At 40.6% G+C, this 144,179-nt stretch overlaps 1 protein-coding gene across 3 annotated transcripts; it reads right to left on the reverse strand.

The window, feature by feature from the left end:
* Positions 1 to 3,562: 3,562 nt before the first annotated feature.
* On the reverse strand, positions 3,563 to 120,650 carry ENTPD1 (ectonucleoside triphosphate diphosphohydrolase 1). Of its 3 annotated transcripts, none has more exons than XM_030940403.1 (10): positions 120,541 to 120,650; positions 47,776 to 47,903; positions 30,056 to 30,173; positions 27,332 to 27,482; positions 25,173 to 25,332; positions 24,211 to 24,450; positions 21,997 to 22,257; positions 10,944 to 11,057; positions 6,612 to 6,749; positions 3,563 to 5,304 (listed from the first exon to the last, which is right to left on the reverse strand). In XM_030940403.1, the coding sequence occupies exons 1-10, from the start codon at positions 120,590 to 120,592 to the stop codon at positions 5,098 to 5,100; spliced, it is 1,569 nt and encodes a 522-aa protein (XP_030796263.1). In that variant the 5' UTR covers positions 120,593 to 120,650; the 3' UTR covers positions 3,563 to 5,097. The 3 variants fall into 3 exon arrangements, with proteins under 3 accessions (XP_030796263.1, XP_010364594.2, XP_030796264.1); XM_010366292.2 differs by lacking the exon at positions 120,541 to 120,650 and adding an exon at positions 120,052 to 120,533; XM_030940404.1 differs by lacking the exons at positions 47,776 to 47,903; positions 120,541 to 120,650 and adding an exon at positions 38,786 to 38,910.
* Between the last annotated feature and the right edge of the window lie 23,529 nt (positions 120,651 to 144,179).

The following is a 144,179-nucleotide window of genomic DNA, read 5'->3' on the forward strand; positions in this document are numbered from 1 at the left end:
GCAATTAATGAAACTTTGAGCTGTTATAAAAAGAACCTAATACAAATGGAAAGAAACATGGTTAGTAAGCAAAGCTAGTTATGAGCAACTGTCATGTTCTAACAGGACAGCAACTACTGGAAGTTTTATCAGAGAGGGGCCAGACCAGTTTGGGTGAAACTCAGTTCATCTTTTAAACTGACAATAAATGGGAATATGTTTTAATAGTAATTTTATCATTATGTGGCAAACTTTGTTCTGTGAGCTATTAAAATATTCATCTTGGCCGGGTGCAGTGGCTTACACCTGTAATCTCAACACTTTGGGAGGCCAAGGCAGGAGGATTGCTTGAGGCCAGGAGTTTGAGACCAGCCTGGACAACATAGGGAAACCCTGTCTCTACAGAAAAAAAAATAGCTAGGCATGGTGGTGCACACCTGTAGTCCTAGCTGCTTAGGAGGCTGAGGCAGGAGAATCGCTTGAGCCTGTGAGGTCGAGGCTGCAGTGATCATGCCACTGCATCCCACCCTGGGCAACAGAGCAAGACTAGCTCCAAAAGAAAAATCATCTTTATTTTAATATTGAAATTTACATTTTGAGTATGGAACATAAGCATCAAGAATTCTCTTTAAATCTAGATGAAACTTTCCCAAGGTCTCTCGTCATGCATCCTGGACTGAATAACAGGCATCCCTGCCTTCACATCTTCATGGGAAGGCAACAAAACCTGAGGAATACAACCTAGGATCTCAAAAGCCTTTTTAGGAATAATGTCATGTATAATAAACAATAGCAAAAATGTTACAGCATCTATAGCTCTCTAAACTACCTCCCAAGGGAAGGATGATGAGGGTTTAGTTTCTGTGTCTTTTAAACTTTAACTTTACATGTATTTTTTTGGACATGTGCTGTCCAATATGGTAGCTACAAGCCACATGTGAGCTGAGCACTTGAAATACGGCTAGTCCTAATTAAGATGTGCTGTAAATGTAATATACACAATATATTTTGAAAACTTAGTATGAGGAAAATATTAACAATTTTTATATTGATTCCTTGATAGTATTTTGGATTTAGTTGCTTTCTTAAACTCTCCTGTGTTACCCAGTTTGAGTGTACCATCTGTCTCTTGCAGGGACCTTGACTGATACAACATTAAAATGAAGTGTACTTTTAAAAACTTTTATTTATATATTTCTTATATAAATATATATATTTATATAAGATATGGATATATCTTATATAAATATATATATTTATATAAGATATGGATATATCTTATATAAATATATATATTTATATAAGATATGGATATATCTTATATAAATATATATATTTATATAAGATATGGATATATCTTATATAAATATATATATTTATATAAGATATGGATATATCTTATATAAATATATATATTTATATAAGATATGGATATATCTTATATAAATATATATATTTATATAAGATATGGATATATCTTATATAAATATATATATTTATATAAGATATGGATATATGGATGAAACTTTCATGTTTTCTTTCTCTTTCTGTCATACAGAAAGCCTGATTAAGTAGCCTTATTCTTTTGTCTACAGAAGTAACCACTTCTGGCCGGGCACAGTGGCTCACTCCTGTAATCCCAGCACTTTGGGAGCCCAAGGCAGGTGGATCACCTGAGATTGGGAGTTAGAGACCAGCTTGGCCAACATGGTGAAACCCCGTCTCTACTAAAAATACAAAAATTAGCCAGGCATGGTGGTGGGCACCTGCAATCCCAGCTACTTGGGAGGCTGAGGCAGGAGAATCGCTTGAACCCAGGAGGCGGAGGTTGCAGTGAGCCGAGATAATGCCACTGCACTCCAGCCTGGGCAACGGAGTGAGACTCTGTCTCAAAAAAAAAAAAAAAAAAAAAAAAAAAGTAACGACTTCTGCTGATCTTTTTTCTCCCCTATAGGTTCATACAAAAAAAACCTCCTGGCCAGGCATGGTGGCTCACGCCTGTAATCCCAGCACTTTGGGAGGCCGAGGCGGGCAGATCATGAGGTCAGGAGATCAAGACCATCCTGGCTAACATAGTGAAACTCCGTCTCTACTAAAAATACAAAAAAAAAAAATTAGCCGGACATGGTGGTGGGCGCCTGTAGTCCCAGCTATTTAGGAAGCTGAGGCAGAATGACATGAACCCAGGAGGCGGAGCTTGCAGTGAGCCGAGATTGTGCTACTGCACTCCAGCCTGGGTGACAGTGAGACTCCGTCTCAAAAACATTAATTAATTAATTAAAAACTCCCACCTTATAAAGGAAACTTTAAAAGGTTCCTCATAAAGGAACAGGATTAGCAGAACCAAGTTTTGAATCCTGGGTGAAAATCCAGGGGAGAATGGTAATCAGTTATAACCAATGGCCAATCCAATATTAAAATTAGTTAACAGTGACCCATCTTATTTCATCTACGCCACCCAAAGTGGCCCAAAGCAGATTGCTGGATCTGCCTCTAAACTAACCTTTCCTCCAAAAGAATTGGGGTTAGGTTGTGTCTGCTGATTGTCTCCATAATATGAGATTTTAACAAGTGGAGTTTGGCTCCCAGATACCTTAAAGGGTTTGTGTGTGTGTGTGTGTGTTTTTGTTTGGTTTTTTTGTTTGTTTGTTTGGTTTTTTGGCGTCTCTGGGGAGTGGGAGATTGGACCTAGGCAATAACAAAAGATTTGTGTTCTCTGAAGGAGACTTGTAAAGTCTAATTCCAACTTGCTGAGGGAAAGTGTTTAGAAAAGAAAAAGCAACAAGCTTCAACCAGATGACATGAGTTGCAGTATCTGCTCTGCCATGTAGTAGTTTGTGTGACCCTCATTTGTAAATGGAAATACTATTTACACCCTTATGGGTTGTTGTGAGGGTCGGAATAGATTGTGTGTATGACAGTGCTTTGTATATGCAGACAGAAGGAAAAAGGGAGTTGCTATTGGCTTATTTGATCTTTATTTTCATCAGCAGCAGCCACTATTTGATGTCAATCTACTGTGCAGTGAGCAAACATTAAAATTAGGAAGCCAGGGGTATGGGAACCACTGATTAGCATCATATGCCACACGTGCTTCCATCCAAAGCACATGAGCAGAATGATATTAAATTACAAGCCTATCAGAAACAGACCAGCTTTCTGCCTCCCTTTCTATGATTACCATGTCCCATGAACCCTGTATTCATGTGGAGTTGTAAGTGCATGCTTGGAAGTTATGAGGAGACAGCCTGGTATGTTCGGGAAAGAAAATATTGGTTAGGTGCATGGCAGGTTTGGCTCAGCCATTTGGGCAAATGACTTAACCTCTCTGAACCTCAGTTTCTGTTTCTGTGAGGTGGGAATGGTAATACCTACCTTCTTCGGATTGTTGTAAGGGTTAAATGAGAAGATGAATGTAATGCCCTTGAGCACACAGCGTGGTACACCACAAATGCTCAACCAACAGCAGTGATGACAGTATAATACGGCAACTACCACTAGAAAGAATTTGAACATGTCCCAATTCAAATTTTGATTCCTAATCAAGATTTAGTGAATTTAACGTAAGTAGCAGAAAAGAAGATTAAGGGTTCCTTTCCACAGCTTTATTAAGTTTTTATATTCAGCTGGCTGTTGTCAAAAGTGACTTGGTCATTCAAGAGATATAGGGACATTTGGCTTCTGGTTTGTGTGACAGCTTTTCTTTCCCCATCAGCTCAACAGTCAGTCCCCAGATCTAGAGATGGAGAGCTTGGGAAAAGGTCAGAACGAAACATCACCAGTCAATCCTGCTCAACAGGTAACTCTTGCAGCAATCCTTAAGGAAAGGGGTACAGGGTCTCTTCATGTTTCCATGGTAAAGTCCATAGCTGCTGCTTCATGGAATAAGCAAACAAAGCCCATGTTTTGTGACAGGGGTGGCAACACTGCAGACTTGGTTCCTGCACATTCTGATGTGTAAATTCCACGATAGGGCAAAAGCATGCCACTCCACACTAATGCTGCCCTCTCCCTAAATTAAACCTTGGAAAAATAAGATGTGGCTTGGCTTTAAAACTCAATGAACTATCTTTATGGTACAGTTGGTTTCCACAGCTGTAAACAGAAAGATCTATGGTTTCTTTCTACCCAGGATAGTCTTGTCTCTAGAAAATTTCTTGTTGATGTAAATGTTCTGGAACTAAATAGTGGTGATGGTGGCACAACACTGTGAATGTACTAAATGTCACTGATTTGTATGTATTTAATATGAATTAAATGTTAAAATGGTGAATTGTATTTATGTATATTTTACCATAATAAAAATATGCATTGGAAGATGCATTTTTTGTGACCCTGAGTTGTAACCGTATTTTTCTTTGTGATATGTATATACCACCTACCACATAGTAAGCCCTGATGTTTGAATGCATATATGTACATCTGCTTTTTGCAAGTCTCTGGTCTGAGTGTTCCACTCTGTAGCATTTGGGTATCACCTAGGAATGTGATTTATTGACATCCCTGCTTTGGGTGGGATTGAGAACTGTATTGACTGCATGAGCACATATATTTCTTAAAAAACTCTTTGGCTTTAGCACATATTTGCCTACTGTAGAAAATTCTCCTACCCACAGGGCAGGCTGGGAGTGGAATGTGTGTCTGCCTTCTCCAAAGGCATTGTATGACTTTCTCAATGGATGGCAAACAGGAAAGAGAAAGGGGTTCTTAAAGAGTACAACTGAACCAGTTCCTGAGATTCTTCTTTCAGCCAGCTCAGCCTCCCATCACAGGACTCAGGACTCTCAGTTCTCCTAGACAAAGTCAATATTGTTCTTTTATAAAGCAAAGATTACGAAAGGTGTCAGGTCTTTAAAACCTACACAAGCACAGAGTACAAAGGAGAAAGGGGTAGCTGGGAAAAACTCATGAAAGAGACAGTGCCTGCCGGAAGTCCTTGAGGCAGAGGATGTTGAATGCCTCCAAAAGAAAGGCTTCAGTAAAAGCCAAGGAAGCTTCACACTGGTCAAGACTGGCCCTGGCAAACAGGGAAGGAGGGCCTTGAACACTGCGATGGAGGAAAATGCTCCCTGGACAATTTTTTTCCTCACTCCAGCCAGCATATTTCAGCTGCTCTTGCTATACCATATCTTTCCAGAAATACGAAGGCTTGTGAAAGATGAGCAAGCCTATGATGGCCACTATGACAAGGACCAGGGAGAACAGAACCATGAGGAAGACATAGGTGGAGTGGGAGAGAGGTGTGGACAATGGTTGCTCAGCTGGGATCATGTTGGTCAGGTTCAGCATGTAGCCCAAAGTCCAGCCGGCGTCGCTGCCCTGGATCTGTAAACAGTGGGGAAAGTCTGTTGTTTGTGGTTGGAGGAGTTAGAGGAGTTATCACCTAGGGCTTAGAATTATTGGATCATGCACTGGAAGAATTCAAACAATATAAATCACTGGCTGGCTCATGTCTGTAATCTCAGCATTTTGGGAGGCCAAGGAGAGAGGATCACTTGAGGCCATGAGTTTGAGACTAGCCTGGGCAACATAGTGAGACCCTCTCTCTCCAGAAAATAAAATTAGCTGGACACGGTGGAACACATCTGTAGTCTCAGCTATTTGGGAGCCTGGGTGGGGAGGATCACTTAATCCCAGGAGTCTGAGGCTTCAGTGAGCTCTGATCATACCACTTCATTCCAGCCTAGGTGACAGGGTGAGACCATGTCTCTTTAAAAAAAATGTATATACACACATGCATCATGACTACCTCATGTGTCAGTCCTAAATTTGACATAGGTATAATCTTTCAAACAAAATAAACTGCTGGAATTAAAGGAAGTCTGGAATATTATAACAAGGAAAATATTTAAGTTTGAATTAGCAAGATCAGCACTGACAAGAGTGTTAAGAACACTGTTATCCTCAGGCCTGCTACAGCCCTCTGTCTCAATGCTTTGTTTTGCTTGAAATCAGCATATTTAATACAGGGGGTAAAATGTTTTCCCCACTAGTGAGCATGGGCTTAAAAAGGTAGAGACACACTGCTCTGGGTATTTTTGGTCAAGCATGAGTGGCTCAGCTGAGTTCTCTATTCCTGGATACCTGCAGGTGGCGCTGTGGTAAAGCACAGCATTGAAGTTGCTTCTTCCGGACTCATGCTAAGCCTGGCTTCTAAACAATGGCCTCATCATTCACAGCCACTCAGTCCCCTTCTTCACACAGAGCTTTCAGATTGGTCAACCTTGAAGTAATAACCAACAAGGATGATGAAACCATGATCATACTTTCCCAGCTTATGGAAGGGGCCTTTCAGAGGACTGCTGAAGTCAGCACACAGTCATTGTAGCTGCTGAAATGCTGTTACTTTAGTGTATCTCATTTTGTGTTTTGTTTTGTAAGGAATTAGTCACTGTTATGTGGGAAGGTACAACTGAAAATGCAAGTAGCTGTCCTTAGAGAGGATGCCCACAGTGGGCCAACAGACCCAGGAGGGCTTGACACAGAATGCCAGGGTTCGAAGCATAATGGTAGAACAGAACATCAGGCCAAAGCTACACTAGGCTGACTCCTCCCTCTTTCAAGCCCCAAACTGCTTCAGTCACTACCACTGAACCCCAACCTCCCCCCAGCCCAACAGGCCCCCAAATTACCTTGCCAATGAAGTGGATGTGCTCCCAGGAATCAGCTGTGAAGTGATAGCCTTGCAGAAGGAGGGAGAGAATGTAGGTACCAGAAAAGCAGTATTCACTCAGGTACTTCTCCTTTACTCCAGCGTAAGATGTTTTTATCTAGAAGTGAAGTGAAGGAGAAATCATACTCGTACAACAGGCATCTCTCTGTAGCCCTCTTTTTCTCCAGTAGACCTGATGAAGAGAGGGGAAAGCCCCAGCTCCGGTGTACCTGAAGTTTGGCCTCTTCCAGAGGGCTTTGGGGGTGGTGCTGCACTCCTTCAGTGGGAGCAGGGTTTTATAGTTTAGGGTCTCTTAAGGAAGCTTTTCCTGCACAGGTTTCTGTGAGATAATAATAGGTTTTCCAGGAAAAAAGTAGTTCCTGTGGTCCTGTAGGTTCCGAAACACTAAATTTCAGTACTTCTGTTCATCCCCTAAACTTTGTTTAATCTGAGTTTTCTGTATGCTGTTGACCAGAGCCTTTGGCCCAGAGCCTCTATGAGCATCTTAACAGTGTCATAAAAAGCCTTACCACTCACTTTAGTCCCTGGATTGGCAGCATCAGCATCACTTGGGAGCTGGTTAGTCCTCACCCTAGAACGACCAATTCAGAATCTGCATTCCAATATGATTCCCAGATGATTCATGTGCACAGTAAAGTTTGAGAAACACAGCTCTGGAACACAGTTCAGGCAGCATTTTGCTGAGGACTGCTAGCATTGCCAACATCTCACCTTCTACCTTCTGTCTTAATGTCTTTTTTTGCATCTGAGTCATGCAAAGTGGTTGTTTCCTTGAGTCCTTCCTATGTTTACTCATCCTACTCCCTACTAAAAATATCAAGAGCTGCTTGCCATCCCTTGCCCTTACCTAGCCTAGCTGTTGTGAATATACACCCAGATGCCCACAGCCTCCTCTGCAATTCTCCTGCCCTCAATTTGAGAACAACAGGCCAGGACCTCTCTAGTTCAGCCTGGACTTTTGTCTGCTGCTCCATCCCTCAGCTCTTCAGATAGGCATTGCCTCCTGGACACCCTTGGCAGAAAGTGAACATTTGTTATGCATGCATCATGTACCATCTGGACTTCTGCCAGATGTTTTATATGTAGTATCTCCTGGATGCCTAAACCACACCCCTCTTTTCCCAGATTTCTCTCCCTTCCGTGAGTCATCCCATCTGCAAATCCTAACTCCTGGCTGGGGTCTGTTTCTCACTTAGTTCCTGCCTGTCCCCAGTTTCTGGAAGGATAAGTCCGTAACTAGACTGCCTTGTCTTGCTCTGATGAAATCCTCAGAATGACCCAGCTTGGAGCTTGTCTTTTCAGCACAGTTCTGGAAATTACCCTTTGATTGATTCCTCTTCATGTGACATCCTCTTGAGACCTTGGTGTGGACATCAGTTGACATTACCTGTCTAGGTCCCTACCCCTTCCTTTCAGTCACTGCATTCTGCTTTCCCTTTGTGAAAAGACCTCCTCCCCTATCGAAGTAGTCTTGGGCCTGTCAATTGAATGATACCTATGGGATACAAAATCCCAAGAATCTTCTTAGGTCCAATTTGAAAGTGCTGAGCCCCTGCAGGTCCTTAAAGGCTGGCCTATACCTTGTGTGTGTGTGTGTGTGTCGGGGGGGGGGGGTGGCTGGGAGATGCCATTTTGGCCTAATTTCCCTGAATTCTTTAATACTTCTATTCCCCTCCTCTGTCTGGAAAGCTGTACATTGGCTATGCAGTCTGGCCTCCTGAAGGTTATGACAGTAGCCAAAAATATAGCAGCCAAAAAGGCATCCACCTTCTTCATCAATCCAGAATTGATCATGCTCATGCTTGTGGGTGGATTCATTACTATGTGCTCTCCAAATTGAGAGGAAGTCTACTCTCCTCTCTCCTTTCTCTCCCACCTTCCCCTCTCTCTTCTCTCCTTTCTATTCCCAGGGCAGTGGAACATGACGAGGTTCTCTTCCCTTCATGGATATCCTCTTTCCAGCCTCCACATAAAGGAGCATTGATGGATCTTCAAGAATGGCATGCCTTTCCCTAGAAAGGCTGAATATTCACGAGGCTGAATGTAAGGATCCAGAGTACACTGAGATATAACTGGTCATCAGTACACATAGAATCTGATCACGTTGTTCACTTGGACTGACCAGATCTTGGATGCCCAGATTTTCAGAGTAGAAAAGTGGCTGCGTTCCAGCTGCTGAAAGATTCTACTAGCCGTCTAATGAAGCTGCCAGAAGACAACCATGGAGTCTCCCTTCCACTCACTCTCCCAGTCTCTCCACTTCAGAGACCCAATGACTTCAGGCACCTGACTAAGTGTCAGCAAGTATGGTTTGCATTTTATTTCCCTTGCCAAAGCAGGGAAAGGCAGCATGATAGATATGCATAAAGCACAGAAAGCACATGTCCTCCACTGTCAACACACAGTACATGCTTAAACATTGCTAATTATCTCTCTACCAAAGGTGTTTAGAAGGAACATTCCCAAACACAAGCCATACTGGAGTAGCAGTCCTTCCCCACGATGAAGTTAGGAGGGAAAGAGGAAAGAGTCACCTCCTAACAATGTACTTGACAAAACTATGTTTTCTATCTGGGTGGATGATGCAGCTTGGGAAAGTGAACCCTGGGTCATAACATCCACCTCAATGCTATAGGCTCTGGGTGAGGACAGGGGTCTAACTCTGCAACCCCTTCCCCAAATGCTTTAGGAATTCTCCCAAATGCAGGCCCTTCTTAGCTTACTTGCAGGGCCTCTGAACAATTCCCCACATGACTTACCTGAGCAGACCTACAGGTCTAGGTATAAGCATTCCCAGCCTAACATAATCTTATGAAGTAAAAAATGAGATGTGGATAAGAGAGGAAACCTTACAAAACTATTTTTTTTTTTTTTTTTTTTTGAGATGGAGTCTTGCTCTGTCGCCCGGGCTCGAGTGCAGTGGCGCAATCTTGGCTCACTGCAAGCTCCGCCTCCCGGGTTCACACCATTCTCCTGCCTCAGCCTCCTGAGTAGCTGGGACTACAGGCACCCACCACCACGCCCAGCTAATTTTTTTGTATTTTTAGTAGACACGGGGTTTCACCGTGTTAGCCAGGATGAGAACTTTTAATCTAAACCAGAAGTAATTTTTTTTCAAAGAGCAGCCTAAATCTGCTTCCTCAGCAGCCATATGTAGGCCTGGTCTCAAATTGCCTCCATTCCAACATGCTTATCTTCTTCCACAGATTACCACCAGATGCAAAAAACCACCGCTAACTTTTTTGTAAAGTGCTGAGACATTTGAGCAACTCTTGATGAAGGCCCTGACCACATTTCTTTCATGTTCTAGACAAAATACCTGGAGAGAATGGCAAGCTTCCCAGCTCTTGCTCAGCCTCTCTTCCCCCTTGTCAGTGCAGACAAGGATAAGCATCTATTTTTAATTGATAGTATTTCTTAAGAATGAAAACACCATTCATTTTTGCAACTGTCAACTTAAAAACAGCTGCTGTTCTGAGCTATGTCTTTTATAATCAGAGTGGATTCCATACCTCTCATCCCTTGATTTTCATCTTGTGGCACTGGATGTTGAATGGCTCAGTGCCTCTGGTAAGAAAAAAATTGTGCTTCAAATTTATGAATAAGTAGGAGATATCTTGGACTTGGGAAATGGAGAGGATTTTACCACAATCGTGTATGTGGCAGACTCTGCAAATTGCCTGCTTTCTTGCTAACAGAACTCTGATTTGGGGATTGGAGGAGAGGAGTGGGCCACAATGTGCCCAGCTCAAGGAAGTGGCTCATGATAGGTCTAAGCTTAAGCTGGTCACAAAATTCTGCACCTGGTTTTCTCAGTCAATCCAGGCCATTGAGATATAAGGGGAAGACTGCTGAGTCTGGGATAGCTTTTGCTTTCCTGTAAAAATGAACAGATGTATCTGGTTCTACCCCTTTTCTGAACTTTATGAACAAGGCTGTGATGCCTGAAGCCACAGCCACCATCTTGTGTCCATGGAGAAATAGGCACAACAGCAGAGCTGAAGAAGCAATGGCTGACACAGAGCAGAGCTGCTGACCCCATGCCAGCAGCGGCCTACTGCCAGACTTTGTATTAGGTGAGAAAAAAAATAAGATCTTATTTAAGCCACTGAATGTCAAGTTATCAAGGAATGCCAATAAATTCATTCCTGAGTCCACCACCTGGTCTTCTCTAACACATTTGCTGGATTTTGGTCAAACCAGCAGGAGTTTCAGAGCAGACTCACATCCTCTGCATCAGCGAGGGCACAGGGCACTCATGCTGTTAGAGTTGCTGTGCCTAGTCACTTACCTCCTCCCAAGGCTGAGAGCAGAACTTTTTCATCATCTCAGTCACCTTTTCCTGAGAGAATTTCTCTGATGTCAAGTTTAAAAAATTCATCACAAAGTAAAAAGCTGAAAATGCCTACAAGAGAAAATTGCAGTTTTAGGCTGTGTTCCACACAGAGGGATGCCAACTTGCTCTCCTAAAGGCCACATCCCTTGTGCAGGTGCCTGGAAAGCTCTGCTGAGTAAATTAACACACAAAGTGATACTGCAGGCCCAAGAGCTGTTTCCTTCCTGGAAGAGGAGCCACTTTGCTGCTGACACACATTTCTAAGCCACCTGGCAGTTACTTTTCTCCATAATTGTAATAGGAGAGTCAGGGAGAAAGAAAAATGGGGAAAGAGAATAAGAAAAGAGAGAGGAGTTGCAAAAATCCCATTTTAAAATACTATGTACTACATATGGATGTTTAATAAATATATAAAACTAGAAAATTCTATACAACACTATTGAGTTATCTCTGAGTAGCAAAATTGGTTTTTTCCCCTTGTGCTTATGTTTTGCCTATTTTCTATAATGAATATGTACTGCTTTCCTTTAAAAATCCATCTTTATTCAACAAATATTTATTACAGGTCTACTATGGGCTAGGTACTATTTTAGACACAATTGAATTTTTTAAAAATCATTATCATCATCAAACATGAAAACTATAAAAAAGTTAAAAGTTAAAATCAGTAAAACAAAAAAAAATTCTATTAAAATGACCTCTAAATTCTACTACTTAGTGACAAATGCTATTAAATATAGTATATAGGCTTCTAGCATTTTTCTCATTCTATGATACATATGTAACTTTTATTATACTTCATACCACCCTATAACTGCCTTTTTTACTCTTTTAATAGAGCATGAATTTAAAGGGGAGAAAATGATTGAGCAGAGCTTGCTGGATAAGGCAATTCAAACCCCAACTCTAGTGCTTTTCTTCTTTCCTACCCGAAAGGGTGCCGGTTTTTAGGGGAAATGATGCTGGATATTAAAGGAGCACATCATTTGTTCATTCAGCAAACACACTGAGCTCTGTTTGCTAGGCACTATGCTGAGTCATAGTTTACTGGGATTATTTGAGGGGAGCATAAAGTTTTCCCTGTGGCAAACACGGTTAGATTGGGGATTATAATTTGCCTTCTGTAAAATTACTTAACTAGAAGTGAATGTAGAAAGAAAATGTGATTCCCAAAGTGTAATTCGCATAGGCAAAGAAACAGAGTTTTGGTAGGCAAAGAAACAGGAGGTAGCAGAGATCCCATTGGGGGCTCACTGTGACTCAGAGATGATGAAAAATATCCTCCACCAGGAAAGAAATTTCCTGCTGCAAACAGGCCATATGCCTCAGTTCCAGCTGAAATAAGTTGCATTTTTCAATATTCTTAGACATATATATCTAATAAAGTAAGCGTGAGCATATTAGTCCTTTTTAATAAATTTTCTTTTTTTTTTTTTTTTGGCTTAATTTTTTTTCTTCCACTTTCAGTCCCAACAGGAGTTCATACTAACAACTTAATATGAAACCTTCCATTTTTCCCATGCTCCTATAATCATATACAAACACATACATATAAAAGGTTTGTTTTAGAAATGAAATTTTAAACAGATTCTTCATCTTGCTTTTCTTAACAATCCTTTATAGAAATCCTTCCAAGTCAGCTGGGGCCACTCTAATGGCCACGTAAGAGTCTACGGTGTAGATGTATCTTAATTCATTCAACAACTCCCTACTGGTAATTCTCCTGATTACCAGCAATTTCTCCTATGAGCAGTGGTATAAATACCTCTATACATTTAGCCTCTGAACTGGTATGCTCATTCCTCTAGGAAGTCGAGCTCCCCAGAAACTGGAGAGCCTCCATATGCCCTGAACTCAGGAATTCCAGCACTTTAATTATCATTGTATGCCAGGTGCAGAAAAAGATCTTGGTATGGTCCTATTTCAGCTCTCTTAACCCAAGCCACTATCATCTCGTGTGGACACTGCAATGGCCTCTTAATTAGTCTCCATATTAGCTTTCTGGTTCTAGTCCAACCCATCCTGCAAACAGCAGTCACAGGAATCTTTTAAAAACAAATCTGATCATATCACTCCCCTGCTTAAAACCTTTGGTGGCTCCTAATTATACTTAGAAAAAAATCAAATCCTACAAGGTCTCTGAAAACCAGGCATGTTCTGGCCCTGCCCCCATGCCCACCATACCCAGCCACCCTGGCTTTCAATCCCTGCCAAGCCTTTCCTCCCCTAAAGCCTGTACACTTGCTATTCCCTCTGCTGGAATTCCATGGACTTCCACATCCCCTCCTCAGAGGGGTTTCTAGGACCCTCTGTTATGTCCTTTCACAGGACTGTCTCTTTCTTCCCAGCAGTTCCTTTTGATTTGCAGCAGTCTGATTTTGATCAGCAGCAGTCTGATTTGCCTTTGCTTGTGTTTCTGGTCTCATGTCTGCCTGCCTTCGAGAATGCCAGCTCTGTGATGGCAGGTACGGAATCTCCCTCGTTCTTGGTTGAATCTGCCCCCACTAACATGGCACTTGGCATATGTGAGTGCTCTATAAATAAGCGGCAGAAAACTGTTCTCTCTCTAGTTCCTAAGGCACAACAATCTCTGTTAACTGACAGACTGTGTATGTTTGGATTCACATAGCTAATACCTGGAAAAGTTCTTCCTGTTTACTACAACTATTTCTCATTTTTCCTCTAGTGAACTGATGGTGGAGCGAGAGGTAGAGGAGACCTTTTAGTTTTTACTTTAATAATCTTTTTGTACAGTTTGATTTTTTTTATAATGAGCATGTAATAGAGCAATAATAAATATTTCCTTAAATTGTTACATTTCAAAAGACTTTCTGAAATTAGTCCTAGAGCTTATTCTATTAGCAAAAGTCTCAATGAGTTAAGCATCTAGAAATTCTCTTGCTTTTGCTAAGTGGTGACATTTGCTTTATAAAATAAGTACAAATTATTAAAAACAGATGAACAAACAAAAAATTTCTATGAGGTAGATTTAGCAACATATTGAGCCTTCAGTAGGATACACAGCGATCAAGTCAGCAGGGCCTCCTGGTCCATGCCACCTCCAACCCCAGAAGGCACTACATGCCATAGGCTCTTGAAAAATTTCCCATGACCTTCAGAAGCCTCCCTCTGGCATCTCAGAATCTTGCTCTTATTTATTTCTCAACATTTGAAGTTTCCCTATTCATTTATTTTCCTTCAAAATAGAAATATCTTTAAAATGCTGGCTTATTCAAAAGAAACACGTTTATTATACAGAATTTAAATGCAAGTTAAAAATGGAAGTCTCGGCCGGACGCGGTGGCTCACGCCTGTAATCCCAGCACTTTGGGAGTCCGAGATGGGCGGATCATGAGGTCAGGAGATCAAGACCATCCTGGTTAACACGGTGAAACCCTGTCTCTACTAAAAATACAAAAAAATTAGCCAGGCGTGGTGGTGGGCGCCTGTAGTCCCAGCTACTTGGGAGGCTGAAGAGGAGAATGATGTGAACCCGGGAGGCAGAGCTTGCAGTGAGCCGAGATCACGCCACTGCACTCCAGCCTGGGTGACACAGTGAGACTCTGTCTCAAAAAAAAAAAAAATGGAAGTCTGTCCTTAATCTAACCATTCTGTAGAGATGTACACTTTTTAATGATTTACTGTTTAATATCTACAGCAAATTGATATGTAATAGAAAATAGTGAATATATATTTATATAATTATATATGTGTATATGTACATATATAACCTAAATATGATGATACTAGACATAATTTTTTATAATACCACTTTGTTTTACTTAATACATCATGTTTCCTTGCTGCAAATGCCATGATTTCATTCCTTTTTATGGCTGAGTAGTATTCCATAGTGTGTGTGTATATATATGTGTGTATACATATGTATACATATATGTGTGTATGTATATATATATACAGCACATTTTCTTTGTCCACTCGTTGATTGATGGGCATTTGGACTGGTTCCATATTTTTGCAATTGCAAATCGTGTTGCTGTGAACATGTGTGTGCAAGTGTCTTTTTCATACAATGACTTCTTTTCCTTTGGGTAGATATCCAGTAGTGGGATTGCTGGATCAAATGGTAGTTCTACTTTTGGTTTCTTAAGGAGTCTCTATACTGTTTTCCATAGTGGTTGTACTGGTTTACATTCCCACCAGCAGTGTAAAAGTGTTCCCTTTACACCACATCCATGCCAACATCTATTATATTTTAATTTTTAAATTATAGCCATTCTTGCAGCAGAGTAAGGTAGTGTCTCACTGTGGTTTTAATTTGCATTTCCCTGACAATTAGTGAGATTGAGCATTTTTTCATGTTTGTTGGCCATTTGTATATCTTCTTTTAAGAATGGTCTAGATCATCAGAGTGAACAGGCAATCTACAGAATGGGAGAAAAATTTTGCAAGCTATCCATCTGACAAAGGTCTAATATCCAGAATCTATAAGGAACTTAAACAAATTTATAAGAAAAAAAAACAACCCCATCAAAAGGTGGGCAAAGGATATGAACAGACATTTCTCAAAAGAAAACATTTATGCAGCTAACAAACATATGAAAAAAAGCTCATCATCACTGGTCATTAGAGAAATGCAAATGAAAACCACAATGAGATACCATCTCACACCAGTTAGAATGGCAATTATTAAAAAGTCAGGAAACAGATGCTGACGAGGCTGTGGAGAAATAGGAAAGCTTTTACACTGTTGGTGGGAGTGTAAATTAGTTCAACCATTGTGGAAGACAATGTGGCAATTTCTCAAGGATTTAGAACCAGAAATACCATTTGACCCAGCAATCCTGTTACTGGGTATACATCCAAAGGATTATAAATCATTCTACTATGAAGATATATGCATAAGTATGTTATTGCAGCACTATTTACAATAGCAAAGACTTAGAACCAATCCAAATGCCCATCAATGATAGACTGGATAAAGAAAATGTGGCACATATACATCATGAAATACTATGCAGCCATCAAAAAAGAATGACTTCATGTCATTTTCAGGGACATGGATGAAGCTGGAAGCCATCATTCTCAGCAAACTAACACAGAACAGAAAACCAAATACTGCATGTTCTCACTCATAAGTGGGAGTTGAACAATGAGAACACATGGACACAAGGAGGGGAACATCACACACTGAGGCCTGTGAGGGGGTTGGGGACTAGGGGAAGGAGAGCATTAGAACAAATTCCTAATGCATGTGGAGTGTAAAACCTAGATGACAGGTTGATGGGTGCAGCAAACCACCATGACACATGTATACCTATGTAACAAACCTGCATGTTCTGCACATGTACCCCAGAACTTAAAATAAAAAGTAAAATTAAAAAAAGAACAGTTTAGAATGCTTCCATTTTTAATCCCGAGAATTATACTGAGGAACAAAAACTATCTTCTTTTAATACCCCAGGAAGATACATTGCTCAAAATCAGATGGTTCAAGATCACGTCACCAAGTTCCTGTGACCAAGGTAGATGACTTTTTTTAAAAGTCTTTAGGAATCATCCTGATCCTGTTTTTAGGGTGAGGTTTTAGGGATTCAATCCCATAGGTGTTCTTTTGCCAGAATGGACCCAAAGCCAACTCTTGAGGGAAATACTGACTCAGCTCTAGGAATTCCTGAGTTTGCCTTTAGATGTCAATAAATTGCTCCACCACTGAAGTCAAAATCTGTGGTGAGCTCCTTAATGTCCATACTAGAAGTCACCCTTACTTGATAATCCTTACTTGATTGGTATCTATAACCCAGGGGTATGTAATTAGGTTCGTGCAAAAGGAATCATGGTTTTTGCATTGTTGGAATTTGCCCTTTGATGCTAGAGTACATTCTTAAATAAATGTGGTTATGTTATACATCATTTTAATGGGCATCTCTTGCTTTATGCCTTTTTGCTAATTAGTTATTATTTCCTTTCATTTTATGTTTATTTTAGATTATGGAAATAATGTTAGGCAAAAAGCAAATCTGAGTGATTTTCTTATTCGAGTTCAAAATGAGTTGTAAAGTAGCAGAGACAATTCACAACATCAACAATGCATTTGGCCCAGGAACTGCTAACAAATGTACAGTGCAGTGGTGGTTCAAGAAGTTTTGCAAAGAAGACAAGAGCCTTGAAGATGAGGCGCATAGAGGTCGGCCATCGGAAGTTGATAATGACCAACTGGGAGCAATCATCAAAGCTGATCCTCTTACAACTACATGAGAAGTTTCTGAAGAACTCAACGTTGACCATTCTACAGTTGTTCAGCATTTGAAGCAAATTGGAAAGGTGAAAAAGCTTGATGAATGGGTGCCTCATGAGCTGACCAAAAATTTTTTTCAAATCGTCATTTTGAAGTGTCATCTTCTCTTATTCTGGGCAACAACAAACCATTTCTCAATCAGATTGTGACATACAATGAAAAGTGTATTTTATACGACAACTGGTGACAACCAGCTCAGTGGCTGGACCGAGAAGATGCTCCAAAGTACATCCCAAAGCCAAACTTGTACCAAAAAAAGGGTCATGGTCACTGTTTGGTGGTCTGCTGCCTGTGGGATCCACTACAGCTTTCTGAATTCCAGCAAAACCATTACATCTGAGAAGTATGCTCAGCAAATCAATGACATGCCATGAAAACTGCAACACACCTGCAGCCAGCAGTGGTCAACAAAAAGAGTGCAATTCTTCTCCACGACAATGCCCTACCACACGACAATGCCCTACCACACGACAATGCCCTACCACACGACAATGCCCTACCACACGTTGCACAACCAATGCCTAAAAAGTTGAACGGATTGAGCTATGAAGTTTTGCCTCATCCGCCACATTTACCTGACCGCTGTCCAACCAACTACCACTTCTTCAAGCATCTCGACAACTTTTTGCAAGGAAAACACTTCAGCAACCAGCAGGATGTGCAGAAAATGCTTTCCAAGAGTTCATCAAATACCGAAGCACAGATTTTTATGCAACAGGAATAAATAAACTTATTTCTCATTGGCAAAAATGTGTTGATTATAATGGTTCCCATTATGATTAATAAAGATGTGTTTCCACCTAGTTATAATGATTTAAAATTCACGGTCTGAAACCACAATTACTTTTGCACCAACATAAATATAAATATACACACACATTTATGTATGCATATGTAAACAAATATGCTTTTAATGTTCTTTAATTCCAGTTTCCTATTGAACTTGTTTATTCTATTTCTTATTTATATAAACAGCACAATGTGGTCTTTAAACATAATTTCTAAATTACCTCATAAGTAATTCCCTACAGGCGTTCCCTCTTTCTTGTTAGTGTTTCTAATTTGTCCACAACATTGGATTCTGTTTAGCAACCAAGGCTACAGGGTAGCCAGACTGACTAAAGCATTGACAATTTTTAATACTATATTTACCGACTAAGAATCAGATCATCAGTGCTCAATGCAACTGTGGCAAAAATTCTCTCCCCAACAAATTCTCTGTGGCTTGAGAACACCCAGGCTAACTAGTTCTGGAAATAATGGGAATGAAACTGGATATCTGTGTTGCACATAGTTACTCTTCAAGAGGCAGGACTCAATAATAAGAACTCCCTGCAGGAAGGACAGCATAGAATGAAGACTGCCAGGATAAAGACCTAACCTTTTTAAAGGTGGTGCTGGGGTATGCCAGCTTTTTTGCTATTTACAGTGGTGTGCTGGAGCTGACTCTTTCTTATTCAACCCACAAGAGCTGATTCTTAAATTTCCAGATTTTTGTGAGTCAGTTGATATGTTGATAGCTTGAAATAGGCTGTGGTAGAACTATTACACCATGGAAACTGGTAAGTGCTACAAATCAGCTCCCCATCCCCGAGAGTTGGTTGTTAGACATTTCCCAGACCATCACTGTTTGTCTGGCTCACAACTATCAACGAGGTAGATATTTCTATCCCCCCGGCTAAGGTTACAGATGAGGAAACAGACAAAAAAGACTTTAAGTTTTAGGGATATAATACAGAGGGCATAAAACAAAACAAAACAAAAAACACCAAAAATCTGAAGCAGAAGGAAACTGCCAATGCAGAAATAGGGACAGGACAGTTCTGATCCTGAGGACTGTATCCAGAGGAGAAAGATCCTACATAGAGGTAGGCAATGAGATAGTCTCAGGAACTGCCAAACTGAGGTTCAGAAGGCTGGGAGAACAATCTCAATGAGGAACTAAGGGATCAAACAGAAAAGCCTCCAGGGGGAGTTCAAGATTCCTCCACCCTTTTCCAGCCCCTACCTCTCCCTGCTTTGGTTGGATGAATCACATTCAAAGGCAAGAAATTCCAGTCCCCTGAGGAGGAAAGGTTTGCTCAAGCTTGAAGGCAGGAATTGGGCCATGTTTCCCAGGAAGTGAAACTTTCTGAGAAGTTACAAACTCAAGACACAAGGGTATGTTCACTGACTTTAGATTTACATCCTTGCAGTGACTGGAATGAAAAAGGCCCTTGGCCAAGGTGACACCCTCCTTCCTCTTCAAGGAGTTCAAACTAAGGCAAGGGCCCTGGCCCAAAAACAGTCCTAGGTGAGCAGCCAGTGCCAGCTCAGCCACAGGGTATTCAAGTGAGGTTCAGTTTCTTCTGAATTTGGGTTTGCAGCCAACTAATAACAAAATATTACTCTGCCAGTCATTGTCTTGTCATGTATTTCCCTCAGGAACCTTGAGGGGAGGGGAGGCTGTGGTTTGGACCATGGTTAAGGTAAGCCTGGATCTATGGCATTACCTATTGATTTCTCAGAGACCAAGAAAATGAAGAACTCATACAGTTCATAAGAAGCCAGAAGCAGAATCAGGTCTGATTAGGACAGCGCCTATGTTCTCTTCATAGAGTTTTGTCTTGGGCCAGACTAGGTGACCTTGGGAGAAACTCTCTTGCTGGGGTCCTGGAAGGGAGGAGCTGAACCTCCGTTCTCACATGCTGATCTGTTTTCTTAAAAGGGTTTAGAAAGCATGAAAGCAGGCAAAAGCCTTGTTTCTCTGAATATCTTGAATGAATAAATGAGATAATATACAGAGTTCTTAGTCAATAATTGGCATTTGACAGATGGTAGCTAATTTTTCAATATGCTACTAAACTATGATTATAATAATGCTTAGCCTCTGGGACCAAAATATGAAATTTGAAGACTGAGTCGATTAAGAGGCATCTCTTCTGCCTCTGCTCAAATATTTTAAATATTTTTTTGTTTTGTTTTGTTTTGTTGTTTTTTTTTTTTTTTTTGAGGCAGAGTCTCGCTCTGTCGCCCAGACTGGAGTGCAGTGGCTGGATCTCGGCTCACTGAAAGCTCCGCCTCCCAGGTTCACACCATTCTCCTGCCTCAGCCTCCCGAGTAGCTGGGACTACAGGCGCCCGCCACCTCGCCTGGCTAGTTTTTTGTATTTCTTAGTAGAGACGGGGTTTCACCGTGTTAGCCAGGATGATCTCGATCTCCTGACCTCGTGATCTGCCCGCCTCGGCCTCCCAAAGTGCTGGGATTACAGGCTTGAGCCACCGGGCCCGGCCTGCTCAAATATTTTATCTTGTTCTGGAGTTATTAAGAAAATAAGGAATTTGGAGCTAGGATTCAAATAATCCCCTAAATCTTCAAAACATAATGACAATGATGTTATCTTCAATGTTTCTTTGGGATTTCCTGAGTTTCTACTTCGTAAATGTCTTTATAGAGGAAAACCCTCAGCCATGTCATCTAACTGCTGCTCCTCCTCCTTCTGACATTTGAGAAGCCACCTATGGCAGACTGTAACAGGTACATACCCCATAGTTCATCCCCTTTTTCCTCGCTTATGAAGTCCTGATTTTACCCAAGTAGAGGAAAGCAATATGCTCAAAAAAGACTCCTCAGGTGATAAACAATAATTAATCTAAACTAACCATATTAATCCATTTCTCTTTGGCACAGATTGGTTTAGAGTATATATTTCACCAAGTTCTGGCCAGCAGGATCTGAAAAGATGTCAGTCGGCACTTCTGCAAAATGTGTGTGCAAGAGATGTGTGCAAGGAAAACCTTAAACGTCTCTCCTGCTTTTGCTTTGCATGTGAAAGAAAATATGATGCTTGGATGTCTGATTCCAAAATGGTGGCATGGAAGCAAGCTGGCTTCATGCTCCCCAACCACAGAAAACCAGAAACAAATGTACAGCACTGAGATGATCACCAGCAATATCCCAGAAATCAAATATGAAGATGAGACAGTTCCCAGGGCCACAAAGAAGTGAAAAAACTCCAAGCAGACAGGAAGAGAATCAAACTTTCACATGCATGTCACCTCTCCTCCCATTCTGCCTGGCACCAAGCTTGTGAAAAATTTCCCCCAAACTCACAATTTCTGCACCGGAAAAAGTGAGATCAAGGTGGACAATCAGCTTCCCCACCATCCTGGGTTCCCTAGCAGGAAACCTGTCCTTGTCTTAACCCACAGTAAGCATCGTGACATCCTGAAGAGAGAAATATCCCTGGGGACAGGTAGAGACAAGGGAGAGGCAGATTTAGCATCCTCAGCCCTGGGAACTCTGCTATGTCACTTGGCCAAAGGAGATGCCAAATCAGAGTGGCTGTTCTGTGGCTGTAGGAGGTCTGTCCCACAAGGTCTCCTGGGCACAACCCCCTAGTCAGTTTTCCCACACTGCTGGGGCTAACCTCTTTGGGACCTCCCCCATTCCGGAAAGGCAGTACTCCTATTGTTGACTAGAATGGAGATGAACCTGGGCTTAAGGTGCTGCCTAGAGCCAAAAAGGAGGCAGTGACCTAGTGATATGGTGCTTGGAGCAGTAACATACCTTAGAACAAAAAGATCACAAAGATAGTGGAAAAAACTGATCCTAAGTTCTGACATAGTTGAGCTGAAGAACCAACCCCAATCATCTACCTCAAGACATTATGTAAGAGAAAAATACATCCTATTATTTAAATCCTTTGTAGGCACATATTCTATAACTTGTAAACAAGACATCCTATACCTCTTCATTTCACAAACTTACCCCAAAATCCCCCTGGAGTGGTGGCAAGAAAATCCCATTGAAGGCACACTGGGAGTAAGGGCAGTAACTGGTGTTGAAGAGCTCCAGGATGCTTTGATGGCATTGTTGATAGTTTCCAATACCCTGGATTTCAAACTGCTGGAATGGAAGAGTCATCTCGAATCTCTTGGTGCAGGGGGTCTTGTAAAGGTCACTTACGTTCACTACCTTCTTATATCCGGGATGAAAGCATGGGTCCCTGAGAATTTCGTTACTTGCAACCTGAATGGAAAAATCACTTGAAAGCATCATGTGTGAACGCTTTGGATACAAAAGGCACAGTCTGACTTAATCAATATGTAGGCACTGTACAACATCCCACCACTTGGTATTGGCATCAACATGGCCTGCCCTGCCTTTTTCACCCTTAGGAATAAATGTGAAAAATGGATTTGTGTAACAGGCGCCAGAAGTGGTATCAGATATAAATGTATTTGACTATTCAAAGAATGCTGATATAGTTAAAACTGGGCCCAGAAATGCCATTAGTTTGAAATGTCCCTGAGTGCTTAGTCCTCATCATCTAGGTCAGGAGCAGATTCACAAGGAAACTCTCAAGGTTGTCAAAACTTTGGGCCTGGAGGTAGTTCTCCAGGAGCCTACATAGTGACAAGGATGTCATTATGGACCAACCCTCCCTCCAAGGAGAGAATCAGAAACTCCCAGATACTTTTAGATCATTTAAGCCAATAGTATGAAAATTTTTTTAATCGGTTTTTAAAAATTCTTTATTTTTTAAATTCTTTTCTTCAAGCATTCTCCTATCCAAGAAAATATATATATATTTTTTTGAGATGGAGTCTTGCTCTGTCACCCAGGCTGGAGCGCAGTGTCACAATCTCAGCTCACTGCAACCTCAGCCTCCCAGGTTCAAGCAATTCTCCTGCCTCAGCCTCCTTAGTAGCTGGGATTACAGGTGTTTGCCACCACACCCAGCTAATTTTTTCTATTTTTAGTAGAGACGGGGTGTTGCCATGTTGGTCAGGCTGGTCTCAAACTCCGGACCTCAAGTGATCCACCTTGCCTCGGCCTCCCAAAGTGCTGGGATTATAGGCGTGAGCCACCACGTCTAGCCCAATAAAAATAATTTCTAACCCACAACCTACTAAAGAAGAAAGGAGGCTGCTGTGGATAAGAAGCTTAATGGAGCTTTGAGGCTCAGTGGATGTCTCTCAGCGCCCCCTACTCCCAGGACCATCTTACTGATAGTGGTTTTGAAAACAAGAGAGAATGCTTTGGAGGAGAGCAGAGAACTGGTTATCCTTTCAGTGGAGACAGGGAACAGCTGGATGTGACATCCTGGCTTTGTGTTTACTTGTCAGGGTGTGCCTGGTACTCACATGATGCTGAGTATGTTTAACTTTTCTTTTCTTTTCTTTCTTTTTTTTTTTTTTGACACAGTCTCACTCTGTGGCCCAGGCTGCAGTGCAGTGGCACGATCTTGGCTCACTGCAACCTCCGCCTCCCAGTTCAAGTGATTCTCCTGCCTCAGCCTCCCAAATAGCTGGGATTACAGGCATGTGCCACCATGCCTGGCTAATTTTTTTTATTTTTTATTTTTTTATTTTTAGTAGAGATGGGGTTTCACCATGTTGGCCAGGCTGGTCTCCAACTCCTGACCTCAAGTGATCCACCCGCCTCGGCCTCCCAAAGTGTGTTTAACTTTTCTTGTCTTCAAAATGCAGAAAGCATCTGGGGACAAGATGACAAGATTTGAAGTGTCAATTGATACATTTTGTGCTTTTCCTGAAGTGTTTTTTTTTTCCTTCTCCTCTCCAGGTCATTTCTAACAACTCTGTTTTATCGTAGTTTGTAAGATAAAGAGCTTTAAAAAGTGGTCTAAAGGAGCTTATAAATTGCAATTCCCCCTCCAACAAACAATATTCTACCACATAATTTTCATTATCAACCCCATGAGGGTGAGAAATTATTTCCTGAGAGAAGATCTCAGTTGTGTCCGTGGAGATAACGCAGTAAACAAACATGGGAGGTGATGTCTGGTTGAAACAATTTATAGGGGTCGACCAGATGTAGTTCAATATCCTGCCTAAAAAGGTTTGGAAAGTACAATAACCAAATTCAGACAAACTACTGAATTTGAAAGAGAAAACAACAGGATGTGGGGGCTGGAGGCACAGATGTGAGGAGGGCAGGTCTGGATTGAGTTATACTTGCCTGAATGTCCTTGGCCAGTTTCTGCCAGAGTGCCTGATCCTTCCCATAGCACAAGAAGCTATGTGTGTAGACATTGTAGTCCTTGCCATAGAGGCGAAATTGCAGAGCATTATCTGGGGATTCAGTAGTCTGGTTTTGGGGTACAAAAGTGATTTGTGTAGAGGCTCCCCCAAGGTCCAAAGCTCCAAAGGTTTCCTGATTATTGGTTTCATACGGGACTATGCTGAACCACCTTGTTTTCTGAAAGACAGTACAGTTACCAGTGCTAGAAGTCTCTGGACACTCGGCTTTTCATAGTACCTATTGGAGTCAGGGATTTCCTAAAGCAAAGAAACAGGGGCATAAAGATGAGGCAAAGCTCACTAGAGGCTCCTGATCTAACAACAGATTATCAGCAAGAAAAGAGGGGCTTCAAAGACATAGCTTAGACTGCCAGACATAGAAGCAGTGTAACTAGTGTTTACAAACAAGAGGTCTGAGGCCAGACACATTCAAGTTCAAATTCTCGCTCAGTCACTTGTTAGTTGTATAGCCATGGGCAGAATAATTACCCTCTCTAGATACCGATATGGGGCTCTAAAATGGGGATGATGTAGTACCTCATACTGTTGTTCTAAGGATGAAATCAGAGAAAACATGAAAAGTGCTGAGCACAGCACGAGACACATAGCAGAAGGCAAACGTTAGCTATTCTAATTTTTAATGATACATTTTTAATTTCCTTTATGCCTCCCTAAGGCAAAGACATGTCTTCCTTATTCTCCCAATAGAAGGTCTTGTAAGAGAATTACACCTCTAGTGACCCTTACAAATGTGACAGTAAATTCATTCATCCATCTATCCATGCATCCATCCATCCAGCATTCATTCATTCATTCTGGCTAGCAACTCAAGTACTGCCTGAGATAGCAATGGCATTGGCCTCCAGAGAACCACCTCCATGGATGCTGTGAGATATTCACCTGACTGAATTTGCCCAGCAGATAGTTGACAGTAATCCAGCCATAGGCACCTTCCTCTTGGCCAGTAATGATCCTGGCACCCTGGAAGTCAAAGGGGTAGTTGCTGAGGCTCCTCTCCACCACATCCAGAACCCTGTCTGCCAATTCTTCACTTTCCATCCTGTACAAAGGAAGAGCTGAGGTTATCATTTTTGCTTTAATAATTACATTACCCATTTCAGCTATAGCATCCACACACTGCTACTAAGAAGTGAATCATAATACACTGGAATAAATAGAGAGATGGGGATCTTCGCATATGTCTGTCCAAGGAACCCTTCTTTTGGATGAGGCAGAATTAATCTTTTGTTCATCTCTCTCCAAATCCACATCCTTCCAATCCTTTCATAGGTTGGTTTTCCTTAAAAATACCGTTTTTGTTCTGAAGTTCCCTGGCTCAAAAAGTTATCAAAGGCTCTTAAAATTACTGTAGTGGTGATAGCTGGGTATGGTTTGATGATCATACCTGAAGCTGATGTGTGCTATATTAGCTATTGTGTGTGGCTCCTAGCTGGTTACATGGCCAGACTCTGCTCCAGGGTTTTAATTAGGGTTCTAGTAGAAACCAGGTGGCAAATGACCTGGAATATACATCCAAACTCCTCTGCTGCCAGCCTGGGAAAAATCTTCCCCATATTATAACTCAGTTCTTGGGTCTGTTTGAGACTTTGAGACCTGAAGAAGGAATCTTCCAGGGTTGTCTTAATGAAGATGGGATGCAATTGCTTCCAAGATCTAGGCTACGCAACACTGGGAGTCTCTGAGCGACAGGATGCTACCTTCCAGCTGGCATTAGACCCCTGTCATCTCTCATTTAAATGGCTTCCACACCTGCTAACTGCCTTCCTTTTATCCCCAGCTTTTCTCCCCTCCAATCCATCTTCTCTACCAGTGTCACGAGTTGTGTAGTGTCTTTTAATGGCTTCCTACTCTCTCTAAGATAAACGCCAAACTTCCTAGCATGGCCCATAGGGCACTTTGTGACCTGGACTCTTCCTTTTCAGAATCCCACTCAGAATCCTGGCTCCACCACTTCCCAGGTGTGTGACCTTGGGTGAGTTACTTCACATTTGTAAGCCACAGCTTCCGTATCTTGTTAATAATAATTAATTTCATAGAGTTGTTATGACGGTTCAATTAAGTGCTTAGCGCAGTGCTAAGAACATAGGAAGGGCTCAATAAATATGAGCTGCTACTATTATTATCATTATTATTTTACACTACTCACCCATCTTCTATCTAGGCAGAACTACTTACAGTCCTCTGAATATGTGTCTCACACTTCCCTACCTTTGCACATCTGGTAGAACACAAGCTCCATGACGTCAGAGACCTTGTCCTGTTCACTGTTGTATCCTAAGTACTTAGAACAGTGCCTGACATATAATAGGTGCTGAATAAACATCAGTTACTGAATGCATGCTGTCTGCTCTGCTGATAAAGCCATTCCCGGATCCTCCAACTCGTTTTTCATGATTCAGTTCAGGCATCCCTTCCTCTTAAGTTTTCCTGACCTCCTCTCACCCTGGGCAGGGCCAAATGTGCTCCCATAGCAGCTCTGAGCACTCCTCTATTAAAACATTGATCACCCTGCATTGAAACTGATTTCCTTGAGGGTTGAGTTTTCATATTCTGGATAGAGCAGGCTTTACATGCTGAATGAATGAACAAGTGAACAAATAATTCACACAGGTATCAAGTGATATAAAGATGTGCTAGTTGTGAATATTTATGACATGGGATATCTATGAGTCTCCTGTTATCCTCTTCCTCCCAGGTGTTGAGTAGCTAAGTCTGTAGCCCCAAACCCCAGAGTATACGGGCCTCGTCTTTCTATCCCTGTGCCCCATCCCCCTCTTGAATTCCCCATAGGGAGATGCACAAGGGGGCTTTTTTTTTTTTTTTTTTTTTTTTTTTTTAACATACATAAAATCCTATCCCTGTATATGCTAAGAGTTTGGACATTTTATTCACTTACTGAAATTTCCTTTCTTAGGTATGGATTTGGGTGTGTAGAACTTGGGGTATTAGGGAGTGTGGCTCTCTCCCATAACTTCAGAGGCTCTTTCACTGCCAAGTCTAACTCCCAGATACTCTTTGGTCCCTACATGCTGCTATACCTGAGCAACCGCATGCCTGCCGTGGCTCCCAGGTAAACGGGTGTCTCTTGGTGCTGGGACCTTGGAATCACTTCCCTAGCTCTTTCCATGCAATCAGTCAGGTAAATGCCTATTTCATTTACTTTCTGAACATATTTTGAGATTCCAGGACCTAGGAAAAGATGTAGAAGATAAAAATCTTTTTAAAAAAATTATAAAACATACCTTAACAATAGTAGATCAAAATATGGTGTTTTGAAAAAAATACAAGAAAACAATTTCCTGATGTACTATACATTAGGTTATTGTGCTTAGAGGGTAATTCACTGGACCTAGCCTTGAGAGGATTTAATTTCCAAACTTTAAGTTGGGTCTGTCCAATGTTCAATAATTCTGCCACTGGATGGTGCAGTTTCATATTCAATTGTATAACGTTCTCAGACTTTAATGGAGATCTTATAGATAGCTACTCCCTTAGCTGCTTTTTGATATTTCCTCCACAACATTGTAATTAATGACACTAGTTCCTAAGAGACCTAAAGATGACACTTAGAATAAAAATTAAGCAGCAGACAAATTGGCTTTTACTGAAAAGATGAAAGCTGCTACTAACTAGCTATCTGATCCTGGCCAGCACCTTAAAGTTTCTGAGGTGGAGTTGCTTCCTGTTATAAGAAAGAGAAACAGAATCTACATATCCTTGGTGACTTTTCCACTCTGATATCCTGCTTCCCTAGCAAAACTGTTTTTCCAGTTTGAGAGCAAAACTGACTGTTGCTATGGAGGATTAGAGCCAAGATTCCTTAAGCTTTTTGAAGTTATAACAACACTTTCATCTCACATTAAGATAAATATCTACACTATCAGTGCTTCATAGCAGAGTAATTGCTTTAAAGATAATTATTTAAATAAGTTATCCAGATCATTCACAGGTTTTCAAACAGCCTAACAACCATGAGAAAAATCAGCTCTAAGTTACCAGCTAATTGTTTTGATTCAGAAAATTTGTGTTCAACATCTGATTAACTAGAGAACTCTCTCTTTTGAGAGGGAAAAATCCTGCATTTGTTAGGCCAAACACTCATGGGTTACGTCTCAGAAGAAAGATATCTTCTAGATTTTTTTTTTTTTTTTTTTTTTTTTTTTTTTTTTTTGAGACGGAGTCTTGCTCTGTTGCCCAGGCTGGAGTGTAGTGGTGCGATCTCGGCTCACTGCTACCTCTGCCTCCCAGGTTCAAGCGATTCTCCTGCCTCAGCCTCCTTAGTATCTGGGACTACAGGCACGCACCACCATACCCAGCTAATTTTTTTGTATTTTTAGTAGATACAGGGTTTCACCGTGTTAGCCAGGATGGTCTCCATCTCCTGACTTTCTGATCTGCCCACCTTAGCCTCCCGAAGTGCTGGGATTATAGGCATGAGCCACCATGCCTAGACCTTAAAATAACTTTTAAAAATGGAAGGCAGTGGGTTAAATAAAAGCCAATAAAATGAGGGATTTGGGCTTTAAGAAAGGCTAGAAGTACTGTCTCAGTATTGATGGAGCCAAAGTCTCAGTATTGATGGGCTACTGGGTAGAATGACTTGCTCTCTTGGAAGTATCTCCTCTCTACTACTTTCTTGATAAACTATGAAAATTAGTGGATTCCATAGCCTATCAAACTAAAAATCAATTATCTTCCAGGATCTAGGCTATCGGTCTGACTAAAAACAAACAGTGGGTTCCCAGCTCAAAAGGCTAAGAGAGAGAAAAGTCAGAGAGATTGTGGTACAATGGTGCATGGTGGGGTACTGGGTAAAGGGAGTGAAAGCTGAATGTCAACCACTCTAACTTATATTATGACCTTAAAAGAAAAAAATTGTTGATATATAATCCAGCAGCTTAGAGTAGCAGGAAGCCTAGAGTGTAATTAGGAGACCTAGATTCTTGTCTCAATTCTGTTGCTACTTTCAAGGCACTAATCCTCCAGGTTTTTGTTTCTTTCTCTGTGAAACAAAATTTAAACGATCTGTAAGTTCCTTTTCCCAGCCCTAAGAACCTATAATTTGGTCTTTCCTCCCTAAACAGAGGCTGAAAGCTTTGAAAAATGTCTTCCAAGCTGTAGATCAGGGTACAAAGATTAAGAGAGCAATATCTGAACCAGCCGGATCAGCATCACCTAGGAACTTCTTAGAAATACAAATTCGCAGGCTTCATTCCGGATCTGCTGACTCAGAAACTCTAGGGGATGGGGCCCATGCCATCATCTGTGTTTTTGACAAGCTCAAGCAGTTTCAAGTTTGAGAAGCACTGGCTAAGATGTAGACTTGAAGTTGGGCAGAACTTGGTTTGAACCGCAGCCCCAACACTTACTAGCTTGAGTAACATACAAGTGGTATAACCTTTCTCAACCTCAGTGCCCCCATTTTTAAAAAATTAGTATAATAATACATACCTCAAAGGGAGATTATGAGGGCATACTGAAGTAACACATGTTCGGTACTAAGTACATAGCATGCAGAAGTGTTCTGTTGATGGGAGCTACTATTAATTATATTTATGTGTGTTTATTCTTAGGGTTTGATCATTAAGGACTGATTTCAATATGATTTCTGTAATGAAAACATAACAACAGCAGCTGCACTGTGTTCTTCACTTGGCTTCCTATGCTTGGGGCTCCTTTTCCTCTTGTGTTCTACTGGCCATACACCTCTCATGTTCTCATGCCCCACTGTCAGCCTCCCCTTCCCTTGGTCTTCATCTTACCTTTAACCCTGCATTCTTCTACTTGATGCACCACCCCTGTGTCATTCTCCTTTTCTGCTGGCCACTTATAGATGTATAAACTTGTGTGAGAAGAACCCGCATCCAGCACAATCCCATACTGAAAGCAAAACAGACCAAAAACTTATCAGTATCACATCACTCATCTCCATATTAGGCTTGCAAGAGAAAGGACTGGAATTTTCAAAAACATGAGGAGAAAGTATTTGAGAGGAACATTGAGGAGATGGCACTGGAGTCACTCCGATCACAAAATCTACCAGGATACCAACCCTGCTAGAATGGGGCTCTTCATGCTGGTTGCATGTTAGAAATATTCAGACCTTATGCAGAACAGGGCCCAAGAAGCAGTATTGTTTAGAAGCTTCTTAGGTGATTCTAATGTGCAGCCAAGATTCAGAACCACATGCTGAAGTAGCTGAGACACTGTGGAAGGAACAGAAAGCCATTAATCTATAGTTCCCAAATTTGTCTACACATTGGAATCATACGGGAATCACCTGGAAAGCTTCCATGGCTACTGATGTTTGTGTCCTAGACCCAGATATTGTGATCTAATTGATCTGGTATGTGTCCTGGGCTTTGAAATTTTTATAAGGTCCCACATGATTCTAATGTGCAGGTAAGTTTGGGAACCACTGAGTTACTCCATTGAGTGCCAGTAAGACATAATAAATATCTTCATCTAATTTTAGTTCAATAAATGCAGAGTTTGTTTTAAGGAGAGGTGTAAAAAACAGTAAATGCACTCACTTTTAAATTATGAATATAACTGTAAAATTGTATTTAATATATTTTAAAATATATGTACTTAAACTTCATGTTTTTGGCTTTACGATAGGGGGAGATGAAAAGAAGAAAAAAAGGAGGAAAGAAAGTAGGCAGAGGAGAAGGATAGATGACAGCAGGAGAAAGAACTAGATGATCAGAAGAGAAAGAACAAGTCACCATGTCATATTTCACGAGTGCACTAAATGTACCAGTCAGGTATTGTATGAAGCAACCTGTATGAATTATCCAACTAAACTCTAAGAACAGTGCTATAGAGCAAGTACTATTTTTACCCCTTCTATATAGGTGAGAAACTAAAGTACGAAGAGGTTCAGCAATTTCCTCAAGATACACAGCTGATAGGTGACAGAGCCTGGACTTGAATCAAAGTCAGACTCAAGACTTTATATCTAGAAACACAGAAGCAAGGGCTGGGCAATAATTTTCAAATTGGTGCCCCCTTTTAAGGACATGAAATGAGGGGCAGCTACAGTAAAGTGTGCAAATATTAGGCATACACCTCAATAAATTTTTGTATATGTGCACATCCATATAACCACCACCCAGATCAAGATACAAAACACATTCTAACCCTCACAAGGCTTCCCGGTGCCCCTCTCAGTCAGTTACCGCTGTCTTAACTTCTCCCACCATGTATGAGTTCTGCCTGTTTTTGAACTGCAATGCATGAACTCACATAGTATGCCTCCTTTATGTCTAACTTTGTTCACTTTACATTATGTAAGATGAACTCAAACTGTGTGTATCAGTAGATCATCTTTTTCCATCACTGCAGAGTATTTCATTATATGGATATACTATATTTTTATCCATTCAACTGTTGATGGACATTTGGGTTATTTCCAGTTTGGGGCTACTGGAAATACAGCCGCCAGAAACATTCATGTGCATTTCATTTTGTTGAAATAAGTTCTCATTTCTTTGGGAGTATTTACCCAGGAGTAAACTGCTCAATGCCCATTTTGATCAGCTGATAGTCATCTCTGGTTATATCCCTGAGCTTACTCAGGATTAAAAAATGCCATGATTGAGTAATGACATCTGACATGAACTTGGGAGAAGAGCATGATGGCACATGTGCTTTTTAATCTTCCTTAGAGAAGAAACATAGAAGTAAATGGGGAAGCAAAAGGAAGAGAAGCAGGTGACGATTCTGAAATGTGAGCCAATGACTCTTGTCACATGGCTGCTTATTTAAGCTGTGGACCTCAAAATGTGGTCTGCCACTTTAAAAATGCTTAATTTAGCTTTGTGTGTGTGTGTGTGTGTGTGTGTGTGTGTGTGTGTGGTGTGTATATGTGAATCTCCCTACATATATAAGCTAGGTTGCATGAACAGAAGCAGTGGTCTGGAAAGAGGAACAGTAGAAATGACCTTGTTTGGTTCATGGAGACACCAATGTGGGGGCCCCAGTGAAGACCTGAAAATGTAGGTGGCAACAGGTATATATACCACCTGCTATGAATCTAAGAGACTCCAGGGAGAAAAGAGACAAGAAATAGGATTTAAGAGACCTCCCTGGACCACTAGGAAAAGCTAAAAGTAGAGCCTATTGAGTGTCAAACCCTATTCCATTTCACTAGACCAGGGAGTATCACCGTGCAGACCTTGTGAGGACCCTTGACCTGCCATAACCTCCACAGTGTTCTCTTCCTAGTTACACACAGTGGGGATTCCCTCCAGTAATTAGCATTATGCCTTTAGAAAGAAAAGGGCCTGTAGGCTTTGGGCACAGCAAGGAAGCAAGCTGGACAGACTCCTCTACAGCTAGGCCTGCAGTGAAAGGAATCCAAGAAATGGCTTAGGTGGTGGCCACTGTGGGCAGAGAGGAACACTGACTGAGGTCTGGGGCCACTGGACCCGTGAGAAACCTCCCAGAGTGGAGAAAAAGGCCCAGGAATTACATGGCAGAAAATTCTGTTGTTCCCTAACAGGGTCCCTGATTGCTTCCTGCCAGAAAATGTTCCAACCACAGCAGCATATGACAAACACTGGCAAGGTATAAGCAGCAAGCAGCCTTTATCTGGGATCAGGACATTTTATTCTAACATTGTTGATATGAAAGTCATTCTTCCCATAGAGCCAAAGAACCAGGCTTGCTTTTGTCAGCTTGTTTTCTCTAAGGCCTTACACAGTGAGGTAGTTGAGAAACAAAAGCTTTTACTATGTTTCATTTGATAAGTGTTTGAGAAGGGGGTAAAGCATATTTTAATGCAGAAATTGAGGACATTTCATCTTGTGTACACAGTACACTAGCATGCTAACCTGTGCAACTGTGCTAAACATTTTGTCTTCTAAAATGGCTTGCAGAATAAAAAACTGGCATTGTTTGCTGCTTGAGAGACAGATAAAGCTTGACTGAAAGTTCAATTTGAGCATTTGGGGAGTTTGCCTTTCTTTGTTACAATGTCCATCAGAGCCCAGGTAGCCACAACGTTTTTGTTCTCTTTCCACCACACTAGCATTTTCCAATGCATGTTCCAGAGAGTACGAGGCCTACAAGGGCTTCAGTAAATAAAGCTTCCCAGAAGTTTGGAGAATGTTCATGTTCTCTCTGCCTCCTGGGCTCACAAGCCCATTAGCTAGTGAATGTCTCAAAGTCTAGCAGTGGAGAAACCCAACATTTCTCTGTAGCTCATATTTAAACATTTCCAAAAGTCCCTATGAGTATATCCTTTAAAGAAAACAGCAAGATTTGGGTGATAAGGAAGAGATCTGACACTCCCTCGGGATTATTTCAATATTATTTTCTATTTTAAGAGTACTAAAAGTTTCTTAAATATCACTCATAAAATGAAGTTACAAAAAAGATGTTTAAGATTCTACCAATTAGATATCACTTTTATTTTTATTTATTTCCTTCCAAGTCTTTTTTGAATGCATAGTATTGCCCAAAGAAATTGTAGAATTAGAAAAAAAAACTATTCTAAAATTCATATAGAACCAAAAAAGAGCCCAAATAGCCAAGTCAATCCTAAGCAAAAAGGATAAAGCCAGAGGCATCACATAACCTAACTTTAAACCACAAAGCTATGATAACTAAAACAGCATGATATTAGTACAGAAATAGATACATAGATCAATGGAACAGAATAGAGACCCTGAAATAAAGCCACACACTTAAAACCAACTGATCTTTGACAAAGCTGACAAAAATAAACAATGGGAAAAGGACTCCCTATTTTAAAAATGGTGGTGGGAAAATTGGCTAACCATATACAGAAGTATGAAACTAGACCCCTATGTCTCACCATATACAAAAATTAACTCAAGGTGGAATAAACACATAAGTGTAAAACCCTCAAACTATAAAAGTCATAAAAGAAAACCTAGGAAATACCCTTCCAGACATTGGCCTCAGTAAAGAATTTATGACTAAGTCCTCAAAAGCAAATGCAGTGAAAACAAAAATTGACAATTGGGACCTAATTAAACTAAAGAGCTTCTTCACAGCAAAAGAAACCAGTGACAGAGTAAACACACAACCTACAGAATGGGAGAAAATATTTTCCAACTGTGTATCCAACAAAGGACTAATATTCAGAATCTATAAGGAACTCAAACAACTCAACAAGAAAAAAATAAATAACCCCATTAAAAAGTGGGCCAAAGACATAAGTAAACACTTCTTAAGAGAAGACATACAAGTGACCAACACACTTTTGAAAAAATGCTCATCATCACTGGTCATCAGAGAGATGAATGTTAAAACCACAATGAGATACCATTTTATACCAGTCAGAATGGCTATTAAGAAGTTAGAAAATAACAGATGCTGGCAAGATTGTGCATACAAGGGAATGCTTACACACTGTTGGTGGGAATGCAAATTTATTCAGCCCTGTGAAAAGAAGGTTAGAGATTTCTCAAAGAACTAAAAGACCCAGCAATTCCATTACTAGGTATATACCCAAAGGAAAACAAATTATTCTACCAAAAAGACACCTGCACTTGTAAATTTATCGTGGCACTATTCATAATAGCAAAGACATGGAATCAACTCAGGAGTCCATCAATGATGAATTGTATAAAGAAAACGTGGTACATATGCACCATGGAATACTATACAGCTATAAAAAAGAATGAAATCATGTCCTTTGCAGCAACGTGAATGCAGCTGGAGGCCATTACCCTAAGCAAATTAACACGGGAACAGAAAACCAAATACTGCATATTCTTGTAAGTGGAAGCTAAACGTTGGGTACACATGAACACAAAGACGGGAACAATAAACATTGGGGATTCCGAAAGAGGGGAGGTAGGGAGGAGGTCAAAGGGTGAAAAACTACCTATCAGGTTCTATGTTCACTACTTGAGTGACAGGATCATTAGAAGCCCAAACCTCAGCATCATGCAATATACCCATGAAACAAATCTGTGCATGTGCCCCATGAGTCTAAAAATAATTTAAATTTTTAAATTTTTAAAAAGTTGTATATTATTTTTATATAGTTGTAATTTTACTGTGCATACAATTTTGTTCTAAGCTGGCTTTTGATTATGCACATAATGCATGATCAACCTAGCTCATGAAGATTGGTTATAACCGATGAACAGAAGTGGTGGTCCAGAAAGAGGAACAGTAGAAGTGACCTTGCTTGATTCATGGAAACACCAATGCAGGGGCCTTGGTGAAGACCTGGAAATGTAGGCGCAACAGACCCTAAGCTCACTGAGACTGGAGGCCACATAGAAGTAGGGTGGATCTCTCCTTAGGATGGAAACAACTCTACCTACACAAATGTCATATAGTTCCAGGCTTCTGGGTAAGTCTCTTTAGAAGCAGAAACAAGGAGAAACTAGAGCATCAGTCAGCCTGCTTCCTGGCTCCACAGAAGTAGAATATTTCACCCTCTTCTCATTCAGAAAACACCTCTGGTGGAACTGGCCTGCTTGCAGTTGCCCATAGGTCTCATGGCTTCTGCTCCAGGGCCTTTACCCAGAAAGCCCTTCACTTGACATCTCAGCCTTCTCTGACCTCCTGAGTTTAGATCCTACCCTCCTGATCAGAATGCCTGTATTTTCCCTCTAAAGACAATACTCGTCACATGGTGTAATTACATATTTATGCAGCTATTTGATTAATATCTATCTTTCTTATTAGCTTGTAAGCTACATGAGGACAGGTCTACTTTGTTTACCACAGTATATACAGCATCCACGATGGTATATCCTACTATACATTAGGCACAAAGAAAGAATTCAACAGAAAATTATTGAATCAAATTGATAAATGAGGGAGTTGGAACTGGATGGTTCCTAAATCCCTTCCAGCCCTAAAAGAGGTTAATTTTCATTGTCTAATATAAAGTAGTACCACTGGAGTTGTCCTACAAACATGGGCTTTGGCTTCCCCAAAAAGCCCATAAGACAGATGCTATGGTTTGACTGTTTTCCCCTCCAAAACTCATGTGTTGAAAACTTTATCACCAATGCATCAGCATCAGGAAGTGAGCCCTAGTGGGAGGTATTTAGGTATTCAAGAGCTCTGCCCTCTTAAATGGATTAATGCCACAGTTAAATGGGGTTTGGGGAGTGAGTTTGCTATCTCCTACTCTTTTGCCATGTGAGGATCAGCATTCCTCCCTCCAGAGGATGCAGAGTTCAAGGCATCATCTTGGAAGCAGAGACCAGGCCCTTACCAGACACCAAGCCTGCCAGCACCTTGATCTTGGGCTTCTTGGCCTCCAGAACTGTGAGAAAATTAATTTCTGTTCTTTATATTGATAAATTACCAAGTTTGTCGCATTCTGTTACAGCCACACAAAACAGACTAAGACATCTGGTAACACAGACAAGTGTGATCATTAACTTCTCATGGTCCCTTCAGACACAGTGTGTCTTCAAAAACTTTCTTAAAAGTTCCTGTAGCTTTAATGGTAACTTCAGCAGCCTTATCAGTCTGTCTCAGTGAGCTTGGGTTTATATACAAAGCTTATAATTTTGAGTAAGACTCTAGTACTCTATAAACAAACCAGACAGCAGAGATGCTAGCAGGGCCTATAAACATTTAGAGACCATTTTCTTCCTTTCCTTTTTCTTTAATTAGAGTTACTAGATCTTTAATACAAACCACAGTTCTGTTATTGTTTTATTTTTAAATTGCTGTAAAACATACATAACATAAAAGTTACCATGTAACCATTTTTAAGTGCAGTTTTGTGGTATTAAGGATATTCACATTGTTGTGCAACCACCATCTATCTGCAGATGTTTTTTAAAACACACATTAAAATCCAATAGAGTAAAAATAATACAAATATTTTCCAAGAGTATTTGAGGTTGGAAATCAGAGCAAATCTTTCCAAAGTCTCCATAAAAAGATAAAATCACAAATGCTTTATCTAAGAACAGCACTTTTATAAAGCAGATGCATGAAGAAAGGTCATTACCCTTTAACAGAAGTTGGAAATCCTGCAGAGTACTGGTTCGGTGACCATGACACACTAATAGCTAAGGGCCTTCCACAGGACATCTCTTCATTAAAGCAGGTAGTCTCCATTGAGGACCTCTGATGTGCTCATCTCTCTGACAATTAAGTCACTTGTATTATTCCATTTAATTCTCAAAACCATCTTCTAAGTAGGTACTATTACTATCTTGCTTTTACATAGAAGGGGAGGCATAGAGAGAATTTTTTTGCCCAAAGTCTCAACTAGGAAAGTAGCATATCTGGAATTAAAATCAAAGTGGTCTGGTCCCCAAGCCTGCATTCACAGAAGAGGCAGTGTTTAATGAAGGGTAGTTGTTTGGTATTGGGTCAGTCTGGTGCTTGTGTGACAGAGACTCAGTGTGTGCCAAAATGTGGAATGTTTGTGCTAAAAGGAATATCTGACAATCACTAACTGCCACTATTCAGTGATGAGTAGACAAGGAAGTGGGGAACCAAGCAGACATCAAAGCTACCTCCCCACCTAGGTCCACCAGAACAAAGGTACTTTCCCGGGGGAAGCCTTGGGTACAGCTAATGGCTCTTCAGTTCATTAAGGCTATGTTTTTGTTTTGTTTTGTTTTGTTTTGTTTTGTTTTTTTAAGTTCTCATTGTGTCTCACAGGCAGTGGTTCATAGACTTCAGTGGCATGAGAATGCCCCAGGATGCCTGCTAACACACGTAGCTTCCGAGGCCCTGCACTCTGGAGGTTCAAACTGAGAAGTCTCTGAGGGTAAGAGTGGGGAACTAGGATCTCTAGAGAACTCTGAGACAGAGGTCTGCTTCCCACACTGACACTGCCTGGCTACCAGGCTGGTCCTGAGCTCTTCATATACAAGGAGGGAGCAGTTTTATCTGTTCAAGGTGCTTACTCTATTCAGTCAGCAAAATTCTCTGGAGCAACTATCCAAATCAGTTGTGCTGGCTGTAATTTAACATTTATTTTATGATTATTTGATTAATGATTATCTCCCTCATTAGACTATAAGTTCAACAAGGTTATAATAACTTTGCCCATCTTGCTCACTAATATATGCCAGGGCCTACAATAGAGTTGATATTCAATGACTATTTATTAAATGGATAAATGGAGTCAATGAATAAATAAAATGCACACAAAGACAAATGAAATCCATTCCCTGTCCTCAATTGCTTATAACCTTTTAGGTAGCTGGGCAAGTAAACATATCAGAACAATAAAGAGTTCTTGCTGTGTTATGCCACATGTGGCCCAGGCATGAGGCCACCACCTCCCCAGCAGGGCTGAACCCAAACTAGGTCAGGCAGGAAGATGACAAGACTGAATCATCAGCGTGGATGGGCTGACCTGAAATGGGCTACACAAGGGCAAGTCAGATGGGGAATAGTGGGAATAAAATAATGATAACTGTCAATTTGTCACTAAGGCAGGTAAGCTGCAAAAATGATTAAGACATGAGTTATTAATCACTGAGGGTCTGCAGCGGGCAGGCCTTCTGCTCTGCACTCACATTTGCATGTACTTTATCCCACTGAATTCTCACAGTAATCTTACAAGAGAAGAATCATCAGCTCCATCATACAAGTGGAGAAACTAAGGCTTAGAGGTGACCCTAAGAGCAGAGCGAAGATTCAAATCCAAGGCAGTGTGAGTCCATGGCCCATGTTGTGTTGTACTCAAGGCCCGCAGAATAATGATCCCTGCAAGAGGACAGGGATAACAAATTAAAGAGGAAGTGAGTACAGGACAGCTGAAAGTCTTTCCATGTATGAAGTTGCACCAAGAGAGGCTTGTGGCCACCACCCTCTTGAAACAGAGGCATTCGGAGTTTTCTCTCAGCATTTACTGTCCCAAGGTACCTGTTCCATCTTAATCTTAAAAGGTCCTCAAAGGAATTTTGTCACAAAGATCTGGTCAACCCAAGTGTCTTTCACATTATCCCCTCCCTTCACCCCACAGACAATGCCTTAATTCTGGCCTCACCTGCCTTGGACCAGGAGCATGCTAACTGGTCTCTCCTCCTCTAATCTGCTCTGCAGCCAAAAGGAATCTTGGGAACACAAATCTGGGCATCACTTCCCTGTATGAAACCCTTCAAAGCAGTGGTCTTCGATAAAAGCTACTCATTAGAATCACATGGAAGATTTTAAAACATATCAGTCCCTGGGCTTTTTTTGTTTCATTTTGTTTTGTTTTTTGAGACAGAGTCTCGCTCTGTCACCCAGGCTGGAGTGCAGTGGTGTGATCTCGGCTCACTGCAACCTCTGCCTCCCGGGTTCAAGCCATTCTCATGCCTCAGCCTCCTGAGTAGCTGGGATTATAGGCACCTGACAACACGCCCGGCTAATTTTTGTATTTTTACTAAAAACATGGGTTTCACCATATTGGCCAGGCTGGTCTCGAACTCCTGACCTAAAGTGATCTGCCCGCCTCAGCCTCCCAAAGTGCTGGGATTACAGGCCACCGCGCCCAGTGATCTACAATATTTTGAATCATTTTTATTTAACTTTAACCTCCAAAGATGATTTAATTGACCTGAGATGGGGCCCAGCCATATTTTTGAAAAGCTCCCCAGGTGCTTCTAATGTGGATCCAAGCTTGAACACCACTGCAGTTTAATGGATGAGATGCCCACTTTTAAGCCAGAAATACTAAGTTCAGACTTGGACCTCCTCTTCCACCACTCCTTCCTGCCCTCATATTCAACAATCTAACCATACTGAGCTGCTGATTCCACAGGGATTGCATATGATTTCAAGCTGTCACTCTTCAACACATGGTATAATCTTTGCCTGGAACATGTCCTATCTCACTTTCTGGAAAACTCCTTACCATTTGTCGTAGTCCATTTTCTGTTGCTATCACTGAATACTTGATACTAGGTAATTTATTTTAAAAATAAATGTATTTCTTACAGTTCTGGAAGTTATGAAGTCCAAGGTCAAGAGGCAACATCTCATGAGGGCCTTCTTGCGGGTGGGGACTCTGCAGAGTCTCGAGGTGGCACAGGGCATCACATGGCAAAGGGGGCATACTGAGAGCCAAACTAGCTTTTAATACAGACCTACCCTAATGCTAACTAACCCACCCTTGTGATAACTCAATCCATTTATCCATGAATGGATTAATCCATTCATAAGATCAGAGCCCTCATGATCCACCACCTCTTAAAGGCCCTGCCTCTTAATACTATTATACTGGGGATTAAGTTTCAACATGAGTTTTGGAGGGATCAAACATTCAAGCCATAGTACTTAAGACTCAGCTCCAAGGCTACCTTCTCTGTGAAGTCTCCATGTAATCAGGCACAACTAGCAGCTTCTTTCTCTGGGCTTCCACAGCACTGTCTCTGTATGAATTTATCTCTATTGTATTGAAATTATGTGTACAAAGAACCCTCACCTCCACAAAAAGCAGGAGGTGCAATGATACTTCAGATATTTCTTGTGGCCATTTTACATCTTGGCCAACTTTTTACTCTAGCCCCAGCAGTATCTCCTTATCTCTCTATTTTTGCCCAGGAGCTTCTCTCCTGCTGCCTAGGTTGTCACCTGTGGTACCCACATGGCCCCTCTGACACGCGTGCAAACCTGGAAGTGACAGGGACTTAACACCGGATGGGAGCAACCCTTGACCAACAGGTGATGAGAACCAGGGGATAAATCCCCAGGGCAGACAATTCTAAAGTTCACTCTCCACAGCTCTTCAGAGGGTCCCTGGGAGGATCAAGCCTCAGTTGCTCAACATGGTAATTTGCTCCTCTCTTTCCTTTCTTCCTTGTTTCCTTGGAATCACTTCCCAAAATAAACATCCTGCATGCAATTTCTGTTAATAGGATGTGTTGTTTGGAAAAACACATTAAGACAAATGAAAAGAACATTAGTCTTTGGATCAGAAAACTGAATTCTAGTTTTAGCTCCCCCTCTGCCTTGGGTGAGAGAACATCTAAGGCTTTGATTTTGTTATCTATAAAATGGGGATGGCCATTACTGGGTATATAGCCAAAGGATTATAAATCATGCTGCTATAAAGACACACGCACACGTATGTTTATTGTGGCACTATTCACAATAGCAAAGACTTGGAACCAACCCAAATGTCCATCAATGATAGACTCGATTAAGAAAATGTGGCACATATACAACATGGAATACTATGCAGTCATAAAATAGATGAGTTCATGTCCTTTGTAGGGACATGGATAAAGCTGGAAACCATCATTCTGAGCAAACTATCACAAGGACAGAAAACCAAACACTGCATGTTCTCACTCATAGGTGGCAACTGAACAATGAGAACACTTGGACACAGGGTGGGGAACACCACACACAGGGACCTGTGGTGGGGTCGGGGGAGGAGGGAGGGATAGCATTAGGAGATATACCTAATGTAAATGACGAGTTAATGGGTGCAGCACACCAACATGGCACATGTATACATATGCAACAAACCTGCACATTGTGCACATATACCCTATAACCTAAAATATAATTTAAAAATAAATAAATAAATAAATAATGAAACGGGGATGGCTGTGCACCGTGGCTCACGCCTGTAATCCCAGCACTTCGGGAGGCCGAGGCGGGCGGATCAACTGAGGTCGAGAATTCAAGACCAACCTGACCAACATGGAGAAATCCCGTCTCTACTAAAAATACAAAAATTAGCCGAGCATAGTGGCACACGCCTATAATCCTAGCTACTCGGGAGGCTGAGGCAGGAGAATCGCTTGAACCCAGGAGGCAGAGATTGTGGTGAGCCAAGATCACACCACTGAGCTCCAGCCTGGGCAACAAGAGTAAAACTCCGTCTCAAAAAAAAAAAAAAAAAAAAAAAAGGGAGATAACCTTCCATTCTTCACAGCATTCATGGAAGAAAAAATGGAAATGCATGTGGAAATGATTTATAACTGCAAAGCACTAAATAATATTATCATTATGTTTTAGGAGGAATTCCTTCCCTATTCACCCTTTAAATCAGTGGTCCCCAACCTTTTTGGCACCAGGGACCAGTTTCTAGGAGGACAATTTTTCCACAGACCCAGAGGTTGAGAGAAGGGGGCAATGGTTTCGAGATGATTCAAGTGCATTACACTTATTGTGCACTTTATTTCTATTTTATTTATATATTGTAACATATAATGAAATAATTATACAACTCACCATAATGTGGAATCAATAGGAGCCCTGAGCTTGTTTTCCTGCAACTAGACAGTCCCATATGGGCGTGATGGGAGACAGTGACAGATCATCCGGCATTAGATTCTCACAAGGAGCACGCAATCCCGATCCTACATACATGCAGTTCACAATAGGGTTTGCGGTCCTATGAGAATCTAATGCTGCCACTGATCTGACAGGAGATGGAGCTCAGACAGTACAGTGGACGATGGGGAGCAACTGTAAATACAGATGAAGCTTTGCTTGCTCACCTGCTGCTTACCTCCTGCTGTACTGGTCCATGGCCTGGGGGTTGGGGACCCCTACTTTAAATGATAGAGATTCTCAGGACTTGGACCTTGACTGTCTTCTCATTTTATAACCCCTTCCTAGATGACCTCGTCCATTTCTAAGACTTCAGTCAATCAATGCCATCAGAGACATACCTTTAATCTAGGCCTGTGCTATCTAACCAGGGTAACAAATAGCTGGCAATTGAGCACTTGAAATGTGACTAGTTGGAATTGAGATACGCCATAAGTTAAAATTTGAAGATAGTATGAAAAAAGAATGTAACATATCTCATTAACAATTTTTTTTTGGCTGGGCATGGTGGTGACTCATGCCTGTAATCCCAACACTCTGGGAGGCCAAGGTGGGCGGATCAAGAGGTCAAGAGATCGAGACCATCCTGGCCAACATGGTGAAACCCCTGTCTCTACTAAATACAAAAATTAGCTGGGTGTGGTGGCATGCGCCTGTAGTCCCAGCTACTCAGGAGGCTGAGGCAGGAGAATTGCTTGAACCTGGGAGGCGGAAGTTGTAGTGAGCTGAGATCGCACAACTGCACTTCAGCCTGGGCTACAGAGTGAAACTCCTCTGTCTCACAAAACAAACAAACGAACAAAAAACAATTTTTTTTTTTTTTTTTTTTTTTTTTTTTTTGAGACAGTGTCTTGCTGTGCCACCCAGGCTGGAGTGTAGTGGCGTGATCTAGGCTCACTGCAACCTTCGCCTCCCAGGTTTAAGCGATTCTCCTGCCTCAGCCTCCCAAGTAGCTGGGACTACAGGTGCCCACCACCACGCCCAGCTAATGTTTTTTGTATTTTTAGTAGAGACAGGATTTCACTATATTGGCCAGGCTGGTCTTGAACTCCTGACCTGGTGATCCACCCGCCTCAGCCTCCCAAAGTGCTGGGATATAAGCGTGAGCCACTGCACCCAGCCACCAACTCTTTATTTTGATGAAATGTTGAAATAATATTTTGGATACATTGGGCTACATAAAATATATTATTAAAATTACTTTCACCTCTTTTATTCTACTTTCTAAAATGTGGCTCTTTGAAAATTTGAAATTTGGCTTGTTTTATATTTTTGTTGAGCACGGCAGTAGACATTTGCTCAGAAAAGAAAGGTCCAAATCTGATTATCCAACTGCTTTCTTGACATTTCCCATTGGCTTTCCAATACTCAAAACAATTATTCAAAAATTAGACCCAAAGCCTCCTTGTCCTTCCAGATTTTTCTGGTAGCCTCCTCCTGGTATCCTCCTACATCTCATCCCCCTCTAATTCATTGAAATCAGAGTGATCTTTGCAAAAACAAACCTGATGATACCACTAGCTTCCCACTACTCTTAGGATTAAAACTGAAATCCTCAACCTGTCTTGCAGGGCCTGCACCACCTACCTCCCCACCTTTATATAACACGTGGCCCACTCCTGCTCTCCAACTAGTTCCTAGAAGATACCCAACTCCTTCCTGTTTCAGGACTCTTGCATCTGCTTTCCTTCTGCCTGGAATACTTTTTTTTTTTTTTTTTTGAGATGGAGTCTAACTCTGTAGCCCAAGCTAGAGTGCAGTGGCATGATCTTTGCTCACTGCAACCTCCGCCTCTGGGGCTCAAGCGATTCTCGTGCCTCAGCCTCCCAACTAGCTGGGATGACAAGTACGTGCCACCACACCCAGCTAATTTTTTGTATTTTAGTAGAGATGGGGTTTCACCATATTGCCCAGGATGGTCTCAAACTCCTGAGCTCAGGCAATCCGCCAGCCTTGGCCTGCCAAACTGCTGGGATTACAGGCGTGAGCCACTGCGCTCGGCCCTGCCTGGACTACCCTTTACCTATGTCTTTCCCAGCTAACTTCCAATCATTCCTCAGATATTATTTTAATATCATTTTTTCAGGGAAGACTTGCCTGATCCCAAAACTTTCATTTGGTGGCAATTTATCACAATTACAATTAATAATTTGTGTTATTAAATACATTTGCATCCCCAGATGGTAAGCTCAGTCACATCTATATACCAGCTTTCCTTATTGTGTAGCCCAGTGCCTAACACAGACAATGAATATTTTTTATTTTACTTTTTTTGAGACAGAGTCTTATTCTGTCAGGCAGGCTGGGGTGTAATAAATAATTGTCGATGCATAAATTTATAAAAAATGAATGAAGAACTGCTGAATGAGGTATGGTCATAAAGTCATGTCATTGTGTGTTCTTAAAACACATGTATCGGCCAGGCGCGGTGGCTCACGCCTGTAATCCCAGCACTTTGGGAGGCTGAGGCGGGTGGATCACATGGTCAGGAGATCAAGACCATGATGATCACATGGTCAGGAGATCAAGACACAGTGAAACCCTGTCTCTACTAAAAATACAAAAAAATTAGCCGAGCATGGTAGCAGGCGTCTGTAGTCCCAGTACTCAGGAGGCTGAGGCAGGAGAATGGCGTGAACCCGGGAGGCGGAGCTTGCAGTGAACTGAGATTGCGCCACTGCACTCGATCCTGGGCGACTCCGTCTCAGAAAAAAAAAAAAAAAAACCCAAACAAAAAACAAACAACAACAACAAAAAACATGTATTAGTAAAATATCCAAATAAGTGTTATCTTTTAAATGGTCATTTTTGGAAGTAAATATATTTATTTCAATAAACTACTCAAACCAGTTTAGTAGCCCATGATATTTGGGATGATCCTGGTACTAGTGTACAAACCATGCAAGAAAAACAGTTTTTTTGTTTCTTATTCTAGATTTTATAAAATGTCTTATCATACACCTTATTCATTAAAGTTGGTTTTGAATGACTTCAGAGTTATGATTCAAGAGTATGCTTTAAAGTGGCAATGCCTAGTAGAACTTTCTACAGCAATGGAAATATTCTATATCTGTGTTGTCCAATACAGTAGCCACCAGCCATGTGTGGCTATTGAGCACTTGAAATGTGGCTAGTGCAACACAGGGACAGAATTTTTTATTTTATTTAATTTTAATTGACTTAAGTGTAAAGAGCTGAATGTGGCTAGTGGCTATCAAATTGGACAGCACATCTGGTTTAAAGCCATCATCAGAATACAAGTTTCTGAAATATTTTGCCCCTAGTATATGCCAGGAATCTTACTAAAATTATATAACTTCAACAAATGACTAGTTTGCATATATAAAACTATCTTTATATAAAATAAATCAGTGATATTATTAAAAAGATTCACTTCAGATGCCAATGACTGCTCTTCAATACTCCTCCCTTTTATTTAAAGAACGCCAAAGACCTTGTTCCATTTTGCCAGGCCCATATAACAATGCAGAAGCACAACAGACTTGAAGGAGACCACTGTGAATGAGGGAAGGTCGTCCATGACCACACATATTCTTGGGAACATAACTCAAGTTTGTCATGGATTTTGCCTGCTAGGCATCTCCCTCTCCAATGATGCAATACTGAACATGTAAAAAGGTCAAATTAAGAAGGCAATCATGTATTTCTGGAACTGGTAAACAAATAATGGAACCAAGATGTCATGAGACTTCAACTGTGAGTGAAGTTTTGCCAAGGAAACATCACTCAATATTAAAAGGCAAGCGACCCTTAACAATGAGATAGTATCAGCTTTCTGTCTTGACAAAGGGACTGCTGTACACAGCACCACTGGGTTGAACTTGACAAAAAGATGCCAGTGTGACACACACGCCTCTGCTATACAGTGATTTGGGTGGATGTCAAAAGTTTCAGAGGCCTGGCATATGCAACCATCCTTCCAGGCTCCCAGTTCAACATCTTCAAATACAAAAGAATATACTTCTACATGTGTATTCCCAGGCCTCCATGGTCAAGTTAACTTTTGGATATATTACTGCCCACATAGACATACATGCTTATTAGTATATTGGTATCATCTGAACCCTTATATATTTGTTACTATAATTTCAGTGAAAGTTTAAAATGGTATATCTATAATATAAATTTTTATTTACCACATGCTTTTTAATTAACAGATTAAAAAATATAATGACCATATTACAAAGTACTTGTGAGATATTCATGTCTGAAATTTTACTTTGATGAACTGGAAAGAAAACAGAAATACATTAAAGTTAATGATCCTAATGATCTTTAATGATAGTAACTAGTTGTTCAAATGTAGAAATGTCACAAGAGGCCGGGCGCGGTGGCTCAAGCCTGTAATCCCAGCACTTTGGGAGGCCAAGATGGGTGGATCACGAGGTCAGGAGATCAAGACCATCCTGGCTAACACGCTGAAACCCCGTCTCTACTAAAAAATACAAAAAACTAGCTGGGCGAGGTGGCGGGCGCCTGTAGTCCCAGCTACTTGGGAGGCTGAGGCAGGAGAATGGCTTGAACCCAGGAGGTGGAGCTTGCAGTGAGCTGAGATCCGGCCATTGCACTCCAGCCTGGGTGACAGAGCGAGACTCCGTCTCAAAAAAAAAAAAAAAAAAAAAGTCACAAGAAATCTGCCTATCCATGAATTCATTTCAAATGACTATACTTGATACACATATGTTTTCTGATTTGCTTTTATTGATTTTGTTGATTCTTTACTATATTTGGAGATAAGATACATGTCTTCTCCACAATCTCTGACTTCCATAGTACTTTATACAGAGCTGTATAATAAACGTATTGTTTTGGTGATAGTGATAATAATGAAGTAAAAAGAACGGAGTGCAGTATTGTGATTCACCCATGATGAAGAAGTGGAAATATACTAGAATATAGAATCTTGGCATAGTATTACACAGATCTGGATGAGCTGAATAAAGCATTAATCTCTGCCAGAGTATCAATTTAATGAGTTTGCTAAACAATCATAAAGGCAGTTATCTTCCCACCACTAATTGATTCAAGGCATTTACTCTTCTAGAATGAGCATCTATTTCCATTTTACTACCCTAATCCAGTGGAAATTGACTTGTTCCTGGGCTGTTAGAACCTCAACTCCTCCCCTATGCTCTACATACCTTAACCCTCTTCCCCCTGTCCCACCCAGATCCCCTCTTAGATACACACAAACACACACACATATTTGACTTACCTTAATGTTTTCTGGCAATGCTTTGTTCTGAGTCAGTCCCACAGCAAGCAAAGCTATCACAGCTATGATAGAGGAGAAGCCAAGGATAGCTAGGATATTCTTGGAGCAAAATGTCTTCACGTTAGACTCTAAAACCAAAAGCAGAAAAAAAAAATACCAACAAGAAATCAAAAACACTGATTTTCCTCCCCTTTCTGTCTGGTCTTGTAATAGCTACCTGGAGGTATCAGAGACAGATTAAAAGCCAATCTTTTTTTTATCAATGAGGCACTTACAAAGTAATTGGGAAATAATTCAAGAGCAAAAGGATTTGTTTGTACTTTGACAAAGGCCAAGACTGAGTTAGTGGCTGTGGCAAGGACAAAACTAGGTCAGTGATCAGATATGGAATGAGGAGTGAGAAGAGCCCCAAATTGGCTGTTTAACAAGTAATACAGATCTATCAAGGTACAAGTAACAAATAACAAAAAACAAGGATAGCCCTCCTCATTTTTGAAATCTACCACAAAATGTTTAAGATGTTAAAAAGTATTAATAATGTATCATCAAACAACAAATCCCGCTATTCCATGACATTTCCTGGCTTGACATACATACCCCTTGCATTTAAACCACCCTTATATAGTAAGTGATTAGTAATGGCATAGAGGCTGAGGAGTCTTGAACATTTTGGATCATAATTCATATTATCTTATTTATTTTGTCTTTAGTCTCATTCTGTCATGGGACATTAAAAAGGCTCCAATAGTAGAGTTATATAAAGGCAAAAGTGGCTGGGCGTCATGGCTCACGCGTGTAGTCCCAGCACTTTGGGAGGCCAAGGCAGGTGGATCTCAAGGCCAGCAGCTCGAGACCAGCCAGGTCAATATGGTGAAACCTCATCTCTATCAAAAATACAAAAATTAGCCAGGCGTGGTGGTGGGCGCCTGTAATCCCAGCTACTCAGGAGGCTGAGGCAGGAGAATCACTTGAACCCAGGAGGTGGAGGTTGCGGTGAGCCAAGATCACGCCACTGCACTCCAGCCTGGGTGACAGAACAAGACTCTGTCTGAAAAAAATTAAAAACCAAAAACGGGCGCCGTGGCTCACGCCCGTAATCCCACCACTCTGGAAGGCCGACGGTGGGTGGATCACGAGGTCAAGAGATCAAGACTATCCTGGCCAACATGGTGAAATCCCGTCTCTACTAAAAATCCAAAAATTAGATGGGCGTGGTGGCGTGCACCTGCAGTCCCAGCTACTCAGGAGGCTGAGGCAGGAGAATCACTTGAACCCAGGAGGCGGAGGTTGCTGTGAGTCAAGATCGCACCACTGTGCTCCAGCGCAGGCAACAGAGCGAACTCCCTCTCAAAAAAAAAAAAAAGGCAAAAGCTACTTTGGTCAGATGTAAACAGATTGCATAGAGGAAGCAAACAGGAAATGAAATGGTTGCACCATTCCCTCCATTTTGACAACTCAATCTCCTCCTCTCTCAACTCCCCAAACTATCCCCAAATGTTTTCCTTATGCTTTGGGAAGAAAGGACAAGATAACATAATTAAAAAGCATATGGAAATGAGATGGGTTCTCTAGAATAGTTTATACTTCTCTAAGGACAGAGGGTGGGATCAAAAAGCTAAAAGAGGAGCCCAGGTCTCCTCTTTCTCTTTCCCCCGTTGTCAGTAGAAGCTGGCTGGGCACTGAAATGGGAGCTCCCCCTGAAGCTCTTGAGCAGAAGCTTGAACTTAATTCAACTCTAAGCCTGGATTAAGGTATGGGTCTCCAATCCACCTCAATCCCCAGAATCTTGAGGCAGTCTTTACCCACCAGACCAAACAATGCAAAATTTAGGAGAAAAAGTTTTAGCAACATCATTATCTATTGCTTCCAAACAAGGAAGAGCAGATGAAATATACAGCACTTCCCCACTTCTCCCTTCCCAAAAGAACCTCCATTTTGTTCAGATGCTTGCTTTTCCTCCAAGCTCAGGGATGGACTTGTCTGTGTAATTTCATTCCCTCACCAGTGATTGGTTTAACAATGGGTATGCCACCTAATTATGGTCCATGTGACCCTGGAGGAAGTCTTCTGGGGCAAGTCTAGGGAAAAAAGAAAACATTCTCTCTTCATCCTTAAATATTGTCCTGCCTGGAAGGGATGACATCCAATGATGGCAGAGCAGAGAGATGTAGAGAATGTGAGTCCTTGATGGCATTTTAAGCTGCTAAATCAACAAATGCTGAGTCCATCCTTCCACAAGACTTAATGCTTTGACCCAATTAGAGTCAGGATTTTAATTACGTGAAGCTAAAACATCCTGATAAAACTGGTATGGGAGAGATGTCCTCTTTGATGCCAGTGTTCTGGAATCTGGAAAAGAACCCTCTAAGGGCACCCCATTTTGGTTCCCAATGTTGTGATGTTGACAAACACGGCCCTAGCTAGCATGTCCTTTGGATAAATAATTATAAATATAACAACCAATTATAAATATAACAACAAACAAATTGTAGCAATGTTTCTACCATAATAAAATTTTGAATGTTTTACTCCCTCAAGCTATTCAAAAAGGTCTATCTATTAACTTCTTTTGTTTTTGTAAATATGACAATCTTGCTATCTCATTTTCCTTCCATGGCCATTTCAGGCACTATTCTTAGCATCCAAGTTACTACAATAAAAAAAGAAAAACTGATAAGGCCTCTGCTCTTTGGAATTTACATTCTAGTTAGGGAGAAAGATAAACCAGAAAAGAAGCACACAAATAGGTCATATCAGGTCATGATATCATGATATGTGCTAAGAAGAAATTCAAACCAAGGAACGTGATAGAGTGACTTGCAGTAGAATTGGGAATGAAGGGAAAGGTATCAGATTGAGGGTCAAAAAAGCCTCTCTCAGAAGATGACATTTGAGCTGAGACCTAGAGGGTGACATTTGAGGAGAAAACACCAGCCTGGAGAGGGAGTAAGAACATAAGAGGAAGAAGGAACAGAAACTGCAAGAGCCCAGAGGTGGGAACCAACTTGATGTGACTATAATTATTTCTTCCTTTTCCTAACGAGAATATTTACTAACTTCTTCTTGTCACTGAGGAGTTGGATATACACTTTTCCACATTTTCCCAGCTTTTGCAATGATATCCAGGTTACCAGAATATATGGAAGCCTTTCATCCTAAAAAGACTTTTAGGTCAAAGAGAAAATTTAGGAATTTTCCATAAGTGATTTTTCAAATGTTTTTATTACCAAAAAACCCACAATGGTTAAGTTTGTTTTTCATGTAACTGACTACGTTTTCCAGAGAGCAGTAATTAAAATGCTGTCTTCCATGGACTATATGAAAGCCAGTTTTCAAAAGTCCCTGATCACATTCAGGAAGCAGGAGAGTCATCTCAGAAGTGGTGCCAGAGAAGAGGTGCTAGAGGTGGGGTGCAGGTTGACATATCTTGGATGTGCTCATAAAAATAGAATTACTTAGGTAAATGCCCCTTCTTCTTGGACCCCCAGAGTGCTTTCAGACACCATGACTGCCACAGTCAAGCTCTGTTATGGAAAATTCACATTGATTGTCTTCCCCCTGAAAAGCCCTTCATTTGCCTTGTGGATAACAGAAATGTGGTTTCTGTCATACAATGTGAAATGGTATTTTGAAACAGAATTTCAACAAACGATTTTCCAAAAATATCCAATGGCAAAGTGTTATCATTGTTTTCCCTTTGAATTGGCTTACTGTACTGGAGAATTTAAGACTGCCACTTCCTTTGCATTTTTTTCTTTTCATGTGATGAGACAAGGGAGAGGAATTTTCTGCTTAAAGTGAGAGAGCAAGGTAATATTAACTTCAACTCGTCACCTGACAGAGACGAAACTGAAGGAAACCCAAGCTTTGAAAAAACAGGCTGATTTCAAACCAATTAGCTGTGTCAGAGGAAAAATACCTTCAAGATTTTTATACGAATCAAAGGAAGCAAAGGTTCTTTTGATTCTTATAGAAACAGCCATCATGATGTCCAGTTACAATCACACTAAGGTGAAAATCAGAATTATTTAATTTCAGCAGGGTGCAGTGGCTCACACCTGTAATCCCAGCACTTTGGGAGGCAAAGGTGGGTGGATCTCTTGAGTCCAGGAGTTTGAGACTGGGGGGTAACATGGTGAAAATCTGACTCTACAAAAAAAAAATACAAAAATTAGCCAGGCGTGGTGGCAAGTGCCTGTAGGCCTGTAGTCCCAGCTATTTGGGAGGCTGAGATGGGAGGATCACTTGAGCCTAGGACACCAAAGTTGTAGTGAGCCAAGATCACACCACTGCACTCTAGCCTGGGCAACAGAGTGAGACCCTGTCTCCAAAACAAACAAATGAATAATTTAATTTTGTCCATAGTCAAAATTCTGTTGTACAGAGAAATCCCAGCATTGCTACTCTGTGATAACAAAAATATAACATTTTAAAATGTTACTCCATTAATAAATAGATTTAGGGTATTGACAGATGTGGTGCATTTCAGGCAAAAACAAGTTTTGCTTTGCAGATCCAATGTGACTGACTAGATTCAAATTGTTTCCAATTTGTTATGGGTCACATCTGGACTGAACTTTTCTTGTCATATAGAGAACAAAACAGCAAATGTGGACAAACATTGGTGAGCAAACATCCAAGGAATGTTGTGGTCCTTCCTGTGTTTACATAGCCTAATGATGGAACAATCACTGTAGCTCAGAAGACTGGTCCTAATCTGGCCTTGTCATTCCTCCAACTCCCAGAGTCAAAGTCTCTACACCACCCCTGCTACCTTCCTTCTTCTCCTTCAGGGAGCTCTTCTTGAGGATACATATGTAGGTTGTTCTCACACTCAGGGGCTTGAAGATCGTATCTCAGTTATTTCATCCCAAGCCCCTTAGACCCACCTTCTTCCACAGTGATATCCACATCCCCTGATTCCAGTCACCCTTACCTCATATCTGATCTTCTACAATGGCCCTTTCTGTGACTCCCACACTTCCTAATTCTCTTCCCTATCAGAATCCCTCCTTCATGTGGCTATAGAAATCTTCCACAATTGACGTTCCTAAGACTCTACCTTATCAAGAACCTATGGCCTGCTGTGTGCCAGATGAAAGCCACACTGGTCTACCTAGACCTCCAAGCCCTTCAGAAATTTCAGCCCTTCTCATTTTACCATTCCAACCAACAGATCTGTTTGGCTCCAAGATGAGAATTCCTGACATTATGACTACTAGAATGTAAGCTCCCTAGGGCAGGGACTTTTTTCTGGCTTGTTCATTGGTATATCCCATGTTGTATGAATGGATGGATGGATGGATGGATGGATGGATGGATGGATGGATGGATGAATGAATTTTGGATTCTCTGAATTTTTTTCAGCATGGGACTTCCTTCATTTGTAATTCCATTCCCGTCATTCTCCAAGTCTTTTTGTCTCTTCAAAATCAAGCTCAGTTGGAAGCTATGTTCCCCCCACACTCTACAAAGCTCAGTTATGTCAGTAGTCCTCTCTTCATGTGCTACCTCTAGATATAGTTTGAACCATTTCAGTTTGGGACTTCTATAGTTGTTGGAGAGGGGGCTATGCCTCATTCATTTTTTCAATTGGTCACTCAATAATTACTTATTGAATACATTATTACTATGAACTAGATATGCCCTAGGCTCTGAGCTACAGCAATAACCCAAAGTGAGAAATGTCCCTGTCCTCATGGTGCTTATATTCTAGTTTGGAGAGAAATACAATAAGCAAGATAAACAAGTAAAATTTACAGTGTATTACATAATTTTAAGTGCTGAGGAGGAAGAAAAAGCAAGGAAAGTAAAAAGGAAGGATGTGGTGATTAGGACTGGCCTGAGAAGGTGATTTCTATTGCAGGGAGAAAGCCTGCATACCTCTGAGGCAAGAGTTTTACAGAAACTGGAACTGTACACGGAAAGGCCCTGAGGGGAGAGTAGTAGGAACTGGTCAAAGGAACAAAGGGGTGCCCTGCTCATAAGGCCTTGAGGGCACTAGTGAGGGCTTTGCCTTATTCTGAGTGATGTGACTTACTTCTAATGTCATTCGTATAATCCACGCTCAGCAACTTAGGGGTGAACAAGGAACCATTGGGGACTGTTGAAGTCAATGGAGAGTGAGGGTGTGGCCTTTTAGGGTGGCACATCCCTGCCTCTTGTGGTAATGATGTGCTGAGGCTACCCAAATGAGATCAGGCCACACAGCCAAGTGTGGACAGAGCCTGGCTCCATCAGAGCAGAGCTTGTGCCAAAACCAGGTCTGGGCAGACACATCCAGGAGGAGTAAACATAATCACATGAGACAACCTTCTCAATACCTTCTATAATTCTTCATGGCTTAGAACTGGAGAGTCTTTTCTGAGGGACCGTCATCAGGAACAGTCACCGAGCCAACAATCATCAGGATCCATCAGCAGATAGTCAAACTCCACAGACTTCTGGGGCATGGTTCAAGTTAGAGCAGAGTTCAGACAAGCTTACCTTTGCTTAGTCTCTGTAAGCCTCCATTTCCTCACGTGCAGAATGGGAGTCACAACAGTATCTGCTTCATAGGGTTGCTATGTAAGCTTCAATGAGCTAACAACACATAATAGCCTACACTAAAGAGTTCTTACTGTATTCCAGATTCTACTCTTAGCACTTTAAATGCAGCCATTAATTTAGCCTTCACTACAGTCCTATAAGGTGCATGTAATACTATCGTCTTCTCTATAAAATCTGTATCAGCTTTTTAGGACTGCCACAACAAGTTACCATGAACTTGCTGGCTTCAAACAGAAATTTATTCTTTCATAATTCTAGAGGCCTGAAGTCCAAAAGTTAAGGTATCAGCAGGGGCATGCTTCCTTTGAAGGTTCTGGAAGAGATGTCTTTCTTGTCTTTTTCAGCTTCTTAGCATTCCTCTGCTTGTGGCTGCATCACTGCAATCTCCACCTCTGTCTTCACATGGCCTTTTCCCCTGTTGTTCTATCTGTCAAGTTTTCTTCTCCTTTCTCTTATAAGGACACCAGTCATCAGATTCAGGGCCCACCCTAAATTCAAGATGATTTCATCTCAAGATCCTTAGCTTAATTACATCTCCGAACACCCTACTATATTTCAAATAAAGTCACACTCACAGTCACTATTATAATTATCGTTAGTTAACAGATGAGGAAACTGAGTCACAGAGAGATTAAGTAACTTCCCAAAGTTACACTGATGTAAATGCTGCACTGTTACAAGTAGTTAGACAGACATGGCAGGAAAGGGCTCTTCTCCCCCACCCACTAGAAATGTCAGGTGATGGTTTGACAACTGATCACATTGCTTCTCCAAAAATGGTAATTTGGTAGCTGGAGCCAGGGACAGAAAATCTCCTGCTGATCCACAGCTGTAACATTAAAGTGCTCATTGAATTCAGGCACCAGGGAGAAGCAACTTCCTGGGCATGCACATTAAGAGACAAATGGAGGAAGATGACTTGCCAGAAGCACTCCACCGGAAAAGGAAAGAAAGCCTCAGATGAGCATGCACACAACTTCCTAAACACACTGTATGCTCAATTCACAAAGGTGAGGAGGGCACTGCGTGTGCAGGCAGCCCACCCTAAGGGAAGAATCACGGGAAAAGGGCTCAAGATGGCAGCCTATAAAGTCCTAGGATCACAGTTGAACATGGTGTTTGTTCTCCAAGTTGCCCACTTGGATCTCTTCTAAGGGTTCTTTCCTTTCTTTCCTGTTCTAAAGCCTTTTCAATAAACTTCCAGTCCTGCTCTGAAACTTGACTCAGTCTCTTTTTCTACTTTATGCCCCTCAAATTCTTTCTTCTGAGGAGGCAAGAATTGAGGTCACTGCAGACCTGTATGGATACGCTTGCCCAGATAGCTGCCACCAGTAACAGGGCCAGGAATTAAACATGGACATTCTGGCTTCAAGGTCCAGGCTTTCAACCACCACCCTACCCTACAGTACATGACTGAGGCTCTTACAGTGCCTGGGCTGTGCTACCAGTACTGCTATGTGGTAGCCAATCTCATTATCCAGAAATAAAAAGTGACCAACATTGAGGATTTGACTGGAAGGGTTGTCTGGACTGTTCTCACTGAGCACACCAATGTCCTACCTTTTGAAATCATGAATCTGATCCCTGACAGTCAGAAGCTTACAGTTAAGTGACAAAAGGCTGAGACTGTGATTCTCAGGAAACTTAAGGGACTTGCCCAAGTCATACACCTTACACATGGCAGAACAGGGATTTGATCCAAGTGTCTCAATTCCACTTCAATGCCTTAAATCATTGTCCTGCATTAGAGATGTGTAGAAATTTTTCAGTTTTATTCTTTCTCAGCTGACTCAATGCAAAAGCACTAGTCCAAAATTCTATCTAAATGGAAAGGTCTTATTCTACCCCCACCCCATATTTCTCCAATTAACCAATCCAGAGTCACATTCAAGGATAAAGCAGTTTAATTTAGTGGGCTTTTTCCTGTCTATATTTTACTTAAAGAAGTCGGCACAAACATCAAGAGAAACACAACTGCTAAAGACAAACTTTGATCCTAAAGACCTCAATGATAATCAGGTAGTTAAACGGAAAGGCAAAAGAGAAGGAGGAAAAATAAGATGGACATTGGGTTGGGAGACACAGGCAAGAAAATAGAGCCAGGAAATAAGAGGGAAGGGAAGGCGTGGGGGTGAGAATGAAAAGAAAGGTAGAAAGACAGGGTAATGGAGTAAATAACCCATGTCCTGTTCCACTGATCTCTTGAACCACAGACATCAGAGGAATTTACTGGCTCTTTTTAATGCTATTTTATTTCCACTCTTTGAACTTTTAATTAGCCGATTATTCTCAGTTTGCAGCTTCTTAGTTAGAAAACGATTGCATGTATTTTAACAACGTAGCCTGGCTGATACTGAGTGGACCCCTTGAAACTCAGTTTTGGGTGGGGAGAGCCTATTTGGTGATATCTAAATAGTGTAGATGTGGTTGGGGATGCAGAACAAGCTCTTCCTGCAAATCAGATTCAGCCAACCTGAGGCTCCCCCACCCACAGTTCTTGGGCAACATGCTCTTCTCAGATTAGCAGCACATAACTCACATAACTGACTTTGCACTTGGTTGTACCTGACTCTAAAAATGTTAATGATCGCAAAAATCAAATGCTGACAGAGGCTCTGTGTGTGGGAAATGAGGAAGCAAAGGAGTCCTCTTCCCTGATTCTTCCACTTCCTCCTACCAAACCATCTATTCTCTCTTCCTCTCACCCCTTCTAGCCTCCCCTGAATTCTTTTGCCCATAGATTGCATTGAGCATAATAGGCCTTTGTGGTCAGTGTGGAATCCCATGTTTAAGTGTAGGGTTGGCAGTGAGGAAGGCTGTTTCCGGCAAAGTGATGTCACTGACACTGCAGACAGGAATTCCCTGTGTCCCAGCCAAAAGGCGTAACAATCTGGTGTATTGATGGCCTCAGCAATAAGCACATTGCTTCCACTAAACGAGTCTTCTTCCACATCTGAAATTGAAAAATTGTGCCCTGGGGACTCTATGCTTTCTCAAAGCAGCTGCATTTGTCAACAAGCCTTGGTTACTTGCAGATGGTGAGAAAAAGCAAGAAAATCTGTATTGGCCATGTATCTCTAGTGTTGGGTAATAGTGGAAGCAGGGTGAACTGACTCAACCAGGGTGCCTAGCCTTATAGTCTTGTCTCATATACCTTGCCTTTATAAACTCTCTCATTTCTACCACCTTATTTTTGCACCAATGAGGTACAAAATTTAGAGGTTACATACAAATATTACTTAGAAAAGTGTGCTATAAGCTATACAAAATAAAATTCTAAGCCCCCCAACTCACTGACCAGACCATCTTTTGGCCAAGGGGACCCCAGAGAAACCTTGAAAACTGCATTCTCGGCCAAGATGGAATGGAGGGTGGGAGGGGCTCAGACCCTCTCCCTTGCTAACTAGGATTAGGCTTTCCTTCTCAAGGGCCTAACAGAAACCAGCCCTTTCAAAAGGCTCCACCACTGATATCAATCGACTCCCTTGTGCTGCCCCACCTTTTCTGCCTGATAAGAGATCACTAACCATGGGGTGGTTCTGGCCGGTCTATGAAGAATAGGTAGCTAGTATTTTTACATCCTCTGCTTCACCTTTTGATGTCAGAGGGCCAAAAACTCCATCTAAGATCACCACCATTTTCTGAACATGGAGAAGCAGAAGGCTCAATTACACATGCAGATGGTTCTCCCTTCATAAATATTCATGAATCCTTCTATAGCTTATTGAATATGTATATCTGGCCACCAGCTCTGTGTAAATTCTTGTTCCCTTTGCCCCTCCCTCCAAGTATGTTTCTGGCTTCTGACTGGAGGCTATACTTCCCAACCTGTCAGAATGGCCATCCTGCAGGCTGTAACCTTTTATAAGAAATAAAGTCTCCTCTTCTCTTCAAAATTTGTAAATCGTATTTCTGTAAGTTAACAAATCAAAGTAAAAAATGACAAACAGAAAAAAATGTTTGCAACAATTATGAAATAGTTGGATTCACTAACATATAAGCATCATTTAAAAATCATTAAGAAAATGATCAGCTCACGTAACAGAAAAATGGGCAAAGAAGATGAATAGGCAAAGCAAAGAAAAAGAAATATATGGGTTATCAACATATTAAATGTATTCTAACTACCCTTAATTAAAGAAATGTAAATGAAAAAAGTTATTTTCAGAATAGCAACATTTTTAAAGTTTGATAAATACATAATATTCACTACACACTTATTAGAATGGCCAAATTTTTTTAAATATTGACAATATGAAATGTTGGTAAGAATGCAGAGCAACTGAAACACTTGTGCCTTGCTGCTAGGGATGGAAAATAACAAAGCCACTTTGAAAAAGTGTTTGGCAGTTTCTTATAAAGTTAAATGTAAACTCACCATAAAATTGAGCAATCCCATACTGAGATATTTACCTGAGGAAAGCAAAGACCTATGTCCACACAAAGATATGTACCTAAATATTTCTAACTGCTTTATTCATAATTGCCAAAACCTCAAAACAATCCAAATGCTATCAACTGGCAAATGTATACAAATTGGGAACAATCATACAATGAAATTCTACTCAGCAATAGAGAAAAAGAATAAACTACTGATAAATGTAACAACATGTATGAATCTCAAAAGCATTATGCTAAGTAAAAGAAACCAGACTCAAATAGGCTATTTACTTCATGCTTTCGTTGATATGATATTCTGGAAAAGGCAAAACTAAGAACAGAAATTAGATCAGTAGGCAAAGGCTCAGGATGGGGACAGAGGATTGACTACAAAGGGCCACAAAGGAGCTTTTGGAAATAAGATAAATATTCTAGATTTTGATTGTGGTGGTGGTTAAATAACTTTATATATTTGTCAAAATTCATAGAACTTTACACCTTAAAAAAGTGAATTTTACTGTAAATTCAGTAAAGAAATGACATAAGTTGACAAAGATTTGGGAAAACAGATACTTCTTGTATGTTGGTAGGAGTAAAAATTTGTAGAACCTCTTTGACGGGGAGGCAATTGAGTAACATCTATCAAAGGGTAAAGCATATATATCCTTTGACTGAAGAATTCTACTTCTAGAAATGTAACCTGCTACTTATGAATATGTGAAAAAATGGTGCATAGATCGCGACATTCAGTGCAGTATTGTTTGTAATGGCAAAAGACTAAAAATGACTAAAGGTCATCAACCGGTGTCTGGATATATAAATTCTACTACATTCATACTACATAATTCTATGCAGACATGAAAAAGACTGAGCTAGATCTATGAATGTTGATGCAAACTGTCTTCAAAACATTTCATTATGTGAAAAGCAAGATGTGGGGCCAGGCATGGTGGGTCATAACCCCAGTGCTTTGGGAGGCCAAGGCAGAAGAATCACTTAAGCCCAGGAGTTCGAGACTAACCTGGGCAACATAGGGAGACACCCTATCTCTACAAAAAATTTAAAAGTTATCCAGGTGTGGTGGCATGTGCTTGTGGTCCCAGCTACTCAGGAGGCTAAGGCAGGAGGGGATTGCTTGAGCTCGAGAGTTCTAAAGGCTTTGAGTCAAAGAGGAAAAAATGTACAGAGGGTTTCCAGTTAAGAGTAAAGTGTCAAAGATACTAGGAGCTGGGAAGGTGAACATTGGGTACTTAGGAAGTTGTGCACTGGTGGTTTAATGTTGCACCCTGGTTTAATGTCCACTCTAGCACCCTGCTAACCACTCGCCAACCTGATTAACTCAAGCAGCTACCTTTGGGTTCCCATTCATTCTTTCTTGCCAGATCAATGTAATTTCTGTACTCTTTGGGCAGAATTGTAAAGTCTCACTTGGTAGACTTTGAGTGGACTCAAAGTTTTATTTTGAGAGAAATTTGACATCTGCCCCTCTGTCCCTCTGGGGTTATGTATCAGTGTAAGTGAGAAATGCCATCTGGATAAGATATGGTCATGCAATTAAATGTCTACGGTAACACTGTCACAGATCATCTGACACCTAACCAGCTGGCTTTCTCTTTAACCATCAACACAGAGTATCTGCACTTTAGATACATGAAAACTCAATCTTATAAATTGATTAGTATCTAGTTCCTGTCAAAATGTGACAGATACTACTGATATTTCAGAATGGCAATATAAGGGTCCCCTGTGTTTTTTTCCAAGCATATTTTCTGTACCCATTTAGTGAGGAGGAAGGTAGGAGGAGTTAGAGAAAGGTTCCTTTACCTTGGAAACAGGAATTTCCTCTGAGAGCAAAACTAGTAAGATGAATATATCATAGATGAGAGTAGCTTTTAGCCAAATCACCCACACTTTAAAAGTTCTTTCAGTCTTGTGGCTTCAGTATCTCCTCAAATCCAGCATATGACTCAGAAAGTAGTGTCCTACTCAATTTTGTACCCTGAGTGAAGAAGGAATATGTGAATATGGCGGGGATGGGGTCATCTACATAGAGTAAAAAAGGCAACTAAAATAATCTGTCAATGTATCTCTAGCATGCTCTGGGGAAAGAAGGTGCCTTGGCCTGTGGACTCAAGTACACCATTTCCTTGAAAGTTTTTTTCCCCTACAGTGATGAAGAATGCCTCCTCTAAGATAATCAAACTAACTCCCCCGCTTCTGATTTCATGTCTACCAAGCTATCTTACCATGTCAATTTTTCTACAAGGTAGAAAAATGAAGACCTGGTATCATTCCTGCTGAAACTATTCCCAGAATAGAGGAGGAGGGACTTCACCCTAACTCATTCTATGAGGCTTACGAGCATCATCCTGATACCAAAACCTGGCAGAGATGCAACAAAAAAAGAAAACTTCAAGCCAATATCCTTGATGAACATGGATGCAAATATCCTCAACAAAATGCTGGCAAACCAAATCCAGGAGCACATCAAAAAGTTTATCCACCACAATCAAGTAGCCTTTATCCCTGCGATATAAGGTTGGTTCACCATATGTGAATTGATAAATGTGATTCCTCATGTAAACAGAATTAAAGACAAAAACCACATGATTATCTCAATAGACACAGAAAAGGATTTTTATAAAATTCAACACTCCTTCATGTTAAAAACTCCCTGTAAATTAGGTATTGAGGGAACATCCCTCAAAATAATAAGAGCCATCTATGACAAACCCACAGCCAACATCATAGTAAATGGCAAAACCTGGAAGCATTCCCCTTGAAAACTGGCACAAGGCAAGGATGTCGTCTCTCACCACTCCTATTTAACATAGTATTGGATGTCCTGGCTAGGGCAATCAGGCAACAGAAGGGCATCCAAATAGGACGATAAGAAGTCAAACTATCCCTGTTTGCAGACAACATGATCCTATATCTAGAAAACCTCATGGTCTCAGCCCCAAAGCTCCTTAAGCTGATTAACAACTTCAGCAAAGTCTCAGGATCCAAAATCAATGTGCAAAACTCCCTAACATTCCATACACCAACAACAGTCAAGCTGAGAGCCAAAGCAGGAAGAGCTCTCCAAGGAGAACTACAAAACACTGCTCAAACAAGTCAGAGGACGGATCCATTCCAAGATGGCTGAAAATGAACAGCTTTGGTCTGCAGCTCCCAGAGTGATTCACCAAGAAGATGGGTGATTTCTGCATTTCCAATTGAGGTACCTGGTTCATCTCATTGGGACTGGTTGGACAATGGGTGCAGCCCACAGAGGGTGAGTTGAAGCAGGGCAGGGTGTCGCCTCCACCTGGGAAGTGCAAGGGGTTGGAGGATTTCCCTTTCCTAACCAAGGGAAGCTGTGACAGATTGTACCTGGAAAATGGGATACACCCACCCAAATGCTGTGCTTTTCCCAAGGTCTTAGCAACCAGCAGACAAGGAGATTCTCTCCTGTGCCTGGCTTGGAAGGTCCCACACCCATGGACCCTGCTCATTGCTAGTGCAGCAGTCTGAGATCAAACTGTGAGGTGGCAGCCTGGCTGGAAGAGGGGCATCCACTATTGCTGAGGCTTGAGTAGGTAAACGAAGTGGCCTGGAAGTTCGAACTGGGTGGAGCCCACTGCAGCTCTGCAAGGCCTACCGCCTCTAGACTCCACCTCTGTGGGCAGGGTTTAGCTGAACTAAAGGGAGCAGACAACTTCTGCACACTTAAACGTCCCTGCCTGACAGCTCTGAAGACAGCAGTGGTTCTCCCAGCATGGTGTTTGAGCTCTGAAAACAGAGATTGCCCCCTCAGGTGGGTCCCTGAACCCTGTGTAGCCTGACTGGGAGACACCTCCCAGTAGGGGCCGACTGACACCTCATATAGGTGGGTCCCCCTTTGGGATGAAGCTTCCAGAGGAAGGATCAGGCAGCAATATTTGCTGTTCTGCAATATTTGCTGTTCTGCAGCCTCCGCTGGTGATACCCAGGCAAACAGGGTCTGGAGTGGACCTCCAGCAAACTCCAACAGACCTGCAGCTGAGGGTCCTGACTGTTAGAGGGAAAACTAACAAACAGAAAGGAATAGCATCAACATCAACAAAAAGGACATCCACACCAAAACCCCATCAGTAGGTCACCAACATCAAAGACCAAAGGTAGATAAAACCACAAAGATGGGGAGAAACCAGAGCAGAAAAGCTGAAAATTCTGAAAACTAGAGCGCCTCTTCTCCAAAGGATCGCAGCTCCTTGCCAGCAATGGAACAAAGCCGGACGGAGAATGACCTTGATGAGTTGACAGAAGTAGGCTTCAGAAGGAAGGTAATAACAAACTTCTCTGAACTAAAGGAGCATGTTTGAACCTATCACAAGGAAGCTAAAAACCTTGAAAAAAGGTTACATAAATGGCTAACTAGAATAAACAGTGTAGAAAAGACCTTAAATGACCTGATGGAGCTGAAAACCATGGCACGAGAACTATGTGACCTATGCACAAGCTTCATTAGCCGATTTGATCAAGTGGAAGAAAGGGTATCAGTGATTGAAGATGAAATTAATGAAATAAAGCAAGAAGAGAAGTTAGAGAAAAAAGAGTAAAAAGAAATGAACATAGCCTCCAAGAAATATGGGACTATATGAAAAGACCAAATCTACATTTGATTGGTGTACCTGAAAGTGACAGGAAGAATGGAACCAAGTTGGAAAACACTCTACAGGATATTACCCAGGAGAACTTCCCCAACCTAGCAAGGCAGGCCAACATTCAAATTCAGGAAATACAGAGAACATCACAAAGATACTACTCAAGAAGAGCAACCCCAAGACACATAATCGTCAGATTCACCAAGATTGAAATTAAGGAAAAAATGTTAAGGGCAGCCAGAGAGAAAGGTCGGGTTACCCACAAAGGGAAGCCCATCAGACTCACAGCGGATGTCTTGGCAGAAACTCTACAAGCCAGAAGAGAGTGGGGGCCAGTATTCAACATTCTTAAAGAAAAGAATTTTCAACTCTGAATTTCATATCCAGTCAAACTAAGCTTCATAAGTGAAGAAGAAATAAAATCCCTTACAGACAAGCAAACACTGATAGATTTTGTTACCGACAGGCCTGCGTTACAAGAGCTCCTGAAGGAAGCACTAAACATGGAAAGGAACAACCTGTACCAGCCACTGCAAAAACATGCCAAATTGTGAAGACCATCGATGTGAGGAAGAAACTGCATCAACTAACGGGCAAAACAACCAGCTAACATCATAATGACAGGATCAAATTCACACATAACAATATTAACCTTAAATGTAAATGGGCTAAATGCCCCAATTAAAAGACATAGACTGCAAATTGGATAAACAGTCAAGACCCATCAGTGTGCTAAACTCAGGAGACCCATCTCATGTGCAAAGAACGCACATAGGTTCAATATAAATGGATGGAGGTAGATCTACCAAGCAAATGGAAAGCAAAAACAAAAAAAAACAAAAACAAAAAAAAAAAACAGAGGGGTTGCAATCCTAGTCTCTGATAAAACAGACTTTAAACCAACAAAGATCAAAAGAAACAAAGAAGGCCATTACATAATGGTAAAGGGATCAATTCAGCAAGAAGAGCTAATTATCCTAAATATATATTATATATGCACCCAGATTCATAAAGCAAGTCCTTAGAGACCTACAAAGAGACTTAGACTCCCACACAATAATGATGGGAGACTTTAACACCCCACTGTTAATATTAGACAGATCAATGAGACAGAAGGTTAACAAGGATATCCAGGACTTGAAACTCAGCTCTGCACCAAGCAGACCTAATAGACACCTACAGAACTCTCCACCCCAGATCAACAGAATATACCAATGACAAAAATCACATGATTATCTCAATAGATGCAGAAAAGGTCTTTGACAAAATTCAACAGCCTTGCCCAGTGAGGCTGTGGACCAGGAGCGGCGGCCACAGGTCCAGGCGCCATGGCTGCGGAGCGGACCCCGCCGCTGCGAGGCTCTGGCGGCCCGAGCGTGCCTAGTAGCTGTGAACCCGGCGCGAGGTCCCGGGCCCCGGGGCGCTCGCTCAGGTAAAATTTTCCATAACCTTGTGGAGAGAAAGGACTTTGAGACATGGCTTGATAACATTTCTGTTACATTTCTTTCTCTGACGGACTTGCAGAAAAATGAAACTCTGGATCACCTGATTAGTCTGAGTGGGGCAGTCCAGCTCAGGCATCTCTCCAATAACCTAGAGACTCTCCTCAAGCGGGACTTCCTCAAACTCCTTCTTCCCCTGGAGCTCAGTTTTTATTTGTTAAAATGGCTCGATCCTCAGACTTTACTCACATGCTGCCTCGTCTCTAAACAGTGGAATAAGGTGATAAGTGCCTGTACAGAGGTGTGGCAGACTGCATGTAAAAATTTGGGCTGGCAGATAGATGATTCTGTTCAGGACGCTTTGCACTGGAAGAAGGTTTATTTGAAGGCTATTTTGAGAATGAAGCAACTGGAGGACCATGAAGCCTTTGAGACCTCATCATTAATTGGACACAGTGCCAGAGTGTATGCACTTTACTACAAAGATGGACTTCTCTGTACAGGGTCAGATGACTTGTCTGCAAAGCTGTGGGATGTGAGCACAGGGCAGTGGTTTATGGCATCCAGACCCACACTTGTGCAGCGGTGAAGTTTGATGAACAGAAGCCTGTGACAGGCTCCTTTGACAACACTGTGGCTTGCTGGGAATGGAGTTCCGGAGCCAGGACCCAGCACTTTCGGGGGCACACGGGGGCGGTATTTAGCGTGGACTACAATGATGAACTGGATATCTTGGTGAGCGGCTCTGCAGACTTCACTGTGAAAGTATGGGCTTTATCTGCTGGGACATGCCTGAACACACTCACCGGGCACACGGAATGGGTCACCAAGGTAGTTTTGCAGAAGTGCAAAGTCAAGTCTCTCTTGCACAGTCCTGGAGACTGCATCCTCTTAAGTGCAGACAAATATGAGATTAAGATTTGGCCAATTGGGAGAGAAATCAACTGCAAGTGCTTAAAGACATTGTCTCTGAGGATAGAAGCATCTGCCTGCAGCCAAGACTGCATTTTGATGGGAAATACATTGTCTGCAGTTCAGCACTTGGTCTCTACCAGTGGGACTTTGCTAGTTATGATATTCTCAGGGTCATCAAGACACCTGAGATAGCAAACTTGGCCTTGCTTGGCTTTGGAGATATCTTTGCCCTGCTATTTGACAACCGCTACCTGTACATCATGGACTTGCGGACAGAGAGCCTGATTAGTCGCTGGCCTCTGCCAGAGTACAGGAAGTCAAAGAGAGGCTCAAGCTTCTTGGCAGGCGAAGCATCCTGGCTGAATGGACTGGATGGGCACAATGACACGGGCTTGGTCTTTGCCACCAGCATGCCTGACCACAGTATTCACCTGGTGTTGTGGAAGGAGCACGGCTGACACCATGAGCCACCACCGCTGACTGACTTTGGGTGCCGGGGCTGCGGGTTTTGGGTGCAACCTCTCTGGCAGCCGACTGCATGAACCAAAGTTCTCACCTAATGGTATCATCATGCAGTGCACAATCATTTATCTATGTTTGCCAGGGGCCAGGGCTCGGGGTGGGGGAGGGCTTGTTTTATTGACATACAACGCAGCATGCTTAATGGGGTACACCATTGACTTCATTTGTACTTAGTTAATATACTACAAGGCTACAGTAACCAAAACAGCATGGTACTGGTACCAAAACAGAGATATAGACCAATGGAACAGAACAGAGTCCTCAGAAATAATACCGCACATCTACAGCCATCTGATCTTTGACAAACCTGAGAGAAACAAGAAATGGGGAAAGGATTCCCTATTTAATAAATGGTGCTGGGAAAATTGGCTAGCCATAAGTAGAAAGCTGAAACTGGATCCTTTCCTTACCCCTTATACGAAGATTAATTCAAGATGGATTAGAGACTTAAATGTTAGACCTAATACCATAAAAACCCTAGAAGAAAATCTAGGTAGTACCATTCAGGACATAGGCATGGGCAAGGACTTCATGTCTAAAACACCAAAAGCAACGGCAGCAAAAGCCAAAATTGACAAATGGGATCTAATTAAACTAAAGAGCTTTTGCACAGCAAAAGAAACTACCATCAGAGTGAACAGGCAACCTACAGAATGGGAGAAAATTTTTGCAACCTACTCATCTGACAAAGGGCTAATATCCAGAATCTACAAAGAACTCAAACAAATATACGAGAAAAAAACAAACAACCCCATCAAAAAGTGGGGAAAGGATATGAACAGACATTTCTCAAAAGAAGATATTCATACAGCCAACAGACACATGAAAAAATGCTCATCATCACTCGCCATCAGAGAAATGCAAATCAAAACCACAATGAGATACCATCTCACACCAGTTAGAATGGCAATCATTAAGAAGTCAGGAAACAACAGGTGTTGGAGAGGATGTGGAGAAATAGGAACACTTTTACACTGTTGGTGGGATTGTAAACTCGTTCAACCATTATGGAAAACAGTATGGCAATTCCTCAAGGATCTAGAACTAGATGTACCATATGACCCAGCCATCCCACTACTGGGTATATACCCAAAGGATTATAAATTATTCTACTACAAAGACACATGCACACGTATGTTTATTGCGGCACTATTCACAATAGCAAAGACTTGGAATCAACCCAAATGTCCATCTGTGACAGACTGGATTAAGAAAATGTGGCACATATACACCATGGAATACTATGCAGCCATAAAAAAGGATGAGTTTGCATCCTTTGTAGGGACATGGATGCAGCTGGAAACCATCATTCTTAGCAAACTATCACAAGAACAGAAAACCAAACACCGCATGTTCTCACTCATAGGTGGGAACTGAACAATGAGATCACTTGGACTCGGGAAGGGGAACATCACGCACTGGGGCCTATTATGGGGAGGTGGGAGGAGGGAGGGATTGCATTGGGGAGTTATACATGATATAAATGATGAATTGATGGGTGCTGACGAGTTGATGGGTGCAGCACACCAACAGGGCATAAGTATACATATGTAACAAACCTGCACGTTATGCACATGTACCCTAGAACTTAAAGTATAATAATAAAAAAAAAAAAATTCAACAGCCTTTCATGCTAAAATTTCTCAATAAACTAGGTGTTGATGGAATGTATCTCAAAATAATAGGAGCTATTTATGACAAACCCACAGCCAATATCATACTGAATGGGCAAAAACTGGAAGCGTTCCCTTTGAAAACTGGCACAAGACAGGGATGCCCTCGCTTACCACTCCTATTCAACACAGTGTTGGAAGTTCTGGCCAGGGCAATCAGGCAAGAGCAAGAAGTAAAAGGTATTCAATCAGGAAAAGACAAAGTCAAATTGTCCCTGTTTGCAGATGACATGATTGTATATTTAGATAACCCCATCGTCTCAGCCCAAAATCTCCTTAAGCTGATGAGCAACTTCAGCAAAGTCTCAGGAAACAAAATTAATTTGCAAAAATCACAAGCATTCTTATACACCAATAACAGACAAACAGAGAGCCAAATCATGAGTGAAGTCCCATTCACAACTGCTACAAAGAAAATAAAATACCTAGGAATCCAACTTAGAAGGGATGTAAAGGACCCCTTCAAGGAGAACTACAATCCACTGCTCAACAAAATAAAAGTGGACACAAATAAATGGAAGAACGTTCCATGCTCATGGATAGGAAGAATCATTATCGTGAAAATGGCCATACTGCTCAAGGTAATTTATAGATTCAATGCCATCCCCATCAAGCTACCAATGACTTTCTTCACAGAATTCGAAAAAAAACTACTTTAAAGTTCCTATGGAACCAAAAAGAGCCCACATTGTCAAGACCATCCTAAGCAAAAAGAACAAAGCTGGAAGCATCACATTACCTGACTTCAAACTATGCTACAAGGGTACAGTAACCAAAACAGCATGGTACTGGTACCAAAACAGAGAGACAGACCAATAGAACAGAACAGAAGCCTCAGAAATAACACCACACATCTACAACCATCTGATCTTTGACAAACCTGATAAAAACAAGAACTGGGGATAGGATTCCCTATTTAATAAATGGTGCTGGGAAAACTGACTAGCCATATGTAGAAAGCTGAAACTGGATCCCTTCCTTACACCTTATACAAAAATTAATTCAAGATGGATTAAAGAATTAAATGTTAGACCTAAAACCATAAAAACCCTAGAAGAAAACCTAGGCAATGCCATTCAGGACATAGGTATGGGCAAGGACTTCATGACTAAAACACCAAAAGCAATGGCAACAAAAGCCAAAATGGACAAAAGGGATCTAATTAAACTAAAGAGCTTTTGCATGGCAAAAGAAGCTACAATTAGAGTAAACAGGCAACCTACAGAGTGGGAGAAAATTTTTGTGATCCACCCATCTGACAAAGAGCTAATATGCAGAATCTACAAAGAACGTAAACAAATTTACAAGAAAAAAAACAACCCCATCAAAAAGTGGGCAAAGGATATGAACAGACACTTCTCAAAAGAAGACATCTATGCAGCCAACAGACACATGAAAAAATGCTCATCATCACTGGCCATCAGAGAATGCAAATCAAAACCACAATGAGATACCATCTCACACCAGTTAGAATGGCAATTATTAAAAAGTCAGGAAAGAACAGATGCTGACGAGGCTGTGAAGAAACAGGAAGGCTTTTACACTGTTGGTGGGAGTGTAAACTAGTTCAACCATTGTGGAAGACAGTGTGGCGATTCCTCAAGGATATAGAACTAGAAATTCCATTTGACCCAGCAATCCCACTACTGGGTATCTACCCAAAGGATTATAAAGCATGCTACTATAAAGAAACATGCATATGTATGTTCACTGTGGCACTATTCACAATAGCAAAGGCTTGGAACCAACCCAAATGCCCATCAATGATGGATTAAGAAAACATGGCACATATACACCATGGAATACTATGCAGCCATAAAAAAGGATGAGTTCATGTCCTTTGCAGGGACATGGATGAAGCTGGAAACCATCATTCTCAGTCAACTATCACAAGGACAGAAAACCAAACATCACATGTTCTCACTCATAGGTAGGAACTGAACAATGAGATCGTGTGGACACAGGGCGGGGAACATCGCACACCAGGGCCTGTCAGCGGGTGGGGGACTTGGGGAGGGATAGCATTAGGAGAAATACCTAATGTAAATGACGAGTTGATGGGTGCAGCAAACCAACATGGCACATGATACCTATGTATCAAACCTACACGTTGTGCACATGTACCCTAGAACTTAAAGTATAATTTTAAAAAAAGAAGGTGGGAAATAAATCATTCAAAACAAAAAATAAATAAATAAATTCATAGCTATGCTAATTACCCTAAAAAAAAAAAAAAGAAACATTTTACAACCTGCTCTCTCTCTCTCTCTCTCTCTCTCTGAGGTCTGCTATCTGAGAGCTTCCTTTGCACAGTAAAACTCGGTCTCCACAATCCTTTATCTTTAACCTGAACATTCCTTTTTATAGATCTCAGGTCTTTTGACAAACTCAACCAATTGTCAACCAGTCAATGTTTAAATTTACCTATAGCCTGGTAGCCCTCGCTTTTAGTTCTCCTACCTTTCTGAACCAAACCAATGTATTTCTTAAATGTATTTGATTGATGCCTCATGCCTCTCTAAAATATATAAAACCAAGCTGTACCCCAATCACCTTGGGCACATGTTCTCAGGACCTCCCAAGGGCTGACAGGCCATGGTCACTCATGTTTGGATCAGAATAAATCTAAAAAGTCAGAGATGACACAAACAAATGGAAAAACATTCCATGCTCATCGATAGGAAGAATCCCTATCATAAAAACAGCCATACTGCCCAAAGCAATTTATAGATTCAATGCTATTCTTATTAAACTACCATTGAGATTCTTCACAGAACTAGAACAAACTATTTTAAAATTCATATGGAACCAAGAAAAAGCCCAAATAACCAAGGCAATGCTAAGCAAAAAGAACAAAGCTAGAGGCATCATGCTATTTGACCTCAAATTATACTACAGGGCTACAGTAACCAAAACAGCATGGTATTGGTACAAAATCGACACAGAGACCAATGGAACAGAATAGAGAACCCAGAGGCAGAGGTTGCAGTGAGTGGAGATCACGCCATTGCACTCCAGCCTGGGCAACAAAAGCAAATCTCTGTCTCAAAAATAAATAAAAATAAAAAATAAATTTAAAAAAAGAATAGAGGACCCAGAAATAAGGCCACACATCTACAGCCACCTGATCTTGGATAAACCTTACAAAAACAAACAATGGGGAAAGGATTTCCTATTCAATTAATGGTGCTGGGATAACCAGCTAGACATATGCATAAGACTGAAGCTGGACTCCTTCCTTATGTCATATATAAAAGTTAACTCAGGATGGATTAAAGACCTAAATGTAAAACCCAAAACTATAAAAACCCTGAAAGACAACCTAGACAATACCATTCTGGACATAGGAATGGGCAAAGATTTCATGAGGAAGACATCAAAAACAATAGGAACAAAAGCAAAAATTGATAAATGGGATCTAATGGAACTAAAAAGCTTTTGCACAGCTGTTGTGGGAAGTCAGGGACCCTGAATGGAGGGACTGGCTGGAGCCAAGGCAGAAGAACATAAATTGTGAAGATTTCATGGACTTTTATCAGTTCCCAAAATTAATACTTTTATAATTTCTTACACCTGCCTATATGCAAGCTCCGAACATAAATTTTGAAGATTTCATGGACATTTATCACTTCCCCAATCAATACTCTTATAATTTCTTATGCCTGTCTTTACTTTAATCTCTTAATCCCATCATCTTCATAAGCTGAGGATGTATGTCATCTCAGGACCCTGTGATGATTGCATTAACTGTACAAATTGTTTGTAAAACATGTGTGTTTAAACAATATGAAATCAGTGCACCCTGAAAAAGAACAGAATAACAGTGATTTTCAGGGAATAAGGAAAGATAACCATAAAGTCTGACTGCATGCAGGGTCAGGCAGAATAGAGCCATATTTTTCTTCTTGCAGAAAGCCTATAGATGGATGTGTGAGTAGGAGAAACATTGATGAATTATTTCCCAGCAAGGAGTAACCCTGGGGAAGGAATGCATTCCTGGGGTTAGGTCTGTAGACAGCTACTCTGGGACTGTCTGTCTTATGCAGTTGAGATAAGGACTTAAATAAGCCCTGGTCTCCTGCAGTACCCTCAGGCTTACTAGGATTGGAAAATTCCAGCCTGATAAATTCTAGTCAAACCGGTTGTCTGCTCTTAAACCCTGTTTCCCATTAAGATGTTTATCAAGACAATGGGTGCACAACGAGACATAGGCCCTCATCAGTAATTCTAATTTTGCCTTGCCTTGTGACCTTTATTTCCCTCTGAGGCATGTGATCTTTGTGACTTACTCCCTGTTCATACACTTCCTCCCCTTTCAAAATCCCTATGGAAAACTTGCTGGTTTTGCAGCTCCAGGTCGTCATCATGGTCCTACCAATATGTGATGACACCCTCAGAGGCCCAGCTGTAAAATTTCTCTCTTTGTATTCTTTCTCTTTATTTTTCAGACCAGCTGACACTTAGGGAAAATAGAAAGAACCTACATTGAAATATTGGGAGCTAGTTCCCCTGACACACAGCAAAATAAACTATCAACAGAGTAAGCAGACAACCTACAGAATGGGAGAAAAATTTTGCAACTTATGCATCCAACAAAGATCTAATATCTGGCATCCATAAGAAATTTAAACAAATTTACAAGAAAAAAAACAAACAACCCCATTAAAAAGTCGGCAAAGGACATGAACAGACACTCTTCAGAATAAAACATACATGTGGCCAACAATCATATTAAAAAAGCTCAACATCACTGATCATTAGAGAAATGCAAATCAAAACCACAATAAGACACCATCTCACACCAGTCAGAATGGCTATCATTAAAAAGTAAAAAAATAACAGATGCTGGCAAGGTTGTGGAGAAAAAAGAATGCATATACACTGTTAGTGTAGTGTAAATTAGTTTAACCATTTTGGAAGACAGTGCAGTGATTCCTTAAAGACCTATAAAGAAAAATAACATTTGACCCAGAAATCCCATTACTGGATATATACCCAAAGGAATATAAATCATTCTATTATAAAGACATATGCACACATGTGTTCACTGCAGCACTATTCACAATAGCAGAGACATGGAATCAACCTAAATGCCCATCAATCATAGACCAAATAAAGAAAACGTGGTACATATACACCATGGAATACTACACAGCCATGAAAAAGAATGAGATCATGTCCTTTGCAGGAACAGGGATGGAGCTGGAGGCCATTATCCTTCACAAATTAATGCAGGAACAGAAAACCAAATGCCACATATTCTCACTTATAAGTGAGAGCCAAATGATGAGAATACATGGACATATAAAGTGGCATAACACACCCAGGAGGGTGGAAGGTGGGAAGAGAGAGAGGATAAGGAAAAATAACTAATGGAAACTAGGCTTAATACCCAGGTGATGAAATAATCTGTACAATAAACTCCCATGACACAAGTTTACATATATAACAGACCTGCACAGGTACCCCTGAACTTAAAAGTTAAAAAAATGAGCTGATCATTGGTAATCCCTAAATGGGTATTATGCCTTAGACACCCATCTCTTTATGTTTGGTTTCACATGATTCTCATTCTTTTCATTCTATCAGGCGAAATAGATTGTCTGTCTGTATAAAACCTGGGCTACCTATAGAACACAGAAGCAATGTGAAGACCACCGAAACCACATATTCAGCAAAATATGTGTGCTTCTTGCTCACACACAGGTGGTCTGTTTTCTTATTTGCTCAGATTCACAGAAGTAGGAGTGGTGCAGCCACAGAAGGAAGGTCAATGCAGACAACAGTAACTCCACATACCTTTTCTCCTTCAGAGTTACAGTAACGTTCTGAGTGGAGGAAAATGTGTCACCACCTTAACAAAAGCTTGGGATACCAAACTGAAGGAAGAATATATTATGGTACTTGGAAATTACTTGTAAAATATTTGAAATTCTTTATAGAAATTCCTAAAAACCCAAAGACTCTTGGGAACACATGAGTTAAAAAGGAAAATTTTACCCCACCTTCTGGGAAGGTCTTGTTGCCTAGAACTGACCTCTGGGAATGGCTTGTCCCATCTTTAGGGAAAGGATAGCTAGTAAAGACAATATTTGGATAACCAAGACAATATTAGGCCCACCCTCCACCCATTCTCTCAGGATTGGGTGGGGTGAAGCCACATCCTCTCTTCTCAGAGCTTTTTATAGTGTTTATTCCACCTCTCTCCCCTTCATTTCTCTCCCTCCGGCATTCCCAGAGAGCTGATCCATGCCACACCAGTTCTTATTACTTGACTTGCTCTAACTTGGTTTTTTTTTAATTCTCCTGGCAATAAGTGCCTTTCTAAATTCCACCTCCCTACAACCTACTTGCTCAACCCACTGCATCTGGTTCCTGCTCCCATTCTACTAAAGCTGTTCACACAAATACCACCAACAACCTCATAGTGCCAAATCTAGTGGACACATCTCAGTATCTACATTTCATGTACATTTTGACATTTGACATCTCAGTACATAAGCACTCTCCTTTCCTGGCTCTCATGACACCAGGTTCTTCCAGTAACCATCCTACTTCCCCTACTTTGCCAGCTTCTCTTTTACACCATACCCTTTAAATATGAATGATCCACAGTGTTCCATCTTGGGATGTTGGTTCATCTCATTTTATATACATAGGCCAACTGAATGGTGATGACTCCCTACTCACTATGGGGATGGCAAGTCCTTAATGTCTATGAGGTCAACTCCCCAACCTCTATAGGAATGACAGCCTACTTTCTATGGGGATGATACTTGATACAGTCTGGATGTTTTCCTCCTCCAAATATCATGTTAAAATGTGACCTTCAATGTTGAAGGTGGGCCTAGTGGCAAGTTTTTGCATCACAGGGGTGGATCCCTCATAAATGGCATGGTGTCCTCTCCATAGTAATGAGCAAGTTCTTGTTCTGTTAGCTCACACAAGAGCTGGTTGTTTAAAAGAGGCTGGCACCTCCTCCTTTCTCTCTTGCTCCCTCTCTCACCATGTGATATGCCCATTGCCTTCTGCCATGATTGTAAGCTTCCTGAGGCCCTCACCAGAAGCAGATGTTGGCACTATGCTGCTTGTGTGCAAGCACCATGTTACAGGCTGTACCTGCAGGACCGTGAGCCAAATAAACCTCTTTTCTTTATAAATTACCCAGTCTCAGGCATTCCTTTATAGAATGCAAACAGACTAACACAATGCCCTAATCTCTATGAGGATAACTTCCTAACCTCTATGATGACAAGTCCCCAGTCTTTATGGTCATGATTCCCTGATCTGTATTTCCAGCCTAGACTTTTCTCTTGAGCTCAAGATTTATAATGCTAGTCATCTGCTGGACATATCTGCTTGGATGTTTTACAGCCAAACTCACTATGTCTAAAATTTAACTTTTTACCCACTCTAAATTAATCTTTTTACATAATCGGCTCCATAAAGATCACCACTTTCCCTCTAAGTCCCCCTATATTCCCTCTTCTCCCTCCAATCTCCAAGTTTTGTTGATTCCACCCACTAAATACCGCTCAACTCTATTTGGTTATCTCCTTATTTTGTTTTTGGGTTTTTTTCAGATAGAGTCTTGCTCTATCACCCAGGCTGGAGTGCAGTGGCACACTTACAGCTCACTACAGCCTTGAACTCCTGGACTCAAGTGATTCTCTTATCTCAGCCTCCTGAGTAGCTAGGGACTATGGGTGTGCACCATCGCACCTGGCTAATTTTTTTTGTAGAGACAGAGTCTCAATATGTTGCCCAGGCTGGTCTCAAACTCCTGGCCTCAAGTGACCCTCTTTCCATAGCCTCCCAAGTAATTGGGATTACCAGTGTAAGCCACCATGCCCAGCCCATTTTTCTCTGTATTTCTTCCCTGGACTCCTACAATAACTTCTGTAGAGGCCTCCCCACCTCTAGGTGCTTCCCCTTCCAACCCATCATCTACTTAAAAGCTAACATAGTCATCCTAAAAATGCAGACCTCAGTATGTGACCCTAACCAGTATGAAGTTCTTCAATTATGCCTCTATGTCCCTCAAAAGCCAAACCCTTCAGCAACAATTTTAAGACCACGCTAACCATCTAACCACACAACCCATGTATAGTTTAAGGTGTTGGTCTCTAAATGGGGTCTTTTTTTCCTATACTCCTGCCTGATGGTAAAATGTTCCTGTTTCTTTCTTTCTTTTTTTTTTTAGATGGAGTCTTGCTCTGTCGCCCAGGCTGGGGTGCAGTGGCTGGATCTCTGCTCACTGCAAGCTCCGCCTCCCGGGTTTACGCCATTCTCCTGCCTCAGCCTCCCGAGTAGCTGGGACTACAGGAGCCCGCCACCTCGCCCAGCTAGTTTTTTGTATTTTTTAGTAGAGACGGGGTTTCACCGTGTTAGCCAGGATGGTCTGGATCTGCTGACCTCGCGATCCGCCCATCTCAGCCTCCCAAAGTGCTGGGTACCTGAAACAGTATTCTTTCCTTTCTTATTTAACTAACTCTATCCTTATGAGGAAATTGAGGCTCAAATAGTTAATGTGTTATCACTGCCAGGAAGTCTTTCTGAGAAAGGCTTTCCCCTTCTGTAATGATGGATGAAATACCCTCCTTGGCAATCCTCTCATAGCACCCTTCTCACAGTGCTATAATAGCCTTTAACTTGCGTCAGTCTCCACTATGAGAAAGAGCCCCTTAAGAGCAAGGTGTGCCTCTCCAGAGTCCAGCAAAGGGTCTGGCCTATAGCAGTGTTACATATGTCAGTTGAATGGCTGAAATGGATTTAGACTTTTAGTGCACAATGTTTTCCATCAAAAAAGTGGAGGTATATATTTGACTACTTCAAATGTGTTTTAACTTCTCAATTCCATGATTCTCACTATTTTTAGTAAGCCTTCCAGGCAACCTCAACTTCAGTTTGCATGTTTTCTAGGAAGCAAGGGGACAGGCATTTGGGCAGTAAACCCAAAATCTGGATCTCAGAGCTTAATCATAAACTCCATGGGATATTTTTTCACTGACTTTCCAAGAATAGTAGACTCAAATGCCATGTTTATAATGGAAGAAAATATATACTCAGCTGGTCACTGGTCATTCCTTAGCAAACATGGTTAATTCTCCATTGTATCTGAGAATCAGTCATTCTGATTAAGGAAATGCAGTATGACTAGGTACCAATGCATCTCCTGCGAAATGGGATCTCAACCCTGCCTCTTACTAGCTGCATGACCTAGGCAAGTTATTTAACCTGTCTAAATTTTCATGTTCTAGATAAAATTTTAAAGATGTAACTTATTTAGGTAAGTTGATGTGGATATAGTGAGCTCTGTATGAAAAAATGATTAGAGTGATCTCACCGGACTCCATGGTCTTAGTTACTGTCCATAGGTGGGAAATACTCTATATTTGGTCCAGACATATGTATTATTGAACTTTCAGCTGCCTCCTTCACCTTTTAGCTTGGATATCTCACAGGCACCTTAAACCTATTGTGCCCAAACAGAATTCATGCTCTCCTTTCTCTGCAAAACTGTTTCTCCTCCAGCTTTCCGTAACTCATCGTTCATAGTTCAGTGAACATCAACCACTCATCCAGTTACTGACACCAAGAACAGCGGCATCATCCTGTATTCCTTCCCCACCCTCACCCTTTATGTCCAAGCAACTCACTAATTCAGCAAATGTCCCTGAGACTTTGTACCAAGCCTTGGAACCTCCCAAAGATTCTGATGCCATGTAACCCTCTCCATCACTCTAGTGTCTTCTTAGTCCCATCATCATGCCCTCCCACAGAAGACTCCTAACTGGTCCTCCTGCATCCACTCTTACCTATCACCAATCTGCTTTCCAGCTACAGCCAGAGTAATCTTTTCAAAGAGTCTATATGATCACATCATCCACTAGTTACTTAGAATACTTCATAGCTTCCCATTACTTTTATAAGAAAGAACACAATCCTTTATCTAGCCCATATGTCGTGTATGTTCTGGCCCCTCCCTGGGTCTCCAGCTTCTCTAATCACCGTATTTCCTTCACTGTTTGCCCCCTTTCAGCCCTCACTTCACTATGCTGTCCCTGCCCAGAGCCCTAGCACAATTTATGTACTCTGCCTGGAACATTTTCTTCCCATCCTCTTTGCTTAGCTATTTTCTATTTACCCTTCTAGATCCCAGCAGAAAGTCACTTCCTCAAGGATGCCTCAGAAAATCCTACCCTGAACCCCACACTAACTGGTGCCCTTCACAGCACTCTGAGCTTTTTCTTCATAGCACTTAAGGCTATTATAATGAATTGTCTACATGTGTAAGTCTTTCACCAGAGCAGTCCTCAATTCCGGATGTATACATTAGGTTCACTGGAGACCTTTGTAAAAACGTCAACTCTGGGGTCCCATCTCAAAGCACTTAAATCAGAATCCCTCAGGGGTTGGGGGGCCTGGGCACTGACATTTTTTAATGGCTCCCTGGTGCCATGTGCAGCCAGGGTTGGGAATCACTGGGTAGGAGGGCAAGGACCATGTCTGCTGCTTATCTATGACTTCATCCCTCATGCTGAGCACTTAGCAGTGTCTGCACAGAGTAGGCACTTGATAAATGGCAACTGTACTTATGATTGTTGTTTTTGCTATGGTTGATAGGGTTATGATTACAAAGATCATTAAACCATATGACTTTTTTTCACATTTTTGGCCTCTGTGATTCTTTGCCACAGAACTCTAAAAAATAATAATAATAAAACTGTAGTAACCAAATCATCTTTTAAAAATTCAATGAGTTTCTATTTTCCTGTCAACATAGAGCTCGATTAAGGATTGACCAGAACCTACTAGACATGTTTTTACTAAAAGCTATATCTCCAAAATGAAACAAAATACAGTATACTTAAAAATCCAACTCATATCATATAATGCCCTTTTATGCAGATATATATTAGAAATTACAGTCATTAGTGACTTTCTGATTTTGTAATGATATGAATTAATTGGATTGAGCACTGTGACATCATTCTGATCCTATTTGATTTCACAATTCTCTGTTCATTTTTCTCTCCTGTCACATTAACTGTCTTGTCACGTAAATGTCAAACCACCACCCACCACAGCTCAGTGGTTAGTTCTGAAGTTTTTTCTGCTTGCTGCTTTCCTGTCCAGCCCCATGTCAGAGGGGAGGCCCTGGACAACTTCTCCTTTAAAGAACCTTCTAAAGACATGGTTTCTCTAATCCAGTTCTTAACCAACAACCTGCATCAGAATCACCTGGAAGGCTTATTACAACTGCTTGACCCCATCCTCAGAGTTTCTGATTCAGTAAGTCTGAGGTGAGGCCAGGGCATCTGCATTTCTAACAAGTTGCTAGGTGATGCTCTGCTGCAGGTCCAGGGACTACACTTTGAGAATCACTGCTTTAATTCATAACACACATAAGTAACCCCCTAATTAATGGCGGGTGAGAGGGGGAGAAAGAGAGTGAAGAGCAAGTATGAGGCCTTTTAGGGATACAGGGGGTGAAGACTACTCAAGTTATTCTCTATACTTAAAGCCCAACCAGGGGCCTTTTCCCCATAATTTTAGGGGTATTTTCCCTTCATTATTTTTTTATAAACAACTCAACATATCTCATCCATACTTCTCTTTTTATAAGAAAGAGATTATGTAGGGGCAGCAGGCCTCCAGTCTATTCCTTATTAGGCAATTCCCTTGGTCACTATTAGCCTGCTTTTTAGAAGCAGTTCTAGTTCACCATCCTTGAAGTTAGCTAGTTTAATGAAATTGCTTTTGGGACTGTTTAACACAATGGTGGGAGGGGAACTGAAATAGCAGTGAAGAAATTGCTAAGAAGCTATTCAAAGAAACAAGCTTCAAAATCATTTTAGGAGGTTTCAGCTGGTGTTGGGAGGAAGCAATGATGTAAGGAATCCCAAGGCACCCCAAAGAAAGCATAGTAAGCCCAAGACCAGTACCCTGGCAAGATGCTGGGCACACAAGCATAGTACTATGATTGGAATACATAGCCAGAGTGAACGCGACATTTCAGCCTTTGCAGTTACGCACACCAAAGCCATGATTTCAGATGAATGCAGAGCACATCTTTACTCTGCAGGAAGAGTGACTAGGATAACAAATGGTTTCCCGTGTTGCCTTCATTGCTGGGTGTTAAACAAAAATTATAGGAGGCCACTGTTTTGGACTAAACTCCTGCACTAGGCCCCAACAGACCAGACTAAAAACGAAAATAGAGTCACTTATCTAAGATTCTGCTTCTCCAAACCTTGAGTTTGTTATCTGGCCTTCTGTGAAATCAGGAGAGAGAGACAACAGCCTAATTTCCCAACAGGCCAGTTTCAGTCTTCAATTGGCAATCATTAAGTTCCCTCTGTTTTAATTCTTACAACAGAGTAACCTGATGTTAACCAATCAGTTATCTTTCCATCTTTCTATCTCCCTATCCCCACAATGAAAGTAACTTTGAAATGACCAATCTACTTTTTGCTCTTTGTTTCTGCTTTCTTCAGCCCTTTCTCTGTCTAGAAAGCCTGCTGCCTCTGGTCAACTCATTGGAACACTTACTTTATGTTATGGAATGAAGTGTTGCCCAATTCTAAAATCGCAATAAAGCCTATTGAGATGTTTAAACTAAATTTGTTGTAATTTTGTCTTTTGACAGGGGCCTGTGGGGCACTCGGGTGACCAACCACCCCAGTTTCCCTGAGATTCTCCTGGTTTTAACACTGAAAGTGCTGCATCCCAAGAAACCTCTCAGTCCCAGGCAACCCAGGGTGGGTTGTCAGATGGACACTCCCATCTTCTTCAGCCGCGCTTTCTTCTCATACCATTCCCACTCAGTCACACTTTTTTTTTGATGTTTTTTTAACTATGCAAGGCACCCTCTCCTGTAAGCTGCGCTGTCTCCTGGTAAGCTCTAGCACTTTTAGTCTCTCTTAAGCAATTCTCTTTACTCCCCTGAGCTCAGTTTTGTACATGACTTCACTGTCATCTTCAGGTTTTCCACCACGCTGGCTTCTAAAATAGCCCCCATGAACACGATTTCTTTTTTTCGGACCAAAAAAAAAAAATCTCAAAGTTGAAAGGATCCTTAGAGTTCATGCACTCTGGAGCTCCCTGGGGACTTTCTGTAGTCCTGCCTGGGGCAATTGCATCAGAATCTCTGGCATGGGGACCAGGCACTGTTCACTTTTAACACCCCCACCTCCTGCCAGGTGATTCTAATGTACAGCCAAGGTTCTCCCTTGTGAACCTCTGACTTAGTCCAACTCCTTCCAAGTGGCAATCCTGTTTAAAAGATGGGTATTTACCCTCTGCAGTAAAATTCTCCACTGATGGGACAGAAGTGCAAATCCACATAGTCCAAGCCATTGCCAGACATGTCTAACTGTTAGCAATCTATCTCGACCCAAGTTCTGTTTCATTCTAACTTCCACTCTCTGATCCCAGCTCAAAGCTACAAAACAAGTTAGAATTTGTTTACTTCATTAAAAATTTGTTTTTCAAGTCCTCAAGGGTTGCCAGTATATAAACCCCATCCTAAGTCCCCTATTCTCCAGGCTAAATAGCTCGAGCTCCATTTACCATTCTTCACGTATCATGATTTTCAGATTTTATGTCACCTTAATTACCCTCCACTAGATGCCTTTCAGTTTGTAATGTCCCTCTCAAAATACATTGCTCTGAACTGAATACAGCAGATATAGTGAAGTGATTATAGCCCTTCATCTGGAAACTAAACATTAATTAACACTGTTTAAATATGACTCATCATTTTAGATACTCATACTGAGGGCTATGGTCTGGTAAAACCTACAGATCTTCACATGAACTACCTCCAAGTCAGGATTCTCACCTTGTGTGTATCAATTAAATATCAACCTACGGTTTCAGCTCATTTTTCCAGCCTGATGATACTTGATCCTTTTATGTAATACATTGCAGTCTCACTAAAAGCTATGTACTGTTAGCAAATCTGCTAAGCATGCTTTCTAAATTTTCGGTCATGTCATTGATAAATCGTGCCATGTAAGACAACAACAGGGACAGAATCTTGTGGTATATTTCCCTATCACCTTTCTTTAAGGAAGATTTCAAACTATTTATCAACATGATTTGGCCATGGTTCATGTTAGTACCAATCCTTTTAGTTCATTCTTATCCAATCTCTATTTCTCCAACTCATCTTTAAGCATATCATGAAAGACTCTGCTATACATTTTTTTCATACTGAAGTACTCACAAGTAAAATGATATAATGTCTGAGATTTGCTTAGAATAGTCCAATAACAACAAAAAGGTATGGTTGGGAGGAAAGTGACAGATGAAACAAAAAAAAAAAATCTGACTATTGATAGTTTGTGATGATGGGTAATGGGTATATAATGGTTTATTATATTATTCTTTTCATCTTGTATTTGTTTGAAAATTTCTACAACTAAAAAACATTTTTAAACTCTTGATGAAATAAACTTCGGTTAACCCTTGAACAACATGGCAGTTGGGGGTACTGACCTCCATGGAGTTGAAAATCTGCATGTAACTTTTGACTCCTCAAAAACTTAACTAACAGTCTGTTGACCAATAACATACACAGTCAATTTACACATATTTTCTATTTTACATGTATTATATGCTACATAAAAGAGTATACTTATAATAAAGTTACATAAAAGAAAATGTTATTAAGAAAATCATAAAGAGAAAATACATTATAGTCCTGTACTGTATTTATCAATATGGTAAGTTTGCAAGATCCCCCATCTACAAGATGAATCATCTGTCTGAAGTGGTGAGCAACCACAGCTGCAGACCTCAACCCACAGTTCATATCAAGCAATTCAACGTTTTCTTGTAATATCATCAGTCATGACTTTTCTCTGCTTCTTGAGAGCACTTCCAATATCACTCATGGTACTTTGCATGGGTCCTATGGTGTTATTCAAAGTTTACAGTGTTGCACTAAACACAATGAAAAATACTCAAAATACTCGAGAACCATGAGAGATCATTTTTACTGCAATATGCAATTTATGGCATTCTAGGCAGATACTTACAACACCTGAGCTCACTGTAATAGCAAGAGGAAGTGGCTACAAAATTATTACAGTAGTACGGTATGTACTGCAGTTAATTTTATGCAGTTATGACTTAATACTGCATCTTTATATTTGTTTAAATTTCTCTCAACTGTAAGTGGTGTCATGCATGGTCTGTAATTGTGTTAGCTTTGATGAATGTTAACTTTTTATAATAGATTTGTGTATATTTCATGGTAGTAATGATAGAATAGATTAATATCTACATATATTTTGTGCATTCATGGCATACCTTTTACCTAATTTTTTTCAATATTTCTAGGCTATATGGTTCATCTTTGAGTTTTTCCAATTGTTTCAAAGTGGACCCATATAATTCAAACCTGTGTTGTGCAAGGGTCAACTGTACACTGTTTCTATGAATTTGAGAGACTGCCAAAATTTCTTAACTCTAGAGCCCTTCTAAATATTTCACATGATAGAGTAATTTGATGTAAGTTGATTCAATAAATGCAAGCCAGTTTCCAGTGACTGGAGCTTTCTTTTTTAGGTGCCAACAAATCTTCCATATTTATTTTAAGACTTTGCCAAGTATCAACTCATACGGAGTTTCCTGGATACATTCTCTTTCATCTTTTACTATTTAGATTACCAATTCCAATAATTTAAAGAGCATATCTCTCTAAAATTCTTCAAACTCATTTAGAAAAGTCAAGGGCTCTCAATAAATTCTCATCCATTTCAATGACTTCTTAATTGTGTATGTTTTACTTTGTACTGATTGAACTCCATTTTTCTAGATGGAAGCAAAACAGAAGTTCAGAGGTTCCAATTCCTTTGCATCATCCATGATCACTGTGCATCCCTCTTCCTGTTCATGTTCTTGCACTGAACTGTAACCAAAATAACTTTTGTTATCTTTAGCATTTTTTCCTCCATGCCTCATCGCCAGCAGATATTTAGTCCAAGTGATGCTACTTTTAAAAGAATTATCCTAGCTTCTAAACATTCTTCTCAATTACTTGCCATCCCTTTCTCTATTGTACAAATCCTTGGAGGAAAGCTGTTTATTTTATAAAAGCCATAGTCACCATAGAAATTTTTAGAAAATAGAGAAAACAATATATAAGAAAATTAAACTCACCCATACTTTCTGGCCTCCTCGTAAAGTTCCTCTGATCAAATAAGTGTTTTAACTGCTTTTCACTTTTCTCATCCATTATGATTATTTATTATTGTATAATCAGATTTCTCATTTAGTTATTTCTTTTTCAGACTCGCTTTTCTTCTTCTTCTTCTTTTCTTTTTTTTTGACAGAGTCTCACTTTGTCGCCCAGGCTGCAGTGCTGTGGCACAAATCTCAGCTCACTGCAACCTCCACCCTCCACCTCCCATGTTCAAGTGATTCTCCTGCCTCAGCCTCCAAAGTAGCTGGGATTACAGGTGCCAACCACCATACCCAGCTAATTTTTGTATTTTTAATAGAGATGGGGTTTCACCATGTTGGCCAGGCTGGTCTTGAACTCCCGACCTCAAATGATCCACCCACCTCAACCTCCCAAAGTGCTGGGATTACAGGCATGAGCCACTGTGCCTGGCCTAGACTCATCTTTTAAAGCCATATTCTTTTTAGTAAATTTGATCATGAAAATTCATCTATCATTTTTCTGGTTTTGTTTTAAAATTTTATTTATGCACATATTTATTTTTAAATCTGCCTTATTAAAAAATTGAGGCGGCCAGGCACGGTGGCTCAAGCCTGTAATCCCAGCACTTTGGGAGGCCGAGATGGGTGGATCACGAGGTCAGGAGAACGAGACCATCCTGGCTAACCTGGTGAAACCCCGTCTCTACTAAAAAGTACAAAAAAAACTAGCCGGGCGAGGTGGCGGGCGCCTGTAGTCCCAGCTACTTGGGAGGCTGAGGCAGGAGAATGGCGTAAACCCGGGAGCCAGAGTTTGCAGTGAGCTGAGATCCAGCCACTGCACTCCAGCTTGGGCGACAGAGCAAGACTCCGTTTCAAAAAAAAAAAAAAAAAATTGAGGCTATGTGTCTGGTTTCCTTACAGTTCCCTCTTTTAGGACTATTAATACTTAAATGAATTAGTCAGTCATTTCTCCTACCTTCTCAATCATATCTTTCTTTTGAATTAAAACTAAACCAAGGAAGACAGGCACTAATATCTTCCTCTAACTTGCAAAGGTATCTCCAAGGAAAAGTCAAGAATTCTTCACATGTTCTACTTTTGGAAAAGTAGATATTCAATAAATATACAGGTAAAGTTACAGTGTTTCAGAATTTTCATAACTGAAAGGAATTTGGGGGTGGGGGTTGATGGAGGAAAGTGTTGCCACATCCATTGCAACCTTCTTTATGACAAGCACTGTAGTAGACACGCCACATAATTTTTTCATTTAATAGTCTCAAAGATTACATCTGGTAAGAACTGTACTGTTTTAGTCTCATTTTGCAAATAAGAAAAATGCAAATGATATAGGTTAAACAACTTCCCCAAGATGGAAGAATATAACAATAATAATTTACATATCCAGTATGCAAACTCCCCTCAAGATACTCCATCAACAGTCTACATTGCTTCTGTCCCAGCTCTGTAATTTATAATAGAAATACTTTATCCAGAGCCTGTACTTAACTGGGGTGGTTTATCTTATATTCACACAACAATGTTTTTCTCACTTTCTCTCCTTTGTATTCTCTCACCCAAAGCCCTCTACAGAGCTGCCAGTCTCATACTTCTATGTTTTCATACAGCCAAATACTATGTTTAACATCCCCTCTCATTCCTAAAACATCTAAATCTTTAAATAAAAAATAGACTGTGTTGCTCTGTACCAATTAGTAGGCCCATCCTTCCAAACCCTCTTGTAATATGTGGAGCTTCATGTTTACACAGAGTAAAAGAAGCATGTCTATTTTAACAGATTAAACTTTGGTTTGAAAATGATGAAAATAAAGCTTGGAATACTACGCTGATCAAATTTCCCTAAAAGTTGTATCAGTAAATCATATTCCCCCTTTTTTCTCCCTCAGCTCTTTTCCTGGAAATTAATATATCTTATTATTCTTTATCGGAAGATGCAAAGACCATGGCCCAGCACCTTTCTATGCATCATTCTAATGTTGGTAGCTCATTACCTAAATTGAAAACAAAACCAAAAAGTAAAACAAAACCTTGAGGTTACTAGCTCTGGGATCTTGAGCAAGTCACTTTTTCCACCTTGTTTCCTCAGCTGTAAAATGAGGATTAATGGTAATACTTACTTGACAGGGTTAAGAGGATTAAAGTGAACTGAATAATGTATAAGAAACTGCCATATGAACCATAAATTCAATGATTATAATGATGATTATGATGGTTCACAAGGCCACAACTCCGTTTGTAATCAACATACAAAATCAAATATCTAAATGTGCAACACTCAAGTAACTAGAGGCTTTTTACATCTATAAATGGTATTGAAAATTTTAAGTTTCCCAGATTGCCAGGTTTCATCTTTTTCCCATGGCAGAAAAGTCTAGGTTGGATAAGGTGGTTTCTGTCATTTTAACATTTGCTGAAACTTTTTCTCACTAGATTTGGTGCTTTCCCTGCTGATAGTGGGCACAGGGAGCCAGAATCTAGGACTGCACTTGGCTTGGTGGGAACCAGTGCTAAGCTGCCTTCCTCCTTGAGGAACAACATTAGTCTGAGATTCTAAAATCAGGGTTCACTTTCTCAGGCAAAGGAGGGTGGTGCAACATGGAAGCTGGGGATATGCATTCCTTCTCCCTTCCCTACTGATCCTACAATATGGAAGTCTCTGTGCTCCAAGTACCCTCCATCCTCCATTGCTTATTGCTCCACTAATTTCCAATTTGGTGGAGTTAAAAAGAAATACCTCTGGTGGCCTTAAAGGTCAAAGGGAGCTGTGTGGTCCTTCTCACCAAAACCTGGCTGTGGCAAAGCTGAACAGAATGAACAGAAGTTTTGAGTCATTATGGGAAGGGGAGGGGCAAACCATCCCTATGGAGTTTGGAACAAAGTGCTTTAAGCAACACCGAAGCACTGGGTAGCAGGGTGGGAGGACAAAAGGGGTCAGGAGGTAGAAGTGAGGCTCAGAAACGAGGCCCTCAGATAAACACATCTCTTTCACCTGCATCCAGTTTTACTAAGAACCCACTCTTGTCTCCTTCTTGCCTCCTTAGATAACAAGAGCAGCACCACCGGATGCTAGGACAATAAAAATGTCTGCCATCCTCACAATCATCCTCTTCCCCATTTGTTACGTGCTTACTGGGTAGCAGGCACTGTGCTAAGCACTTTATACTCATTGTTCATCAAATTATCACAACACCGTAGATATCATTAGCCTATTTTGCACTTGAGAACACTGGGGTCCAAACGTTTGATAACATATTCATGGTCATACAAATGGTAAGCACAGAGCTGGAATTTGAACATAAGCCTGCCTGACTCCAGGGATTCTAAGCTTTTAATTATTAGGAGACATTGACACTCATTTAACTCTTCTCTTCTCTTTTATTCCCTCCACCTATCCACCCCCCAACTTCCTTCAACCAAATGAGGCCAGTTTACATAGCCACCTTCTGAGAAAAGTTACCACAGGTGGTTTCTGCTTCATAAGTTGCTGGGTTGGTTTTGTGGCCAACTTTGTGTCCTGAGACCATATGATCTTGGCCAGAATAGATTGTTCCAACAACTGCTGCTTAAGCCAAAGTCAACCATAGGCTGGACTTGCATTATGTCATTTAATCCTCATAACAAAGCTTTAAATTAAGTACTAATACCAACTGCATTTTACAAGCGGGAAAACTGACATTTAGATAAGTTAACTTACCTGCCTAAGGTGGGACAGCTAGTAAGAAGCAAAACTATGATTGGAAGGTAGGTTTATCTGAATGCTTGAACACTGTTCTAACTCCCATTTTTTCAGAGATCAACAGAGTGGGCCTTGAACAAGAGATGCTCTTGAATGCAAGTTGTAACAACTAAGAGAAATTGCCCAGACACTGCAACAGGAGATGCCGACAAAGTAACAGAGTCAGAGAAGAGCTGAGTCTTGGGAATGGAAAAGTGATGAGGGAATGACTTCCACAGTGGCTACCTGGTCATCTGAGTTGCTGCTCTGCCCTCATCAAAGGGATTTCCACTCCGTGAGTCTCTGATATGCAGCTATAGAACGTGTTGCCTGTGTTTCCTGATTTATCCATGTGGGCCTGTCACCCTCATCACCTCAGGTAACAAAGTCCATTCCTTGTTACTTTATGCCTCACACATACACTCCCTTAGACCTAAACTCCCTGCAACACCACTCCTGCCAAACCCCCATGATTGTCCTGGTCTGATGGAGTGAAGTAATGAGAGACCTGGAGCCTTGTAGACCCGAATGCTCATATCTTGCCACTACCCCAGCCTCCAGCTTTACTTCCTCCTCCAATGGGTAGCTCTCTCTCTTCCTTCTTCATTGTCTGCCGGTCTGAGGGAAAAAGAGTACTGAGGCCGATGGGTGTTTTCCAAAAGGCCCTGGGTACACTGGATGTACACTAGCTGTTTCCTGCGACAACAGCAAGACAAAAGCAATGGGCATGCAGAAAGCCATATAGCAATTTGTCGCTGGAACTGCTACTTCCTGGGTCCACAAGGTCTTGGGGTGACTAGGAAACACAGCCCAAGTTTTTCTCCCCAGGCCTTCACACTCTACAGTTATCCCCATTCTCTACACAAGACAACAGAGCTCACAGGAGTCCCCATGTCACTGAGCTTGGCTAGGGCAAACAGAGAGTGGCTGCTGGTGAGAGACTGCTGAAAATGCTGGCAGCAAGCCACGTAAGACATTTTTAGTGGCCCCATAATGTCTATATACTCTAATGAACTTATATTTGTGAGCAGCTGGTGCTACATCATTAGATGTCATATGTGACAGGCTGTTCCAAGAAAGATCCAGGAATACAAGAAGCTGGATTTCCTGACTTTAGTGTCCCTGGGTTTTTAATGCCTACCCTATCTTATGGGTAATTTGGCAAATGGTCAAATTGCTACCCTGATCTTTTCTACAATTAAAAAAAAGAAAAGAACAAGCAAAGTACCTGTATACAAAGCATCTTACTACATGCCTCCTGCAGGAAGGCAGGATATAGTAATCAGAAAGAGACAAAAGAAAAAAATGACTAGGAACCTATATTTTTGCATAGATTTTCTACCTGCTTTCACCCCCACCTCTTCCCAGGCCACTAGCTATTCCAGTTTTTGGTCACCAAATTTGCCTCATCTCAAAATTAGTTTCTCTTCCCCATAATCAGTAGTATCTAGAAGCTGAGTTCCCCAGGCAACCATGAATACTTGTTATTCTTTCTGCCATGTGACTTGCCCTAAAAATAAATTCAAATATTTTTCCTACATCAAAATGCCAGGAAGAATTGGATACTGTTTTGAAGAAGTGGACACTGTTTTTTGTTTGTTTGTTTGTTTGTTTGTTTTTAATGCCTACCTGTGAAATAGAGAAGGCCTAATGCTACTTAGCCAAAATGTTTAGGAATCCTAAGAAAGTCCTAACATAGAAGAAAACATAAAAACCTGGGTGTTATCCTATCTTCAAAATGGGACAAGCAAAGAAGGGGTTGGGAAAAGAGAATTAGAACAAGCTGATACACACATGCTCACACAAATCCAGATCAGTAGAATTTGTTTTTCTTTTTAGAAAGGGAGTAGCAAAGAAAAGAGTGCGTGTTTGCTCTGAAGCTCAGTCAAGATTTTGCCACTTTCCTTTGAAACGCCCCGTTGATGTGCCAGCCAAGGACCCTTAGAGACCTCCATTTGAAGCTGAAAGTACTTGAAGCCAATTAACAAAAAAGATTTGCTTTCTAGTCTCATGTGACTCTGGGGTGGGTGACCGTTTGGAAATTATGGACAAAGTCTCCATTTAGAGCTCCTACAGAGTGATGACTCCACTATACAAATCATTGTGAATTAGGGAGCTTCCAAATTAAACTAGATTCAGCAAATAGAACAGCGACAATGGTAACAATGATACTCATAAAACTACATTTAGATGCTCTCAGAAACAGTTTACAAAATTCATTTATGTCCACTCTCTTTTTTGATCCTCAAAGAAACTCCCTAGGACACAAAGGATACATACACTACACACACACACACACACACACACAAACACACACATACACACACACCACTCCCATTTTACAGGTGTGCAAAAGCTGAAGCTAAAGAGCAAAGCAACTTGCCCAACCTGTTTGTGGCTGAGTGTAAAATTCAACCAAGGCTTCTACTTCCAGCTCAGTATCTTTTTAACCTAGACATTCTCCTCCCACGCCTCCATCCCATTATCCCCAAGAATCCTGAAACCAGTAGTGATCCAGATGACGAGGAGCTGAAAAAGCAGCCTTAGTACTTTTAGAGAATCAATTCAAAAATAGATAAAAGAATAGAAAAACTGTTGCGGGTAAGGGAAAAAGGTATTGCTGAGATGAACTAACACAGGATGAAGTCAATAAGGCAAGGGGGAAAATTCTCTCTCTTCTTTTTCCTTCACATCTTCCCTGTTCATCACCACCTAGCCTAGGCCCCAGGATTTCCTCAAATGGCCCTAACTCTTTTGCCCAATACTGGGTTGTTTTTACCAGGTTCACGTGATAGGCTCTGAAAATATTTTAGCTAAACCTTTTGATTAGCCAGGAGCACGTTTCCATTTTTTTCTTGGAACTACTAGCCCCAGTTATATTCATTTTTACTACCTCCTTTGACACATGTTCCTTATATGACATAGTCTCTGCATCCTTCCCCATTCTGGACATACCCACCCAGTTTGTCAATATCTCACTTCAGATGTGATACGAAAAAGGAAATGAAAAGTGATTTTCAGTTCTTCACTCAATAAATCAACCAAAAAGTAAATAAATATATACTGAATCACAGGAAACATCTTAGAATGATAGAATACTCTATATAATTAATATATCTTAATAGGGTAATTTTAAAAGTGTTGTTGTAGGGGTAAACAAGGTGGTGAAAGTCAAGCACTTAGCACAGAGCGTGGCACATTAGTCTTTTACAGATCACTGCAAACCAGTGCCTTCATGGCACTCTATCTGCAGTATTATCTTCAGCTCAGAGCAGTGTATTTTGGAAGTGGCATTAACAAATTGGAGGCAGAAGTTCTAAAGAAGAGAAAGGAGTTTCTACTCACAGAACTCTCATCAATAATTTGCCCCTTTCTGTTCACCCTTATCCAGCTCTGCCCTGCCTTGGTGAAGGCATAACAGGCTTGTTTCCTGAGGCTCTGTCTCAACCTAATTCCTGGAATATATTATGGGCATTTTTGCATTAGTAGGAGAGCACCTGAAAACCCACCATCACTCCCACGCCTGGGGTCAAGTGTCCTGGAATGAATTTAACATCACCTATGGGAGAATCTGGGCAAACCTCCTTAGCTAAATCCATTCCAGAGTATATAACACAATTGTGAACTTCGGTCTGGCTACCAAGGTCCTGGCCCTCTTTTCGTTTCCACCCTTAAGACTACAACCTCACCTAAACTGTTGACCAAATTAGTAGGAGACTGGCTCCCTATGCTGATTTTTTTTTTTTATTTTTATTTTTACGGGTACACAGTAGGTATCTATATTCATGGGGTACTTGAGATATTTTGTTACAGGCATGCAATGCATAACAATCATATCAGGATAAATGAGGTATCCACCACCTGAAGCATTTATCTTTTGTGTTACAATTAAATTGTACTCTTTTAGTTATTTTTAAATGTTCAATTAAATTATTTTCTATAGTCACCCTATTGCAAACCAGTGCAATAAGTTTGATAGTACCCTGTTGTGCTATCAAATACTAGCTCTTATTCATTCTTTCTAATTATTTTTTGTACTCACTACCCATCCCCTTTTCCACTCTACCCCAGCCCCCACTACCCTTCCCAGCCTCTAGTAACCATCCTTCCACTATCTCTCTCAGTTCAATTATTTTAATTTTTAGCTCCCACAAATAAGTGGGAACAAGTGAAGTTTGTCTTTATGTGCCTGACTTATTTCACTTAACATAATGACTTCCAATTCTATCCATGTTATTGCAAATGACAGGATTTTATTGTGTATGGCTGAATAGCAGTCCATTGTGTATAGGTATCACATTTTCTTTATCCAGTCATCTGTGGATGGACACTTAGGTTGCTTCCAAATCTTAGCTATTGTGAATAATGCTGCAATGAACATGGAAGGGCAGACAGCTCTTCTATATACAGATTTCCTTTCTTTTGGGTGTATACCTAGCCATGGAATTGCTGGATCATACGCGTGCACTGGTTTTAGTCCGCTTCTGTCACATAAGGTCTGAATTCAGTTTCCCATGTCTCCATGGTGCTAAGACAGACTTCCCTGACCAACAATTTGGACACAGACCAAGAATGTACTTCCCTGATGCCCCTATAGCTGGACCCCACACCTAGGATCAAATTCCTTGAATATAGTCATGACCTGGATCAAACATGAGTTTGTTCCTCTATTGGACACAATGATGTGAATTGCCTGGGGCAGCTTCCTTTCAGTCTTCCATTTGCAAAGAACTTCAGGCATATTTCATGTCTATAGATATTCTATTTATACCAACAGGGAGAAGGGAAAAAATTACAAAAAGCAGACATATAGACTCATAAAGCAAAACAGTTTATAAAAGATTTAGTGTAGTGGCAAATAGTTCTAAAAACTTTAATAGACCTTGAGGTCATTGCTGTTTTATAACTTCACTGAATCATTTTTGAATATAATATACAGTACATATTCATGTACTCATTCATATGCATGTGTGCAGTGATTTGAATCATAGTTGCCTATAATATGCTTGGCACTGCCTATACAAATATAAATAAGATTCATATTTATGGGGCCACATATTTATTCATACTTAAAGGGCCACAAAAATTAATATTCAATGGACAATTAGGTTGCTTCCAAATCTTAGCTATTGTGAATAGTGCTGCAATGAACATGGGAGGGCAGATGTTCAATATCATCACCTCAACTTATCAAATAAAAGTTTTTATGTTTGGTATGTTCTGTTAAAGATGAGAAGTATGCAATATACCTCAGTAGGTTATATAATTTCATCCAACAACATTGGCTGTAATTGGCATAAAATATAATATGTGAGCTTCATTTCTGTGGGTAACAGCAGTATTAGTCTTGAGTCTGGTATTTAGGTCTGGAATATACCTCTGGCCCTCCTAGTTGTATCCAACTAGCCACACTTCCTCACATCTAAATTGAGAATAACAGCAGTTTTCACCTCATAATGCTGTTATCAAAGTCAAATGAAATAATGTATACCAAGTGCTTAACATGGTACCTGAAAAGCCCCCATTTACATTGTATTTTCCTTCTCAAACACACATGATAGTTTTTGTTTGTGCAATTTAAATTAAGATATTTCCATTTTTCAAATCACCTTAGCACCTCCACTTGGGCTTAATAGCTAAGGTTAAGTGAAAATGGCCTTGAAAAAAAAGACCCTATGAGGTAAAAGCAGTAACCAGTAAGGACAACACACACACACAACCCTAACTAAAAAGGAGGTGAGTAGAAATAGGCAGCTCAGAGTCCTAGAAAATTTGTGAAAAACATCAAAACTATCACTTGCTAGGAAAAGAAGTTGCAGCACATGAAACTCCTCAAACTGGAACTAAGCCAACTCCAGGATGCATTAATAAAATGACAGTATCCCATTTGAGGTTAAGTATTTCAGAGCATATCTGGACCCTATGTTAAGTATAGACACACACTTAAAGTGAGACTTTGACAGGACATGGTCCAAAGCATTCCAAAAACATTAGCCAAGTAGAATTTCACAAAGATGCAGAATAAAGTAGGCAGAACCAGGCCTCTTCAGGCTGGGGAATGGCAGATGTGGAGGAATCATGGGAGTATCATTTCGAATATTTGAGGGACTATCTCCTACGGAAGGAGATGTAGAAAGGGGAGACGATCTCTATGGTCTACAGGGCAGAACTAGTTCTAATGACAGTGGAAAGATAAAGGGAAGGAGAAAGACTTTAATTCAACTTGGAAAAATTCTAACAAAGTTATCTAATATAGTGAGACAAGTGCTGGGGTTGGGGCTGGGGAGGTGGTGAGGAGAGATTTTAAGGATTCAACAGAGAATCCAACTAGATTAAGAAGCTGGACTGTGGATTTGGCTGGTCTGTAACCAATAATTTTGGTCTATGACCAACAATTTTTTCAGCTGCCCATGGTAAGATAAATAAAACAGTAATACACTCCCTAAGACCCATTAACTATAAAACAAGGATAATAATATCAACCTGATAGAACTAAGTGAAGATTAAATAATATGTGAAAAGGTCTTCAACATGAAAGACATAAATGAAAATTTTAAAACACAGTTAAAAAAACAGAGGAAACAAAGAAGAAAACATTAATTACTATCATCAGAGAGAGGAGAAAGTATTACATCCATGAGACCGAAAAAGTGTATAATTGTATTTAAAGAAAATATCAGAAAATAAAAACAAGCTTTTAGATATTTAAACAGTAATAATCAAAATAAGAAATTTTAACAAAAAAGTTAAAATATAAGGTTGAGCACATATCCTAAAAAGTAGAACAAAATGTCAAATTTTATCCATTGCATTCTAGCCAACGGTTGGGGAATATTAGTTTCCCCACATCTTCAACAACGCTGGATATTAAGAAAAAAATCTTTGCTTTTGGGTATGTGAAAAATAGTACCTCATTGTTTTAGTTTACTTTGTTTGCCTACCAGTGAAATTGGATATTTTCTCGTATCTTTAGCCATTGACACTTCCTCACCTACAAACCACCTGTTGACCTCTAACAAGAGTCAAGTCAACTGCCTGGGTCTTGTCAGTTTTCTTTTCCCTGTGTGTCATTAGAAACATCTTGGTTCCAAGATGGCTGAATAGGAACAGTTCCAGTCTGCAGCTCCCAAGCATGATCAACACAGAAGATGGATTATTTCTGCATTTCCAACTGAGGTACCTGGTTCATCTCATTGGGACTGGTTGGACGATGGGTGCAGTCCACTGAGGGCGAGCCAAAGCAGGGTGGGGCATCACCTCACCCGGGAAGTGCAAGGGGTTGGGGATTTCCCTTTCCTAGCCAAGGGAAGACAGTACCTGGAAAAAACAGGACACTCCTGCCCTAATACTATGCTTTTCCAATGGTCTTAGCAAATGGCACACCAGGAGATTATATCCAGCGCCTGGCTCAGTGGATCCCATGCCCACAGAGCCTTGCTCACTGCTAGCGCAGCAGTCTGAGATCAACCTGCCAGGCAGCAGCCTAGCAGGTGGAGGGGCATCCACCATTGCTGAGGCTTGAGTAAGTAAACAAAGTGGCCTGGAAGCTCGAACTGGGCAGAGTCCACCACAGTTCAGCAAGGGGGGCTGCCTCTGTAGTCTCCACCTCTGGGGGCAGGGCATACCTGAACAAAAGGCAGCAGACAACTTCTGCAGACTTAAACGTCCCTGTCTGACAGCTCTGAATAGAGCAGTGGTTCTCCCAGCATGGTGTTTGAGTTCAGAGAATAGACAGACTGCCTCCTCAAGTGGGTCCCAGACCCCCATGTAGCCTAACTGGGAGACATCTCCCAGTAGGGGTTGACTGACACCTCATACAGGCAGATGCCCCTCTGGGACGAAGCTTGCAGAGGAAGGATCAGGCAGCAATATTTGCTGTTCTGCAGCCTCCGCTGGTGATACCCAGGTAAACAGGGTCTGGTCTGGAGTGGACCTCCAGCAAACTCCAACAGACCTGCAGTTGAGGGACCTGACTGTTAGAAGGAAAACTAACAAACAGAGAGGAATAGCATCAACATCAACAAAAAGGATACCCACACTAAAACCTCATCTGTAGGTCACCAACATCAAAGACCAAAGGTAGATAAAACCACAAAGATGGGGAGAAACCAGAGCAGAAAAGCTGAAAATTCTAAAAACCAGAGCGCCACTTCTCCTCCAAAGGATTACAGCACCTTGCCAGCAAAGAACAAAGCTAGATGGAGAATGACTTTGACGAGCTGACAGAAGTAGGCTTCAAAAGGTCGGTAATAACAAATTTCTCCAAGCTAAAGGAGCATGTTCGAACCCATCGCAAGGAAGCTAAACACCTTGAAAAAAAAAAAATAGATGAATGGCTCACTAGAATAAACAGTGTAGAAAAGACCTTAAATGACCTGATGGAGCTGAAAACCATGGCAAGAGAACTATGTGACCCACGCACAAGCTTCATTAGCCAATTTGATCAAGTGGAAGAAAGGGTATCAGTGATTGAAGATGAAATTAATGAAATCAAGCCAGAAGAGAAGTTTAGAGAAAAAAGAGTAAAAAGAAATGAACAAAGCCTCCAAGAAATATGGGACTATATGAAAAGACCAAATCTACATTTGATTGGTGTACCTAAAAGTGACGGGGAGAATGGAATCAAGTTGAAAAACACTCTTCAAGATGTCTTATCCAGGAGAACTTCCCCAACCTAGCAAGGCAGGCCAACATTCAAATTCAGGAAATACAGAGAACATCACAAAGATACTCCTCAAGAAGAGCAACCCCAAGACACATAATCGTCAGATTCACCAAGGTTGAAATTAAGGAAAAATTGTTAAGGGCAGCCAAAGAGAAAAGTCGGGTTTTTCTCACAGCGGATCTCTTGGCAGAAACTCTATAAGCCAGAAGAGAGTAGGGGCCAGTATTCAACATTCTTAAAGAAAAGAATTTTCAACTCAGAATTTCATATCCAGTCAAACTAAGCTTCATAAGTGAAGAAGAAATAAAATCCCTTACAGACAAGCAAACACTGATAGATTTTGTCACCAACAGGCCTGCGTTACAAGAGCTCCTGAAGGCAGCACTAAACATGGAAAGGAACAACCTGTACCAGCCACTGCAAAAACATGCCAAATTGTAAAGACCATTGAGGCAAGGAAGAAACTGCATCAACTAATGGGCAAAATAACCAGCTAACATCATAATGACAGGATCAAATTAACACATAACAATATTAACCTTAAATGTAAATGGGCTAAATGCTCCAATTAAAAGACACAGACTGGCAAATTGGATAAAGAATCAAGACCCATCAGTGTGCTGTATTCAGGAGGCCAATCTCATATGCAAGGAACGCATACAGGCTCAAAATAAATGGATGGAGGAAGATCTACCAGGCAAATGGAGAGCAAAAAAAAAAAGCAGGGGTTGCAATCCTTGTCTCTGATAAAACAAACTTTAAAGCAACAAAGATCAAAAGAGATGAAGGCGGCCATTACATAATGGTAAAGGGATAAATTCAACAAGAAGAGCTAAGTATCCTAAATATATATGCACCCAATATAGGAGCATCCAGATTCATAAAGCAAGTCCTTAGAGACCTACAAAGAGACTTAGACTCCCACACAATAATAATGGGAGACTTTAACACCCACCCCACTGTCAATATTAGACAGATCAATGAGACAGAGGGTTAACAAGGATATCCAGGACTTGAACTCAGCTCTGCACCAAGCAGACCTAATAGACACCTACAGAACTCTCCATCCCAGATCAACAGAATATACCAATGACAAAAACCACATGATTATTTCAATAGATGCAGAAAAGGTCTTTGACAAAATTCAACAGCCTTTCATGCTAAAATCTCTCAATAAACTAGGTGTTGATGGAATGTATCTCAAAATAATAGGAGCTATTTATGACAAACCCACAGCCAATATCATACTGAATGGGCAAAAACTGGAAACATTCCCTTTGAAAACTGGCACAAGACAGGGATGCCCTCTCTCTCACCACTCCTATTCAACTAGTGTTGGAAGTTCTTGCCAGGGCAATCAGGCAAGAGAAAGAAATAAAGCGTATTCAATTAGGAAAAGAGGAGGTCAAATTGTCCCTGTTTGCAGAGTATATTTAGATAACCCCATCGTCTCAGCCCGAAATCTCCTTAAGCTGATGAGCAACTTCAGCAAAGTCTCAGGAAACAAAATTAATGTGCAAAAATCACAAGCATTCTTATACACCAATAACAGACAAACAGAGAGCCAAATCATGAGTGAAGTCCCATTCACAATTGATACAAAGAGAATAAAATACCTAGGAATCCAACTTACAAGGGATGTAAAGGACCCCTTCAAGGAGAACTACAAACCACTGCTCAACAAAATAAAAGAGGACACAAACAAATAGAAGAACATTCCATGCTCATGGATAGGAAGAATCAATATCGTGAAAATGGCCATACTGCCCAAGGTAATTTGTAGATTCAATGCCATCCCCATCAAGCTACCAATGACTTTCTTCACAGAATTGGAAAAAAAACTACTTTAAAGTTCCTATGGAATCAAATAGAGCCCACATTGCCAAGACAATCCTAAGCAAAAAGAACAAAGCTGGAGGCATCACATTAACTGACTTCAAGCTATGCTACAAGGGTACAGTAACCAATACAGCATGGTACTGGTACCAAAACAGAGAGACAGACCAATGGAACAGAACAGAGGCCTCGGAAATAACACCACACATCTGCAACCATCTGATCTTTGACAAACCTGAAAAAAACAAGAACTGGGGAAAGGATTCCCTATTTAATACATGGTGCTGGGAAAACTGGCTAGCCATATGGAGAAAGTGAAACTGGATCCCTTCCTTACACCTTATACAAACATTAATTCAACATGGATTAAATACTTAAATGTTAGACCTAAAATTATAGAAACTCTAGAAGAAAACCTAGGCAATATGATTCAGGACATAGGTATGGGCAAGGACTTCATGACTAAAACACCAAAAGCAATGGCAACAAAAGCCAAAATAGACAAATGGGATCTAATTAAACTAAAGAGCTTCCTCACAGGAAAAGAAACTACCATGAGAGAGTGAACAGGCAACCTACAGAATGGGAGAAAATTTTTGCAATCTGACAAAGGGCTAATATCCAAAATCTACAAAGAACTTAAACAAATTTACGAGAAAAATACAAACAACCCCATCAAAAACTGGGCAAAGGGTATGAACAGACACTTCTCAGAAGAAGACATTTATGCAGCCAACAGACACATGAAAAAATGCTCATCATCACTGGCCATCAGAGAAATGCAAATCAAAACCACAACGAGATACCATCTCACACCAGTTAGAATGGCGATCATTAAAAAGTCAGGAAACAACAGATGCTGGAGAGGATGTGGAAAAATAGGAACACTTTTACACTGTTGATAGGAGTGCAAACTAGTTCTACCATTGTGGAAGACAGTGTGGCAATTCCTCAAGGATCTAGAACTAGAAATACCATGTGACCTAGCAATCCCATTACTGGGTATCTACCAAAGGATTATAAATCATGCTACTATAAAGACACATGCACATGTATGTTCATTGTGGCATTATTCACAATAGCAAAGACTTGGAACCAACCCAAATGTCCATCAGTGACAGACTGGATTAAGAAAATGTGGCACAATACACCATGGAATACTATGCAGCCATAAAAAAGGATGAGTTCATGTCCTTTGCAAAGACATGGATGCAGCTGGAAACCATCATTCTGAGCAAACTATCATAAGGACAGAAAGCCAAACACTGCATGTTCTCACTCATAGGTGGGAATTGAACAATGAGAACACTTGGACACAGGGCAGAGAACATCACACCCCAGGGCCTATCATGGGGTGGGGGGGGGCAGGGGGAGGGATAGCATTAGGAGAAATACCTAATGTAAATGATGAGCTAATAGGTGCAGCAAACAAACATGGCACATGTATACCTATGTATCAAACTTGCATGTTTCACACATGTACCCTAGAACTTAAAGTATAATAATAAAAAAAAATTTGGTAGCCAGGCATGGTGGCTTATGCCTGTAATCCCAGCACTTTGGGAGGCTGAGGTGAGAGGATTGCTTGAGGCCAGGAGTTCAAGACCAGCCTGAGCCCCATAGTGAGATCTCATCTCTACAAAAAAAATTAAAAATTCGCCAGGCATGGTGTTATGCACTTGTAGTCCCTGCTACTCAGGAGGCTGAGGCAGAAGTGAGCCATGATCACATCACTGCACTTCAGCCTGGGCGACAGAGTGAGACTCTGTCTCCGAAAAAAAATTAAAATAAAAAGAACCATCTTTGAGTAGTATAGATGTAATATGTGAGGAGGGTTTTTGGAATAGGCAATAAAACATAAATATATCAAGGCCTCTGCAACACTGTTATATGAAAACCCAGCAACTGAGTGGAGAATGGCCTACTTATACCACTGAGCAATTAGGAACCATCTGAGTAATTAGTTGCTGTTTTTGATTTAACAATTGATTTCTTAGTTTGGATGTAATAAGAAGAGGTTTTCATGATTGCTTTAAATGTTTGTGTAGGTTGGGGACTTCACAACTCCAGGGGTGTTATTTACACCCTAGACCATCTGGATACCACTGGAGTTATGCCCCAACAACCTACCGGTTGTATGCAGCAGACCTGGTTGGGTACGTAGGAGTCATGGACAGGCCTTTAAGAATCTACCATGGAGATAAATTGCGATATTTCCTGTAACATGTCCTCAATATCTAAGATCATTTTATATATTAGGATGAATCATAAGAAACTGCCAAGATGACAATTTTTGACTTACAAAACTGTCCATTTCAAATTGTTCAACCTAATAAATATTTGTAAAATCCTGTATTTGTAAAATCCAATATTTGTAAAATGGGATATTGCAGGTTAAGAATTGGACAAATTAGCATTACCTTTTAAGAGTTTCTCAGTTATTGAGGAGCCATCAGTTCAACCTGCTCTAATGTGTGGGCCTTGCTGTGTATGGGTTGGGGTGAGTCAAAGTAAAACAGAAGCAGTGTAGGATGGGGATGAAGGCTTTCATCAATCACTGGAGTTCACTGAAAGATGACTTTCCTATAAAAATATAGGCATACCTCATTTTATTGAGCTTTGCTTTACTGAACTTCGCAGATACTGCATTTTTTACAAATTAAAGGTTGCAGTGACCCTGTGTCAAGCAAAGCTATTGGCTCCACTTTTTCAAGAGCATGTGCTCCCTTTCTGTCTCTGTAATATATTTTGGTAATTCTTGCCATATTTAAAACTTTTTCATTATTATTAGACCTGTTATGTAGATCTGTGATGAGTGATCTTTGATGTCACTATTGTCATTGTTTTGGGATGCCTTGAACTGTACCATGTAAGATGGCAAATTTAATAAATGTAGTGTGTGTTCTGACTGCTCCACTACCATCTGTTTCCTTGTCTCCACCATTCTTCTCAGGCTTCCCTATTCCCTGAGACATAACATATCAAAATTAGGCCAGTTAATAATGCTACAATGACCACTAAGTGTTCAAGTGAAAGGAAGAGCCATACATCTCTCACTTGAAGTCAAAAGCTAGAAATGAGTAAGCTTACTGAGGAAGGCATGTCAAAAGCTGAGATGGGTTGAAAGCTAAGCTTCTTGCATAAAACAGCCAGGTTGTGAGCACAAAGAAAAATTCTTTTAAAAAAGCAAACACACTGCTACAGTGAACACACAAATGATGAGAAAGACAAACTTATTGCTGATACGGAGAAAGTCTGAATGGTCTGGATAGAAGATCAAACCAGCCACAACATTCCCTTAAGCCAAAGCCTAGGGCTTTGACCAAAGCAAGACCTGAACTCTCTTCAGTTCTATGAAGGCTGAGTGATGTGAGGAAGCTGAAGAAAAGCCAGAAGCCAGCAGAAGTTGGTTCATGAGGTTTAAGAAAAGAAGCCAATTCTGTAATGTAAAAGTGCAAGATGAAGCAGCAAGTGCTGATGGAGAAGGCTGCAGCAAGGTATCCAGAAAAGCATGCTAAGATCATTGATGAAGGTGGCTACATGAAACAACAGACTTTCAGTGTAGACGAAATAGCTTTCTTTTGGAAGAAGATGCCATCTAGAACTTTCATAGCTAGAGAGGTGAAATGCCTGGCTTCAAAGCTTCAAAGGACAGGATGACTCTCTTGTTAAAGGATAATGAAGCTGGTGACTTTAAGTTTAAGCCATTACTAATTGACCATTCTGAAAATCCTAGGGCCTTTAAGAATTATGTTAAATCTGCTCTGCCTGTGCTCTATAAATGGAACAAAAAAGGCTGGATGACCATAAATCTGTTACAGTATGGTTTACTGAATATTTTAAGCCCACTGTTGATGTCTGCTTCTCAGAAAAAAATATTCCTTTCAAAATATTACTGTCCATTGACAATGCACCTGGTCATCCAAGAGCTCTGATTGAAGATATACAAAAAGATAAATGTTTTCATGCCTGCTAATACAATATCCATTCTGCAGCCTATGGTTCAAGGAGTGTTATGGTTTGGATATTTGTCTCCTCCAAGCCTCATACTGAAATTTTATCCCCAGTGTAGAGGTGGGGCCAAATGGAAGGTGTTTGGTCATGGGGGCAGATCCCTCATGCATAGATCAATGACCTTCTTTGGGGGTGAGAGAGTTCTTACTCTATTAATTCTCATGAGAGCTAGTTGTTAAAAAGAGGCTAGCACCGGCCCCTCTATACCTTGCTTCCTCTCCCACCATGTGATCTCTGCATACTCTGGCTCCCCTTCACCTTCCTCTAACAGTGGAAGCAGCCTGAAACCCTCACCAGATGCCCAATCTTTAGCTTTCAAGCCATCAGAATTGTGAGCCAAATAAACTTTTCTTTCTTTATAAATTTCCCTGTCTCTGGTATTCCTTTATAGCAACACAAAATAAAGTAATTTTGACTTTCAAGTCTTATTTAAGAAATACATTTAGTAAGGTATGTATAAAAATATTATACATAATGATTTTTCTGATGGACCTGGGCAAAGTAAATGGCAAAGTAAATTGAAAGCCTTCTGGACAAAAATTACCATTCTAGGTGCCATTAAGAACATTCATGATTCACGGGAGGAGGTCAAAATACCAACATTAACAGGAGTTTGGAAGAAGTTGACCCCAACCCTCAGGAATGACTTGGAGGGGCTCAAGACTTCAGCGGAGAAAGTGACTGCAGAAGTGATGGAAACAGCAGGAGAACTAGAATTAAAAGTGGAGCCTGAAGATGTGAATGAATGACTGCAGTCTTGTGATGAAACTTGAACAGGTGTCAAGTTGCTTCTTATGGATGAGCAGAGAAAGTAGTTTCTTGAGATGGAATCTACTCCTGGGGAAGATACTGTGAACATTGTTGAAATGACAGCAAAGGATTTACAATATTACTTAAACTTGCTCAATGAAACAGCAGGAGTGCTTGAGGAGGACTGACTCCAATTTTGAAAGAAGTTCTACTGTTAGTAAAATGTTATCAAACAGCACCACATGCTACAGAGAAATCTGTGATAAAAGGAAGAGTCATTCGATGTGACAAACATCATTATTGTCTTCTTTTAATAAACTGCCATAGTCACTCCAACCTTCAGCAATCAACACCTGATAAGTCAGCAGCATAAACATCAAGGCAAGACTCTCCACCAGCAAAAAGAGTACCACTCACTGAAGGTTCAGATGATTGTTAGCATTTTTTTTTTTTTAGCAATAAAGTACTTTTAATTAAGGTGCATTGATTTTTAGACATAATGCTATTGTACACTTAATGATACAGTATCATGTAAACATAACTTTTATATGCACTGGGAAACCAAAAATTCATATTACTCTTTTAATCACGTTACTTCCTTTGTAGTGGTCTGGAACAAAACTTGCAATAACTTTGAAGTATGTCTGTACTATAGTGAGTAAGATTTTAGAGAAAAATATATGACCAGTAAAGCTAAAAAGAAGTCAAGAAAACTCCAGGAAGCCTTCACATACATGAACGAATATCTAATGGGTGGTCGTTTTTGACTAATGGGAAAATATTTGTACTCCTAAAGAGGGAATGTATCTGAGAAGCACATCTCTCATGAAAAAGGACATCTCTAATTGTTCAGAGTTCATGCCTAGAGATACACTGGGGGACTAATTTGGGATAAGTGGGAGCCAAGAGTTTTCAGGAAAAAGTTAAATGTCATCAAGGTCCAAGGAATCATATAGGACATCACTAAAAGGAGGTTGAAATGCTATAGAATGCATGGTAGTAAGAAAAGGAGAGGGGAACTGGGCACACTCAGCCAGCAACCAGTTGTGCAACATGAGCACATTCCTTCCCACCTCATGACTTCAATGTTTCTCACTCATACACTGCTGAAATTTGGAAAGAAATTTGGAAATTCTACTTTTAGGAATTGATCCTAAAGGAATTGATCCTAAAGAAATTGTCAAAGATGTGAAATGAGGTTAATCCACAGAAGTTATAATATAATTATATATTTGGAAAATAACTTGCAAATGTTTTTGAAAAACAATTTGGAAAGTAATTGGAAGTTTCCCAAATGCTTCCCAAAAGGAAATGGTTAAATAGACATATGGTATATGTTCAAATGATGGAATATTATATGCAGCCATTAAAAGATCATATGGTAAAAGCCACTCAATTGTCACAACAAACTGTAAAGTAAAATTGAGGATTACAATTGGTATGCATAACATGGCTCCAAATTTGTAGAAAATAAATACAAAAAAACAGTAAAAAGTAAGCCAAAGAGAGGGAACAAGAGAAAGACTAAAAAGTCATATGACAGAGTTACAAGTAGTAAACTTACACAAATTTTTATTTTCTTATTTATTCTTCATATATTCTAAATTTTGTTATAAACTTGTATTAATTTTGTAATTAAAACAGATAGCAAATGCAATTAATGTCATTTTAATTAAGAGATTTGAGGATATTTAAGTGTCTTCCAGCACTAAAATCCATTGAGTCTTTTTAAAATGCCAAATGCATAGATACATACACCACATATGAAATGTGATCTTCTACTCCTCCCCAGCCCTAATCCTCCATTAGTTTTGCAAACAGATCTGCTCTCTGAAGCCATAAAGCAGTTCTGGGAAGAGTAACAGTAGGTTACTCTGGAGTATGTTACTCTGGAGTAACCCACTGTTACCTGGAGTTTGGGCTGTCTTCACAATCTGAATCTTAGAGCAAGCTTTTTGAGAAAAACACAATTGAAAAAGACCATACTTCCTGCCCTGAAAGACCTCTGGCTTTTTTTTCACAGAAAATGTCTGCAGTCTGGATAGACATCAGCACCAGGAAGTTACACACCTTTCTGTAAATATTTCCATCCCTAAAAGACTTCCTCTACTTGTGAAATCTTTACTAACAACCTTCAACATTCACTGTGCCAAATGCCAGGGTCAATTCTCAGTTTCATATTTTACCCATGAGCAGCATTAGACTCAGACCCAGTTGAAACACTTTTCTCTGATGGCTCCCAGGACACCATACTCACCTACCTAGTTTATCCCCCTTCCCCTACTCCAACACACACTCTCTCTCTCACTCTCTCTCTCTCTCTCTCTCACTCAATCTCTCAATCTTCTTGGATGGTTTCTCATCCTATACCCAACCTTTAAAGTTGGAGCATCTGGCTCAGTGCTTACAGCATTGTTGTTGCTGTTTTTTTCTAGTTACACTCACTTACCCAGTCTCATTGGATTTAAATCCTGTCTCACTCAGTTTAAACACCACCTGATGACCTAAATTTGTATCTCAAGCCCAGTCTTCTTCCCCAGACTCCAAATTTGTATATCCTTCTGCTCCATTTGAAAGACGCATGTCAAACAGACATCTGAAAATTAACACACCCAAAACTGAGATCCTGATCTTCCCACTCAAAGCTATTCCTCCTACAGTCTTCTCATCTCAAGGCAACTCCATCCTTCAGTTTCTTGGAAGGCCCAAAACCTTGGAGTCAAGTTTCCTTCTCTCTTGTTTCCCATTCAAATCCAACTAGCAGATTTTATTGGCTCTACTAGATCCAAAATCCAATCACTTTTCACCACATCCACTGCTGCTACCTAGAAATGGACACCATCATTTTTACCTGTATTACTGCAGTAGTCTCCCAATTAGTCTCTCTTCTTCTGCTCATATCCCTTTATGTCTATTCTCTACAATGCAGCCAGAGTGATCCTATTAAAACGTGAATTGGATAAAGTCACTCCTGTGCTCAACACTCACAGTGGTTTCCCATTGCTCTGTAAGTAAAAGTCAAAGGTTATATAGTGGTCTGCAGGATGCTAGACATTCTGTTTAGGCCAAACCTACCTCTCAACTCTCACCTCCTTGCTTTCTCCACTCCAACCACAGTGGATTCTTTGTTGTTTCTTAAACACCTAATTTCTCCTCAGAATTTTGTACATATTGGTTCCTCTGCATGGAATGTTCTTCAAAGAAACAGCCACATTAGCAGCTATATGCTACCTACCACAAGTCTAAAGAGATCATAGAAATGATATCCAACAAAGGCTCAGGAAAACTGCTAAGCAGTGGAACAGGAGCTCACTCCCTAATTCAATAGAGGTTTGCTCTCAGTGGGGAAGGAACAAAGGCTCCTTCCTGAATGGCTTTATGCCTCTGGACAACCATACTGACAAAACTCTGACAGCCCTAGTAACTTTATTTTCTGGAACATGACTACTGTACATGGCGAGAAGACTTTTGCCTTCTTTCTGGGATCTGAGTGAACTTTTCTGCTTAGAGGATTTAGATGTCTTCTCATATTTAGATGGGGATCTAGCATTTGGTGATTGCATTTTTCCAAGATCTGAACAGAACGTGAGGGAGCCATGGGCAGACTATGCATTCTATCCATATCTAACGTTAGACTGGGATAAATCTCCCCCAATACATCCTTAAATACTTTTTAGGATACGGTGAAAAACACATTCATACATACATACATACAAAAGGAATCTCTTTTCTTTCAAGGATAAGGCCTTAGAGTAAATAAATTTGCAAGAAAATAGAAAGAACAATGAAAGAAAAGCTTGCCTCTAAAATAGATATGAGGCAGGAATAAGATGGAAATCTTTTGTTTTTTTTGAACTCTGTACAAGAGGATGTTGCCATAAACAAGCTAAAATAAAAGATTTCATGGAAGCCAAAAACATTGTAACTGAATGAAAGTTTATACTGGAGATAGTTAAGGAAAATTGAATCAGTGACATAGAGGAAATTCTTAGGAAAATAGTATCAGAATGCAATGAAGAATAAACTGATAGAACAGAAGGAATAAAGAAGGAAGGAGAAAGAAAGAAAGAAAGAAGAAAGAAAGAAAGAAAGAAAGAAAGAAAGAAAGAAAGAAAGAAAGAAAGAAGAAAGAAGAGAGAGAGAGAGAAGAAAGAAAGAAAAAAGAAAGAAAGAAAGAAAAAAAAAGAAAGAAAAAAGAAAGAAAGAAAGAAGAAAGAAGAAAGAAGAAGAAAGGAAAGGAGGAGGGAGGTGGGAGGTATGGAGGAGTCTGTATTAATTAAGGAACGTCACTCCCCATCCCATCCCATCACTCTCGATGCGAGATCGTCGTTATGGCTTCTAAGCCCTTAGTTTTTTTCTTTTTTCAGGTTGCTTCAGGCAGTGCAGGCCGCAGGCAGGCAATTTAGAGATAAGAGATTCAAATAATAGGTCCCAAGAAAAACAAAGAAAACAGGCGCATTAATCAAAGTTGTGACAGAAGAAATGTTTCTTGCTCCTAAATAAGTCCTAAATTTGGAAATCAAGAGGGTTTACCATATTACAGGCAAAAATTTTTGAAAGGAAGTCTACACCCAATTGTCTTATTGTGAAAGTTGTAAATTTCAGAAATGGGGAACAAAAACCATTCAGGCTAAAAAACAGTTGTCCTCAACTTCTGAGTCTGTTTTGTGCTGCTACAACAGACTGAGTCATTTATAAACAACAGAAGTTTATTTGGCTCACAGTTCTGTTGGCTGGGAAGTTCCAGATCAAGGGGCCAGCATCTGGCGAGGGCCTTCTTGCTGTGTCATCCCATGGCAGAAAGCAAAGGGCAAGAGAGCATAAGAGCAAGAGATCAAACGCACAGCTTCAAGTCCTTTTATTATTGGCATTGATCCATTCATGAGGGAGGAGCCCTCATGACCCAAACACCTCCCAGTAGGTCTTGCCTCCCAACACTGTTATATTGGGGATTAAGTTTTGAACATATGTTTTTAGGGGGACATATTCAAACTATAGCAATTTCTTTACAGCATCAAACTTCTCAAGACAATGGAGGAATATTTCCAATGACTTGAGGGGGAAAGATTGTTATATTTAAGAGAAGTTGTCTCTCTTTTATAACACTGATTCCCTTTCTAAAAAATTAATATGCTTACTAAACCATTATGAAAGGAATCAAGATTAGGGACCCAAGAATGGGGAAAGGTATAGTGAGATAAGAACTATATTAAAATTCATTAAATTCATGGAGGAATGAGTTTGATTATTAATATCCAAACAAAGAGAAAAACATCCTGTGAAATAAATGACTAATATAATTTTTACTATTTGAATTTATAACATTGTCAAATTAAATATTTAAAATAAGAAAAAGGAGGACACAGGGACACAAAAACTCTTAATCCTTCTCTCATAATGGGGTCAAAAATTACTAACTTCACTTTGATATTAAGATAAATTTAAGCTCAGGAATGCTTTCCCCCCCCCTTTTTTTTTTTTTTTTTTGAGATGGAGTCTCGCTCTGTCTCCCAGGCTGGAGTGCAGTGGTGTGATCTCAGCTCACTCAAGCTCTGCCTCCCAGGTTCCTGTCATTCTCCTGCCTCAGCCTCCTGAGTAGCTGGGACTATAGGCGCCCACCACCACGCCTGGCTAATTTTTTTTTTTTTTTTTTTTTTGTATTTTTAGTAGAGATGGAGTTTCACCATGTTAGTCAGGATGGAATGCTTTTCTTTTATTTCCACAGCCTGAGCAACATAACAAGACCCTGTGTCTACAAAACATAAAAAAATCAGCTGGGTATGGTGGTGCATGCCTGTAGCCCTAGCTACTCAGAAGGCTGAAGCAGAAGGATCACCTGAGCCTGGGAGTTCAAGGTTACAGTGAGCTATGATTATGCTACTGCACTCCAGCCTGGGTGACAGAGCAAGACCCTGACTCAAAAAAAAAAAAAAAAAAAAAAAAAAAAAAAAAACAAAAACAGAGAATCAAATTGGATTTAGAAAGATTAAAAACAGACAACATATATCAGCCAAATGGGCGGGGGGGGGGGGGAACAGAATTTAAGACTAAAAAAGTAGATAAAAAGCAGTTATTTCAATTTTATCAAAATATGAACTGCAAAAACATACAAAACATGAGTAGAGGTAAATAGACAATAGACAATTGTATTGAATTAAATGAATCTTAATTGCATTAAGAGCATGAAGTCACTATTATTTGAAGCACTGTTAAAGAATCTAAGAACTTATGAGGAATACAGTATTGAGGGTAATTGAGGTTAAAAGTAAATCTATAATAACAATTGTTTGATCAATTAACAAAATTTGATTATAGACTACAATTGAAAGTATTCTATCAGTGTTAGATTTCCTGAGTTTGATTATTGTACTGTGGTTATATAAGAGAATATCTTTGTTCTTGGGAAATACATACTGAAATCTTTAAGGGTAAAGGAACATAATATATACAACTTATTCTCAAATGGTTCAGGAAAAATACTATATGTGACTGTTGTGTGTGGGAGAGACAGAAAAGGGAAGAGAGAATGATAAAGCAAATGTGGCAGAATTTTTTAACTTGGTAAATATTTGTGAAGTGCTCTTTGAATTGTTCTTGTAACTTTTCTGTAATTTTGAAGTCCTTTCAAAACAGAAAAATTAATACAACAACAACAAAAAATCTCTGATAACAAACCAAAAATGAAATTTTACAACAATTACATTTATAATGGCACCAAAAAGAAAATCATACTTAGGAATAAATTTAACAAAAAAATACAAAAGTTACACTCCGAAAACTACAAAATATTACTTAAGGAAATTAAGAAAGACCTACACACACAGAAAGACATCACATGTTCATGGATTGGAAGATTTAATATTTTTAAGATGGCAATATTCTCCAAATAGATTTACCGAGTTGATGCAATCTTATTAAAATCTCAGCTGGCTTCCTTGCAGAAGTTGACAACCTGATCTTAAAATTCATATGGAAGTTAATGGGACCCATAATACCCAAAACAATATTTTAAAAATAAAAAGAAATTGGAGGACTCACACTGCCTGATTTCAAAACTTACTACCAAACTGTAGTAATCAAGAAATGTGGAACTGACATAGGGCTAGATACATAAAGAAATGGAATGTAACTGAGAGTGTAGAAAAAAATGCTCACACTTATGGGAAATTGATTTCCAACAGGGTGCCAAAACAATTAACAGGAGAAAATAATAATCTTTTCAGCAAATGGTGCTGTAACAACTACATATTCACATAGAAAAACATGGCCGGGCACGGTGGCTCAAGCCTGTAATCCCAGCACTTTGGGAGGCCGAGACGGGCGGATCACGAGGTCAGGAGATCAAGACCATCCTGGCTAACCCGGTGAAACCCCGTCTCTACTAAAAAATACAAAAAACTAGCCGGGCGAGGTGGCGGCGCCTGTAGTCCCAGCTACCCGGGAGGCTGAGACAGGAGAATGGCGTGAACCTGGGAGGCGGAGCTTGCAGTGAGCTGAGATCCGGCCACAGCACTCCAGCCTGGGTGACAGAGCGAGACTCCGTCTCAAAAAAAAAAAAAAAAAAAAAAGAAAAACATGAAAATTTGGCCCCTACCTCATAACATATATAAAAACTAACTCAAAGTGGATCAAAAACCTAAATGCTAGGGCTAAAACTATGTAGCTCTTTGAAGAAAATATAGATGTATGTCTTCATGACTTTGGATTAGGCAATAGTTTCTTAGGTAGGACAACAAAAGCATAAGAACCAAAGAAACTATAGATTTAATATCATCAACATTTAAAACTTTTAAATTTTGTGCTGCAAACAACACTGTCAAGAAAGTGAAAAGACAACCCACAGAATGGTAGAAAATTTTTGGAAATCATATATCTGAAAAGGGAATATATAAGGAATCATTGCAACTCAATTATAAACAGGTGAGCCAATTTAAAAAATGGGCAAAGGGGGGCCAGGTGTGGTGGCTCACACCTGTAATCCCAGCACTTTGGGAGGCCGAGGCAGGTGGATCACCTGAGGTCAGGAGTTCGAGACCAGCCCAGCCAACATGGTGAAAGCCCGTCTCTACTAAATATACAAAATTAGCTGGGCATGGTGGCACATGCCTGTAATCCCAGCTACTCGGGAGGCTGAGGCAGGAGAATCACTTGAACTCAGGAGGCAGAGGTTGCAGTGAGCCAAAATCATACCATCACACTCCAGCCTGGGCAACAAGAGTGAAACTCCACCTCAAAAAAAAAAAAAAAAAAAATGGGCAAAGGATCTGAACAGACATTTTTCCAAAAAAGATCCACAAATGCCCACTAAACATATGAATAGATTTTCAAAACCATCAGCCATCAGGGAAATACAAATCAAAACCTCAATGAGATACTACTTCACACTCATTAGGAAGGCTGTAATAAAAGATAGGTAATAACAAGTGTTGGCAAGGATGTGGAGAAATTGGAATCACCATATATTGCTGGTGGAAATGTAAATAGTCCAGCTGCTTTGGAAAACAGTCTGGCAGTTCATCAAATGGTTAAACATAGACATACAAGTGACCCATCAGTTTTGCTCCTAGGTATATAACCAAAAGAAATTAAAAACACAAGTCCACACCAAAACTTGTCCATGAATGCTCACAGCAGCATTATTCACAATGTCAAAAAATAAAAACAATCCAACTATTCATCAACTGATGAATAAAATGTGGTATATACATTCAGTGGGATATATGCTATGAAATGAATGTCCAGAATAGGCAAAATTGTGGAGACAGAAAGTAGATTGGTGTTTTCCTAGGACTCAGAAAACGGAGGGGCAGGGGTGGAGGGGCACGTAGGGAGGAAATGGGGAGTGCCCATTAATAGGTATGAGGTTTCTTTTCAGGGTGATAAAATGTTCCAAAATTGATTTTGGTGGTGGTACACAATCCTGTGAATATACAAAAACCACTGAATTGTCAACTTTAAGTTGGTGAATTGTATGATATGTGAATTATATCAATTATATCTCCAGATATCAACAACTATGGATTTGAATCTCAACTTCAGCACTTACCAAATGAGAGACTTTAACAATTGAGTTACTTAACATTAAATTATACCAATCTCCTAGGATTGTTGGAAAACTGAATTAACTGAATTAATCCACTGTAAGTCTGTGTGTTAACTAACTAAAGACACCAGCACTTCCTTTCATTAAACACTTACCATATTCATTTCCTTTGCCTGCTATAACAAATTACCATTAAAAACTCAGTGGTTTAAAATAACACACATTTATTCTCTTACAGCTCTGGAAGTCTGAAGCCTGAAATCAGTTTCACTGGACTGAAATCAAGGTGTTGGTAGGACTAAGCTCCTCTCTACCCATCGGAGAATATTATGGTTGGAGATAAATTACCATATAATTGAAAAGACTGGATTGATTAATAAATATCCAATTTTATATCCTAAAAACATACAGCTTCTTCACACGTGTTCATAGATTTATACAAACCCACCATATGCTTAGTTACAAGGAAACCTCAGAAATTATAAAGCCATATTCTTTAACCATCATGGAAAAAGTGAAAAATTAATCATAATGGCTAAACAAAAATAAAAATCATTTAGAATCTTCTAAAAGTAATAACCTGGGCTACAGAGAATAAAAATATGATGTCAAACTATTTAGAAAACTATGACACCACATATAAAAATGTGTTGGATCTATTCACGGTAAGAACAGATTCAGAAAAACTATCACAGGCCAAGTGCGGTGGCTCACACCTGTAATCTCAGCATTTTGGGAGGCCTAGGCAGGCAGATCACTTGAGTCCAGGAGTTCTAGACCAGCCTGGGCAACATGGTGAAACCCCGTCATAACAAAAATAAATAAATAAATACCGAAAAACTATTATAAGTATGGCAGGAAAACTAGAATACCTTTATATGATAAAGCACTCACATATGTTGATTAAAAACGTCAAATCCAAATAAGTATTATAATAAACAGGAAAAGGATGTAAAAAGTATACAAAAGAAGTATATCATGTGAAAAATGTCAAATTTACTGCAATTAAAGAAATACAAACTAAAACAATCTAAAAATTGATAAGATTATTTAAAACCAGGGCCGGGCGCGGTGGCTCAAGCCTGTAATCCCAGCACTTTGGGAGGCCGAGACGGGCGGATCACGAGGTCAGGAGGTCCAAACCATCCTGGCGAACACGGTGAAACCCTGTCTCTACTAAAAATACAAAAAAATTAGCCGGACGCGGTGGCCGGCGCCTGTAGTCCCAGCTACTCGGGAGGCTGAGGCAGGAGAATGGCGGGAACCCGGGAGGCGGAGCTTGCAGTGAGCCGAGATTGCGCCACTGCACTCCAGCCTGGGCAACTGAGCAAGACTCCGTCTCAAAAAAAAAAAAAGATTATTTAAAAACAAAAACACCAAAGCTGTCAGGGATGCCACAAAACAGGAACGAACTGCTTTTGAGAGCATGAAGGGACCAACCTTTGGGAAGGTGACCTGGCAACAGTACTCAAGAACTTTAAAAAACATTAACAAGTTTCAATCTAGTAAGTCTATTTCTCGGATCCTATCCTCAGAGTGCAATCCTACATATGGAAAAAACTTCCTGCATGAAGACATTTATTGGAAATGGAAACAACCTCAGTGTTCAATAACAGGAGAACTGTTAAATAAACCATGTGACTATAAAAAATACGCTAACAAAGACCACACTATAAAATGGAAAATAGTTGTGCTTCACTACTACAGTAAAACCAGGCTTTAAAACTGTATATATGGCCTAATGATCATGGTGCCATCTCAATTTTTCAAGGTCCTACTCAAGTGAATGCCAAATGAGAGAAACAACCCAGGCATAGTAAAAAACAACTGCCAGGAAATAGCACCAAAATATTACAAGTGATTGTTTTTCTTCCCTACTGTAATCTACAGTATCATGTTTTCTTAACAGGCATGTGCTACGTTACTTTTATCCTCATGGACATAAAGCAATGCTTTACATCGTTCCTATGAATCAAAAGGAAACACTTCATTTTTTTTTTTTTTTTGGCTTCTTTTTTAAATTTTTTAAACCAAGCAGTGGTTATGGAAGGAAACACCTCTTTGTGTAGGGCATGTACTGCCATTGTGGATCTCTAAAGTCACTTTGATATTCTAACAAAACTGTATGTCGCATACATGTTAGATAACCTCTACTTTGGATTCTTTTCTCCAAAAACTTATTTTCTCTTCACAACTCCCTCAAGTTTCCAAGCCTAAAGAAATTCCATCGGTTCTCTCTGCACCCACTTTCCTTGCTTTGCTCCTAGAATTATTCCCACCTTTCTTCTGCAGAGCGTAGACAATGCCTCAGGCACACTGTTCCCAATCTCAGAGCCCTGAGCCCCTGCTACCTCTAGCTTCTTGGGACTCCAACACCCAGCACAAGGTTCTGCAGGCAGCCACACATTCTGCTCCAGTACTTCTCAAGTTGAAGGCAGAGAATAAGGGAAGGTTAGGGAAGCTTGGAGCCATGGAGAAAAGGTGGAGATGTAGGAAATCTAACCGAAGGCCTTTTTGTGTAACAGTAGTTTGTGTGTCCTGAAGATTCCAGTTTCTAGTATTTGGCAAATTGGGAGCCTCAATTTCCTGTTCTAGGGCATATATCTGCTGAATGAATAAATGAATTAGGCTTCCCATCATCCTGCAATGACAGCTGATCAGTGCTAGAAGTGGTAGCTTGGTGAGGGGGTGGAGGGTGGGAAGAGCTTGGTCATTTAGTACCAAAATAAGCCCTGAGACTAAGGCATGCGATGACCCTGTCACATTGCTAGTCAAAGTGTGGCCTGTGGAGGGGCAGCATTATCATCACCTGGGAACTTGTCAGAAATGTAGACCTACTTCAGAGCTATTGGATCAGAATCTGCATTTTAACAAGTTCTCTAATGATACATACCCATGTTCAAGCACTGCCTCAGAACACACACGCGTGCACACACACACACACCAATATCACCAAGACAAAAAAGTGATTCCACTCTTGCACACTTCACCAAACCATCAAGACATTTAGTGATTCTTCACCACAGGGGCTGCTCTTGATTTTGGCCTTCCTCCGAAGTACTTAAAAGAATAGACTCGGCCGGGTGCGGTGGCTCAAGCCTGTAATCCCAGCACTTTGGGAGGCCGAGACGGGCGGATCACGAGGTCAGGAGATCGAGACCATCCTGGCTAACACGGTGAAACCCCGTCTCTACTAAAAATGCAAAAAAATTAGCCGGGCGAGGTGGCGGGCGCCTGTAGTCCCAGCTGCTCGGGAGGCTGAGGCAGGAGAATGGCGCGAACCCGGGAGGCGGAGCTTGCAGTGAGCTGAGATCCGGCCACTGCACTCCAGCCTGGGCGACAGAGCGAGACTCCGTCTCAGAAAAAAAAAAAAAAAAAAAAAAAAAAAGAATAGACTCCATGTAATTTACTCCAGGCCTCACCTTCACTCTACACAGATGGAGCCCATCACCTCTGGACAGTAGTGGGTGGGATTAAACCCTACTGCCCTTGAGCACCATTACCAGTTATAAAGAGCAGAGAAACAACCAAAAAGACAACACAAGGGGGAAAGCCCTCTCAAAATGTAATTTGACCAAGTAAAGGCAATACCAATCACAATGATTTATAAAAACTGTTTACCAGATGTAGGTTATTACCAAGGTTATTACCAATCATGATTAAGGAAATCATTTAATGTGCAGTTGATTGCTTTGTAAAGGCTTATTTGATTACCTGACCCATACTGAAGGATAAACTCTGTACTTCTGCCTTCAGATCTCCAAGATGGACATGTAAGTAGGTTGACTGCTCAGAGCTTGGGAAAAAAAGTGGGCTTTTTACTCTTAAATCTACACTATAGTTAAGGTAAAAGAGAGAAAAGATCTTTAAGCACTGCTGGGAGGGTGAAGGGGCTTGCCATGGGCACCAGATTCTACTCATTTTCTAGATCCAACTGAAGTGTCCCATCCTTTGAGAAGTTTCTCCAGAAGCCATCACTCCCTATTCTGCTTCTCATGGCACTTTCTCTTGTATTATTATTTTTTATTTTTATTTTGTTAGAGACAAAGTCTCATTATGTTGCCCAGGCTGGAGTGCAGTGGTTATTCACGGGTGCAAATATAGCACATGACAGCCTCAAACTTCTGGGACCAAGCAATCCTCCTGCCTCAACCTCCTGAGTAGCTGGAACTACAAGTATGTACCACTGTGTCATGGCACTTTGTTTAGACTTATATTACAGCTCTTAGGGAGGTAGAATGTATCCATTAGGATCCCAGACTTTGCAGCCTAACTACAGCAGTCAAAATTTCCCCTCTGCCTATTATTAGCTGTGTGACCTTAACCAAATGACCTTCTTCCACCAGCTGGAAGATACGGAAACCAATATCATGGAATTTTTGTAAAGATTACACGAGACAACACATATAAAGCATTACAATGTTTGGCACATAATAAATAATCAATGTTAGCTATTATTATTAGCACTCCCAGCTATTATTATTAGGCTTCCCCACTAGACCATGAGCAAACTGTTTATCCAAGGATCTGTGTGGCATGGGAACTTACAAATGGTAGACACACAATAATATGTGTCAAATTGGTTTGAAGGTATGCCAGGAAGAGGAAAGGGAGGGTGCTGGAAAAAACCGTAGTGTACTTTATGATTTTTCCCAGGGCCAACTTCTGTAGTGTTTGTTTTTATTTCATTACCAGAGTACATTATCTCAGACAGCAAGGTTGCTATAAAGTAGGGCTAGAAAGACACTATTTATGGAACCAGATATTCTGTTCAGAGAAAGCAAAGTTGGCTATGAGGCACCTGAAATCTCCAGTTTGGCCCTTGGCTGAGCAGGGACTGGGGGCTGAAGTTCAGCCAGAGCTTCACTTGCCCAACAGGGTGCCCTGGCATGGGGTTACATTATCTCTGAAAATCATCCACCCAGAGGGATGCATTTTGTTTTTCAGTGTATCCACATAGGGAGACGTCTTTACAGATTGTGCAAAAGATCTATATGTGCCAGTGGGGAACCCTACTGCAAACTCAAAGGTCCCCCTTTTAAACCAGCCTCCTGAGTCTCAAATGAGCATCGGCTAAAATAATAATGCTTCACTCACTAAATATTTATTGAGTTCCCATTAAGGAGCTCAAGGTGCTAATGGCTGACAAGGACCTTTAGGACTTGCACAGGAGCCTGGTGTGTACCACCGTCTAAGGAAAGCTTGGGATGTTCTCTGACATGGACACCAAATTGAAGAACCTGTCCCAGGGGCTGATGAATGTGGCTGCCAAGCTGGCCCACAATAAGCACATCACAGGACCTCCCAGACCTCACAGAGGAATTCACTGAACCTGACACCTTCACCATTGGCTGCTGAATGACATGTGCTCTTCCTGAATCAGTACTCAGCATCTGTCCACTTCCTGCATGGCTTCCGGCCCTCTATGACTGCTATATGGTCACCCTCTGTGGCTGCCTCCTGTACCCCTATCACGACTGAGGCCCCTCTCCCACCACTCTGCCCACACTGATGAAAAAGTTGCCATAAGTTGAAAGACTAAAAATAAAATTGCACTAGACACTGCAGATCTAAAGGTGAATACATAAATTACAATTGGGGAGAGACAGAACGTGATGCAGAGGGCAGGAGTAGTGGACAAGTATGATGAGTGCCACCTTAGGCATAACTGATGAGGTACTATAGAAGCATCCAAGATGGGGGCTAATCTAGACTTGAAGGATTAGAGAAGGCTTAAAGGGGAATAACACCCAATATGAGGCTTCAAGGAGTGATAGTAAATGTTAATATTTATTTAGCGATACTATACATCAGGAGCTGTTCTAAAAACTTTGCCTGAATCCTTCATTCAGTCCTTACCACAATCCTGTAAGACAGATGTTATTGTTATTATTTTCATGTTATAGATGATGAAACTGAGGCACACAGTAAATGGTGGAGCTGAAATTCAAACGCAGGCAGCTCAGCTCCAGACTAAAGGGGAAGGAGAGCACCGGACAGGCCCTTAAAACAGGAGACAGTGCCTAGCTTCAGTCTGAGGAAAGATGCAGTTCCTCTGGGGAACTGAAAGCAACTCAATGAGGCACAGCTTGGGGTGGGGTCAGACGTTCAGAGATGACTGGGCCTGCTCTGTAGGTTGGAAGAAAAACCAGAAGCAGAGGGTTTCAGATCCAGTCCAGACTTTTTTTTTTTTTTTTTTTTTGAGACAGTGTCTCACTCTGTCACCCAGGCTGGACTGCAGTGGTGCAATCTCAGCTCACTGCAACCTCCACCTCCCAGGTTCAGGTGATTCTCCTTCCTCAGCTCCCCAAGTGGCTGGGACCACAGGCGCACACCACCATGCCTGGCTAATTTTAGTATTTTTAGTAGAGACAGGGTTTCACCATGCTGGCCAGGCTGGTCTTGAACTCCTGACCTCAGGTGATCTGCCCACCTCAGCTCCCAAAGTGCTGGGATTACAGGTGCCAGCCACCACGCCCAGCCCCCCAGTCCAGACTTTTGACAACTAGCTGTGACTGGTGTCACCTAACTAACCTCTTCTGACCTCAGTTTCTCCTTTTTGTAAAAGATCATAATAACAATACCTGCTTCTCCTAGAGAATGGCCATGAGCACCAAATGATGAAAATGTATGTGAACTTGAGTGCAAAGTACAAATTCCTTCACAGACTTAAGACTTTATCAGTATCATTGCCCCAGTAGGTTCAAGGATTTGCGAACCTGAAATCCACAATGTCAGGGCACCAGAAAAAGCAGAGAAACAGTACTGAGGAGTGGAAAAGGCCACCAGCCCTGCCTCAGACCACCTCCATCCACACTCGGCCCTTACTAACTGTGAGATCTCAAGACAAGTTATCTTCTCAGTACCTCAATTTTGCCATCTGGGAAATGGGAATGACAATGATAGCACTTGTAAGGTTCATGTGATAAGTAAGTAGCACATGTAATATGCTAGGTACAGCTCCCAACACAGAATAAAGACTTAGTCAACATTAACAGCTATCATTATTGTTAAGTATTAATAAATCTGTTGCCTACTTATGCTATTCTTCCATGTTCTATATAGTATAAGCATGTGGGAATGTTAGAAGTTAGAGATGATAAAGGAGGAGGAGAAGGAGATTTACAACCCTACACTCCCTCACTGCTGCAGAGATTCTTCCTGGCTCTCACACGCTGGCAAGCAGCTGGCTCTCCGTCCTGGCAGAAAATGCCCAAAAGAGGTAAAAGATAGAGACTGCACACCATCTGTGCAAACCAGGCTGCTCTTGTAGTTTTTAGACAAAATCTAAATGTAGTCAGATATGACCTGCCCTTTTAAGATAGAATTATTCTATTTCCTCCCTCCACCCCTCCCCGTCCCCCACTCTGTCCCTCACATAAAACTCCCCCACATATCTCAAGAAACTTTCAGCATTTTGAAAGACATACTCTGGGGTCCCATTGTGACAGCCTCGTGCCACATTAACTTCTCTGTCTTGTTCCCAGCAAAGAAGCCTTTGCTAATTTCACAACAGGAAAGCATGCAAGAAATTCGAGAACAAAACAAATCTACACGCAGAGCCCAGCATCTTCAAGTAAACTCCCTGAGGCACAGACCCGAGGGTAGATGAGTCCGGACTGCAGATGAGGCAGCTGCCTCTTAAACTGCAAGGGGACAGAAAAAGTCATTTGCCTCTGAAAAACCAACTCTGAATACAAATTGGTAATGAATATTCATGAGCCCCTCGAGCTTGCTCTAGAGCCACCCTTGACTGCAACCCTGGACTCTGCTTCCTAAAAAGTTTCCCAAAGCTCTTTCTCTGCCTCCTCCCAGAAGGAAGAGGGTGGGAAAGTTCATTCAGGGCTTTTTGCCTCCAACTTTCAAGTACTTGCTTTTTGCTCTGGCTTTTATTTTTCCTTCTTTTTTTTTTTTTTTTAAGGATTCAGATCAAATCAATTTTGGTCTTACCCTTTGTATCTTCCATAAGTAGCAGCTTTTGTTTTCCTCCTCTTTCCTCGTTTTTCCCCCCCCCGCCTCTGCTTGCTGTGGTCCGTCTCCGTGAGAGAGGTACTCAAGGAAACAGAGATATAACAGACCCTTAGGCTCGTGGGAGGGGCTAAATTAGCCGGCCCCGTTTCGGAAGGAACCTCAAACCCTGTCTTTTTCATTGACTAGAAAGGACAGATTGACTGAGGAGTCCAGCAGCTCATTTTCCCAAAGTTACTTGAAGCCTTTTCCAGGTTGTAATTTTTTGTATCCTTGAAGCAATGTATATTCAAATCTCTCTCTCTTTCTCTCTTCTTCCCTCTCGCCCTTACTCCCTCCCTCTTCATCTCTCTCTCCCTCTCTTTGTTATAGAAATCCCTTTTTCTCCCTTGAAAAAGTCGTCTCGGCTGCAAGCAATAAAAGCTATTTCCTTACTGCAATTATGAAGCTAGGTAATAAGAAAGTTGTTACCTTGAAACCCACTCGAAAAACTGAAAGTCAAGAACAATTCTTCCCTCCCCATAAAGCCTCTGGTCCCATGACCAGCAATCCTTTCTCAAGGCTCATTAGAGCAAAGGCTAACAGGTGACCCAAGCGATGAGTTTCCTGCAGGAGAAGCTGCGTTATTGGTTGGAAGGCTGGGTGGAACCACAGAGGAGCTGCTCAATGGGAACCGCTGCCTGGCTGTGAATTGATGAAAGTCATCCACCATTTCACAACTTTCACTTCCTACCTTTGAAGTCTAATGGGCATGAATTGCCACATCCAGACTATCAAGATTACCCCAATGTAGATGAGAACCTGAGCAAATTATTTTTAAGCTGTGTAACAAAATTATTTTGAAATCAAAACAAGGGCTACCCTTTGAAAGGAAGGTAAGTCCTCAAGTCCCAAGGCGACTTGGCAGTTTCTCCCTCCACAAGGCTGTTGCAAACCTTAGCATTTCAGGTTTGAGAGGTACCTCAGACATCGAGTCTAAACGAGGTTAGAGATGTGGAGAGGTTAAGCCACCTGCTCTTGCTCACACACCGTCTCTCCTATTTGCTACCATGCTCCCCAGCACCTAATACAGTTTCTCTCACAGCATGGGCTCTCAACAAATATTTGATGAATGGTTGAAAAAGTGAATGAATTGCAGCAAAGCACAAACGTAGATCTGTTTTCCTGTTTCCTAGTTCTTGCTTTTTCTACATTGCTTGTCTGGCATGAACATTTGTATCTAAAGCCAATTATATCATATAAATCATTAAATTTGTGAGCCCTAAAGATTGTTTTGACCATGTAGACACTATATTCTCCAGCGAACTTTCAGTCATACTTTAATAATGATGAAAGATAACCTTTTAGTTTAGGCATCTGTTACTTTGCACGGTGCCACATGGTATATACTTAATACATTTTTATACTTTAGTAAATTTGGAGCTGCATAACAACACTTTTTTTATTTCCGAAATGCTTTACAGTTATAGGATTTTGCATGTATAATAACTAATTATATTGAATGAAAGACTCAGTGGATGTCTTCTCTCGAGCCAGTTTAGACTACATCTCTAATAATGAATATTGGTCTGATATTCATCCTGTTATGATAAAATTGGTTTTGGGTGATATGATGGGATTTTTTGTAAAAACCAACAATATAATCGGTTTATGACTGACTGCCTTTGTACTATTGTTTTGGAGACAAATTTGAAAAGAGCATGTCCACAAAATATTCTGTGAATTACAGAATGGAAACCAAAACATCAAAGCCAGAAAGAGAAAAGAATGATCAAAGGGAAGATCCAGAGGCTGAGGGGTAGGCAGGAGAAACAGACAGACAAGTACCTGAACTTGTCAATGAGAGACACACTTTGGTGGGTGCTGTGGCAACAGTTCTCTGCTTTATTACATTAGGACATTAGGTTCTTTTTTTTTCTGAGACAAGAGTTTTGCTCTTGTCTCCCAGGCTGGAGTGCAGTGGAGCAATCTCAGCTCACTGCACCCTCTGCCTCCCGGGTTCAAGTGATTCTCCTGCCTCAGCCTCCCAAGTAGCTGGGATTACAGGCGCCCACCACCTTGCCCAGCTAATTTGTGTATTTTTAGTAGAGATGGGGTTTCACCATGTTGGTCAGGCTGGTTTCAAACTCCTGACCTCAGGTCATCCCACCCGCCTCAGCCTCCCAAAGTGCTGGGATTACAGGCGTGAGCCACCGCGCCCGGCCTATTTTACTACATTCTTACATTCTTTTTCCGAGACAGAGCCTCACTCTGTCACCCAGGCTGGAGTGCAGTGGCGTGATCTCGGCTCACTGCAGGCTCTGCCTCCTAGGTTCAAGTGATTCTTGTGCCTCAGCCTCCCGAGTAGCTGGGATTATAGGTGTGCACCATTAAGCCCAGCTAATTTTTGTATTTTTAGTAGACATTGGGTTTCACCATGTTGTCCAGGCTGGTCTCAAACTCCTGGCCTCAAGTGATCTGCTTGCCTTGGCCTCCCAAAGTGCTAGGATTACAGGTGTGAGCCATAGTGCCTGGCCACAGTTCTCTATTTTAAACAAAATTAAAATTCAAGGTCACTTCAATCATGTTCTATCAGACATTGTCGACAAAAGGTTACTTTGACAATTGACTCATTCTCGTTACATTTCATCAGGGAGAGAAAGAGTTAGTAAAAAGTAAATTGTTCTAATACCCAACTTCTGGTTGTACCAGGAGAGGTAAAATCTCATTATAATAACTAGCACTTCATAAATATTTGAAGTTAATCCAAACTGAATATGGAGTAATAGAAACATAGTTTTAACCCCAACTCATATTACATGAGCCTTTTGACAATATTTAATGCTTTTTATAGGTAATATGCTCTGTGCTACAATTTAATCATGTTGTCCAGGTTCGCACCTCCTCAGCATCAAGAAAATACTATGGTTAAGTATGTATTATCACCAATTCATACAAGAATAATTATAAAAGAGATGGGAGTTTGTGTGTATCTTTCTAAAGGCCTCAGAATTTATCTTAAAAAATAAATTTTCTTTCTCAACAAAAACTTATCATCATTGTTAATTTTGTTGTTTGTAATCGAAAGTAGAAAATTAAAACTGCACCCAGAAAGACGGAGGAAGTTGTTAGAAAGGGGTAAAGATATTTGTCTGTATTTTAATGATGAAATGGTCTTATAAGTTCTTAGAATGGTAGAATTTTCATTTTTCCTACACCTTCATCCTCTTTCACTGTACTGGTTCATCCCCCTTACATATAAAATATTTAAGTAATTCTCATTCTTAAAAACAAATTCTGTTGTTTAATGGTATAGATTATTAGTGTTGCAACATGAATAAGTTCTTGAGATTGGCAGCTCAACAATGTGAATGTACTTAAAAATACTTAAGTGTACAATTAAAAATGATTAATATGGGCCAGGTGCATTGGCCTTCCCTGTAACCCCAGCATTTTGGGAGGCTGAAGCAGTAGGTTGTCTTGAGGCCTGGAGTTTGAGACCAGCCTAGGCAACATAACAAGACCCCATCTCTACAAAAATAAAAATAAATTTTAAATGATTAATATAGTAACTTTTTTTTTTTTTTTGAGACAGAGTTTTGCTCTTGTTGCCCAGGCTGGAGTGCAATGGCAACCCCCGCCTCCCGGGTGCAAACGATTATTCTGCCTCAGCCTCCTGAATAGCTGGGATTACAGGCATGTGCCACCACACCCAGCTAATTTTGTGTTTTTAGTAGACAGGGTTTCTCCATGTTGGTCAGGCAGCTGGTCTTGAACTCCTGACCTCAGGGGATCTGCCCACCTTGGCCTCCCAAAGTGCTGGGATTACAGGCATGAGCCCCCGGGCCTGGCAATATAGTAACTTTTATGTCTATTTTATCACAATTTTAAAAAAATTAATTAAAACGAAAACAGCTGCTTCACAAACAAGCTACTTGAGACCATGGTCTACCTTTGCCTTACCTTCATCACCTCCATTCTCTCCTCATTATTTACTCCTCCTTCCATTGCATTCCCGTTTCTCACCGCACGACCCCAATGAAACTGTCCTAAGATTGCCAATGACCTATAAAGCAAAGACCAATTTGTGTTTTATCTTCTTGGATCTCTGTAGCATGGGCCATTGTTGGCCTTCCTTCTTTCTTGAAAATTGATCTCTCCTTATTTTCCAGAACCCCCCTCATGTCAGTTTTTCCTCCTCCATCTGCGTACGATGGCTCCTGTTCAGTCAACTTTTGTGTCTTGTAAATGTTGGTATTCCCTAGACCTTCACCCTTTGCCTTCTCTCCCTACTTCACTTATTCTACCTAGGTCATAACTTCTCATGCCTTTACATTTCTGCCAAATCCACTCCCATGAGCTCCAGATCTATATTTCCATCCACCTACTGGGTGTCAAGAGAATATCCCACAAGCAGCTCAAACTTAGCATCCAAACTGTACTCTGTATCTTTACTTCCAAATCTGCTTCCATCCAGTACCAGTACTCCCTCCTTTTTTTTTTTTTTTTTTTTTTTTTTTTTTTTTTTTTTTTTGAGACAGAGTCTCACTCTGTCACCCAGGCTAGAGTGCAGTGGCACAATCTTGGCTCACTGCAACCTCTGCCTCCCAGGTTCAAGCAATTCTTGTGCCTCAGCCTCCCAAGTAGCTGGGATTGCAGGTGCACACCACCATGCCTGGCTAATTTTGTGTTAGGAGAGATAGGGTTTCGCCATGTTGTCCAGCCTAGTCTTGAACTCCTGACCTCAGGTGATAGGCCGCCTCGGCCTCCCAAAGTCCTGGGATTACAGGCGTGAGCCACTGCGCCCGACCCCTACATTAGATAATGGCACCACCATCCACCTAGTCACACAACCCAGCAACCTCAGGGTCCTCCTAGACCCCTCCCCACATCCCACATCTTAATGTTTACCAAATCCTATTGTTTCTATACCTTAAGACCTCTCAAATTCATCTCCTCTCTCCATTCCCGTCACTTCTGCCGTAGCGCATACTCTCCTCATCTTTCTGAAATCAATATCTGATCATGTCATTGGCAGACTTTAAAAATTCTAGTCTCCTTATCATGCGTAAAATAAAATTTAAATTCCTGTCACAGAATATGTAAGGACTCTCTCTACCTCTCTAAATTCATTTCCTGTTATAGGCTTCCTGCACTCCAAAAACTGAATCTAATTTCAGAACCCATAATCCTTGTACAACTCTGAATTTTTGTTTTGAGATGGAGTCTTGCTCTGTCGCCCAGGGTGGAGTCCAGTGGCACTATCTTGGCTCACTGCAACCTCTGCCTCCCAGGTTCAAGCAATTCTCATGCCTCACCCTCCCGAGTAGCTGGGACTACAGGCACATGCCCCCATGGCAGGCTAATTTTTGTATTTTTAGTGGAAACAGGGTTTCACCATATTGGCCAGGCTGGTCTCGAACCCCTGACCTTGTGATCTGCCCGCCTCAGCCTCCCAAAGTACTGGGATTACAGGCATGAGCCACCGCACCTGGCCACAACTCTAAATGTACACAAGCGATTACACTGCTCAGAATGCTCTTTCCCCTCTTATCCACCTGGTCCTCCTATGTATCTTTCATGACTCAAATATCTGGTCCCCTGTGTGAGGCTGTTTTTGCATTGCAATAAAGAAATACCTGAGACTGAGTAATTTATAAAGAGAGATAATGGCTCTGCAGTCTGTACAAGAAGCATGGCACCAGCATCTGCTTCTGGTGAAGACCTCAAGAAACTTACAATCATGTCAGAAGGTGAAGGGGGAGCTGGTACATCACATAGCAAGAGAGGGAGCACAAGAGAGAAAGGGGAGGTGCTAGACTCTTTTAAACAACCAGATTTCAAATGAACTCATTTTCACCAAGTCATTCATGAGGGATCTGCCCCCAGGACCCAAACACCTCCCACCAGGTCCCACCTCCAACATTAGGGATCACATTTCAACATGAAATTTGGAAGTGACAAATATCCAAACCACATCATCCCCTATGAAGTTTTGCCTGACCCAACCCCGCTCCTTTCCCACAGACACTGTGCTGACCCACAGAAGAGACGCCACTCGTGTTATCATGTTTTATAATTTCATTTACATCTCAGGCCATAAACCTTGGAGTCACATTTGAATCCTCTTTCCTTACAATCCAAGTCCAACCCTTTGGCAAATTCGGCGGGTCCTATCTTCCAGATACATCCAGGACCTGACTCTTCTCATTACTTCTACTGCTACCACACTGATCCAAGCCACATCATCTCTTGCCTGTATCCTGTATTATTGCGATAGCCTCCTCACTGGTCTCCTCCCAGATTCTGCTCTTTAAACTCCTCAGCCTATTTTCAACCCAGAACCCATAATAATTCAGTTAAAATTAAACAAAACAAAAGATTATGGAACTCTTTTGCTCAAAATTTATAAAAGGCGCCATCTCACCCCAAGAAAAGCCAAAGTCCTTCCAGCTTCGCACCAGGCCCTGCCTGGCCTGCTCCTCATCACCTCTATTTCTCTCCTACTACTGTCCTCTTCTTGCTCCCTCTGCTCCAGCCTCCGAGTCGTTGCACATGCTTTTCTTTCTGCCTGGAATACTGTCCTCCTGAATATCCACATGGCTCATTCCCTCCTTCCCTATAGGTTTTTAGTAAATTATTACCTTCTATCCCAGCACCAAGATTGCTATTTCTAATACTATTTTCTTTTCTTTTTTTTTTTTTTTTTTGAGGCAGAGTCTCGCTCTGTCGCCCGGACTGGAGTGCAGTGGCCAGATCTCAGCTCACTGCAAGCTCCGCCTCCTGGGTTTACGCCATTCTCCTGCCTCAGCCTCCCGAGTAGCTGGGACTACAGGCGCCCACCACCTCGCCCGGCTAGTTTTTGTATTTTTAGTAGAGACGGGGTTTCACCGTGTTAGCCAGGATGGTCTCGATCTCCTGACCTCGTGATCCGCCCGTCTCGGCCTCCCAAAGTGCTGGGATTACAGGCTTGAGCCACCGCGCCTGGCCACTAATACTATTTTCTACTAAAATGGCCTAAAGCCCTTTGGAAAAATAGCTAACCAAGTCTGGGGCAAGAAGTATACCAGAAAGCAAGGACACTATCTAAAATTACTAGGGTTGTGTCAAAATGTCTCAGGAGCCAACTTTCTGTGGCTCCTACTGGCCAAAGTAGAAAAAAAGAAGAAATTTGAGCAGCAATAAAAAGAATAACTGCAATGGATTGAAATGTATCAGATATATTGAGATCCACATAGTCATAATGATACTATGAAGAAATCACTGTTCACCTTTAGAACCAATTCATTATTGTGAAAACACATAAGGGGGATAATAGCAACACTCAACCTTCCTTTGCTGCACAAACTGTACCCCAGGACAACCAAATCATTGATGGGGAAAAGTCTCTGTAAAGTATTCCAGATAATGAAAGACTAAAATTGGTAGCATTTGGGTATCACCATTTTGCAATACCTCACAAAGGAATGAATATAAACAATCATCATCAATGACTGTTCACATAACAAAAGGGAGTACAAACATTCATTTTGTGCCGTCTGATAGAAGCACACATCACATCCTCTGAAGCTGTCTTCCCAAAAATGGAAGCTTCTAAACCTAATACCAGCTTATGGGAAAAAGAAGGCACAGATAAACACGTTAAAAAAATACAACAGGAATGCAATCAGTAAAATCTGGTTTGTAGGAGACTAGATTAAAACAAGTAATAAAACAACTCAACTTCTTGAACAAATAAATTGCAGAGAAGAAAAAAGAGAATGAGGTACCTATAATTAAAAGAAATTTAAAAAGATATACCAACAAAATTAATACCAGGATCTTGAAATTCTGATTCAAACCAATGTAAAAGAAACTTAAAGAAAATCAAAGAAATTTGAAAACGGACTAGATATTTTATAATATTATAGAACTGTTAACTCTTAAGGTATGATAGTAGTATTGTGGCTGTAATTTTTCCAAAATCCTTATCTACTGGAGACACACACTGAAATATGTACAGATGAAATCTGGGGTTAGTTTCAAAAAGAGGAAGAATGGGTAAGGTACAGATAAAACAAGATTAGGATGACATTATAACTGCTGAAGCTGGATGGTATATGGGGATATGTTTTATTATTCTCTCTACTTTTTATGTTTGAAATTTTTTGCAATAAAAGGCAAAAAAGAATCCTGGTGAAAAAGTGGGAGATTATTTGATATGCAGTGGTTATATGGGGTGTTATTACTGGTATTTGAGGAATGTAACTGAATGTTTCCTGAGTCAGTAGACATATGCAAAATGGACTTGGGTAGTTAAAAATAATGCTATAATTTGGCAAGATGATCCTCACAAAATAGGCTATTTCACTTTAGGGGCAAATAGGAAAAAGAAATCATTTGCCAGAAAAGTATAAGTAATTGAACAAAAAACTGATCAAAGCTAAAAAAAAAAAAAAACTGTTAAATGAGTGTAAGCAAGAAACATATATTCACCATGCCATTTGTCTATAGTGTAATAATCAGGGAGCAATATCAAGGTTTCCTTAGATTTCCCTGTGGAATTTAACATTAGGTGTAGAAATCAAGAAGGACCATACACAATGTCTAACATGCAATATGTTATTATGGTTTGATGGTTTAAGGCAGGCTCCATAAACCCAACAGTGACCAAGCAGGAACCACATAAATTGGACTAAGTAGTAATGGTAGTTTCTGCATCACTAGGGGCCAGATAGTGGGGATAGGAAGGACGGAGCTAGTCGGATAGGGTAGAAGATGAACATTCTGTTCTCTATATTGTTTCTAATTCTCCATTAAAACAGAAGTCTATTGATAAAACTCATGAGAGGTGGTACTCTGGTTTTACATATCCTAAAATAAATGCCCAGGGTAACTATTGTATGAAATGACATGTTTTGCCAATTCCAAGAATGCCTGTGTTTATGTATTCAACTTTAGTTATAGATGAATATACAAAGAGGTTCTTCATAACATATGAAAAGTGTTCAAAATATTATGACATTTGAACATTTTGATTTGAATCAAAATATTATGATTGCTCATGGTCAATTTCAAGGTTAAAAGGAGACTGTAAAAGAATGGATTTTTATAATTGAGATGTCATAGATATGGTAAATCACAATACTTCAAAAATTTTGGGGTAAAATGTTACATGTTATATGGCAATTAACAAATCTAATCTCAGGAATTCAAAATTATTTTCCTACCAGCAAGAGATCCATGCCCCATCTTTTTTATGATTCCTATAAACCAAGATAATAAGTCAGTACTATTTGGTGTTGGTGAATGCATATTCAACGAACCAAAGTTGTCAACAAATTTAGAAAACCGTATGAAATTTTCTTGACAATACTTGACATTGTGCTTTGACAGTCTATCAGCACTACACATTACATGTTTTATCAAAAGAGAAATACTGATTAAATTAATTCAATTGAATTTGTATTTCTCTACTATCAATAACAACTTCTCTCCTCACTCCATCTGCTTACTTACAGATATCCAGAGATGAAGAGGACCCTGTGGTGGAGAGTAGAAGGAGCAGAGAAAAAGGGATGTATCTGAAAGTGTTCCAAGAGTATTTAGAATGCACCCTCGTTCAAAAAATGCCCTGTCCCTTCTTGTGGAGAGTAATAGGAGAGGCACTGCCTCTTTAGTCAGAGTCATGGTTCTCCATTTTGGCTGCACACTATAATCACTTGGCCCAATTATAAAAAATACTAATGCCCATCCCAACTCTCAGAGATTGGAATTTAATTGAGTTTGGGGTAGGTTTCAGCCATTTTTTTAAAAGGCCAAGATGATTTTAGAGTGCTGCCAGGGCATTAAGAAGATCTGGATTCAATTCTTTTTGTATGATCTTAGACAAGTTAGTGAGCCCTTCTGAACCCCAATGTATCCATAAAATAAAGGTTTTTTTCTTTTTTTTTTTTTTGAAATCTACTTCACAGAGCCATATTGGGTGGGGGGGGAAGAGAATAAATACGTGAGAACTCCCAACAGACTCTGGCACATAGGTGGCACTCAGTAAGTGTGAGTTCCCTTCCTCTTCACTATGCGCTAATCTATGTGCAGATTAAACAAAACATTGCCTTTTGTACTTGTGTCTCTTGCTTTTCCCCCCTCTGATATCTTCCACTTATTTTTCAGAAGTAACCTAAGGGTACTTGAAGGAAATGAGAGTCAAAGTCCTTTCCCTTCTGTAGCACAAAGGGCCTCTCCACCCCTTTTCCCAAAGTTAAGTGATTCTATGTGTTCAACCAGCAGCTGTGGGACTGAGGCCATGTTGGGAGAGGGACTGAAGTATGACCTGACATCACCCATGTCTTCCTATTTCCAGGTAGTCAGGGAGGAATGCCCTAACTGAGCTTGGGGAAGCCCTTGAATGTCGCAGAATGGCCAACTCTTCCAAAGTGAAAGTACACAACCCAACATGGCAGCAGGAGAAGGTAAGTCTAGAGTACACAGCACAGCAGCTTCAAGCAGAGCAGACACTCAATGAGAGTTTGCTGAACTGAAATGAAGATCCTATGCTACGGCAAGTATCTAACCCAGCTCTAGTACTCAATGAAGTCAGTGCTGTGTAGGCATTACCTTAATTTTTTTTAGCTATAATTACTACTTCTCTCTTGCCTTGCATGAGTGGATTCTCTTACATAAATGTTCTGTTGAAATATCCCCTTTAACTCCTTTTTCCTACTCCCCACATCAAGTGCCTCAATTTGTCTAAATGTCTCAAAGGTCTGCAAAGATGAGTGACTGTAACTTCATCAAAAATGGTAAGATTGGCCAGGTGCAGTGGCTCAAACCTGTAATCCCAGCACTTTGGGAGGCCAATTCAGGAGGATTGCTTGAGGCCAGGAGAGCAGCTGGACAACATAATGGATCTCATCTTTAAAAAATGAAAATTAAAAAATTAGCTGGGCATGGTGGCTCATGTCTATATCCCATCTACTCAGGAGGCTGAGGCAAGAGGATCACTTGAGCCCAGGAGTTCAAAGCTGCAGTGAGCTATGATTGTGCCACTGCACTCCAACTTGAGCCAGAGAGCAAGACTCTATTTCTGAAAAAAAAAAGAAAAAAAAAGTAAGATGTTATTGCTGCTTCAAAACACAAACCCAAATCTGTGAATTGCCAAGTATAATTGATAAAAGCTGTAATTTCTTTAAGGTCAAAAATACTCATTTTCAAACAAAGTACTCATTATCTATGAAAGACCAATCAATTTATTAGAGCTCCAAACCTAAAAATATTTTTAAAACTTTAAATTTTTTAAAAAACTGCTAAATTTAAAGAGAGACAATAAATAGATGAGTGATTACCAAAGATTCATCAGGGTAGGGAAAGGTTGAATAGGTAAAGCAGAGGGGATATTTTTTGAGTGAAAAAGTTTTTCAGTATGATACTGTAATAGTGGATACATGACAATATGCATTTGTCAAAATCTATAGAACTTTAAATCACAATGAACGAACCTTAACCCATACAAAGTTTTCAAAAATTATTCAGGAAGTCAAGGGAGCCCAGAATGAAATGTAAATTGCGACAAAATAATGGAACTGTATTACAAATGTGTGAAACACCTCACAGAGGGAGGTAGAGGAAAAGTTGCTAAGGGTGCTAACCTAGTCACTTTTTTTTTTTTTTTTTTTGAGACAGAGTCTCACTCTGTCACAGAGGCTAGAGTTCAGTAGCATGATCTTGGCTCACTGCAACCTCTGCCTCCCTGGTTCAAGCAATTCTTGTGCCTCAGCCTCGCAAGTAGCACACCACCACGCCTGACTAGTTTTTGTATTTTTAGTCGAGATGGGGTTTCACCATGTTGGTCAGGCTGGTCTTGAACTCCTGGCCTTAAGCAATCCACCTGCCTTGGCCTCCCAAAGTGCTAGGATTACAGGCATGAGTCCCCACTCCCGGCCCTAAGTCACTTTAGATGTGAGTAAAGTCTATAAGACCAAAGGCAAGAGGAACTGTATAAAAGTACATTACTCTGTTTCCCAAGATTCGTAATTCTGAAACCACTATACATGTATACTGGAATCAGAAAATTACGTAAATGGATGACAGACAATAAGTGTCAGGCTTCTCACTGTTGGAGTGGAAGGTTATAGACAAGTAAGGGGAAATGGCTAGAATGATCCATGTGGTAATGGATTAAGGTTACAGACATCAGTATGAACTCAGGTTTAGCTTAATAGGGATACATATGAATAAATGTAGAACTATTTATCGTTGTGCATATATATATATATGTATGTGGTTTAAAATACATCTATATTTTCTTGCTCCATCAGCTGAGTGGGCCTATAAGCAATGATACTCCAGTAGCAATAAGCACATCTAACCCCCAGATTTTTGTTTCTATAACTATTCTCCAGTAAAAGGAACCAGAATTCCCCTGATAAACAGCTGACTCTAGGCTGGGGACAGGAAATATTACAAGGTAATCCTAGAGTATATTGTGGGGCCAGAAAGTAAGAAAGTAATTAAGAAAAAAAAAAGCTTACAATGATGTACAATGATGGGGTGTGTCAAAGTGACACAGGAGCCAATAGAGCTTCCAATAGCCAAAATTAGAATAATTTGAACAATAAAATAGAATCGTATTCAATGATAATCAAAGTATAAAATAAATATCCGTGAGTCTATACTGAAATAGACTATTAGTGTATTTATGAAATAGAATATTTAACAAATGAATTGTTAAATAAACAAATGGGAGAGAATAGACAAATCCGTACAGAAGAATTTCAAATGAGTTACATAAATACTCCACTCTCTAGGAGGTAAAGCATAACTCCCCACTCCTTAAGTATGGCCTGCCTAGTGACTTCTTTCCAAAGAGTGCAGCAGAGAAAAAGAGTAAGAAAGGGTGACTTTACAGTGGAAAAACCTGACAAACACTACCTCAGCAAGGCCATCTAGATCAACATCAACAGTAATGAATCATGTTGATAACTCATATCCTTGGTATGATGTGATGAAAATGGCACTCTGTGGTCTTCCTCCAAAAAGTACGTAACTCGAGTCTAATCATGAGAAATATATCAGACAAATCCCAATTGAAGGACATTATACAAAATTTCTGACCAGTATTTCTCAAAGCTGCTAAAGTCATCAAAAATAAAGTCTGAGAAATTCTCACAGCCAAGAGGAACCTAAGGAGTCATGAAGATTAAATGCAATTTGAAATCTTGGGACAGAAAAGAACATTGGGTAAAAACTAAAGAAATCTGAATAAAGTATGGACTTTTGTTGATATTAAGGTATCAATATTGGTTCATTTATTGTATTAAATGTACCACACTAATGTAGGATGTTAATAATCAGGGAACTGGGTAGAGAGTACCTGGTAACTTTCTGTACTATCTTCCTAACTTTTCTGTAAATTGAAAACTATTCTATAATTAAAAGTTTATTTTAAAAAATATGTTAACAGTGTATAGATATTTAACTGTAGTAGCTGTTGTGAAGCCCATCTTTGTTAAAGTAACTAATGACATGACATGATTTTGCAAAAGCATTTGTTACACATGATTTCTTGTTCAAACAGAATTCATTGTGTCCACATCCAGCAAAACAAAGTTAACTCAGGCTGTGTGCCAAGACACGGAAATGGCCTTGTTACATTGAACTCAATGTGAAAACATAGTAGTATTCAAATCTTTCCATCCACGACATGCAATATTCCCATTGGTCTAAAAAAAAAAAAAAAAAAAAAAAACAGAAGAAGAAGAAAAAGAAAAAGAAAGTCTTTAAGTTGATTTTCTAGTATCTTAAAAAGTTTCCAAATACATGTCACTGGGGAGAAGTCAGCAACTCCCAGGGGGGGAGGGCAGGAAGGAGTACCGACTGCTGGTTGCAGCACTTGAAAAAAAGTAACAAAAGGAAGGAAAAGGCCTAGGCTTCTCCAGACGGGGTTACCCTTATTTGGGAGGGGTTACCCTTATTTGGGAACATCGCCAGAGAACTTAAACTAGCTCTGAGAGGCAGAAAAGCTGGTGTTGAGCAAAATTCACCACACTGACCAACTTAAGTGCCCCAGAATTGTATTAATACTTGCCAAGCAATCAAGACTCCAAACAGCATAAATCTCTGTGTTCCACTTTTGGACCTTGCTGTTCCTAAGAGTCAGTGGAAAGTTTTGAAGAACACATGGCCCTTAGACTGATGCCGATGACCTTATCAGCATGGCCCACACGCCCAGCTTTTGAGGACAATAATATCCCACAATACCAGACCAGTCTATAACAGGAAGCTCCTATGTTGCTGTTAACGCCTCCGCCTTTGCAGAGATCAGCCAGAGGTGACAAATCTTTGAGGTAACACCAAAATCAGGCCCCTGTTCTCCTTTACATTAGGCCCTTCATCCTCTGGGGGCCAGTAAAGTCTGAAGAAATAGGAGAATAGAAAAAGATAATAGTAATGGTAATTTTCACACTTTTGAGATCATTACTTAGCCTAAGATGATTCTCTCAGCTCATCCTGCAGGGTCTGGCTCAAATCTTAAATCTTTCAAGTCTTCCAGCTAACTCTCTCTCCTCCAAATTCTAAGAGCCTTTCATAAGTGCCCAGCAACATGGGAATTGCTTAATGCCTCACATTGCTGATTTTTCATATTGTATGTTTCTTACAGGCATACTCCGCTTGCTTGTGCTTGGCTACATTGTGTTTCACAGACATTGCAGTATTTACAAATTGAAGGTTTGTAGCAACCCTACATTGAACAAGTCCATCACTGCCATTATTGCAGTACCATGGGCTCACTTCATGTCTTTGTAGCACATCTTGGTAATTCTTGTAATATTTAAAAATTTTCATTATTATTATACTTCTTATGATGATCTGGGATCAGTGATGTTTCATATTAAAATTGTAACTGTTTTGGGGCACCATGAACCATGCCCATACAAGATGGTGAACTTAATTGATAACTGCTGTTTGTGGTCTGATTGTTCCACTGTCTGGCTGTCCCACTATCTCCCCATCTCCTTGGGCTTCCCTATTCCTTGAGACACAATATATTGAAATTAGGCCAATTAATAACCTTACAATGGACTATAAGTGTTCAAGTAAAAGGAAAAGTCACACATCTCTCATTGGAAATCAAAAGCTAGAAATGATTAAGCTTAGCAAGGAAGGCATGTCGAAAGCTGAGATAGGCTAAAAGCTAAGCTGCTTGCAGAAAACAGCCAAGTTGTGAATGCAAAGAAAAAGTTCTTTAAAAAAAGTAAACATACTACTCCAGTGAACACACAAATGATAAGAAAGAGAAACAGCCTTATTACTGATATGGAGAAAGTCTGAGTGTTCTGGATAGAATATCAAACCAGTCACAACATTCCCTTGAGCCAAAACCTAATCCAGAGCAGCACCTTTACTCTCTTCAGTTCTATGAAGACTGAGAGAGGTGAGGAAGCTGCAGAAGAAAAGTCAGAAGCAAGCAGAGGTTGGTTCATGAGGTTTAAGAAAATAAGTCATCTCCATAATGTAAAAGTGCAAGGTGAAGCAGCAAGTGCTGATGGGGAAGCTACAACGAGGTATCCAGAAGAGCATGCTAAGATCATTGATGAAAGTGGCTACACGAAACAACAGCTTTTCAATGTAGATGAAATAGCCTTCTTTTAGAATAAGATGCCATCTTGGATGCCATATTAGGCCCTTCATCCTCTGGGGGCCAGTAGAGTTTTTCATAGCTAGAGAGAAGTCAATCTTCAAATCTTCAAAGGAGAGGATGACTCTCTTGTTAGGGCCTAATGAAGCTGGTGACTTTAAGTTAAAGCCATTGTTAATTGACCATTCTGAAAATCCTAGGGCCTTTAAGAATTACGTTAAGTTGGCCAGGCACAGTGGCTCATACCTGTAATCCTAGCACTTTGGGAGGCCAAAACAGGCAGATCACCTGAGGTTAGGAGTTCGAGATCAGCCTGGCCAACATGGTAAAATCCCATCTCTAAAAATACAAAAAATTAGCAGGGCTTGGTGGTGCATGCCTGTAGTCCCACTTACTCGGGAGGCTGAGGCACGAGAATCACTTGAACCCAAGAGGTGGAGGTTGCAGTGAGTCAAGATCATGCCACTGCACTCTAGCCTGGGTAACAGAGACTCTGTCTCAAAAAAAAAAAAAAAAAAAAAAAAAGAATTATGTTAAATCTACTCTGCCTGTGCTCTATAACTGGAACAAAAAAGGCTGGATGACCATAAATCTGTTTACAGCATGGTTTACTGAATATTTTAAGCTAACTGTTGATGTGTGCTGCTCAGAAAAAAATATTCCTTTCAAAATATTACTGTCCATTGACAATGCACTTGATCACCCAGGAGCTCTGATAGAGATGTACAAGAAGATGAATGTTATTTTTATGCATGCTAACACAACATTCATTCTGCAGCCCACAGATCAAGAAGTAATTTCAAGTCATATTACTCAAGAAATACATTTCACAAGGCTATAGCTATCATAGATAGTTCCTCTGTTGAATCTGGGCAAAGTAAATCAAAAATTTTCTGGAAAGAATTCACCATTCTAGATATCATTAAGAATATTCGTGATTCATGGGAGGAGGTGAAAATATCAACATTAACAAGAATTTGGAAGAAGTCCATTCCAGCCCTCATAAATGACTTGGAGGGGTTCAAGACTTCAGTGAAGGAAGTAACTGCAGATGAGGTGGAAATAGCAAGAAAACTAGAATTAGAAGTGGAGTCTGAAGATGTGACTGAGTTGTTAAAATCTCGTGATACAACTGGAGTAGATGAGGACTTGCTTCTTATAGATAAGAAAAGAAACTGGTTTCTTGAGATGGAATCTATTCCTGGGGAAAATGCAGTGAACATTGTTGAAATGACAGCAAAGGATTTAAAATGTTACATGAGGAATTGAACTCAACTCTGCACCAAGCGGATCTAATAGACATCTACAGAATTCTCCACACCAAATCAACAGAATATACATTCTTCTCAGCACCACATCTTACTTATTTGAAAATTGACCACATAGTTGGAAGTAAAGCACTCCTCAGCAAATGTAAAAGAACAGAAATTATAACAAACTGTCTCTCAGACCACAGTGCAATCAAACTAGAACTCAGGACTAAAAAAAGTCAATCAAAACCACTCAACTACATGGAAACTGAACAACCTGCTTCTGAATGACTACTGGGTACATAACGAAACGAAGGCAGAAATAAAGACGTTCTTTGAAACCAATGAGAACAAAGATACAACATACCAGAATCTCTGGGACACATTTAAAGCAGTGTGTAGAGGGAAATTTATAGCACTAAATGCCCACAAGAGAAAGCAGGAAAGATCTAAAATTGACACCCTAACATCACAATTAAAAGAACTAGAGAAGCAAGAGCAAACACATTCAAAAGCTAGCAGAAGGCAAGAAATAATTAAGATCAGAGCAGAACTGAAGGAGATAGAGACACAAAAAAACCCTCCAAATAATCAATGATCCAGGAGCTGGTTTTTTGAAAAGATCAACAAAATTGATAAACCGCTAGCAAGACTAATAAAGAAGAAAAGAGAAAAGAATCAAATAGACGCAATAAAAAATGATAAAGGGGATATCACCACCGACCCCACAGAAATACAAACTACCATCAGAGAATACTATTAACACCTCTACGCAAATAAACTAGAAAACCTAGAAGAAATGGATAATTTCCTGGACACTTACACTCTCCCAAGACTAAACCACGAAGAAGTTGAATCCCTGAATAGACCAGTAGCAGGCTCTGAAATTGAGGCAATAATTAATAGCCTGCCAACCAAAAAAAGTCCAGGACCAGACGGATTCACAGCCAAACTCTACCGGAGGTACAAGGAGGAGCTGGTACCATTCCTTCTGAAACTATTCCAATCAATAGAAAAAGAGGGAATCCTCCCCAACTCATTTTATGAGGCCAACATCATCCTGATACCAAAGCCTGGCAGAGACACAACAGAAAAAGAGAATTTTAGACCAATATCCCTGATGAACATCGATGCAAAAATCCTCAATAAAATACTGGCAAACCGAATCCAGCAGCACATCAAAAAGCTTATCCACCATGATCAAGTGGGCTTCATCCCTGGGATGCAAGGCTGGTTCAACATTCGCAAATCAATAAACATAATCCAGCATATAAACAGAACCAAAGACAAAAACTACATGATTATCTCAATAGATGCAGAAAAGGCCTTTGACAAAATTCAACAGCCCTTCATGCTAAAAACTCTCAATAAATTCGGTATTGATGGAACGTATCTCAAAATAATAAGAGCCAAACCCACAGCCAATATCATCCTGAATGGGCAAAAACTGGAAAAATTCCCTTTGAAAACTGGCACAAGACAGGGATGCCCTCTCTCACCACTCCTATTCAACATAGTGTTGGAAGTTCTGGCTAGGGCAATCAGGCAGGAGAAGGAAATAAAGGGTATGCAGTTAGGAAAAGAAGAAGTCAAATTGTCCCTGTTTGCAGATGACATGATTGTATATTTAGAAAACCCCAACGTCTCAGCCCAAAATCTCCTTAAGCTGATAAGCAACTTCAGCAAAGTCTCAGGATACAAAATCAATGTGCAGAAATCACAAGCATTCTTACACACCAGTAACAAACAAACAGAGAGCCAAATCATGAATGAACTTCCATTCACAATCGCTTCAAAGAGAATAAAATACCTAGGAATCCAACTTACAAGGGATGTAAAGGACCTCTTCAAGGAGAACTACAAACCACTGCTCAGTGAAATAGAAGAGGACACAAACAAATGGAAGAACATTCCATGTTCATGGATAGGAAGAATCAATATCGTGAAAATGGCCATACTGCCCAAGGTTATTTATAGATTCAATGCCATCCCCATCAAGCTACCAATGAGTTTCTTCACAGAATTGGAAAAAACGGCTTTAAAGTTCATATGGAACCAAAAAAGAGCCCGCATTGCCAAGACAATCCTAAGTCAAAAGAACAAAGCTGGAGGCATCACGCTACCTGACTTCAAACTGTACTACAAGGCTACAGTAACCAAAACAGCATGGTACTGGTACCAAAACAGAGATATAGACCAACAGAACAGAATAGAGTCCTCAGAAATAATACCACACATCTACAGCCATCTGATCTTTGACAAACCTGAGAAAAACAAGAAATGGGGAAAGGATTCCCTATTTAATAAATGGTGCTGGGAAAATGGCTAGCCATAAGTAGAAAGCTGAAACTGGATCCTTTCCTTACTCCTTATATGAAAATTAATTCAAGATGGATTAGAGACTTAAATATTAGACCTAAAACCATAAAATCCCTAGAAGAAAACCTAGGTAATACTATTTAGGACATAGGCATGGGCAAGGACTTCATGTCTAAAACACCAAAAGCAATGGCAACAAAAGCCATTAATTGACAAATGGGATCTAATTAAACGAAAGAGCTTCTGCACAGCAAAAGAAACTACCATCAGAGTGAACAGGCGACCTACAGAATGGGAGAAAATTTTTGCAATCTACTCATCTGACAAAGGGCTAATATCCAGAACCTACAAAGAACTCGAACAAATTTACAAGAAAAAAACAAACAACCCCATCAAAAAGTGGGCAAAGGATATGAATAGACATTTCTCAAAAGAAGACATGCATACAGCCAACAGGCACATGAAAAAATGCTCATCATCACTGGCCATCAAAGAAATGCAAATCAAAACCACAATGAGATACCATCTCACACCAGTTAGAATGGCAATCATTAAAAAGTCAGGAAACAACAGGTGCTGGAGAGGATGTGGAGAAATAGGAACACTTTTACACTGTTGGTGGGATTGTAAACTGGTTCAACCATTGTGGAAAACAGTATGGCGATTCCTCAAGGATCTAGAACTAGAAATACCATATGACCCAGCCATCCAATTACTGGGTATATACCCAAAGGATTATAAATCATGCTGCTATAAAGACACATGCACATGTATGTTTATTGCAGCACTATTCACAATAGCAAAGACTTGGAATCAACCCAAATGTCCATCAGTGACAGACTGGATTAAGAAAATGTGGCACATATACACCATGGAATACTATGCAGCCATGAAAAAGGATGTGTTTGTGTCCTTTGTAGGGACATGGATGCAGCTGGAAGCCATCATTCTCAGCAAACTATCACAAGAACAGAAAACCAAACACTGCATGTTCTCACTCATAGGTGGGAATTGAACAATGAGATCACTTGGACTCTGGAAGGGGAACATCACACACCGGGGCCTATTATGGGGAGGGGGGAGGGGGGAGGGATGGCATTGGGAGTTATACCTCATGTAAATGACGAGTTGATGGGTGCAGCACACCAACATAGCACAAGTATACATATGTAACAAACCTGCACATTGTGCACATGTACCCTAGAACTTTAAGTATAATTTAAAAAAATGTTACATGGGCCGGGCGCGGTGGCTCAAGCCTGTAATCCCAGCACTTTGGGAGGCCGAGACGGGCGGATCACGAGGTCAGGAGATCGAGACCATCCTGGCTAACATGGTGAAACCCCGTCTCTACTAAAAATACAAAAACTAGCCGGGCGAGGTGGCGGGCGCCTGTAGTCCCAGCTACTCGGGAGGCTGAGGCAGGAGAATGGCGTGAACCCGGGAGGCGGAGCTTGCAGTGAGCTGAGATCTGGCCACTGCACTCCAGTCCAGGCGACAGAGCGAGACTCCGCCTCAAAAAAAAAAAAAAAAAGAAAAGAAAGAAAAAAAAATGTTACATGAACTTACTTGATAAAGCAGCTGCAGGGCTTGAGATGACTGACACCAATTTTGAAAGTCCTACTGTGGATAAAATGCTATCAAACAGCATCACATGCTACAGATAAATCTGTCATAAAAGGAAGAGTCAATTGATGAGGCAAACTTCACTGTTGTCTTCTTTTAAGAAATTGCCATAGCCACCCTAACCTTCACCATGCTGATCAGTCAATAACCATTAACATAGAGGTAAAATCCTCCAACAGGAAAAAGATTACAACTCACAGAAGGTTTAGATGATCAGTAGCATTTTTAACAATAAAGTTTTTCTTTTGTTTTTGTTTTTGTTTTTGTTTTTTTGAGACAGAGTCTAGCTCTGTCACCCAGGCTGGACTGCAGTGGCGTGATCTTGGCTCACTGCAAGCTCCACCTCCCAGGTTCACGCCATTCTCCTGCCTCAGCCTCCCGAGTAGCTGGGACTACAGGTGTCCGCCACCACGCCTGGCTAATTTTTTGTGTTTTTAGGAGAGACGGGATTTCACCATGTTAGCCAGGATGGTCTCGATCTCCTGACCTCGTGATTCACCCGCCTCGGCCTCCCAAAGTGCTGGGATTACAGGCGTGAGCCACCGCACCCTGCCAACAATAAAGTATTTTTAATCGAGGTATATACATTGTACTTTTGCAAATATAGACTATAATATAATCTATAATATAATGTAAACATAACTTTTATATGCCTTGGGAAACCAAAAAATTTGTGTAACTTGCTTTATTATGGTGGTCTGGAACCGAACTTGCAATATCTCTGAAGTATACCTGTGTATACAATCCAACGTGTGATTTCAAATTCTGGAGTCTGAGTGCAAATTCTTTTTCTCTCCTCCCCATCTAAATCCTCCAATATCACACAGCACCTAAACCAGAGTGTGCATATGTGCTTAATAAATAGCTAATCTTTTTTGGCTATTGTGATCTCCCTCTAATTGCCATTTTTAAAAATGTAAATTAGATCTCTTTTCTCATCTTACCCTTCTGGCAAGCTACTCAAAATAGTCAGGAGATCATCATGATTATGTATAGCGTATTTACGGTGAGTCTTTGTTTGAGGTGAGAAGGAATAAGTCTTCTCCATCTCACCAACAGGGTACGCATTTCTCTGACCAATTTTGCCTTTCTTGACCCTGACCACACACAAGTCCTTGGCTCTCTGCTGACTGCCCTCTACATCCAGCTTTGGTGCAGGAAAATGATGGGATCTAAGCCTCTGGACAGTGACTCCTGATCTGGCCAAGCAAGGGGCCTCCCTCACTTCTGTTTTGGCCCTAGGTATGCCTACTGCCATATTTCAGTAATATCTGACAATTACCCCATCTTGGGAAAAGCTGGTTCATATTCTTATCTGAGCCCTTACCATCTAGAAATCAAGGCAGGCATCATCAGACTACCATACACACACAGAGATACCAGGGGCTAATGCAAAACAGCGTTTTCTCCCTGTGAGGCTGCTGGGCAGTCCATGTGCAATATACCCCTGCTGAGCATCATTCATGCAATCATTTATTCAATAAATATTTACTGGACACCTACCATGTGCCACGGACTTTTCGGGACATTGAGATCCTCTCCTGGTCTCCTTCATCTTCCCTCCCTTCCTTTCTCCCTACCCCAGAAGTCCCAGCCCTCAATTAATTTGTTCCATCAGGTTTTCCTCTTACAGAGTGGTGGCGGTGGTGGGATTCAGATGCTCCAGGTACCCCAGCATGATACATTTACAAGTCAAACATTTTTCCAGCTAATTTGGCCACCTGTTATACTTACAGATTTCCTGTTGTTCTATCATAAGGGTTTGAAAGGAATTCTGCAGCAAAGGTGGCTATTCCGCAGCCATTGTGAGTTGGAGCAAAGCTCAATTCCAAATCTATTCAATTCAAATAAATACAAAATAAAATTCTTTAGAATGAATTTTAGGGCTGTGTAAATAACTTAAACATTGGGAAAAGGTTTTAATTTTTAGGTCGGGTGAAGCAGCTCAAGCCTGTAATCCCAGCACTTTGGGAAGCCGAAGCAGGTGGATTACCTGAGGTCAGGCATTCAAGACCAGCTTGGACAACATGGTGAAACCCCGTCTCTACTAAAAATACAAAAAAATTAGCCAGGAGTGGTGGCGGCCGCCTGTAATCCCATCTGCTCAGGAGGCTGAGGCAGAATAATTGCTCAAACCCAGGAGGCAGAGTTTGCAGTGAACTGAGATCTCACCATTGTATTCCAGCTTGGGGGACAGAGCAAGATTTCGTCTCAAAAAAAAAAAAAAGTTTTAATTTTTTTTCTACTGTCAATTCTCCAGAGAGGATTTTCCATTTCTAAATTAGGCCCCCAATTAATTCTCACAGAGCACCTTCTATTCCTTCTTCATAGCACTTATTCAATTTGCAAAGATTTACTCATGACATCATTGCTTAATATCTTACTCCCCCACTAGACGAGCTCTGTGAGGGCAGGAACCATTTCTGTTTTGTCCTGCACTGAATAGTAGACTGTACACAGAGCCTGCACATAGTAGGAGGACAGTAAATACTTGTTGAAAGGACAAAGCTTCATTTGCCTAGCCCCCCATAAATCCTTCTTCATACTTCCAGCTCCAACACTTTATCTCAATATTGTAGAAAGTGGCTTAGTTCAACTTTAGTAGACTCAAGTGGAGACTGTCTTTCACACACAAAAGAAATGCTTTTGGTAAATATATAGAATATACGTAGAAAGTTTTATATTATAGCATTGTTTTTAGTGTCAAAAAGCAAAACAAAGCTGGGAAACTACCTGGAGTGATTGACCAAATTATACTGATGACGGGGGCAAGAGCTGAAGCTTATACTTTTGTACCTATCAGTCATTAGTTAAGGGTTGGGGGGTGGAAGCATAAATTCGTAGGTACTTATGGCCTCCGGTGTGCACAAATGAAGCACATTCCAGTAACCTGAAGGTCATTTGCTCATAAAGTGATGCAGGGCTGGGCTGTTGGGAGGATAACTACACAAGGAGTCGGAGTACACAGAAATAGTAAACAGATCTGAGGGGGTGTGTGTGCAACCATCATTGCTACATTTTAACAAAAATCTATATATGCACATCATGCAAGAGCATGAAAAAAGATGGACAAGAATCCTCCTCTGAGGGAGGAACAGAAGAGAAAATGGCTGGAGGGGTGGGAAAGGGAGTTATTAACTTTTTCTTTATATATTTTCATATTATTTCTGTTAAATATTAAACATTTCAATAAACATTTTAGGGGAAAAGGTTAGCTAGAAACTTTTAATACATCCACCATTCCCAAGCAAAACTCTTCTTCAGCACACGAATTGGTCAAATACATTGCTCAAAACTTTGAAAATTTTCTAGCCAGATTA

The sequence above is a fragment of the Rhinopithecus roxellana genome, chromosome 11, assembly GCF_007565055.1.
Source record: "Rhinopithecus roxellana isolate Shanxi Qingling chromosome 11, ASM756505v1, whole genome shotgun sequence".
NCBI lineage: Eukaryota > Metazoa > Chordata > Mammalia > Primates > Cercopithecidae > Rhinopithecus > Rhinopithecus roxellana.

Coding starts and splice junctions, on each gene's coding strand:
- ENTPD1 (XM_030940403.1), bottom strand. CDS start 120,592: ATGGGGAGGGAAGAATTGTTCTTGACTTTCAGTTTTTCGAGTGGGTTT. Junction 30,174..47,775: donor CATTGCCAGAAAACATTAAG/GTAAGTCAAATA, acceptor TTTTGCTTTCAG/TATGGGATTGTGCTGGATGC. Junction 24,451..25,172: donor TGCTGGGCAAATTCAGTCAG/GTGAATATCTCA, acceptor ACTGTCTTTCAG/AAAACAAGGTGGTTCAGCAT.